Raw genomic sequence first — 119,326 nt, 5'->3', positions numbered from 1 at the left:
TGAATCTGAAATAACGACGATGAAACAGACCGCACGCTCTGGTTCTAACTGATGCATTTAACCATGAGCATAGTAATTGTGCTTGTCAAGAGTAATACGCTCGCTCTATATTATACATGCATAGATTTACATGTTTTATCACGGCCTTTGTATATTATAAAGCGAGTTTAGGGAGTTTCAGTCTGCGCGATTGTGAAAGCTTCGGACTATTTATTTTTATTTTATTTTTTCATTTTATATGTTCCCTCGTATAGTTTTTAACACGCCTGTGTGTTAGCTATGATTTTGGGATAGTGTAGATAGTCAGTAGGCGAAGCTTATTATATTGTCACTGTTAATATACAAACAACAAACACGACGGAACAGCCACGACGGCATCAATGACAATGGTATATGACAACGAATTCATGGCAACGACCGTATGACGACAGAGCAATGACGATTCCGCAATGAGGATCATGATATAACGATGTAACCGTGACGACGATGACTTAAGGACAATGGAATGACGAGTGCATAATGACGATGACGTGACGAAGAGTGTATGACGAAGCTGTAATGACGATGATGGAAGAACCACGACGGCATCACGACTATGGTACGAAACCAATGCATGATGACTTCCCAAAAACGACGATGGCCTGATAACGTCGTCGTAATCGCGTCTAAAGGATGACAGCATGAGTACGGTGGAATGACGAAGGATAATGACGTTAATAAAACGACGAATGGGGTATGAGGACGATGGCATGACAATATGATAACGACGAATGTATGATGACAATGGCGGGCGCAATCGGTTGGTTTCCGACGCCCCGTGACGCATAGGGTGACTCGATACTAAGGCAGCATTAAGACACCGTAGTGAAGCGTGGAGGGCAACACCATCTGGTGTTGCTCGGTGGAACTGAGCTTGCGTCACTGTAACCTAACTGTCCTCTCTCATTGGTGGAGGCGCACGCGAGGACGCGTGCACTGCCAAGGTCTGCGCCTGCGAATGGCATCTACGACGCGAAACTGAGCAACGAGCTAAGAAAAGCTAATTATTTAAAACACCAAAATGGCTACATGGTAGATTGTTTGACCCGACAAAATAGGCAAATGCAAAACATGTTTCCTGCACTTCTGCGATGTTAACACCATCCGTGTATAGTTGAGTCGTTGTGGCACAATAAGGGTATACGCCCACGAAATTTGTTTCCTTTTGTTTCTTGACGCGCACGCAGTCATCATCACTGCGTCACATTTGCCAGCACTGTATATCCAAACGTCAATAAGTGACGACAGGGATAAGACGCACGTATCATAAGCGGCATTTGTTTATGTAACACCTGAGTGGAGCGAAACGAACGCAAGACATTCAGCAGTGAGGCCAAGGTGAGGCTACGAATTTCGTCACGCTAGCACAGCGCTCGTAAGTGATGCTCGTGCTCTAAGCCGATAAATACCTTCCCGTCTCTCCGAGGTGTTTACTTTGATTGGCTTCCGCCAGCAACTTCTTTCCACCGTCGTGGTTCTGTTGCGAAGTTGCTTTCAGTGACCTGTAAGCTTGTCATGTACGCGCCGCACAGCTCTTTGCTTACATAATGACTTTCATTAATATAACTAAAACTACAAACGCTGCTTTCTTTGAGTTCGTAATCGTTCACACAAATCTGTAGACACCACAGCGAGTCGGTGCCAGATTACAAAGTCATAATTCTCGATGCGATTATAGCAGTCTTCAAACTTCTCCTACACAGAGTGAGACCTCGGCGACCTTTCTGATTTTAGTCCGTTGTTTACCAGTGGTTGTTTTCTATATGTCAAACTATGACCAATTTCGTTCTGGCTCTTGTTTCAGTCTCTGTATAAACCACTCTGCAGTTTCGGGATTTTAAACTTCACAATTTCATTTTTATGGCACAGCACAGTGCATCATTGATTTCATTGGTCACGTGGTACGAGAGGTAACTGAAGTTTTCTTCGGCATATAGATGGCTCGTTTCCAATGACTTGCGAAAAATATTAGGCTTGGAAGGGGCGTCCTTACTTGGTTTTCTGCTTCCACATTCCTGGAGCTCTAATCCTCTACTTTATGATACCTGCCTTGCTGCGTTATCTACCAGACATCCCGATTCCGACGATAATAATTAGTCTTGCATTATCATCAGCCCAGCGTCTCACACTAACATAGCCTACAGGCACGCCAACAGTTATATGCAATAGTACAAAGAAAAAAGCAAAACAGAGTTCGTTTCTCAACTATTTGTAGCCCAGCCTCAGTATAATATTGAAGTACCATCAGTGGTCTCGAGAAGCGATCTGCAAAGTTTGCAAACACGTGCCTTCCTTTTTTTTTATTGAAATGAATATTAGGAGAGGTTGGCACCTTTATTGTGGCACCGGCTACTCATTGTCACTTGGCAAAAGAAATAAATTTGCGTAAAAAGGGAGAATAGCGACACAAAATATGACACTCAGTAGAACACTGGAGGAATAAAAGATATACAGTCCAACATTACATGAATCGCAAAGTTTTGTGTATGAGTTCAGTACACGTACGCGTATATAAAGTCAGAGATTTTGAACAGCCAAAACACACAACACACGTAATACACTGCAAGTACAGAACAGAATTATACATATTGCGTAAAAGTTGCGATCACCACATAAACCAGTTATGAACCACAAACAACATTTATGTTACTCATTCAGCGTATTCGGATCATCTGAAACTTAATATTTTCCCAAAATGTTGGTGTCCTCTAAAAACTTTTTCAGAGCAAGAAGTGCTCTTTTCTGAAGACCCGCAGTTGGCCATGGGCCAAGTAACTTTTTTAGAGTGAATGGTTTTCTGCCTAATATCAACAAATTTGCTTGCAGTACTCTTTCTTTGTGGATCGTATTTCGTGTACTCGAGGAGAAGATGATGCACATCTTCGTCTGGATGGCCACAAGAACACTGCGGACTAGAGACACGTTTTATCCTGTACAAGAAGTGTTCCATGAATGCAGTACCAAGACGCAGGCGATGTACGAATGTTTCAAATTTTCTGTTGTCTCTTAGATTTTCCGGCATTGATAAATTAAGGGTTATGACGAGCAGCTGAACAGTTAACGCGCTACGAGCACATAGCATTCTCCCGTTTGCATTACTACTCACAAGCGTCCCACAGGCTATACGGATCCGCCTGGGATAATTTCTCCACAAGTGCGCGGGAGACTCGCGCGTTCACTAGCTCGTAATGGCGGCTATGGTCGATTGAGTTACGTGCCCGCATTTGCCGTAGACCTCAGTGTTTCCCGCAGACAAACTCCTAACTTCCCGGACGCCAGCTACGTACGCGTAGGCGGATATGAGCTGATGGTTCGAAGAAAGGGTATAGTGAGCTCGGAAACGAGCTTTATTGGCCCTCTGTGCAGATTGCTTTGCGAGGGCCGCCGAAGAGTGAACCAGGATATGGTGTCAATACACAAATGCACAAAATAGTTCGTTTTTATTGGTTCGCCGCAGACCCGCCTATATAAAGTCAGCCATTTCGTATCTTAAGCTCGCCTAGACAGACAGAAGACCGCCTGGTGGTGGGGAAATTATAACAGCGGGAAAGCTACCATCCACATAAGACCGTCGAAGGAGGTTATCGACTATGTACGCGCTGCAGTCAAATTCATCATCATTATCCGCCTGGTTACGCCCACTGCAGGGTAAAGTTCTCACCCATACTTCTCCAACTACCCCGGTCATGTAATAATTGTGGCCATGTTGTGCCTGCAAACTTCTTAATCTCATCCACCCACCTAACTTTCTGCCGCCCCCTGCTACGCTTCCCTTCCCTTGGAATCCAGTCCTTAACCCTTAACGACCATCGGTTATCTTCCCTCCTCATTACATGTCCTGCCCATGCCCCCCCCCCCCATTTCTTTTTCTTGATTTCAACTAATATGTCATTAACTCGCGTTTGTTCCCTCACTCAATCTGCTGTTTTCTTATCCCTTACGTTGCACCCATCATTATTCTTTCCATAGCTCGTTGCGTCGTCCTCAATTTAAGTAGAACCCTCTTCGTAAGTTTCCAGGTTTCTGCTTCGTACGTGAGTACTGGTAAGACACAGCTGGTTATACACTTTTCTCTTGAGAGATATTGGCAACCTGCTGTTGATGATCTGAGAATGCCTGCCAAACGCACCCCAGCCCATTCTTATTCTTCTGATTATTTCCGTGTCATGATCCGGATCCGCCGTCACTACCTGCCCTAAGTAGATGTATTCCCTTGTCACTTCCAGTGCCTCACTAGCTGTCGTAAACTGCTGTTCTCTTCGGAGACTGTTAAACATTACTTTAGTTTTTTGCAAATTAATTTTTAGACCCACCCTTCTGATTTGCCTTTTCAGGTCAGTGAGCATGCATTGCAATGGTCCCCTGAGTTACTAAGCAAGGCATTATCATCAGCGAATCACAAGTTACTAAGCTATTCTCCATTAACTCTTATCCCCAATTCTTCCCAATCCAGGTCTCTGAATACCTCCTGTAAACACGCTGTGAATAGCATTGAAGAGATCGTATCTCCCTGCCTGACGCCTTTCTTTATTGGGATTTTGTTGCTTTCTTCATGGAGGACTACGGTGGCTGTGGAGCCGCTATAGTTATCTTTCAGTATTTTTACATACGGCTCGTCTACTACACGGTAAACGAAAGACTGGCGCCTATTTCTGTACGGATCACTCAAGCTTTAGGACTAGCTTCGTTAATTCGGTCCTTGTTACACTGGCGCTCTGTTAAGCACGTGCCGAAATTCATGCACGTAAACACGTAAACTCTCCTTATCAAATTATTAAAGTATAGCATGAATATTTAAATTGTCAAATTTGTATTGAAGGGAACTTTTTACGTGACACTAAACAGAAAGATCAGTGTAGCTATAATACTAAACTAGGCTTCTGCAATACCAAGAAAACCACTGTTATTAGGAGAGTAAGATCAATGCGCCCCGATATACCCAAAAATGACAGACGGTTGGCGATGCTGCCGTCAAGTTCCCGCAACCAGATCGACGTGACGCCATCGAATGTGAAAGCGTCTGCTCGGGAAGGATGGACTATATCGTGCTGTGAAGAAGCTGAAGTCTCAACTTAGCAAGTTCCGAGAACTGGTACTGCGTCACAATAGTCAAAATATGGGAAAATGCATTAAAATTCCTGATGTCGCAATAACGCATCGACTCTGGAGTGTCGGCGCAAGATTTAAAAATTTGAAGTTACGTCTTGGTTTTCTATTTTGCCAGTCATCTTACTAGCGCGAAATTTAACGAAAAGGTGCTTTCAAAAAATAATTTGCCAGCATAAAATTATTTAGTGCTTCTCTTTAGTGTCCCTTTAAGCTTTCGGGACAGGTGAGCAGATTGCAAAGTTATTTTTCGATATGTGAAGGACAGCTTAATTACGAGGAGCAGTTGGCGGCAGCTCATTTTCTCTTAATTAAACCGTCAAAGTCACGAGGAACGTGTTTAAGGAAACAAAAACAAACATATCGCGGTCCCAATTGTCGTTCAAGAGGTATACAGAAAAAGGGACGGACTAAAGAACAATAACCTGTTCGACAGTGAAAGTACAACGACGTGAAATGCCTGACAAATCAAATCTCAAAGATTAACAAAAGAGCAATATTATTACAGTGGAAAAGAAATTGAAAAATTAAATTAAGACGCTCATCACCATACGCCTGCGTGCCATCACGCACCGATAATCACGTGCAAGGCCGCTTGCATAAGCACCTTGAAGCACTCTCATACGACAGCTCGCCCTCACCACCTCAAGGTAGCCTCGGCATGCTGCCAGTGCTATTAGTTTTCTTTTCACTTCAAACTCCCCCATTTTTTTTTTTTTTCAGAGATATATTAGCGGCGCGATGCAAGAAATCCTTAACTTTAAAGAAGAAGAACTCCACTCCCGGGCATCATTTACGCTCAACATTGTTTTTAGCTCAAGACGCTCAATTAGACATGCTTTTCAACAGCGGCATGGACTTGGAAACTACCACTTTGTTAGTCGAGTGAGGCACGTCTGCGAGCTGCGATGAGCTAACAATGACCTACGCCCGCCCACCTAAAACTGGCGCATCATATATACCCCTTGAGAAGTTGCACGACACCTGAAACCTAAATTTTCCTCGAGGCCTAGCGTCCTTGGAAATTCTTCGCTCCCTTCATTTCCCCAGAACCGTGCAGATCAAACGCGCAGACCACCGAAACATACCAAAGGCAGCGCGCATGGAGACAACCCCACTCAAAATTCCGTGTACTGTTTTCTAGGTCTTCGACGTAATCTACGAAACTAACCGATGCAAGCGTTGTCTGCACGCATATTTTTTAGGTTGCTCACTGCATATTCAGAGCTTGTTCAATAAGCTTTTACTTGGCGTATAAAACCACAGTGTCAGCTTTCAACGCCGAAGCCTTCCAATCTCTTATTCTTTCCGCATACCCTCATTCCTCTACACCAGGTTGCACGACTTAAGCCGATTTATCAAGAAATGGCGAATCACCTGGCTGAGCTCCAGCGTAGAAGCGGTATAACGTGACATGATTAATAAAAAAATTACGGATTACTGGTTTCAAAAGAACACACGCATATAAGTAGTGTATTCGAGTGAGATTCGCGCAAGGTAACTTTTATATTATAATTACTGTTTATTACGTTTCAAATCAAATTCGACGCCCCTCCGACACAAGTTGTGTTGCGTTTACATTTGATATCGACCCCACCGTCGCACGCCTGCCTCCACTGGAGATCAAGAAATTGTTGCGAAACTCTCCTTAGCAGCTTCGTTGTAAAAAGACAATAAATGACTCTCGTTCGCTCCACTCCTACAAATCTAAACAATGGATAAGTCCGCTGGAGTGCAAGTAACTGGGAAAGGAATCAGTAGTTCCATCCAGTGAACCAGTACAGCCAGGATTATTTCCAGGAGGGAAATAAACCGCTGTCGCAAAAGCCTCACGGGAGCTGTAGTTATTCAGTAGAGTAGTAAATCGAAAACGGCTGTTTGGAGCACTGAGAGTTTATTTTTATTTTTTATCCCGATCCTCCATTTCTTGACAAACCGGCTTAAGTCGTGCAGCCGGACGGATTCAGAGAAATGAGGGTATGTGGAAAGAATAAGAGATTGGAAGCGCAAAGGCTAGGAAAAAGGTTCAGTCGAGATTGAAGCTTGACAAGTTAAGTACCACTAAGCTCTTAATGGGGCCCAACTAGAGACTTGAAGATTCCTTAGTTTGTGGACTCGGGCGTCGCAACACGAACATGGCAACCTGTTTACAAGCATTCCATAGCCAAGTGCATCAAGATACGTAAAATACCATCAGCTGGCAAAAACAATGCTGCGACTTGTCTCTTAAGATGGCTCACGTTTACTTTGACCCAAAGCATAGTGGGGAAGAGGCAAGGACGGCAGGCATCATGGCACAAGCATAAATCGTGCGCATGAGGTCTGAGCGCGGTGACAGCTGTTCGGTACACATCGTAGTGAAGTAATAAGCTGCAGCCTAAGCTTTTATTATCTTGCACTCAGCCAACAAAGGCTCTTCCAGAGACTTAGAAAGTGCGCGCAGGTGAAGTGGTTCAACTTGGACACACAAGCTGCTGGGTGGGACAGAACTTTGCACGGAGGGCGAAAGCACGGCCGCGATTTGGTAGTGATGCCTGTTCCGGTGCTATTCCTTTTCGCGTTTTTTGAACTTCGTCAAGGGTAAGAGCGAAGCTCTACTCGCGTTATCAATGAGATAAACCGGCCGTGAACGGTGTACCATAAGAGTAGCATAGAATCGAGTGGAAGGCATCGCTATAAAAAATGGAAGCATGACGCATGAGCCGCATCTGAAAAACCGCACCAATACACACGCGAGCGTTGCTTCCGAAAAGCCTTTTGGTTGTTGGCTTCTCTACCATAAAAATATCACAGTTTCGCCCCGAAAGTGAAGCATCAATTGCGATAGCAAATTAGTGGACAGCAATACGAAGTAAGGATAGTAGTTTTGTCGGCCGTGTAAACTTGTAAGCTTAGGTACACTAACTAAATTAACAAGCCTAGCGCCGCGCGCGCACAAGCAAATGAACACATCTTACCACGCAAACTCGCTTTCAAAACGATGGCGTGAGGAAACCGCGGCCGCAGCAGCGAGCGAAGTGACATTCGTGCTGTCTATCGCTTCAACGAAAAGTAAGCGCCAAGTACACACAGCACGCACAAAGCTACGCCCCGCCAACGCACCTAGAATCTGCCCCCAACGCAGATGGCTCTCAAGTACGGCCAGCCGCCACATGCGCAGTTTCATCCGAAATAGAACGCCGCCCCCCCCTTCCCTCTACCTCTCTTCTGCCCCCGCAACCCACCCCCCACCCCGGTGCCTAGCAACGTTGGGTGCCTCGCGCACGACGGGAGAAGGCGTGCTTACCCCCCGCTTTTGTCCCTTTCGCGCGGGCGAGATTGAGCCGCGGTCATCGGCTCCCCTCGCTCGCCTTCACTCGCAGATATAACGTAGGGCGCGCAGCGACACTGTTATCCACCATGTACTTTATACGGAACCTCACGGCGACGGCAGAAATGCGCTTGGAGTATCCATAAAACTTCGATCGCAATGAAAAAATGCATATCCCGCGCAATGCGGAAATCTGTGTACGCGAAGCTTTATGAGCCAGCAAAGCAAAACGGTTCGTTACAGGAAGAGACGCGTTGCACATTTCAGTGACGAACGCGTCCCTTAGTCTTCATGGTGGACTTTGCATTCAACATTAAGACGCGTCGATTCAATATATGCCACGTTCTCGACATACTGGTACGAAGCCAGTACCAAGCGCCGCACTGGGGTGCGAGCGGAGATCGTTGTTCAAAACGCGTGTTCAGTTAGCCTTCACATTCCCCTCACGCGATTTGCCTAGGCCGCGACGACGGAAGCGACTGACGACGTCGGCGCAGCTTAGGCCAGTCGCGTGAAGTGAAACTGAACGCGAACTGATCGCGCGTTTCAAACAACGATCTCCGATCACTCCCCTAGTTAGAGCATCGGTATTGTGGGCTTGGGGAACGGGGTTCGGAACCAATCATCGGACACACACACACACACACACACACACACACACACACACACACACACACACACACATATATATATATATATATATATATATATATATATATATATATATATATATATATATATATATATATATATATATATATATATTATGGAAAGAAGCTCACTTCGCTAACGCTAATGCTCCGTTTGTAGACGATAAAGGTAATGTTATACGTTGTTTATTTGCTTTAGAATATTCCAATTTGTATGTACGTAATGCCTCATGAGCTACGTCTGAAGGGCTGCACCTCCACGCATGAGTACTGTCTCCAAAAAGCCCGTTGGCTTCCCCATTGTAACTAGCCTCGTAGGGAGAAGCCCGCTTCGCGCATGACCTTTTTGGCGCAGCTAAAGATCCCGTTTCTTCAGCTTTACGCTCGTTTTATCGCATGTTTTCTTTCTATTTTTTGGTAAAAGTGCATTTATTAAACCTGTTTGTATTTCCCCTGCTTCTGCTCACGTGTTACGGTAGTATCAACTATGAGCGAACTGCTATGGTTATCAAGAGCACCGACTTTTGGGCTAGTTGGTTACGCATAGCAGATCACGGTCAAGCGCGCACGAACAAGGACAGGCGAGACAAACAAAAACAGGGACAAGCGACAAAGCGCTTGTGTTGTCTACTCCTCACTCTGTCCTTGTTTGTGCGCGCTTGACCATGATCTGCTATGCTCTGGATATATATTATAGTTTCTTAGGTTTACAAAACTAAGACATTACGATAATTTTGCAGCGTCATATGCTAATAGTAGCTCAAGTAATACCCTGTCCGCTACCCCCCCCCCCCCGGCCCTCCAGTCGTACCCGGCACGGTTTCGCCACTTGTACTACATACCTGTTTTCGTGCGCGTGGTACCGTCATCTGTTCACTCTTCTACGCTCACGCGGAAGGGGCCTGCGAGCTGTTCTGAAGCGATCGCCGCAGCCAGACTAGAAAACGTGCTAGAGCGAAACAATGCAGAAATTGCGTAGAACCCGCGCGTTATAATGATGAGAGCAGAAGAAATTCTGGTGAAATCCTAAAGGTATCTTGGTAGAGCTTTGGTAGAGACAGTGGACACTGCGTAAGCCGGCGAACATCAAGACTGTCTTTTTGCCAACTCGCACATTTGAGTGATATCCGGATCAGTCCACGCCAACTGTCCCTGCCAGTGCCCCCGACCACCTGCGATTTTATACAACTATAAGGCAAGTGGTATATCATAAAAATAATTCTCCTAAAATATTTCAAGCGACAAATTTTGATTTATGAGTGCATATTTGAAGCCAATTTGAATGTTCTAAAACAGCACCAAACCAAGTGGGAGAAAAAAGTTTGCCAATGGAGTATTTTCTTCACTGTCACAAGACTTACGTTAATTTAGTTGGTGAGCATGTTCTTTTTAATGAAAGGACTCGAAATTTAGGCAATATGTTATAATAATTCTTTCTCTAATTTGGTCTTAACAATGAGAGAAATATAGCGTTTTCTAGATGCTATATGCAAAAATGGCCGGTTACAAAATCCCGAAAATACTTTTATAGGAAGGTCCATAAAACATATTTATTTGCTATTTTTTTGTGTGTGTATGTGTCAATATTGCGCAAAAGCCAGCGAAAATCCTACTGAACTTGAAAAACACACTTCGGCATATCTTTACGCGCTAGTAGAACACTGAAATTGTTCTTGTAAATATACGGCAAATATTGGTAGTGACAAATAAGGGCATGATCTATATCCACAAAAAGTGCTAAGAAGGTAATGTCTGCGGCTTCAGTTTTGTAATTTGGATATTAACGCTAAAGTTATTAAATACAACTTCGTTAGTGATCTTTAAGCAGGGGATGGGCTTGTTGGCTATTGTGGCACTGTTTGTGATGTCCGTCGGTGGTACAAATCCTCGTGAGAAAACAATTATTTTGTCTTGAATCGTTATCTTCAACACTTCGAGAGAGTCATGGCTCAAAAAATAAAGCAACTCCTCGCAGCCTGACATAAAGTACAACTTGTAGAAATTTTCCGCGAAACGTTTCTGCAACAACAGAATTCGATGTTCCAGCGAAAAGATAGTCTTTGCATAGTATCTTGCGATTCAGGCAACCTTGAAAGTAATGTTTTTGCGTAGTAACATTGATATTTTCTATTTTGATGCGACAGCATCAAATGGCCCATTGAGCGAAAAAGCCGGCGTCTGTAGCAGCGAAACGGCTCCTAAATTTCCATTGGCTGCGACGTCACGTCGCGAGCGCGCATCGGCGGAGCAGAGCGCGTGAAACGAAACACGTGTGGCCCGCTGGCGCGCCAGGTGTTGCGTGAGGGGAGAGGGCAGATACGGCGACGCGACGCCGCGAAACGAGAAAGGTTGTCGTCGGCGAGACAATCGCGTGACGCGCGCGTGCGGGTGCCGTCGTGTCGCCCTCGGAAGGCGGCGCGCGGTCCGTATCTCTCTCTCTCTCTCTCTCACTCGCACTGGGCTTAGTTGCAGCGCGCGCCTGTAAGCCTTGTTGGCCGCTGCTGCTTCTTCGGTGTCTCGTCGCGGAGGACATCGGTGGCATGCGGCGTTGGCGCCGCAGGCTGCTGCTGCTTGCTGGCTCGGGCAGCACGTACCGCAATGGAGTCTAAAGCACCTACGTCATCGACAGCCGCAACCTCGGCAGCAGCGATGCACTTGATTTCTTAGCGATACCGTCCAAATGATTCCTGTCTATAGTCAAAATTAGAACGTAGAAACTATAAAAATGATTAAAAAAATAACGAGCACCAATTCAAACGCCACCCAACTCTAAAACATTACTCGCAGCACAAAACTCGAAAGGCCGCTCAGCGGCATTCAATTGGACATTAATGCTTTCGCATTCCCAACTCACAAGAAGTTCTTAGGTGCCACAAGGCTCCCCATCAAGTCTGTGTGACCCTTGGACTTACTCGCGAGTAAGCGACGCTGTTGTACAGCAACAAAACCGACTACGCGTGGCTTGGTTATTGAAGACCGGATGTTACGCATCTCCGCTCTGTGCCTTCTGCGGTGATATCGGCGACACTGAACATTTCATTTGGCTGTGCCCGCAGTTCGACACAGCTAAAAAAGCGATGGTCGAGAGCCTGCAAAAGAGTGGTCTCACTCACAGGACCTTTAAGAAGTCGTTTTCCCTAGAGCGCCTGCGTCAATTAGAAAGAGAGTGCAACGACTCTTAAAAAAAAAAACGGTTTCTTCTTTCCTAACCAGCATGGATTCATAAAAGTTATTTTCTGTGAAACACAATTACTTTAATTTACTAATGACCTTCACATAAACATGGATGATTATTCCCAGATTGGCTCAGTATTCAGAGTTTTTAAAGGACATTTACAGTGTTGCGCACGGACGTCTTGTTTGCCAAACTATCTTGCCTTAACCACGACTCCCTAACCATCTCATGGCTTCGCAACTTCTTGTCATTCCATAAGCAGTTCACAGTCATTGACAACTACTCTTCAGATACGTCTAATGTTCCGTCCGGTGTACCTCAGGGTAGCGTGCTCGATCCACTCTTATTTCTCAATTTCATAAATGACCTTCCCTCTGGTATTTCATCGACAATTCGGTTGTGTGCGGATGACTGCGTCGTACACCAAAAAATTCGAGCGCATTACGACCAATCGCTCTTCAACAAAACCTTGATCGAATGTCCCATTAGTGTTCCTCAAGGCAAATGATGTTAAATACATATAAATGCAAGTTGGCTACCTTTAGTCGTAAACGTATGAATTATTCATTTAACTACACGCTTAACAGCCGTTTTCTTCCCAGCACATCCCCGTATAAGTACCTAGGTGTCCAGCTGACACCAACTCTTTCATAGCTAACTCATATAAACGCAACTACAGCAGAAGCATCACGAACACTCGGCTACCTGAAGCGTAATCTTTGCGAGGCTACTCAAACTACTCGCAAGCTAGCATATCAAACCTTTGTTCGCCCTCAACTTGAATATGCTGTGCCCATTTGGTCACCTTACCAAAGTTATCTAATCCATGACCTTGAAGCTATCCAGAACCAAGCCGCTCGATTCATTGTCAGATATTATAGCATACACTCTAGCGAAACAAACATTAAGATAGCACTAACAGTCCCGCTTTTAGAAAAACTATTTCGCTACTTTGTTTATTGCACAAACTAATTCAGAGTGGGTATTCGTTTTCCTTAAGCTTTGCTCGTCCATTCCGTTCTTCAAGACGTCTGCATAATGAACACAACTTTCAAAGCCTCTATGGCAAAACAAACACGTCTATTTCAACTGCCCTGCCACAGGCTATTAAATATCGGAATGATTTTCCTAACACAACAGCTAACACAGTTAATCCCGTGACTTCTATACAGGAGTTAAGTGTACATTTTAAATATTGATATTGAATTGATCATGCGAATAGGTCATGTGAACTCGTTTTAAATAGAATTACCTGTAGATTTACAAATTCCTTACTCCAGCCTGCATGGTATAAACTCTATACAACCTTTATCGCTCACTATTGTACAGCTTCCATTTTCCTAATCCTGAGTCTATGTACAAGTTTTCTCGCTCTTTTACATTGTTCAACCTTGTCGTAACCCCCCCATGCAATACCCCACTTAGGATCCTGTGAGGACCTTGAATAGATTGCCTTCCTGCGAGGCACGTAGCTCATCGACACCTGGCGACGCACCCCTGATCTCAACTCATGGGAGGCTTAGGCGGAACGATTGCCGGCTATTTATGCCAGGCTAACCCCGCCTGCTGCAACATCGCCACCACTACCACCTCCTCGAACTTTTTTATATTAAGTTACCGCATGAGGTAAAAACCTTTGTTTCATTGACTCAGGAGAGGTGTTGTATTGACCAACCACTTTTTGCGTAGAACTTTGCACTGAATCTTCGTCAGGTGCTTGTGGCGAACCAATTGAGGACATGCACGGTTAGTCAGTTGGCTTCCTCAACGCCAAATAGAGGCGATAACTGTGCCGATAACTGTAACTGTGCCAGGAGTCGTACGCCTTCTTTAGGAACTATTCTCAGACTGTGGCTTTCTCCAGACATTGCAAAGGAGACATTATGTACTGTGTATACATTTTTCTAGTAATTAGCAGCTTCGTATGAAAGTACTCACAGTGCGAACGTGCTTGAGCTTGGCTAACTTTTTCTTTGACCTCGCGTCTACCTATAATTTTGCGTCTGGCACTACCTAAACATCTTATTTCTTTTTTGCTTGTGGCTCCATGGCTGTGTTTTGTTATATTCAATATTATTCACTCACAGCTCCTCATCTTACTTAGAAGTAAAACGTAGTAGCAAGAAGTGAGTGTTATCAACTTCACCACACAATCTTTCAGTTAACATTACCTACTTTAAAATATTCCGACCTGTTAGTATGTGTGCTTTGTCCGTGAGTTCGTGTTTGTGGGGACTAAGATATGAAATGAGCGCTACACTTTTTTTTTCTTCTAGCTATCTTTCTATTTGCCACCTGATAGATAATACGCCATCTGCCGACCTAAAGGTGTTGTGGTGTTAGAAACAGAAACGTTTAGAAACAGAAAATTTTAGCTAGCATACCAAATAGCAGCGCATGCAACGAAGCTTTTCCTTGTATTACAACGGAGCTCTCGCTCTCTTTCTTATAAGCTGCGTTCTTATTGGGTCATTCGTCCCTCTTCTCAAAGCCTCTCCAATATTTCGTGCTGCAAAGAGGCTTTTGTGAAGGGACGGAAACACTGTCTTTCATGTTTTACACGCTCAAGTAGACACGTGTAGAAAACTTCGACTGCAGTGCGCCGCTTGAGCGGAATGTGGGCGCCAATTCTGGTAATGTGTGTGGGCGGCGCCTCGTAGAACTTCTCAGCCACAGAACGAAGTTTCTGCTGCAAAGGAGCTCCCCTCTTTCTAAGAATTTTAAAGACAAATAAAGTTCAAACTAATCCGTTAAAATTTTTTATCTCTCTGATGAGGGTTGGCGGGTTATTGATTATGAAAACGTTCCACAAAGCACTGCGTAATTGCTGCCCTCTAGAGCCTCGCCAGCGTTGTGTGTAATGGATCTAGAAGAAGCTGGCTGCAGAAGGGAGGACGGTAATGAATAGACCAAGAAAATTGGAGGAAAGAAGGTCGTGTTCTTAAGAGCCCAATTATTGATTACGCAGATGCAAAAGAGTTTAAAAAGATCACTTCATGCCATGACACTGTCTTTTGTCTTTTTTTTCCTTTCTTTAGAATAGTATTTCACCAATGGAAAAGTAAGTAGAAGAACACAGCTCTTATGTCGTCCATGTTCTTCGAAGTGACGTTCTAACACAGTAGTTTAAAGCTCCTTTGTTCTCGCTTACATTATACGCACGCCGTGTAACTGCGTTCGAAGAGTGCCGCGTCAAGCTATCCTAAAAACAAAGTCAGCAGACGTAGATACGATCAGAACGCTAATACACTTTTGTCTACAAAGAGTCTTGCTTGCAATAACGCTAGTTGTGCGGCAAAGTACTCTTTACAGGATCAATACTTCCGACGGTATACGCGCATTTAAACGGCAGCTTGAAGCCGCCGTCCGATGGGCTACCTGCGAAGCAAAGAGCATCGTAACGTAAACACGCGCCAAGCCGACTCCCGCCCAAAATTAATTATCAAGGCTTATGGAGAAAACACGATCGCTACGACGTCGGCGGTAGTTTCAAAGAGCGTGACGTAGTGGCGTACGACACTCTGTGTTAGGAAGAAGCGGGCTATTTTGTAAGATGATAGAGGGGCAATGGGCGTGCTTTCTTTTTGCAGCTTTTGTTCTTCCTGCATCGCTGTTGTTGGATTCCGTGTTCTCCCCGGCTGCGAGCTCCCGACGAATGCTGAGCCCAGTAGATGGCGGACGGTCTAAGCACGTGCGCTCTAATGCAGAAGCTTGAGTTGCGCCTAAATGTTCTCGGAGCAGATGAAAAGACCGTAAAATCAACTCCACGCTTACGTTTAGTCGCCAAGTAAAAGGTTAAACATGCGTTTGCTCTCTCGGCCTATTCAGTTCTTAATCACACGGTTCGCATGAAAAAAACGATGGCCACTAAGAAGCAGCGCAGATTCAGTTTAGACTATTAGGGCAATAAAAAAAGCTATTATAATCATTCATTTGGCTGAAAAGCATTGATTACTAGTGGAGAGATTGTAAGGGTAAACATACAAGCATTGACTTTCACGTCGAAGTCTTATCGCCGGTGCCTTAGTAGAGCGTCGAGAACTTCAAAGTATATTTTTTGTTAATAACGGCTGACTAGCTTGGTGAAGGAAACATTTTCGAAACAATTTTTGTTCTTTGCTCACTTAACATATCATTCGGTCCTTCTTTACTTGTAAACAATAACCTAGACTTGAAGTGACGTTTTCAAAGAAAGAGAGGCAAAGGAAAGACAGGTAAGTTAACCAAAGATTATGATGTCACTGCGCGCTAGTGTGGGTGCCCCTTTTCGGGCTTACCAAGCCTCCGCCTACGCTACGAATGACCGTTTTTGCTGTTGCAGAAGCGTTACTGATGCGTTACTGATGCCGATTTACTGATGTTTCTTATTTAGAGAGAGAGAGAGAGAGGATAGAGCTGTCGTCTCTAATGAAAGCTGGAGTTCTTTGCCTGGCTGACGGCCTGGAGCGCTTGATTTTGCAGTTTCTTGTCCTTGCCCCGATGCGCGTTGGAATTCGCAGTAACATGGAACACCAACTAGCCCATTCTAAAACCTTATTGGAATGCTAAAACTGATTATTCTCTTCGTTGCGGAATAGACAAAAAAATGATATGGTATCACGTTACACGTGGACATACGATATATAGGTGCTGCTTCGGTTTCATATTTGTTTCAGGGCTGTTCATGTCGTCACAGCTGCGTGAGAGAAAAATGGAAAAAAAACCTTTTGAATAAGTACGCACTAAACAAGTGTAACATTTTCGCTGATCCTAATCACAACTATCGCTACTAGGTATTACTGCCACTGTGCGCCGTTTGTTGCAGAAAACATTTTTTTGAAGATCGTTATCAAACATCAATTACAGCATTTTTTTAGTTTAAAGATCCTTTTTTTCCAACTTCGCCTATAACCACCGCGCGACGAGCAGGATGCGGGATGCTAAAAGTGAAAAAATCTGCGAAGAAAATGAAATGAAACGCTTGATTAAATACAGCATAAAGAAAGAGAGATCACAGGAAGATGATTACTGGAATTTTTTAGCAGTGGCTGGAGAAGGGACGCCTCTGCGCCAACGTTTCATGAAGGGCACATCTCTTCGCTTTCACAAAGACAAGTGTCTCTTTCAAAACTTTTGCTTCAGAGACGTTGCCTGTTACACCCTCGTCGATCATTTAAAACTCTTCTAGTAAAGGCGACAATGGGGGAGGGGGGGGGGGGTTTCCGATCACATAAAGTCAGCGGCGTTAAAGCTCGTCGTACATGGCTCTTTCGCCAATGTTGCAACTAAAATTCAGTGTCTGGCAACCGAACATTCTGCATTCGCAAGGTGGGGCGAAACTGTTTTGAAGGTACGGTGAGGAAACTTTACAACAAAGATTACTGAGACCACCTTAGAGGAAAGCCTAAAGTACAACCTAAAACGACACTTAATGGACGTCGACAGTGAGGACACCACAACGGCGGCAACGATTGCGGGGTTAAAGATGATCAAACGCCACGACTAGGACAACGATGACGACTCCTACGTAGTGTAACCTGAATCAAATCCTGGATGGCGAAAAATTAAGCTCTCCTTGTAGTGACTTCTTCCAAGGAAGCATAACCACGCTTTATTGCGTCCTTCTTTAAAGCTGGAAGTAATCCGCAGAAAAAGTAACATATTGGCAAATAAACTTTGAAGATTGAAAAAGCGCTGCCTTCACTATACAGAAAACCATTGAACCGCGGTTGACGAGCCATATGCAGCAAACGGCCGGTATCTTCGTAAAGGACTTCTTAGTGGTTACAGATAGCTCAACAAAACAGCTTGCGTTGTATAACGATGGGGATGACGAGGCCTATTGTATTGAGCACTGCGAAGTGAGCTTGAACTGAGCGGTGTGCTTGTATCGCCCATGCGCAGTTGCTCGCAAATTACGCGCTCCTTCGCCAAGTGTTATAGACATCAAAGTGTATCTCGCACAGGTTCAGTCACGGTGCGTGCAGTGAGGGATTGATTTAACTCTGTGTTGCTATCTTGCATTCACAAGGCCGCAAAAGCCTTGTTGGACTTTTTGAAGGCTACTGCACCATACGAAAGCTGATGACTATTAGCGGAAATCTATCTGCGAGTGCGTTCATAATGACTGCTTCTTTATTAATTTTTGCTGATCTTTCCTGCCTCTTTTGCTTGCCTCCTCAAGCGCACAGTAGACAACATGGCACGTCCTCGGTTTCCGTCTCTGCCTTTCTCTCTTTGTTTCTTTGTCTCTGTGTCGCGGAAGCCTTATGTTAGTTATCAATATTGTTATCGTTATTTTGAAAAAATTGCTGCTAGAACAGAGAGAAATGAATGAGTAGCCCAGATGCTTTATACCCCACTTTCTCCAGAGAAACAAAAAAATTTAAACATACAAGAGTATTACAAACATGACAAGGATTAATTGCTACAGACGGCAAGAAAATTGCGTTTCATACAGCTATCACTGTAAAAAATGCTTTGAAGTGGCTACACAAAGTGCATTCATTGTGCATTCTATGCTGGAATTTTCGATGGAAGAATAGAAAAGAAAAGGAAGCTGCAGCAGAACGGCTCGAAGAGCGTGGTCTCTAGTATTCGCGCACTTTCCCGTTGGGCCACCTTCCTTTCCTTTTCCCGAGCGTGCTCGACTCGCGAACGTTAGGCTCCTCTGCTAATTGAAATTGGCGCGATTGTTCCACTGTCTCCGATGCCAGAACACTTCACTTCCGAGCCGGGTCCACCCGCGGAACTTCAACTGTACATCGGCGGTAATTAGCAGACTCTGCTGGCTTCGGTGTGCGCCGCTTACCTGCGAAACAACCTCGCTCGAGGCTCGAGGTTGCGTCCAAAAGCACTCGTGCGCCACCTTTTACTGCCTGCGGCATATGTGCACATAAAGGAAAACATTTCGTCCATGGACACCTGTTTGTTGAAAATTGACTGTGCGGACAGCTTTCGAAAAAAAAAACAGAAAGAAATGAGTGGTAATTTGACAGAACTTGTGAGCGATAGGGAATGCGCACATTTCTGCAGCGGTGCTATGTGTATGCGCATGCTTTGAATAGAACATGCCGGTACCCGCCAGAAAGCTTAAAAGCTCGTTACTGCAGCGTCCCTGAGTAAGTTTCTGACGTAACTTCTTAAAGTGTTTCATGTTGTTTATGTCGGTGTTTGTGTGTATGTGCCTGCGTGTATGTGTGTGTGCGCGCATGTGCATCAAGCATGCTAAGTACACGATGTATTTGTTTACTGTGCATAGTTACTCCCTCAGCTTCAATGTCGCAGGAGGCTTTTTCTTTTTTAATGATGAGACTTTTAAGCATACAAATACTAAGACCAGATCAGGGGACATTACGCGCGCTCAAACAGAACAGATAACTTTGCAGATTTCACGTTTTCGATAATCTTGCAGATCCACAAAAGGCGCGAGGCTAGCTTTGATAGAACAGATGGTATGGCTGAGAAAAAAATGAACACAGACAGTCCCGTGCGAAAAATGTACAACGGGAATAGAACAAATAAATGTGAATAGATAAAGAACAGCTGGGACCGCGAATAGCAATAAATAGCACGAAACGACAGAGAAGTGAATTAAGAAAACGCTTCACGTCCGCTTGGAGGACTCGGTGGCGGAGAAGGTGGTTCTTTTTCACCTCACCGCTGTCGGTACCGACGCCGCGCGCGCCCGCAGTAACGTACTCGTCAAACACACGAGTCGAGTCTGTAGGTGTGCATGCGTCTGAGTGGGAGCGAATCATGAAGAAGAAAGCAAAATTTATCTCTTCAGTTATTTTAGGCGAACTCCGAAAGCGACAACGCGTCGGAACTTGTAACTATACAGGCTAACTTTGGAGTCACGTTCAGTTTGGGCCCAACTACGATTTACTCATTCGAATAATGCGCAGTGCGAACGCACACACACAGGCAATGACGCATCCTATTTGAATGAGATTCGTCGCAGCACAAAAAGCTAAATTATAATGCCCCGTTAAATAAAGAATTGGATAAAGGCCTTCAAAACTTGCTAAAGAATGAACGAGCTTCTGCAAATAAATGAGTAAATCTTTTTCCATGTATTTTATTACTTTCCCTCGTGCACCGTTTCAAGGCCTCTCGATTCGCTGACCTGTGCGCATACACGAGAGCCACTCCTAGCAAGGAGGTCTGGCTAGCCAATGACGATAGTAAACGAGATGATGACCAAAGTGTCAGCCAATGGTGTACAGTTCTTAGTAACAAAGCGCTTCGAAAGGCAGGTCAGCCCCTGGACACGGCCATGTTAATCGCACATATTTAATGCAGCGTGTTCGGCCGCAATTATCGAGTTCCGTGATAACGCCTCCCGTTTTCCGGCACTCTTCGAAATAAGTCCACATTGTGTGATTTGTAGCTGCATACATTAATACAAATGGGATTTTAGTTCTTCCTCGAAAGGTCGTGAACAGAATTAATGAGACCCTTTTAAGACATAAGACGAGCAAATGCGTTGAAATAGCTCCTGCACCGTAAAAGATAAACGACGCTTTATATAAGTGAATGTCAGAATCCTGGCCGCATTCACGGGTCCGTAGTGCAAAGAAACTCTGATGACTTGCAAGAACGCGCGCTGCTTTGGTAGCATTGAAGATAACTAATAACGCACCACCGCTAAACGCGACGACCTCCTCTCCATCCTTCTCACTGTTTTGATCTTAGCTCTGCTGTCGGGGTCGGGATAACCACCCTGCTCTTTGCGGACAAAAGAGGCCGGCTCGCACAATGACACTTTTCTCCACGTGTACGTCGGTGGCCTTTGGGAGGAAGACACGGTGAGAAGCCACGCTTCAACGGCACACCGTGTCTCCTTCATCTTTTTATATGTTCTCTTCATCGTCAGCGTTCACCAAAAGAATTGTGGAGAGTATAGCGAAACAATTACAAAGACAATAGGCGTATCGGCCTCAGCAACTAATGAAAAGGCCGTGGAAAACAAAACTCCACAGTGCGCAGTAGATAGCAGGCGTACACGCCCAAACATGCACATATACACGCACGCACACTTGTGCACACAAAATACAAATTTCCCTGGAAATAGGGCTACAGTGACTATAGAGGGATTTTGGTCACAATAATAAGAAGAAGCGAAGACGGAGGCTTTCTTTCAGTGCACAGAGAAAAGTTGAGCAAAAAAAAGTGTGTGTGTGGGGGGGTCTCAGAAAGTACCCTGTAGGCACTTTGCGCTATTGAAGAAAGTTCAATGCCACCTGTTTCTGCCATGAGCCTTTGTTTGACGCGCCTCGTTTTTGCTCGCTCAGATGACGTTCGAACTCTTCATTATGTTGTCGTGAGCCAACGGCACGAAAGTGAATGCTGCTTTCGTTGCTTGCGTTGGTGAGTGAATGTTTGAGCTTGTCGGCTTGCTTGAAGGTTACTGAAATTGCCTGGATGAGCACAACCTTAAAGTAAGTGACGAGCGGTGTAGGTCATCATAGTTCGGAAAACGCGCAGTGTATTGGGTTCCGTGTCAACTTGTTTTAGAGCGCAGCTCTTTGGCGTCCGTTCCTGGGTTTCGCGTCGTCGTCGGCCTCGTAACCAGCTCCGCCCCCCTTTCATCCCCCCAGCGCTAGCAGCGACCGACTGATACCGCTGGATGCCGCTGACGCCGCTAGAGAGTCAAGATAACGTGACTGCATAGAACACCGTCGCCGCCATGCAGAAAGAGGAGGAAAGGGTCCCCCCCCCCCCTGTTCTTGTGTGGCGGATAGCTGGGGTTGACTCACTATCGGCGTCAGCGGCATCAGTCAGTCGCTGCTATCTCTTCCCTCCTCCCTTTATCGTGTTGTCCGCTTGCTGCGCGCGCTTCTGCCCCCATCGTTTGCAGCTGGGTGTACACGCCGCCCCCCTCCGCTTCCGCTTACTGCTGGTTGCTCTCGACGGCGGCGATGAGCCTCCGCTTCGGCGGCGCGAACTGCAGGGTCTTCTCGGCGGCGGCGATGAGCTTCTGCTTCAGCCTCGCTTACTGCTGGTTGCTCTCGACGGCGGCGATGAGCCTCCGCTTCGGCGGCGCGAACGGCAGGGTCTTCTCGGCGGCGGCGCTTAGCCTCTGCTTCCCCCACGGCTGTGACAACCTCGCGAGGCACTTGTATAGATCTCGTCTTTGAGAATCAAGCATTGGTGTACCAAGTCGAACATATATCAGTCTATTTCTCCGACCACAAAGCTTCCTTCATGACTGTCAAGAACTGTTAGTGGAGTCTTTGTTAAAGGAATACGTGTGAAAAATAAAAAAAAAATTCTGTGATAGCGCATACATGTGTTGCTCGATTTCTTTGCCTCAATCTATCCAAAAGGTGAAACAGCTTATTTGCTGCGCTCAAATTTCGCATTAGGAAGTAACGTAATCGTCGGTAATTTTTTTGATACCTGGTTATGTTAGCTGGATAGCGAAGTCTCTCAGACCGGATCGTGTTTGATAGGTGGCATTCAGGCGGAGCAATTGCCGGCAACTTATGCGAGGCTAGATCCGCCTGCAGCAAGCAACACCTCTCCTCCTTCTCCTCCTTAACCCTACTCCATGCTATGTCTGATACCGGTGCACTACACGTACACTCAGGCGTCGCACGTACACTTCTGATCGCGATCAGAAGTGCACGTGCGGCACCGGTATTAGAAAGCTCGAGATTGGTTTGAGATTAAACAATCTCGGCACGATCTGCTTGCGTCTGGCGAGCATGCTGTAAATTTTACCGAATAGCGCCTTTCCCGCAGCGAAGGTACCCAGCTAATGGCTGATCAAACTTTATTTAATCTTTGCCCATAGATGCATTTATTTAGAAAGTGTTCTGATTACACTGAAACAGCACGGCAGGCATCCACTCGCGATAAATGCCTTCTCTAGCCCTTCTGCAAAGTCTTTCACAGCGAAGCTGTATACCTACACCCCCAACGCATTTGTCGTGTCCGTGTGCAAAAACTTAACCAATCACAGCGGCAGGCGCGCGCCGCGTGCCCCGCTGGGTTTCTTGCAGCACCGCCAGATGGCGCTCGCCTCCACGCATCCGCGGCAGCGGCGGCGCCGGCCATGAAGGGAGAAAAATAACCAGAAAAGCTTGCCTTCACGCATAGCGTTCGCCGCAAGCGTTTTCTGGTAAAGATTACGGTTGTATAAGCTGCAGTTGCCGAGAGGCAGCAACTGTAGCACACGAAGCAAGGCGTAACGTAATTACCCTTTCCGATGTAAAAGAAGAACCCGCTTACAAACCGATTTCGTTTGCGTTCTGATAGCAACCTGTTGACATGTTGCCTTCACCCAAAAAGATCACGTACTCGCGACGCCTCCGGCAGAAATGATGTTCCACATCCACAGTCAAGGTTTGCGAGTGATGGCGCTGGCTAACGCTCTCAGTGTTAGCTCTAGTAATAACAGATAAATACCCAAGGAAATGGATGGGAAAACGGCGCCGTGATATCTCAATTGATGGAGCATCGCACGCGTAATGCGAAAACGCGGGATCGTTCCCCAGCTGCGGCAAGTTGTGTTTTCATCCACTTTCATTTCCATTAATTTGTCATATTCAATCAGTAAGTACAAGTAATTTCCCCTATTTTGTTCTTGGTGCCAGTGTTTGTTGGCATCTTATGATATAATTATTAAATTCGGGCCCCTCAGTCAACCTCCCTGCTTCTCGTTAAAGAGAAGTCTGTAATTTAAGAATGATATTAAATGAATATTAATCGTTAATATCAATTTTCAGGCTATGTTATTTCAACATTTGAAGTTGATATTTTTGTGTTCGTATTGAGGAAAGTAAACTGACAAAATTAACATGACAGCCTCCTTGTTTCGCTTGCAAAATTAAATGTGGCATCACATACGTTCTTATTACAGTGTCCTAGTGCCGACTCCCCAACAGGCAGTATCATAGGAAGCGTAATGACCAATTCAATGTGGCGAAGGGGACACTTCAGAAGTTGCTCCCCACGCACGTCGAACCTACGGCACTCAATGAAGAAATGTTCTATAGTTTCAGGTTCGTTGGTATAAAGACATTGAGGGGAACATGCCAGACGAAACCTGTGCGAATAAAAATTAAGCACTGGTATTCGGCAACGCACTCTCGTGAATGAAACTTCATCGCTGAACACCATCTGCTGTGCCAAGGGAATCTAAGGTGCTGAAAATCGTTATTATTTAATACACATGATTTGGCATGCTCTTGATCATGTATTTTTTTTAATCTTGCACACGCGATGTATGCCGAAGTTTCTAGGACTCTCAGCGCCGGGCATTTAGGAGATGCCGTCGCTAGCGCGTCTGCTGACTCGTTTAACGTGAGTGAGCGATATGTAGCACATTCCCACCTGCAACGAAATTGGCGAGGTGATGAGCCACAGTTTCGGCGAGAGCGTCTATAGGCGTACAAGCTGCAGTAAGCGCCTCATCGAGAACATAGGCATTGAGCCACGGTGCAGTGACGCATTACGTACACTCTGCGAAGGACCACGCGAGGAAAAGCCGAACAAAGGTGTGGAGCGCACACTGCATGAAGCGCGACTGTAGGAAATAGTTCCGTGGTGGTTCTGTATCGATGCTGTACCATAGTTTCTGTCCAGGCGCCCCATGTTTCGGTGGCGAACAAGGCGTTTGTAGACGGTGCTAGCCACGGGCGAGTACAGAATCAGCCGCAGATGCGCCATCCTCGGATCTTGGATCTCGCCTGTTTCACTTGCCCGTTGGCGAGATGGTGCACACTATGACTCGCTGCAGTACGCATCGTAGAGCTCTAACGCATTGTGTATAGATTTAGCGCCGTCAGTGAGTCGCAGTTTAGGACATTTTGCTTCCTCTGTCTGATCGCCAGAAAGGTGAGGCTGCCTCTCTCAAGGCAACGACGTTTGAGACGTGCAGGTTTGCTTGCAGCGTCCGCCAAAGCTTCCGTTCGTGGTCGGTGGCCATCGTGTATAACGTGCAGCACTTGTTTCCGGCAGCGTCCAACCACACATCAGCGTCCATGAAGGCAAGTGGAAAAGTTTCGCAGAGGTCTTCAATGGGGATCCAAAACTGTAGTTAATGTGTAGGTGCCTAATATCAAGCCTGGATGTACGTAGACTTTCTTTTCCAGCAATGCTTCCAGCGTCTTTGCAGATTCGCTCTAACAGTCTTGCTAGAAGATAGTGCTGAAGTGCTGTATTCTTCACATGTCTGTATTAAGAATGAGTTGTAGAACAAGTCGAAAGGTATGGGGGGGGGGGGGTACTTTCGCTTTGACGAGTTGAAAGAAGTAATAAAAATGGCGAAAACAAATCAGTCTCAGCGCCCGTCTTCCAAGCGCGTGTGAGATTTAGAACGACAGAAAGCTGAGCTAGTTGGTAAGGATTCATTATGCAAGAAAAGGTGAGGCGTGCAGACAGAACACAAGAGAAGAGAAGTGTACAACTTTGTGTGAGATCTTTTTCTGGTAAGCTGGCGGTCAGGCACTTGCCGTTCACGATGTTGATCCAGGAGATTACCGCGGCAATGACAATTCGTGGATGGTATTTATTTAGGATAACCTTTGTGAACCTGGACCCAGGGGCCAAATTTAGATTTCATCAGGCGAATGGGCTGCAGTCGCTGTTTCCTCGATGCGAGCAGGCCGTATTAACGACAGACCATATTTGGTCATGGGCGTTTTGAACCACTACGAAAGCCACAATGCATGGATTGTCGTGTCACCGATGACAGCGGTAATTGGTCAAAGTGTTTTGCGTCTGAGCCAACTGGTCATAACACGTAAACTATGCGAAGATGGCAAAGCCGGAGGAACAAACGCATCTTACAATTACCACGAGTGTTACATAGTGCGTCTTCCTTCGATCGTCATTATCCGCGTTGCCTCCTAGGCCAATATACAATGAAACGATTCCTTCCGTTTTATTTTACCTATCATTGGCCGCTCACGAACATTCGATTGTGATGATAACGCTGGTGAAGTGCCACTCGGACTAATGAATAAGCGTGATAAATGAAAGAACTGGGACAAGATCGTTACTTTATCCCGGCCCTAATTCTCCGTGCACAAAACTTTTTGACGCTTGCCACACTACGATTTTGTGTTCTTTTTATAGCTGCTATATAGAGTGCACACACGCCTGCTAGATCCCGAAAATTGTTCTCAACAGTCTACCAGGTTTTTGAACTCGAGTTTCGCAAATGTTGCAACTTTAACAAAATGGGGGGAAAGGGGGCGGGGGGGGGGGGGGGGGGGTGGAGGATGCGAATGCTCCCGCCGCATCTTACAGAGTCCGCACAGATTCGTACGGGATGATATGTATACGTCGTGCCACGCAGCCATGCGAAGCGAAATACATAACGGGTTCGCGCAGACGGCCGGAGACTAATCGCGCGTCCGCCTACGATGACCACCACGTCCAAATGTGCGCATTAGTATGGCTGACCGGCAGCCGAGACGCCCGCGTTTAGCGGCATAGGGCTAACGAGAGCCACGATGCGTTCCAGCTGGCGCAGAAACGAAATGTTACGATGTCGGGCAAAGCGTCTATTCTACAAACTGTAAGGAGCAGACGCGATAAGCTTGCAACACGAAAAAAAGTCGGACGAGTAGCGTAATTAAGCGCTAGGAAGGAGAGGAATGCCAACAGCTGGCAGCTGTTGCAATGCATGTATACGGTAACGCCGCAGCCATCTGTACCCGGCCACTTTAGAAAGCGCAATAATGCTTAGTGTTTTTCTACGTGTGGAGACATTAAGTCCTGTCTGTTGCTCTACCGTATTATTTATTATTATTAATTTTTTGTCGGCCTAAGTTAGGATAGTGGGGTGAGAAGCCTTGCACTCGCAGGAGATGTGGATGTAGCGAAAATATGGTGTACTTGGCCGCGATGGTGTACTTGGTGTATATGGCGATCTCATGCATGTCGTTTGTTGTCGTACGCGTACGTGTGCAAGCAATAGCCAGCACAAACTGTCAATAAGGCCAAGAATTTGTGCTATTGTGGCCCTCGATAGTATATTTCCATGACCGTCTAACTTTTCTTTTAAAGAAGATTACACATAAAAGCTTCTTGATACCTAGAATGATTGAGGATACTTGAGAACCCTGAATCTTTTCTGCTGAACCCTTGACCGCAGTTTGCATTAACTATATGCAAGTCATGTTCAGCTTTTGAGCAACGAAAGTCTTGATTCGCGGCTGTGAACGGGATGTCCTGAGCATACGAACTCGTGCATGCAACACGTTTCCGCGTGTTGCTATCGTCGCACATCAAAACCCTTCTTTTACAACGAAGCTGTTTATGGCTAGGCTTCCGTGTATTTTTCGTGTGCGAGTGCAAGAACCGTGGGCCGATCCCGAAGACAGTGAAGAAATGGTCCAAGCGGAATGGCACATACCCCTGTGGACTCTGGGTAGTGCACTCCGGGACTCGTAACGTGCCCTTGAACTACACTTGTCACACCTGGGATCCAAAGAGGTCCCAGGCACAAAGGTAAAAACAGAATTTTTTATTATGCTATCTACATAACATCAAAACATGAAGTTACACAACCAAGAAAAAAAACGCATAATGAGGTGTATATTCTAAAATGTAAACAAGTGGCTAAAAATACTAGTTAGTTGGGTTAGTAATGTACTAGGATCTTAGCCCAAAAATTGGATCTTAGCCCGAGAAAGGCCGACCTGCGTCGGCCACGTCTACGTTCGCGCCGCACTCTCTTTGTCGGCGTTCCAAGCGCTTGCGTATCCAGTTTCCTTCCGCTCTCCCGTGCATGGTGGCGATCCCGTCGAAATGTCACACGTGTCTAGTTTCCTCCGGCTCCTCGGGGCGGCGCTCCTGTCGTCCACGCGAATGACAATAAATGTGTGCGCGTATACCTTTTGTCACAATAACCATCGATCAAGACAATAAATGATTTGGTAACTTCGTTCAAAATGATGTGTCACCCCTGTGTCGTGTGCTAAACAGCTTCGCTGGTCATCCACCTTCACAGAGTGGCATGGCTAATTTTTTTTTTGTTTCCTTCTCCTTTTTTTTCTGCACAGAATCGCATGAGTTTCACTTTAGGCGGATCTTTCTGCCACTTGTCAAAAAATTTCATGCCTTGATGTACCCTGCAATCAGCCGTTGGAGCTGCGACCCCGGAGACTACTATGCGTTCGTCTTCCACTGCATGTACTGACTGGAAACATTTACCGGCGTTATGCCTGCAGGATACAGCATCGCAATGTGTCATTCATTCATTCATTCATTCATTCATTCATTCATTCATTCATTCATTCATTCATTCAATGTCCTCCTGTTGCCAATCTTGAATGTTTCTAGACGCGTTCTTTTTTAATAAATATTTTTGTCTCAAGTTCAGCGAGCAAAGATTCCGTACGCGACCATGCGCATAATACTAGGCTCGAAGACAAGGGCCATGCAGTTTCTTTTTTTGCGACATCTCATTGCGTTTGGAGGATATGGAAACCCGGTTCTTATGATACTGTTCCTCGTCGCTGCTCGAAGCATGTGCATGCAGGCGCCGTGGAACGCCTATATCCCGAGGCATAAAATATCTTTGGCTTCCGCGACTCCTCTCCTAACTTCCAAGGCCGCGCAAACGAATAGCCTGAACGGCACCTGACCCGCCTCCCCTCAAACCCTCTTCCCTTTTTATTCATTTCTGTCTCCGTCTTTTCCGCTCTACCGTAACTTCCTGTCCCCTTACTTTTTTTTTCTTTTTCGAAACGCCGCCAATCGATGTGCAGCGTCGGCAATCGATATACGCCATGTGTCGCTCCTGCCCCTTCGAGTCACCTATGTCGTCTGCCGATTTCTTGCGTGGCTTTTGCCCCCGACATCTTTTTTGGTGCCAAGCAAACATACATCAGCGCCCCATCGTAAAGCTCGCAAAGCTTATTCCCGATCCCTTCACCTCGCCTGCACGCCAGAGAGAGTGTGTGCAGAACGAGGAAAATGTTGGACCCGAGAGTGGATGGGGTGCTCGGGTATTTTGGTTACGACGACAATGAATTCGGAGATCGGCAGTATCTCGCTCGCGTCGTTGTTCGGCGAGATGAGGATCTGAAACCTAGAGAAATCGCATTTCCTAACGAGGAAATGGCCCGAGAGAGAGAAAAACCAATTGAAAAGAAACTTAGGTGAAAAACAAAATAAGGCACACTTCAAAGGAATTCCTTTCAAGTATTCCTTATTTTGTTATTAAATTAACTTTTTTTTATTTTGTTTTCTGTATTTCTTTATTTTGTTCTTGAATTCCTTTTCTGGCCACTCAAGTGGCCAGAAGAACGATAACGCCGCCCAAAGTGAGCGATACGTACATATGCTAAGCGATCGGACGCAGAGGGCATCTGCGTTGTAATTAACGAGCTCGACGTTGCATGCAATTCGGGCGTAACGCCAATGTAAGTGAACAATAAGAAAAGGGGGCGCCACCAATGTCAATTTTAATTAAAATACTTCTTCCGTCCGGGTGAGTAATGAGCTATATTGATTAGCCGAAATCGATTTGAAAGTAACGACCAGAGAAAAACAGGGTTCTTCTGTGGCAAAGGCTCAGAGGACCCGGATAAAAGGGCTCCCTCTTCACGTTAATTCCGAAAGGCTCTTGGCAACATCGGCTGTCTGTTTCCGGCACGCCGCCCCAGAAAACCAATGCGAGACAGCAAGGTAAGACCCAGAGCCTTCGGCTTCAAGTTTAACGTTCTATTTTACCAGCCTGCTCAAGGAAGCGTGCGATGTCTTTCGCACTGTTAGTGTCTCAGGGAAGGCACAAAGAAGCGTCCTGTCTATGTCCTACGATTTTTTTTTTCGTTATCGTGTGTTGTGTATGCTGCGCCGAAAGTTACCACGAATTTCCAAGGATGGAGTCTATTGTGGCATTGACACAAGAACACCACAAAGGCGAGGCGACACTAAAGAGACACCATATCTCAACTGAAGTTTTGTGGGGTACAACAGAACGTAGATGTGTACGATAAACGAGAAGAAGGAAACGAAAATGCCGCAGGCAAGGCAACAAGAACACAAAGCAAACAGCACAACGACAACAATAGAGCGTTCGCGTCTGGCTCTCTTTTATCTTTCGGTTCTTGCTTTTGTTTCCGTGCCCGCCACCTCGAATTCAGCGCGACATGGCTCCAACTGGCGATCTTCAGCCGCTGTAAAGACAGGGCCTTTACAGTGGCTCGCGAGCGAAATGACTGCAGAGTGGAAAGCAGGGATTCGGACGGCCCCTGTTTGGAAACCCGGCACGCATGGCCACTCGGAGCGCAAGCTGCGGCAGATGTCAGTGATGGCTGTCGAGCGGTGCCGGGTAGTCGCCCACCGGCATGCACGTCACAACCGAGAACACTGGCGGGCCTCGGTCGCGCAGCGGGTCCCGCGGCATGTCGTAACTGCTTCCCTGCAAAGTTACGACTAACGGCGCCACCTCCACTCCCCTCCTCTCTCCTCCGTACACGGCCTCGCCTTTCACCTTATTCGATCGCGTAGTTTGGCAGGCTTCGCTGTGACTGGGTGCTTCGCTATGATTAGTTGAGACGGCCGAGATTGTCACGACGCCTTTCGGTAATTTTGTTAATTGTTAATTCAAGTTCTATATTGCTGCGCAGTGACAGTAATTTCTCACTCTTCTAATACCCTAGTGCTTTGGAAGTTTGTCAAATAGATATATAAGTAAGTCTGCATTTCCCTACAATTTGCTACCAGAAGTGTACGTTATATCTGACAAGTTTTACAATAACAGACACGAAAATTTATAAATAGAATGCCGCATTCTGCTACTCGCAAAATCTGCTGAAACAGTAACAATCTACACAACGCTGAAAATGCGTTACCTGGAGATTGAAGTGCTTGTCTTTCAGCCTGGAAGTTGTACTAAATGCGGAAATACGATTATGTTGATGTCAATGTGCGGTCATAGGCTGAAAGCTGTGCCCATCTACAGGTTATGAAAGCTATAGTTGTGTGTCAGTGTGCTTGTTTGTCGTAGACGAAGCCAAATCGCAGGATGTCGATTTCACCATCCCTGAATGGTTGAGCTACGTGGAAACAAAGTGCTTTTGTCATAACAGCTGATATCCTGTGTTAGCTTGTGTTTTAGTTTCGTTACAGGAATGCAACGCTTACTCTTTAAGTAATGATGAATCATACTTCGTTTGTATTGGATAAATCAATGTGATAGTTGGTTATAACGGAGTGAAACTGTGCTAACCTAAATGCAGGGAGTGGAATGAGAAACAAAAAAGAAGAGATAAGTGACACGAGCCATAGGGAATACTTCATTTTAAAGTTATACATAAGCATTTTGCTACCAAGTGAGGTACCGTGGGCAGCTTGCGAAAACATTGCTAGATTATTATCGTTGGTTGGACATTATTTTAGATTTCGCAAACGGTCTCAAATTAGGACCTATTTCCGCCGTAAGTAGCGAACGAAGGCAAGTCAAAGTAACGATAACGTGTAGAAATAAGGCTTAGAACGAATGAACGTTGAGCAAGTTGGCAAGTTACGGGTATTCATGGTATGGATCAGTTGATACAGCGTGTTTTCCTGCGAAGACTCGAAGTGATATTTTTAAAAAGCCACTCTGAAATAAAAGGATGGTTCCTTCCGAGACATGGCCTCGAGGCGACGTTGTGCTTACGTCGCCCAGCAGCGGGCAGTCAGCGCGCTGCGACAGCGAGGAGTGCGTACAGAGCCGCAGCGCGACCGCGGCTCGCCGCTGGGTGACGTAAGTAGAACGTCGCCTTAATCAATCATTCTTAATGAGCGACTAATTGCCGCGTATTACTTGCCACCCCACGCTCGCCACCACTCACAGCGTGTCTCCGAAGGAAGCATCCATTTATTGCAAAAAGGCTATTTCTAAATATTACCTTAAATCTATGTAGAAACACCCGGTATATATATATATATATATATATATATATATATATATATATATATATATATATATATATATATATATATATATATATATATATATATATATATATATATATATATATACACAGACCCTTTTCACGGTGCAGTTTAATCTAGAGGAAGAACACGGCACTTCCGACGTTGTCTCAGCGGATGCGCGCGAATACGAGACGATTACCGCCTCTGCCCTGCTACAATGCGATAAGCTGCCGGAAATGCAACTGACTGTTCGCTAAAGCACTGCGCTGCATTCATGCTACAATACGTGTAACGGTGGAGGGCAGGCGTGCAGAGTGGTTGGCTGAAAAAAACTGTGATTGTCGTGTTAAGGAATTGAATATTATGAACCTCTCTGACCAAGTCCATGGGCCGCTGCTACGTAAGGACTGCCTGTATAACCGGTCAAATTTCGCAAAGCACGGCTTTACTCGAGGATGAAGAAGGTCCCTCTTTTTCCAGCGTTGCAAAGGACTTCCACCCCGGAACGTTGGCAAGAGTGAGTACCGCTAATCACACAGTGACAAAGGGAGTAGCACCGGTTCCTGGGATAGTAAGTTTCTCGCACTTTACCTGCACATATCCACTCGAATTCACACACAAACTCACGCCCGCTATAGCCCCGCGTATAAAGAATACGTTAATTGGCTCACTCTAAAATCAGTGCACTGAAGCATAGGTAACGGCGACTACACTGACTACAAACGAGTATTCGAAGCCGAACGTTTCGTGACACTCCACAGAGTAAACGAGTGACTAACGATAACACGTCTTTGCTGCAAGCTATTACAAAGTACAGATCATCGACGTTCCAAGCCTTGTGCGCAGCAAGAACAAACGTGTGAAAAGAACCATGTTTATGAATAAGCTATTAACAAATAACGAATGAAGAGCAAAACACACTGATTCTTATGTAATTCATAAACGGAAAGCTCGGACAGCTTGGGTTAGATTACATTTCTAACCCCGCTTTTAGTACAAGCGCCGTATACGCTGCTCGCGCTGTTTGAACGAGGTGTTGTGAGCACCGAAAGGGCTTACATGTCCACTGAAGCTGTGACCAGAGCTCCGTGTCGTCCTCCCAATTAACGTCTACGATATCCACCGAAACAGAGGTTTGCTGAGCCGCACCAGGCGTGATGCACACCCGTTGTAAAGATGGAGGAAACAGAGGCAGCTGAAGCAAGTAATGGACGCGTCAACACGTGATCAAACATGGCGGCGCCCACGAGATCGCCGAGAAAAGGGTCAATATCCGTTTGTGTTGCCATTTTCGTTGTATTCTTGTGTCCGTATTTGCATGCCTGCCTTTCAGTATTTCGCATTAACGTCATATTCCGGACACTGAAGATTTTGATTCATGATAGCGTGTCTGGCGTAACGTATTTCCATAAAATAACGTAACGTATTTCCTAATAAAATATCTTTTAAACGTGTTCCTTAATAACATTTGCTTACTAGTCTTCCTAACTATAAGGTAAACGAGTCGTTGTAACAGAGGTCACATGTGTCATACGTATTTTGGTGGCTGGGGGCACAGTTTATTGAGAAAATGCGAATATTTGCGCGTCACCAACGATCGCCGGCAGCGTGCATGTGACCTGGCTGGGTGGTCTCTCGCCATTTTGCATTCAGTAAAAATTATATTCTAGGGTCTCACATGCTACAAAACTAGGATCTGATTATCTGCATCTAGCCTTGTGCGCGTTTATGTGAGCTTGTACTATTTCTCTGTGCTTTATTCTTCGCTGCGCATTGCTTTTTGAGCCGTGACTGTACATACCTAAACTGTTTTCGTAACGTTCACTGTGACTGGCCTCTTGCCTGCCGCCGATACAGCGCACTATGTATTGTTTAGCAGGACACGCCGTACTTAAGTGATACTCGGTTCTCCGCTATTTTTCCTTCGTTTTCTTTTTTTCGTTTCTTTTGCTTATTTCACACATTTAATAGCCGGAGTTCGGCGATGGGAGTAGCCGGCCCTCAGGTGGCCTATTTTCCCACTGCTCGTCCTTCGATGAGCAACAACGTGAGGCACACCTCAGTGGCGGACCCCAGGTTAGTGTCGGCCACCTGGGGTTCTTTAACGTGCACCAAATGCAAGGTACACGAGTGTTTTCGCATTTCCCTCCCCATCAAAATGCAGCCTCCACGGCCTAAAACGAAACCCACGATATCGTGCTTAGCAGCGCAGCGCCATAGCCACTAAGCCACCGTGGAGGATGTTTAGTATCCCACATCGGTAAGCTTATCGAAAAGTTTGAACCCTGAACTTGACTTGCTACGGAAGATATCTCTACAGACACTGTCACCGCCATAAAACAAGACTGGCATGAAGGCTGAATGGCGGCTGTCGTCTGCCAGCCGCCATTCAGCCTTCCCCCGATATTCATATATCTATGTGATTCGTACACAGATATATGAATATCGTTGAGCGAACGGAGGCAAGCTGCAGCTTTGAAAGCGCACTCTCTGGCTACGCCAAAGTGTTGTCGCAGGCCTGTACTGCTTCGACAGATGATTTAGGGCAGGTATGCACGGGCACTTTGTTGCATCTCTTCCTCATACCATCATGTTCAGTCATCAGCCCTTTTCCTCCCCGTCCCTTTTCCCCAGTGTATATATAGAGTACCAGGCCAGAGCAAGTTGTAGCTCAGGCCGACCTCTCCGCCTTTCTGTAAACACACACATCACACTCAGCTAATGCGCTTGCTAAACTATACCTTTCTCGTCTTGCGTGCGTAGCTCAGGATACCCCCGAACATAGCGCTCACAACAAGATATATATATATATATATATATATATATATATATATATATATCTTGTTGTGAGCGCTATGTTCGGGGTTTAGCAAGCGCATTAGCTGAGTATTCGACGTCCATATATATTTTACATTCGCACAACAAGCCTCGCGCTGTCGCGATGTCTCCTTCACTCACGCAACGCTAATGGGCCGCCGAATTTCCCAGCTAAGCGCTCGAACAACATCCTCCTACACGCATACATATACAATGCTTCGGGTTGTACATTTAACACCGCTCTACGCCGTGGCCCAGCGTCCGTATTTAGCGATTATTGACGCGGCAGCGCGCGTTTCCGACCAAAGCTCATATCCGATCAAGCTGCACCGTTTCGGAAATGCACGTTGACGACTGTACGAGAACTCGAATTTTTTTGTCTACAGGCTGCTTATTATAAAGGTGTCTAAGTTATTTGCGACCACTTATGTACTAGAGCCCACATTCCCCAGTCCTTTCCTCGTAGCAGATAAAGCTACGTAAAAGCTGCGCGACATTGTACAACCTTCATGACCGCCGCGGGATACATACATACATGCTCACTGCTTCGGCATAAATATGTAAACCATGTTTGAATTCTGCGATAAAAGCGTTGGAACTGGTAAGTGCCATGTTCCGCCTCCGTAATAGGAATGGAATATCACCGGCGCAAACGTTATACTTACAGCTTTACGAAAGCTTGACCAAGTGCGCATTTAGCCGCCCGAAGAGAGCGTTTCGCCGACCGGGTAAGTTTTATCTTACAATGGTATAACGCTAATGCAGCTCAAATCAGTAAGCACCAGCGTTATTCATAAAGCCGGAAGTGCACTGTACTTCCGCCTGGAACTTTCGGTGCCTTCATTGCCATTGTTTCGAAAGTTGCGTGATCTTTAACGGAAATTATTTGAAAACTTGATTGACAAATAGTTAATGCTGAGAGTGTTCGTAAAAATTAGCGCGAGGAGGAGGAGGAAGTAAACGTTATTGCTCTAGAAAGAGTAATTCAGCGGTCGGGCCGGATGTCTGCATCTTCTATTGGTTGATGACGATCTCCGGCCTGCATGGTTGGCGCCCCTATTCCAGGGCACCACTGAGCGTGGCTGCTCGTCGGGCATGATCCACCAGCCTTCGTTGGAGGCTAGGGTCACCGCTGGAGAGCACGCTCTCCCACTGCTCCGCACTCGGATTTTCTATTTTGTGGAATGCCTTATTCGCATTGCACTCCCATGTGATGTGATAAAATGTGGGTATTGCGCCACACCACGGGCATGTGTCCCTGTATTGACTTGTGAACATTTTGCTTAATATATGCAAATTTGGCAAAGTTCCGGTCTGCAGCTTTCGCCAGGAAACTGCCTGTTGTTGAGTGAGTGTATTATGGGGCGGGGGATATCTGATCCTCGTCCCTCTATGGTAATTTAGTATGTCGGAGTACGTTGGGATCACTGTCATGAAATCCTCAGGGTCTCTGTTTAGGTCCGCTCGGTTTGTATGCGCGCGAGCAATCCTATCAACCCTTTGGTTGCCCTCAATCTCAGTGTGCCCCGGTACCCAAAAGATGGTGTGTCTAATGTGTTTATTCTGTTCGCCAGTGCGGAGGAAGATTTGGGGCGCTTTTTGACAGAGAAGCTGCTGGCCCTCGGACTCCACAACACGTTCGAGGAGCTCAAAGAAGCACAGTTAGGGTCACAGCTACTCTGACTCCTGCAGACTACCACCGGCAGAAAGCTCCTAAAAAAACTGGGGCACAAGGAAATTGAAAGGGAAGAACAAAGAACGGTAAACCTACCCGATGAGTATCGCAGCACCATCAAGGTAGGGTCCCTGCCAAGAAACATGAACCCGAATTTACACACAGCCAGGCGGAACGCTAGGGCTGTGTGTAAGAAAAATACACACAAGAAAAATACCTAGCAACCAAGGCGAACACGTTATATACGGACGCCGCGGTATATCCTCGAGAATGAAGGGACACAGAAAAAAGAGTCGTCGCGGCAGTAATAGACTCGGACTATAGGGAAATCGCTTGCGCGTCGGCACGGGATTGTACGGTAACCGAGGGAGAGGAAATGGCTGTTGCTCTAGCAGCTGTGGAGGGTTACCGCACAAATAGATCCCTTAAAATTCTAACAGACTTCAAGGAAGCATGCCGAAACTACATTAACGGCAAAAAATTAGCGCGAACTATCATCATCTTCTTCTTCAGAAGCAGCAGCAGCAGGAGAAGAAGAAGAAGCCTATTTTTATGTCCACTGCAGGACAAAGGACTCTCCTGGCGGACCAAAATTACCTCTGTCTTGTGCTATAGTTTACTCCAACTTGCGCCCGCAAATTTCGCAATCTCGTCACACCCCGCCTATTTTCATGCCGCCCTGCACTGCGCTTCCTTTCCCTTCGCAGCCATTCTGTAACTGTAGCGGACCTCAGGTTTCCTTCCCATTACATGGCCTTCGCGAGCTATACGCGTAGTGCGCGCCGATGGACGCGCCACTGGTGGCGGCCTCTCAAAGTGCATTCGGGAAAGGAGGCAGCCGCGTGCAGTATAGCTTTCTGCGTCGTTGATCGTACTTCTCTGTATTATTCACGTTTTCAAAGCAAAATAAGCAACACTCTTCGCATGTGTGTGATGGCCAAAGCATCAAGGGATGTCGAAGAAGAATTGTTGCACGGTGGGGTGCTCAAATACTGGCAAAAACCTTCCGGCGATATGGTGCTAATCATTCCCCAAAAACCTTATCAGCGAGAGCAACGGTAGCGATGGATTGCCGCCTTTCGGTGGGAAATTTCTTGTTTTCAATCTTTCTTTTGTCGTGTAGGTGTTTTTTCCACTTGATCATATTTGGGCGGGAAGCGACGAAGTTGATCACGGCCCGCCCATGCTCTTTACTGTCCTTCTGCAGTGCAGCATGCGGTTTAAAGGCATTTCGCTAAAGTTCTGAATGCCGTTTCTACCGCTTGGCGCTTCTTTACCGCGTTGCGTTAGCGAGGCAGCACGACTGCACGAGTGCATCGTGTTGTATGTTAAAGCTACTGAAGCTTGTAAGAACTGATATAGTTGGTTTTATCCTGCCCGGTAAATCTTCGCACCAGCTGCCACGCACTTCATGTTTTGCGTATGTATTATGCGTGGCTACGCGCATGTTGAACTGTCGCTAGTTGCTTCATAAAGAACTGTAGTTGATTTTTTTAGGTGCGACGTTTTCACCCTGTTTCGTTTGTAAAGAGTCTAAATCACGCTTTTTCTCTTTCTTCTCTCGTTCTTTTCCTCTTCCTCTTCCCCCAACGCCGCGGATAGCTGGCTCAAGGAATATACCTCAGGCCGACCTCTCTGCATTTCCGTATCATTAAACTTCTCTCTCTCTAAATCATGCTGTGTCTTGTAGGAATGATACCAGGCAAGCGCTTCTTTAACATCTTTATTCTTTGCGCCCGAGGAAATCTTAGATATTGTGGTTTCTTGGGAAATGTGTTAAGAAAACAGGTAGTTCAGGGCGAGAATTGCTAATAGTTCCTTCATATGGTATTTCTGTTCCATTTTAAGCTGAAAAGTTCGCGTCACGTTTGGGAACTTATTACACCTCGATGCTGTCTTAGCAGACTTACTACACCGAGTGATTTATTTGTTGCACAATGTAGTCCCTTTTTGCATGTGCATTTTGCACTCAACTGAATGCTTTCTTACTATGCTTACACTGTAGAGGACTAAATTCGGCCTTGTCACCAGCGCCCGTCTACTTTGGCTGGCGCTGCTCTGCCTTTGAATATATCGTGCGGCATCTCTCTCTAGTAACATTCAGGCAAAAAAACTACTGAAAGGGTGGTCAGACTTTAGCTTTATACGTTTGCAAGCAGCTCCCTAAGGGAACTTAAGATTACGAAAACTGCAGTGGGAACGGCAGTTCATCGGCATATGCATAAGAATTGCTTCGGCGGTACAGCGCTAACTCGCGCTCGTATTAACCCGTGTGTTCCGTAACTTCGTTGACTAGTGCACGCATTTCCATCAATAAATTTGCAGTTACTCTCCTTGAGGCGACTTTGACGGAACTTATTCGGCAACGTCACCTGTATTCTTCGGCAGAAAGATCACTAGGACATGTGCAGACATCGCACCGTGCGAATTTGTTTAAGATATAAGCCTGCATTAACGACGTGTGCCAATTATTGAGGTACAGAAACAGTAGTACGGCAAGGGTAGAATTAAAGAAAGAAGCATTGAGACATCGCAATACTCAACAAAACCTAGCTGCTGTTAATATGGGCTCCACTTCGTATAAATGGGATTCATTGCGTTTGACTGTGGGACGCACCTGGCACGCATGTGGTTCGGATCGTCCCAAACACCATTAACACGTCCGCTCCCATAGAGGCCAGCTGTTGAGGTGTCCTCCTGTGAGAGACAGTTACGGCACTGCACTTATCTCTTCTATTTCTCTTTAAAAAAATCACTTCACACATCTTCCCTGCAGCTGTCACCACAAAAGATGCAGTCTGGCACCTGAACAAAGGAGAAATCGCAGCCGCGCTCTTCGGCCACTCTTGCTGCAAAGGGGTGTCGTGCGCGACTGCTCGCAAGCGTACTGTTAGAAGCGCCCGCCAAGTGGCTATCAGTGGCGTCTCTATATATGCGGTGCACTACGTGTATAGACATGTACAAATAATGAAACGGGTAAGAAACTTATACACATATATGTGAGCATGATTTGGTTCGCCTTAGCCACCGTGGTGGCCCTGTGGCTATGACATTGCGCTGCTGAGCGTGACGTCACCCGCTTGACTCCGGCCGCGGGGGCCGCATTGCGATGGAAGCGTCCCTACTACGCGTCCCTCTTAACCTACTACTTACTTTCGAAACGTTAAACACTATACTTTATTTTACTTATGTTTTAGGCGTTTTTTTGTTGTTGTTGTGACTGTGTGCGCGGTGACTTTCACTGATAGATAGTGTAGAAATAGACCCAGGTTCACGAATAATCGAATCGAAAGTAGCGCCGTCTAATGTGCACATGTTTCTTTATGTGTCTATGTCTATAGAACGTAGACTGTTTTTTCAACAGCACGTATTAGTAACTAGGTATTCAAGATATTACTTCATCTTATAGAAACGTAACGTCAACGCAAATCAGTTAACTAATACTTGTTCATAATAGAACGAAAGTGTAACATAGCAAAAATAGAAGTCAATTTTTTGCGTCTACCCTGTCGTACAGGCGGAAACAAAATATTACGGGACCTGCGATCGCGTGGCAAACAGCCATCTTGCACCCTGTAAAGAAGCAAGCGGCTTCTGTCGAGACATGGCAATGCTCATGCGCGTCCTTTCATGCTCGTGTACATGCCCATGCACCCACGTTTCGCAAAGCGTGCTGTTGGAATCTCGATGATTGCAGAAGATAACGCTAGGTGATCATTGCCTGTTTCGGCCATTGTGATGTGTGACAAGGTGCTGTTCACTCCGCCGGCCGAGAAACGCAGTGCTCTACTAGCGCAATCATCTGCAACGATCGCAATTCCGATAGCATGATGGCAAAAGGTGGACGTACGGGCAGGCACACGAGCATGAAAGAACGCGCATGCGCAATGCCATGTCTCGGCCGAAAGAGCTTGCTTCTTTCAAGGGTGAAAGACGACTGTTTGCCATGCGCTCGTAAATCCCCGATTATTTTTTCCGCACCTGTGCATTCACTATGAAAGGAAAGCTGCAGCGGGCGCGCCAATGAGAAGATGACATCTTCACATGTTTGGTTGATCGTGTGATAACAAAGATTGGGGAACCTAGCGGTGGACCGTAACCAGCTCGCCCAATAACAAGCGTCGGTGAAATAGGTGAGAAGCTGAGAGCCGAAACATCGGCACGCGTTATCCGAAGCAGTCGCACGTAAAGAAGGAAGAAGGTTCATTTTCAGCCCTAGAACTGCATAAATAAACCGCCCCTTATGAACCTGCCATGCTGTCAGATAGTAATTTTCGATCCCCCGTTTCCAAAAAAATGTCTTAATTGTGACGCAGGGTCGAGTTCGAACACACAAACACACATACGTTGTTTTGAGGTGCATAAAGAAGGCAGCAGTAGGCGAAGAATGAGGAAGGGTAAAGCTCAGCCTGCATCAAGGCGAGAACGTCGCAGAGTGTTCTCGAGAAATCGTAGACGAGTCCGAACGTAAGAGGGTCTCGCCAGCGAGGCGACATGCAATGCCAGGATCTTAAAGAAGACCAATTACGAGGACACGCTTAGTTTGGCAACAAGCGGCGAAGCAACGCTTGCGCAACAAGAGGCTGTCTCGACTCGTGACGACGTAAGCCTTTGGGTCCGGCGGTCGTGCGTTAGCGAGCTGCCTATAAGCTGACCTTTAATCCGATAAAGACTGAAACGCTCGAGTCGCTGCGGGAGCGCCATGCGGCCCGACAGCTCAGCTATCGTTCACTTTACTCAGCATTTACGGGCTAACATGCGAAGGCAAGCAGAGATCTGCTGGGCACAGCGGGATTTCATAAAGACACAGTCTTAACCGCCCCAATGACACCCTGCTGCTATTTCAGGAACGCTGACTTGATAGATGACCGTAGCAGAGATGCTTACGTGATCTCCTTCAAGAAATTCGCAGTTCCGCCAGAAAAGCGAAACACCAATTGCGATAGCAAATTAGTACATAGCTGTGGGAAGTAATTATAGTAGTTTTATCGGCCGTATAAGATTGTAAACATTCACTTACTAGCTGAATTAACGGTGATAGAATGTGTAAGCGTGACTCAACGAGGACGTAGAAAGAAACAGACACACAGAGACAGCGCTGTCGTTCTGTGTCTGCTTTTTTCTAAGTCCTTCTTCAGTAGCGCTTGCACATTTTATCATGGATTCAAACCAACTAGCCCGCCAACGTGTTTTAACTAAATTAACCAGCACGGTGTCAAGCGCGCACAGGTAAACATGAACACATCTCGCTCGATGAGCGCGGAAGCTCGCTCTTAAAATTCTGGAGTGGGGAATCGCGGCAGCAGCAAGCGAATTGACCTTCATGCATCTCTCGATTCAACGCGAACGAAACGTCGAAAGAACAGCGCATACGAAGATACCGGCACTAAGCGCACTCTGCAAACTTCGCAGATCGCTTTGAAGATGAGGCCCGCGCGGGCGTGCACTTTGGCCACCTCTCAGATCGCTTTCAAGACCCACGAGCGCCGGCAACGCGTCCGCCAAAAGTGTCTACCATGGCGTCCGCGATTACCGTGGCCAACGCCGTAGTAGATGCCGCAATGTCTCCGCTCTGTACGGCGCGGTGGGCGACGACATCGAGACACCCTGGCAGCCGCCGGAGAAGAACGCCCCTCTTCCGTCGCCTGACCCCCATTGCCTCACGCGCCACAGGAGAGGGCACGCAACCGGGTCGCGTTCCTCATAATCACCCACCACCTACCTTTCCCTATATTTCCCACTTCCCCTTTCCCCAGTGAGGAGTAGCAGGCTAGAGACACGCTCTCCAGGCCGACCTCTCCTCCTCTCTCTTCATTAAAATCTACTCCTCCTCGCTCGCGCACGCGATATTTAAGCGCGTTCGCCGGATCGCCCCCACACGTTTTCACTCATACGGAACCTCACGGCTACGGCAGAAATGCGCCTGGAGTGTCAATATAATTGCTATCGCAATAGAATAAATGGGAAATCAAATGACACAAGTCATTTTCATACATAATCAAAGACTTGCATTCAGTTAAGAAGTGTCATTATCTACAGCATATTGAAAACACAGATTACGTGCTCATCGCTTTTATTTTCAAGCTTTCATAACTCGCCTTACATCGGTGATTTCCCTCCCCTTTCTCCCTCTACATATAGGGTGGCATCTAAGCTGAATATGACGGCAAACTTTTTCGCTTTTCAATAAGGTGGGCACTAGTACGTGACGGTGATGATGTGTTGTCGCAACAGGAAGGTTTAGCCTGGCGATCCCTATCTATAATTGTAATTTAAGATAACATTCTATACTGATAGCGGTAGAAAAAATAACATATTTCTGTTACACAGTGGCAGATGGCAACAGGTTAAGTTAGTCAGGTCTCGTTCATTTTACAGCTCCGTTAAGCAGTCAGGGACAGGTACCATTGATTTTACACCTCCGTTAAGCAGTCAGGAAAACCTTCGCACGTGATACAGAAGTTGATTTTTTCGGACAGAGACTGAAAATTGATTGCCAGCCGTTTCATAAACAATATTTGGATTCTGAAGGCTAAAACACTCACCCAAAACAAACCAAAACTGTAAAGAATCAATGACAGCTGTCGAACATCGCTGCGAACTTATTTCTGATGCGGACTACCTCTCATTAGGAGAAACACAACAAAGAAGCTCACTGGGGAAACCTGCTGGTCTAAATGAAGAAACTCATTGTGTAAATTGCCCTAGTTCCCTCGATCGCTTTGCTTGCTTCTCTGGACAGAGTTTTACGCTCTTCGGATAGACACACGTCCTAGTTTACGCATTCGCCTTCTTCGTATTTATTTTACAGGGTGGTGCTTTACAGGTGGCACTCGGTTGGCGTCTCTAGTTGGTCGGGATTTTCCTGGCATGCTCACCTCAATAACGGCAGCTGGAAAAGGGGATTGTGCTTGAGTTTCCGCGTTACCGAATAATGTTTTCTCGTATATTCGAATTACATTCCTACGTTATCATGTCTGCAGGTTGTGTGCAAGTCGTAATTCACGAATTTTCTGACGCATTTTACTTTGGAAAATTCACGTTAGTTCAATGGGGTAGAAGGGCCTAGAAGAATCAGTATGTATGCTGTTCTAAGGGCACCACAACTTAACGGCCACGGTCACTCAGACAGACCTCAAACGGGAGGTAGAAAAGGGCTTTGTCTTTCAGTTTCCGCGTAACAGAAATATGTTTCTTCGTATATTTCAATAAGGAGCCGAAGACATCATGTCTGCACCTTGTGTGATAGTCGTCCCTTAAGCATTTTTTACGTAATTTACTTTTAAACAATAATTTTGTTCAATAAGGCACTTACGCTTGGCGGACGGCCTAGAAGACTGAGGACGTATGTTTCACAACCGTACACTTGCGTGCGTCCGTGACGTACTACCGTGAGCAATATGAGCGGGAACATGCGAACGCATGGCAAATGCCTTCGAAACGGAGTTAAGGCACATTCACACCGAGCGATAAGCGGATGGCAGTGTCGAAAACAGGGGGGAAAGGAGGCGCTCTTCCGCTAACTGTTGGCACTCCCACCGCGCCTGCGTTTGTCACTGGCCGCCGAGAGACGACAAGGCGGTTACGTGGGCAGTGACTTACAGGGAGTCATTTCTTTTTCAGTCGTGCTTTCTTTTTCTCTTCTTCTTCTTTCTTTTTTTTTTTTTTGTAAGAGCGCAGCTCTTAGGCGCCCGTTCCTGTGTTTAGCGTAAGATATATTCAGATATACCCCATAGGACCTCATGCATATCTTATGCAGCGCATCGTGTCACGTGTTTCAAACAGACGGACATATTTCTCAGGGAAGTAGCTCTCGAATATTTACGCTTCAAAACAGTGCTGCTATTCACCACGCTTCGGTGCACAAAGTTATCAGCAACCGCAATATCAAACGGCTTTATCAATCTGCACTGGCGATGCGAAGTTCCGCACTTTGTGTAAACAGGCGCATGGTGGCAGTGCCAACAATTATTACTGCCTTATTAGAACAGCGTCCTCCTTTCCACTTTGTTTCCGACGGTGGCCACCGCGTGTCGCCCATAGCAGGGTTCGAGGCTATCCGACACGCGCTCCTGTGTTCCCGCTCACATTGCTCACGATAGTGCGTCGCTTGTGGTGGTGGTACGTGGGCAAAAGTTCTCTAATGTCCGCCCCAGCTTCGCTGTACAACCACTTTCACAGAGTGGAACGGAGGCGGATTTGTTATTTACTTTTCTTCCATTTTGTTTTTATTTGCGAACATAGAAATTGTCGCTCATGTTTATGAGTTAATGAAAACGACGCGCAACGGAAAGCTGAAGGAATGTCGGTATTTCCTGGATGTTCTTTCCCATTGAACGCTAGTTAGCCTGTTTCAAAAACACGGCGACCTAACTTATGGGTGGAACCATTACAACAAAACTGAAACTCTGACTGAAGAAGAAGAAAGGTGATGCAGTTTTCTGTTAATCGGTGTTAATATGCACTCCGTATATAATTTCGTTGTGTGTGGCCAATCACTCTTTAGTGGGCATATATCCTACTGAGACCCCGCCATAGGCGTATCTACCGTGGGGGGCGATGGGGGGTGAATTATGCCATTTGCCCATCCTCACCCCCCCCCCCCCCCTTTAGAAAGCGTTGACGTTGAGTGTCAGCTGCACACTGGAAAAGACAACAAATCATCCACGGAGGCCAAGCTGTCTTTCAGAATAGCACCCCACAAGTACGGTTTTTTTTTTTTTTTTGCAGCGTACTTTCTGTTTTGTCAGCGATTATTGTGTTTCGTACCTCGCAGCTGGCGTTCATCAGGCCGCACTAAGCAGAGTACGGTTCTTCGCGGTACGAGCCGTCTGCGTAAAGGGCCTTGCACTCCTGCTCGTTTTCGACACTTAGCTGCGGCTTCGCGCGCTCGTATAGCGGGGTCAGACTCACACCAACGACGTTTCTCTTCGACTTTACGTTGCATCCTCTCAGCAGGGTAAAGTGGCACTCGTGGTCGAACGCCTTGCTCCCGCCGCTTCGAACGTCGAACCTCGTTTCGCACTTGGCGAGCATCCTCGGCCGTGGCGTACTTTCGAGGGGGATATGCGATACATTATTGATGGCTCGGATGCTTCTTTTGAGCTTGTTCTTTATTGAAACATATGCTGTTCTGTATGCTGTATGTATGATTTCAATGAATTTATGCACTGTTCGCTTCGCTTTGCTGAGCGCTTGTACCCTCTGCCTTAAGGGGGTCTGAGCCATTGCATCTTTTCTTGTTTACGGAGTACGAGCCATTGATGATGATGATATTTGTGTACCACTCGACTAAACGCCGCGTGTTAAGGCGAAAGCCGTAAGTGGCTCATATCCCCATTGACCTTGAAGAAAACGCGTCGTCTGGTATAAAAGTACAAAAAGTATCATCACCAGCAATGGCTCATACCCCCCTAAGCAAGCAAAAATGCAATGGCTTATCACTCTCGTAATGCAGAAGTTACAAGCACTCAGTAAAGTGTACAGTGCATGCATGCATTCGTTGGAACCACGCATACAACGTAGAGAAACGCGGCTTCTAGTCGAATGGTGCAAATAAAACTAGGTGACCTCAATGGCTCATACCCCCGTAAGCAAGCAAATATGCAATGGCTCATACCCCATTAAGGCAGTACACGGACACATGCATGGGGGCAAGCGAGACCGAGCATCACTTCAAAGCGTTCAGACCGACGACCACAGCGCACTCACAGTTTGGCCGGTGTCCCACGAAGCTGGCGTGGTGCGTCGCTCGATGAACTGCACGAGCGGAGACGGCAGCAGAGCTCTCGCAGACCCTGGTTTGTCGGCTGGTTGACCGAATCGGAAGACGCGTCGTTAAGAGATCTCCTCGTGCGTTGGCGCTCGACCGGGTCCCTCCTACAGCTGTTGGCGTCCCGAACAATGACGTCCGGCCCAAGCCAACGCGTCTTCCTCGCTCCGCTTCTCAGCTCCGTCTGCCTTGCCCGACGTGGACTCTTCTCCTTCTGCAGGCTGCTTTAGCCACGCGTTATTCAACCTTGCGCCCACTGCAGTGCACTTGTGAATCTAACTTGGCGGCGAACGCGGAGGCAAACCTGGGGCCGTTATCATCAACAACCGTCGACGACGATGTCATTTCGAGTACGGGGAAAAGCCTACAGCAGCTACCGCTGCGAAAAATATACTGTGCATTAGAACGAAAGGGCGTGTGAAGAGCGGCATTTATATGTTTGATAAGGACAGTCCACTGTCTGTCGCTCGTCGATTAAGGCCGATCCACACGACGGACCAAATCGCTCTTTTGGACCGCGGTCCGCGCATCACGTGATACGACGTCACCAGTTCGTGCGTACCGCCGTTGGCCCGCGCAAGACCGCGGCCCTCGCGGTCCAACAAATCGCCGAGGCTTTTCCGGCTTCCGTTTTGGCGGCGGACCGCATGCAAACCGCAGCGATTTTGGCTTAGCCAACGAATGTTGTCCGGCAACAGAGTGTCTTCAGCCAAATCCAATCTAGTTTTCGGCTCAGCAAAAGCCAGTCAAGCCAGTCGTTTCATGTCCACCGTTCCGCCTACACGTGCGTGCAGCAGATATATGTTTTTAAACACCGTGTCCTCTTGGAGTGACGAGGAGGTTTATTTTTTCATATTGTATACCTCGTTGAGCAGTTCCCGGCTTTGTGGGACTCGAGCCGGAATGATAACAATGATAACACCCTGGCCGAGAGTGTAGCTGGTTGGTCTGCTCTGCCGTCTGCTATGGCGGTCCGCCGTGTAGATGTGCTCTGCGCCGGACCGGACCGCGCCGGGCCGTGACGTCGCATCACGTGACCGAGCGGCCCGCGGACTTGGTCCGTCGTGTGGATCGGCCTTTACGAGCTTCCTTTCTGGGGTGCCAGAAAAGACACAGAAAGGAAGAAGCGTAAGCGCTTACGCCTAAGTATACGCCGTATATTTATTACGCGCATGTCGCCCTTCTTATCACGCTTAAGCTGACCTTGCAAGTTGAGTTACCGAGACCACGTCTTTTACTTTTTCCTCCCTCACAGATGATGACGTTACGCAATAGTTCAATACCGCGATGAACTTATCGATCCTTCATACCACTTCCTCACCTTGATATCTGTGTCCACTCCACGCACCTCCTTTTTGGATGTTCCTTCGCAACACCAGCGTAGAACGGGAAAATGGGCATCATCTATTTCCCCTAGCTTCGATATCGCTCCCCCAAGTATTTTCCAATACATGGTATCTCGTTTTCTTTCTATATTCATTTTCAATACACACTACTTGGCAACTGACAAAGGAAGACTCGCAAACGCGTATACTGCACCGCAAAAGGAATGAAAAAAGAAAGAGAAGGGGTAGCGGATTTTAAGAAAACTTAATTTCTTTAAATTTAGTTTTCAGAGAATACTCTCGTCTTTCAAACAATGGATTTGAAAAACGCGGGCGGCGTTGTTCCAGCTTATACACATCGACGCTTTCTTTCTTCTTTTTTTCAGTACTTCACGACGGGTGAAATAGCGTGCACGGAAAGAAAACGTAATTCGGTGTAAGACAATGCTTTCTTCCTGATAGCATCTTCCAATAATCTACTTTATCAATTTCCGTCAGTTCTTTCATGAACAGCATGCTGTTAAAGAATCAGAGGCTGAGGAACTGTGCACATCGGATGTACTCTATAGTTCTGCAAGCTTCACAGCGAATAACAACTAGACAAAGGAAAAAGCAAATATCGAGAAGGTTGCTTGGGCGGTGCCCAGAGCGAGTTGGTGAGGCACTATCTACGTATAAAGCGCACACAAGAACCAGACACAAAGACGATGCCTTCTTGCTGCAAGCATCATAATCTGTTTCGTAGATTTCTGTTTATTCTGGTACATTACATCTCTGCGTACGCGTGCCATTATTTATTTGTGTGTTGTCATTGTGGGCGCTGTACGTAGAACGAAAGTGCAAGGAAAGCATAAAGAAAGAGAGAGAAGGTAATGACTGCCACATTTAGGCTTCACAGCTGCACGTACCTCTTAGAGCCTCAAAAACGGCTGTTCCGGACTAGCAACAATGAAAGGACTATGTCATGTCAAGCACCGCTCAGAATTACTTTACATATGAGGCCATAAGCAAGCCAACACATAAACAATTTTTTTAAAGGGCAGGGCGTGGTACCCAATCGTACGTGTCTATCTGTCTAACCTGCCTACATTTTCTTGTTTTACCCCCTCTCTCTCTCCCTTTCTCTCTGTCTACGCATAACACAAATAAATACCATGAGCAGGCAGAGTTACAGCCGTTAACAAAACCCTGGAGGACTCCCGAGACGACTTACTTAGTTCTCACGCAAGGCACAGTTGGCAACCACATCACACGAAGCAGTCTCCGCGTGAGTGCTAAACAAATTGGCTGTCACCACTGCAGAACAAGAAGCCAAAGGACGAACTTAGAAACGTCGATTTCATTGAGCGTTCCACAGGCGAGAAGCGTCGAGCACAGGCTTGTGGGAGCGTGCTGGTCTGGCGCTCACAAATGCAAATCGTGCGGTGCAAATGGTTCCCAGTAATGCCACTGGAAGCCGAGCCTGGCCACAGCTGGCAGCTTTCATGCACGGTATACTCAAGACGGCGCAGGGGGAAACGTGCTTCAGGCCACTGAACGGAGCTTCGACCAGCTAGCTTCATTTATCATCGAGGGGCCGATTCCTCGAACCGCATCTTGAAGCGCGCACACACGTACAGGAATACTGGAAATAAAATACAATATACAGAAAACTGCAGCTGCGCGTGCGTGAACTGAGAAAGTACGCGTCAAGAAGAGGTGCCATATAGCCGCGGAAGAGTTACAGGTCAACCAGCAGCAGCAGCAATAACTGAAGACACATGCGACGCGTGATAAATTGCATTATTGGAGGGGAGTTGGGGGAGGGCGGAAGAATAAAGTATATCTGGTCTCTCTAGAGCCTCAGTTATGTTTCTAGCGAGATAATCTACTCTGCCCGTGTCACTACAGCACAGGCGCGTGAGCATCTTGAGAAGCAATGTCATTGCTGTGACTTCCTTGCTTGGGGACTTAATACATTCAGTAGGTTGTTAGTTGTGTGGGGTTGCAAAACGACATCCACCAGCTTTTCTCTAGCTGTTGCCTCCTGCTTAATCTCCTAAAGCTTTAATTTCACTCACGGGATCAAATCCCGGCCACGGCGGCCGCATTTCCATGGGGGCGAAATGCGAAAACAACCGTGTACTTAGATTTAGGTGCACGTTAAAGAACCTCGGCTGGCCCAAATTTCCGGAGCCCCCCACTACGGCGTGCCTCATAATGAAAACGTGGTTTTGGCACGTAAAAACGCACAATTTAATTTTAAAGGGCAACTCCGGATATTTTTCTATGTCCACTAATCTTGATAAAATTTATAATGTATGTTCTCTTTTGGACCCTTATTATCTGTGCCAAACTATATAGCTGCAAGTCATATAGATTTCCTGAAAATGAATTTTAAAGATAGGGTGTGTTCCCGACTCATTACCTTTACTGCCCCCCCCCCCAGTGTTTGTGACGTCAGAGACTACACCACCACTGTCGCTAAAATCGTCGCTTAAATCGCCGCTGTCTAGTTTGGAAACTCTGTAGAAGTTCTCTGTGTCGTCAGGAGACACCGTCAGTTCCGATTCTTTAGTGTTAGCACCATGTGTACTGCATGTTTAGCACGCGTTCTGCGTGCATTATGGTAGTGTAGAATCGGACGTCACTGACTCATCGTGACGTCACAGGAAGCTGCTACCCATTTAGGTTTCGGTATCTCGTTTATTGGTTGTTTAAAATTATTGATGGATTTCTAAACAAATTGAACCACCCTACCGGTGACACGACTTTCAATGCCATTTGAAAATGACGATATCCAAAGATGGTTAAAGAAACGCCGGAGTTGCCCTTTAAGCTTTAATTTCACGTGACTTTTAAGTAAACGGTTAAGTAAATAAATGCTAACCGTGCGATTAAATAAGAAGTAAATACCTGCTGAGGGATTCTAAAAAACGAAGGGCAATTCATTTCTCGTCGAAGGTTCTGGCTGTCTCTTCGGCCAGAGGTGCGACATCTTCGTTGAACCCTAACTTTTAGAACAAGACCCGTATTTACAAAAATGTTCTTAGACTATAATTGTTCGTAAGAGTAAATGTCAACCAATGTCGTGATGTTGAACTCATTGTAGTGACGAATATTATCAGCGACGATAACAGGCCCGTTGAAAAAATTAAAAGAAATTCAACTAGGTCCGAAGTCCTAGTTTAACTAGGCTCAGGAAAGGGAATAAGGAAAGGATATATATATATATATATATATATATATATATATATGTGTGTGTGTGTGTGTGTGTGTGTGTGTGTGTGTGTGTGTGTGTGTGTGTGTGTGTGTGTGTGTGTGTGTGTGTGTGTGTGTGTGTGTGTGTGTGTGTGTGTGTGTGTGTGTGCTAGAGTAAAGTACGCTGCAAGACCATTATATTTATCCGAGTATCTGAAAGAACCGTGATTACTTGTTGACCCTGGTTCATAATAAGCGGCACGAAACGCATTCCGTTGACTACGTTTACAGTATACTAAACAAGTGACACTTCCAGCACTCACTCTCTCTCGCTCGGCAACTCCTCTTGCCCATATCTCATCCTCAAGAGAGAGAGAGACAGAGAAAGATATCGGCCCAAGCGAATCAGAGCAAATTTATTGAGAGAGCATGTGCCTCGTAAGCACTTGAGAAGTTAAAGGCCGCTGGGCCTGGAGTAGTAAGTGAGGAGAAGCAACGACAATGAAGGCGTAGGTAGCAGGAATGAGCGGCGGAGGGGGCAGCGGCGGCAAGCAGAAATTGGGTTATATTGCAGCGAAGCTCACCTAGGCTTGACCCAGTGACCCAGACCCACAGCCGATTTTGTGGGGCGCAAATAAAAACCTCCTGCCCCTCTCTGTCTCCCCCCCCCCACACCCACTTTCTCCCCTCTCCCGTACTCTCCTCCGTCCACCCCTTTCCTGTACTCTCCTCCGTTCGGAAACTCCCGCTCAGCAATCTCAGCCTCTCTGCAGCCTGTTGCACTGTTTGCCCTGAATTTGGCATTTCTTTGTGTTTTTAATTATTGACCGAAAGTACGGCTCAACGATTCAACGATAATGCGAAGGAACATTGTGTCAAGGTTGTGCATCGATGTTTTCTCATGTTGAAGGAATAGTTGCACATATACCATCGTTACAGCTTGCATCTTCTTATAGTAGTACTAATTGTATTATTGATAATCATGTTGCACGCAAGAAGAACGAGAGCAACTGAGGAAATCAATTTCTGCCAGTACGACCATGCGAAGTCAACAGAGAGTGAAGCCAAAGACAGAATAGACAGATAAAACTGACGAATAACACGTGCGTTCGTAAGCTCTATGTAACCTAGGATTCGTTTTCACATGTGCGCCTTCGAAAAGTACAAAAATTTTGAACACGACAAGTGACGCAGAGCTCGCACACTCGTCCTCGCGCTGAATTTCGGCCGAAGTGTTAGCTTTACCCTACCACCACCGCCGCGGATGCAGCTGACGCAGATCATCACGCTTGGAAACCTGCCAGGGAGCTGACAGCGGTACAGGTATGCGAAAACTCTCTGTTAAGCTATGCCCCAACGAACATGCTGCGAGATCGTTCGGCGCAGTACATACGTAGTTTGAAGTCACTGAGGATGCCTAAGTCATCAAGAAGGTATTGCCCTTGCTTGCCAGAACACTTCGAAAACCAAACTGTTTTCTTTAAACTATTTTGCTTTGAAAGCGACAGATGAGCACAAACTGAATTGGGATACGCAGAGAGAGAGAGAGAGAGAGAGAGAGAGAGAGAGAGAGAGAGAGAGAGAGAGAGAGAGAACTACTTCATTTTACAAATGGTCCTTTGTCCAAACCGTCATCTCTGGTAACACATCGCGATGCTTTCTACCTTTTGATTTTGAAGTGGGTGCGAATTCAATCCGCAGTGAACTGAACGCGCATTGTCCAGACCCGAATCGCTTGAAAACATTTTCTTCACTATAGTGTCGGAAACTAAGCCAAAGCGCTAGCGAGCATTGTCGCACGAAGGTGTCGGCTCGTTTGTGTGTTTCTTTTCTTTCTTTTTTCTTTCTTTTATTTTCTTGTTGTCGTTGTTCTTTTTTTTTTCGACACAGACCTTTTATTTTTGGATTCGTTTTTGGTTTTGCCTTCCGACCTTCAGCCGAAAAAACAACATGTTCCTAGCTTGAGTGAAGCGTGCGGCCCAAAAGTATATAAACTTCCGCCTCGGCGCTTTCCAAAACTCAGCTAGATTTTCGCTACCATCGTATAATTTCAACACAGCGTGGGAAAACTTTTTTTTTTTTCCTTCCACTAATGCGAAGGAAGGGGAAAAGGAAACAAAGAAAGCTGCGATAGACGCGCGCGTACTGTATGTTTACCTGAGCCCTTGGAAAGGGGGGAACAGGTAGCTATCGTTACAAGGGTCTGCCGACAAGATAGAAATACCCTACAATGGGAACAGAAAGATACGAGAATACCAATCCGTAACGAGAAAGCGGAGTAGAGGCTAAAGAGCCCTCTCGCCCTCCCACGCTGCGCGCTCGCGCGATTGGCGAACGTTGGTCACGTGTGTCGTTGCGTGGCGGCTTTGCCCCGCCTTCTCGGCTCGAGACGCGGACGGAGGAAGAGGAGGAGGCCAGGACGAGGAGGAGCGCGCACTTTTTCAAAGCTCGCTCGAGTCCGAACGCGCCACAGCGTGGTGTGGCTAGCGACCGTGCACGAAGGGTTCCGCCAGATCGCCAGAGCCCAAGGCGAGCGAGCAGCTACCGTCCCATCCGACTGTGACAGCCGGCAGCAATATCCGGAACAATGCGGGAGCTCGTCTTGGTGGTCGCCCTGGTCCTCTGCTGCGCACTGCAGCTGGTCACGTCGGCGGCACTCGGTGGCGACGACGAGGGGACGGAATCCCACGGTGAGTTCGAAAAAAAAAGAGGGGGATAACGTGTGATGCCCGAAAATTCTGCGGACGCATCCTGCTTCCCGTAGTCACCTGCGCAAGGTTCACGCAACTCCTGCACGCAACGTCTCTGTTTTAGCTTATATTGCGATCGCAAGCGACGACTTCGCACGTTCCGTAGGGAGAAAAAAAGAAAGACCTTTTCAGTCCTTAGACTTGTGCGGATCAACTCTAACAGCCCATCGGGCAATCGAAATATGCTTATGACTACGTATCAATGTAGGTCGTATGCAATTCTACCTGAGATTGATACTGCTTGGGATACTATACTGATTGAGATGACCTTGATTGTGTATCGCCCATAGTCTCGGGGATCTCTATAGGTCCCGTGGAGGCAAGATGGAAACAGGCAAAGTAGTCCGAGGTGTCCGCACAGCGAGTCTATGTCCATCTTCACAAGGGGCGAATGCAGCAAGGAGCGGTAATTCACGAGCTCCGTTCAGCCGCTGCGCGCGTACAAATATACAGGGTGTCCCACGTAACTTGAGCCAAACATTAAAATATATGCCAATGTAACGCAGCTGGACAGAATCAAGGTAATGTTGTTTGCCGTCGCTTGGAGATACCCAGATTATTTCTTTTTTCATTCCACCTAATTACATAATTAGTCTTAATAAATTAATCAACTTCTCAAATATAATCAGATTAAAACTGTCAACGAGAGAACTGTAGAGCATCGTGAAAAACTCCCCATACAGCTTTCTATTGCGCGATACGTGGTACATAAAAGTGTTTTTCCGAGCGTGAAAGAAGCCTGCGAATATACATGCAAAGTGCCTCGAGCGCCCAATCACGCGGCAATATTGCGTGTATTTGAGGGCTTCTTTCACGCTCGGAATGACGCTATAAGGCGCCTCTCTGCTAGTCTTTCTTCCCGTGGCATCAGCAGACCACAGTACAAGCCTCTCTTTAGAGAGTCTACTTCGTTAGTAAACAGTCGCATATATCTTCAATATTTGTTTTACTTGCGAGGGCTGAAATTGTGGCTGATACGACGTTAACGCTGTTTCCTGATCACGACACGTTAATCTTCGACTCTTTTAAATATCAGCTGCTAAAATCGCTGGCAGCTTCTCTCGTGCAGTTTCTCAGCAATACTTTTTTTTTAATAAATTTGTTCAAATAGGCTCCCAGCCTTCACAGAACTGCAAGACATGTTAGCCTCTTCAGTCATAAATTATGACTTAGTGTTCTGAACACCTCCAAATCTATATTTTTCTAGAAGCACAGCACAAACCTCGCAGAAGAAAAAAATTGGACATGAACATTAAAGCCATGCCAGTCAATTCGTCATAATTTCATTGATTACAAGTATTGACCTAGCTCTCATGGATGACAATGCGTCCCCCCATATCAAGAAAGGAACTTAAATATTCGTTATGAGTAGAGGTGCTGATCATTATGAGTTGATGGTTTTCTGATGGCAGAAAAGAACGCTAATGAACACCAGCGATACAGATAAACACGTTTAGCTTTTCGTCATACTTGGTAGTGCACTTCTTAGAATACTGTTGTTTTGCCTTACTCTACGCAGCTAGGTCACTTATGAAATATATAGTTTTGGTTAACGGGAGGTTACATTTGCATTCAGAGCCATGGTCAAAGTCTTTATAGTGTCGACACTAGTCGAAATACTCAAAAGTAAGCGGCGTCTCCATATCGAGATACCGTGCTTTAGAGGGTTAGGGACTAATCCCTGCGCGTGCGGATACAATGAGCTCATTTGCAAGCCACTACCACACACGTGATTCTTAGGTACAGCCAGTGGGTAAGTTACAATTAATAGAATTCGCGGCATACTGTGTATATACAGCCGACCGAAGAAAAACGTTTTCGACTGTCCTGGAATGGCATATCTCGTTTACCGCTTATACCCGGATTCGTGACTAAGTAATATTCGTGCAGGGACCACATACTGAGTCACGGCTATCTGCGCTTTGTTCACAGACGCCGTCTGACGTGTCCACAAGGCAAACATGTTATCATGACTGAACCCTTCCTCTTTCTTAACGTTAACATGCGTTATCTGCAAAAGAGAAGGCACACGTTCGCAAACAGCGGGACTTAATCTCGCAAAGGTATGTCTGCCGTTGCACTTCTTGCCGGACACCGCTCATCGGTGGGCGTGGTTCATTCCACAAGTGCAGTATCTTCCGGTCTGTACTGCGCAGACTATACATTTAAAAAGTTGAAATTTAGCGTGATGCGACCAATCGGGTGCCGGCGATAGATGAATTAAGTTGTTGTATTGTTTTTTCAGTTCTTAAGAACGCTTGAAAAAATAAGGGCGATTCTTAGAACGCTCTACAGCTTGCTCATGAGAACTCTTTCTCTAGCTTTAGTGCCTGCAAAGTTGATTAATTTTATTGACAAATTACGCAGCTGAACAGAATGCAATCATTTTTTGTTTGCTCCAATACTGAGGTCAAAAACATGCCTTTAGTCGCGTCCTCCCTAGTGCACATGAATACTTTGACACCTTGGATAGACTTAGCTGGGACACCTTGCATAGGTTGATGTGGTACGTAAAGGCGTTCCTCATAGTCAAAGTTAAAGGTTAGAAGGCTAAAATAAAGAGCAGTTGTGATAGAAAGCCCGCACGTGAATGCGTCCGAACTGAAAAAGCATCGCGTCAGAATAGTTAAGCCAATCTTGAGTGAGGCGTGTTGTTAGTTCTGACTATACGAGAACACTGCTTAAATATGTGTTTTTTGTAGTTTTCTAGGAGGCCCCTCTACCATGCGAGAGTGCAGAAGTCACTGGAGCTAAAAGTCGTTCACAATGCCCCTGTTCAGGCATCTACTATACTTATAGGATTTTTTAGCTTCTTTTATGAAGCGATCAAGGCCAACTGGCGTTGAAGCATGTTTACCGCCGTGTGACGTGCATCTATAGCTCAGCTTCTATCTTTTTATTTATTTGTTCTTTCGCAATTTCTGTCTCAACGTTTCGGTGATAATGTTTTCTTTTACAGCTAACGCAGCAATGTACCCTATATTTGCGATAATATTACACCCAAATACATGTGCGGATACGGCTTGTTTGTAACAAGCGCTCTTTCGTTGTCTTAAAAGTACCGTGCGCTAACCAAAAGTGCAGTATAGGAGATCGCATTCGTTATGTGGGCATTGCTTATCGTAGTTTGTAGCCGGCACTCACGACTACATGGCAAGTGCTGCATTTAGTTTGACATTCTGAGATGCCGTGAAGATGTTATAACAAGTTTTTACAGCGACAGCTGTATATGACTAACTTTCCGTAGTTTATTCACCGTCCGGCAACGGAATCGGACTTAACGATTTATAACAAACCCATACGGGCGCAGTGCGGCGGCGCATATATAAAAATGCGGAACAGATTAGGACGCTCGCCGTAAACAATAGCGTGACGTCAAGGTTATCGCAGTATATAAGCAGGAGAGGTATCGACGCTAAAAACAGCTGCGTTATCGACGTGGCGGACACATATAGTTCGTACACCCGAAGAAGAGCACGCGTACGAGGAGCACCGGAGGGAACAGTGACGACCACTGACGAAGAACGTTCCCGCGATGCTGAACGAAATGACAACCATTCCACTCTGTCAAGGTGGAATGGCAGCGAAATCACTTTGCTTTTCGTCTGAGATCTTTGACAGTGGTCAGCTTTCGAAGCCATTCCATCTTCACAGATGGGAATGGCTGTTCTTTTTTTTTTCGATGGGGGCAAAATGTGAAAACATCCGTGTATTTAGATTTGGGTGCTTTTGGTGCATGTTAAAGAACCCTAGGTGATACAAATTATTCCGGATCCCCCCCCCCCCCCCGCACACACACACCTACGGTGTGCCTCATAACCAGATCATGGTTTTGGCACGTAAAACCCCATAACTTAATTTTACCTTTTTTGTTATAATACGTTACGCGTCAGTTTCATAGAGTCAGTTCCACAAAACTGATGGTGAACTTTTATTCCGGCAGGACTGCCGGGCTTGAGTCTCTCACAACAAAAGCCAACTCATTCGTTTTTGTGCTGGCATTCCTTTTCCACGTACAGAAGGCCACAAATGTTTAAAATACATGGGTCTCAAGTTAATCATGTCATGATAAGGCAACAAACAATGACACCAAGGAAAACATAGGTGCAATTACTTGTACTTGCTAATTTAATTAATGAAAATGATAAATTAGTGGTAATAAAAGTGGATGAAAAAAACTACTTGCCACAGATAGGGAACGAGCCCACATCTTCGCATTACGCGTGCGATGCTCTAATGCGAAAACGTGGGATCATTTTTAATTCCTTTTAGTATTTTTTCCCACCAGGGTAACCAATCGATCTTTATACTAGCTAACCTCGCCATTTCTTCCTCTCCTGTACTCCATATCTAGTTCCAAGCATAAAATATAAGCATAAACGCATAAAGAATAAGATGCGCACGCGTTTTCACGTACCGTCTATATACACTGTGTCCAAGATATCGTGCGCCACGTTTAAAAATAAAGTTAAGCCTTCTGTGCGGATGAAAGCAATTGTATGATGTTAGCAGCAACCAAAAGAAGCTTCAGAACTGTTTTCTTTTTATTTAATAGTTCATTTGTAAAGATCGAATAACTAAGTATCTTCAAATTGTTATAGTTTCCGCAGATATGTCGATACTGGATATTACAAAAGCACACTCAAAAACATCACTTATATCTGAGTGAACTTTGTCAACAAAAATAAGAAATGAAAAGAAGAAAAAGAGGTTTCTTCACTGAGAAAGAATGGCCCGAAGTCAGTTTCGCTCAGTGCCAAGCTTTGAGGATTTCGCGAAATTGAATAACTTGACCGCTATCACGCACAAGCCACTTAGGCTAGCAGCGTGAAATACTTTTCTGTGTGCTTTCCGTGTGCACGTAGACGGTGCATGTCACATGTTCATTAGCTCCGCCCTTAAGCTTAGCTTTCCGGGACAAATTAAAAAAATATCGCGAAGATGACACAAAGCGAGAACTTCGCCGAGTTCTGGCTTTTCTTCAAATATTATTCGTGTACGAAGACTTTAGACAGCCCGACATTTTTTTTTTTTTTTTTTTTGGACGAATACACGGGCAATACTGAAAGACTCGCCAGTGGTGCACATGGCTTTGCCGCACTGCAGGCACGCGTTCTACAGTGCCCGCACTGATGTCGTGGAGACAATGAAAGATTCGGAAGCAGTGAAACGTTGTACGCAGGCGGCTGAAAGCGCTTGCGTGGTAGCTGTATTGCCCCTTCTTTAATGTAAGCTCTGAGCATTTATTAGCTGCACATGGGCAGAGCCTGTCGAGCGTTTCCCGCGTTCTTCTCAAGGCAACCCGCAACGGCTCTCGCAGACGTGGATGTTCGCTCGCTTCCGCTCGCCACTCGCAAATGCGAGCGCGTTTCAAGAAGGACGCGGCGCACGTGCAGCATCCGGGATAGTATGGCTAGTCATACAGACCTTATCACGCGAAGACACATTTCTCTTAATCCTTCTTGGCACCCGCAATCCTGTGAATGGGTTCGCTCTCTACAGCTTGGGAAAACATGGCTATTGCACCTTTCATCTCCGATGGTCCTATACTCTGTATGCGGAGTACTCTGTACTCTGTATAAAAGCATCGGCGAAATAATTTTAATGGAGTGGAGACGCAAGAAAGGATAGGGACGTAGTGTTGCAGGAACTCTCTCAACTTCGCAGCCGCCCTCTTTCGTAATGTACTACCTCGCTGCGTGCGATCTTTCCTGATATTTGGGCCTCTTTTATGGCCGTGAGGATTCGCGCTATACCCCGTCGTTGCAACTGAGAGCCGCCGCGCGGGCCAGGTTTGGCTTGAATGGTCGAAAACACCCTTTTTACAAGCTGACCGCCGAAAAGAAGGAAGGAAGGAAAGAAAGATCGCGAGATGTGCCAGGGCATCGAACCCGCGACTTCTTGCTCAGCAGCAGAACGCCATGGCCGCTGAGCCACCACGGCGGGTCATATGACGTAGGCAGGAAGCCAAATGCAGCGTAACATTTGAAGCGGTATTCCAAAGGTTCCAAAGAGCTTTGAAGGTTAGCACCCTTTAATGCAACCAAGGCATAAAACAATGACCTTGAAGTTTGCTGTTTGTGTACGCCAACATGACTCGATCCACATGGTGATAGCACAATGATTCGCACAACACAAACGAATAGGCACAAACACACAAAAAGCGCTGTGTGCGTATGTGTGTGTCTTTGTTCCTTTTTTTTGACGTGACCTACGCCATTTTGTAGTCCTATTCGCAGCTTCCTTGCTGGAGATAAGCGGATCTAAATAATGACGCGCAGCTTGTTCACTGTGCTGGCTGTACTACAACATGACCTCCATTAGTGATTAACCCTCCCCCCACCCTCCCTAAGTACCAATCAGGCCAATCCTTAAATTTATTAAGTTAGGCTCCACATGCCTCTCGTATGTGATAGAGCTCCCCAGGCACTGTGCCTACTTTCCATTAAAAGGTAAAAGGCCTCATAAGCGGTAAACAAAAAGAAACAATAAAAAAAGATAATCTGGTCCCAAGCAGACTCAAGAATTTGTTCTCCTAACAAAGCGAAACTAAAGAGAAGTGCTCTGCCTGTGCATCTAATCCTCCTCACCCCTCACGATTTCACCATTCAGTCCTTATTCATCTTTATTTATCTTTATTTATTTAATCTTATTTTTTGTTTTTGTTTTGTGCGTTAAACTCAAGATCATAAGACGTTCAAGTTTTCAAGAGTAGTCTGTCGAGGCTCATTTCCTCGTAATGAAGCAAAACTGACGCGCTGCGCAAATTTAATGTTTAGTTTTTGAAAGCTTTCTCTATTTCTCTAAGCGCCAAAAACGACCGAATAGAAATAAGGATATCTAAAATAAATGTTTGTAGACCAGCTGGACAGCGTCTCAGTAACTTGGAACGTTCAAAGTTCACTGAAACTCTCTGGAAGACATCAATATCATGGAAGAAATGAAAGAGAAAAAAGAACTTTTGAAACAACGTCTTTTTTTCTTTTTATATTCACCGTCTTAATTCCAAAATTTTGCTATGATCAGGGATAGTTATCGTCAACTGTCTACTGATCTTACGCAGCGATAAGAACGAAATCTTAGCAAGGTTACGTGAAAAAAATTAGGAAAAACAAAAACAAATACCAGTATAACATCACTAAAGGTGGCTCAAGTTCACTGAAAAGTGAACGCATTTTTTATAGGACTCCTAAGAATCACCCATATCCTGCGTCAAACCGTTGAAATGGCTGCAAACGTACTAACCACATCTCTGTCCGACTCCTCGGGTGCCCTAGTATGCCTTTTCCTCCTCTTGTCTCCCGTGCGGCTATTCTTATAGGCCACACCGGACATCTGCGTGTTGCATGGCCTGCTCGATTCTATTGATTCTTATGCAGTATAACAAAATATGTTAAAAGAGGGAAAGAGAAAGAGAGCGATAAAGAAAGGAGAGGAAAGTCAGTGAGGTCAACCAGACGAGCGTCCGGTTTGCTACCCTACACTGGACTAAAAAAAAGGGGGGAAAAGACGAACAGATGGTTCCGCTGAATACAAGGGAATGAAAAGTGAACAAGAAATATACGTGTTACTTCGAGGCCACGAAGTCGTCAATAACGATATCAAACCGTGATTTTTCAAGATGTCATTCAAAACAAAGCGTTCTTGAGGGTAATGAGAAGGAAATCCACTAGCAGCAGAAATATACCATCGGCAAACGCGTCTAAAGGTGGTCAGCAGGCGCTTCGTTCCCTCGCAGAATAATTTATCACGGCGGCTTGACTAATGAACCACCCAGAATGCCACAAGCAGCTTGGCGCGGGAGCCGCGCGTTCATCATCCGCTTCTTTCAATAACTTAAGGAAGACCCAGTCGCAATCGAGTGACAATATGCACATGAATGCTACCGGGCTCACAATAGCAGCAGTAGCAGCAATAGCAGAACCTTATTATTTAAGAATTTGCATATATGCCCGAAAGCTGAATGCGCACTCAATTCACGCTCCTTCATTTGACCATCGAAGACGCGCGCACTCTGATTTGTTCTGCGTCGGTTAGGCGATGAACCTGGTTCTGCTGCTGACGCTCGCATTACTGCTACGAGGTAATTATGCACATGTGAGTATGAGTCTAATTTTACGCGCATGCAATTTGGGGAATTGCGCATGCGTAGGAAGCGTATGCCGACGTAATTATATAAGGCGGCAATTTGACCCTGCTTTTGAAGCATTGCATTAGAAATCTTGGGCTCGATAACCCGGAACCCGCCGTGGTTGCTCAGTGGCTATGGTGCTGGGCTGCTGAGCACGAGGTCGCGGGATCGAATCCCGGCCACGGCGGCCGCATTTCGATGGGGGCGAAATGCGAAAACACCCGTGTGCTTAGATTTAGGTGCACGTTAAAGAACCCCAGGTGGTCAAAATTTCCGGAGTCCTCCACTACGGCGTGCCTCATAATCAGAAAGTGGTTTTGGCACGTAAAACCCCAAATATTATCGATAACCCGGACGTCTAGTCGCCTGGCCTACCTTGCTAACAGGCAGCTTTACTGAGTCGATCGTGGCTGGAAGTAAAGTCCGCAAACACCTGCTGTTTCCTTATCGGCGTCATGGACAGTGCCCCGCGCAACTTTCTCTGTTGCAACGAGGCCGTCGAACATAATCCTCTGTTATTGCCCTTCTTTTGTTGACCAAACACTCTGCTACTCTAAGCCGACTAGACGACAGTGCGCCCACAGAAGGGAAGGTACTGGAACCTTGGAATAGAACGTGGTCTGCACGGAAAGCCACTACAGCTCTGCTGAACTCCAGTACTCTTCTTCAGCTGTGCGAAGCGGCCTTTGACTGCTTTGTGAGTGTTGTTTTATTTGCGCGTACGCCACCTCTTACAATTTTACCTTTTATTTGTTCTCCCCGAGTCTAGGCTACCGAACTAGATGAAATCTTGTTACCTGCTTTGATTTATTTTCTTCGTCTCTCTTTCTCTCACTTTTATGCTCGATGGTGTGTGGCTTTTTGCACCAAGCGCTTGCCTAAGAAAAAAAAAAAGGAAACCTTGCTGTTGTCTTGTGCGCTTTCTTTCTTTCATTTGCTTTCTTTTTAACTTTTCAGTTTACTACTTTACGCGCGTAGGAAGACGTTTACGACCTTTCGATGAGGCGACCGGAGTGTGCGGATGGCCGCTTTAACTATAGCGCATGTTCATATGTACGCCGCTGACACACCGGCTAAGAAAGAGCAATGATTTGATCAAATACTGAACGCAGCTGCAGAAAAGTAATGCGTATAAAGTTAGTCGGTGTGTGAGACGCGGGACTTCTTTTTGTTTGTTTTTGCTGCTGCTAATGTTGTTGATCCGTTGAGGAGAGTTCTCAGAATAACGGCCTATAACCACTGACCAGCTCGGTATTAATTAGGCTTATTCTTGTGCTTCGGGATGGATGAAATACAACCTGCAGATAAATGCGATTGCTCGGTTATGGAAACGTTAATGACGCTCTCTAGCTACTTCGAAATGAAACAGACTGCATGAATTAGCATCTCCAAACATTTTTTTTTCTCAGAAAACAAAAACATTTTTCGTCAGGCGCACAATCAACGCAAGCTGCAGTCTTATTGTGATTCGTCGCAGGACATTTTCTCGTTGCACACGACGATTATAAGAATCGTAGTCACACAGCGACTACGAGAGCAGCAGCAATGGAGAAAGAACTTCGGGTTAAACTTGACGGCCTGGAGCTCTTTAACCTGCGCCAAACGTTCAGGACGAGAGCGTGTCCTCGGCGTAACGCCCCCATCGTAATACGTACGCGCAGCCGGGAATCGAATCCGGGACCTCGATCTAGGTAGCAGAAGATCCTTCGGAGTCAGCGAAAGGAGCGAACAGTATGCGGCCCGTTTTTACCGGCAGCCGCGACAACACGACATCGAACGAGATACTGAGTCCCGACACCAGGTATGCTCTACACATAATCTGGAGCATGCGTGGGTCGCCCGTTTGGAACCATAGTTTCGCCAAGCATGCCTCGCCGCCACTGAGAGAGGCCGCTCGTATCGCACGGACCGCGCGATACGCTTGCAGCTACCACGAGGTAGCATCGGGCCAAGCGAACGAAACGGCCGGCCTGCCACACGCAAACTGCGGAGATGCGCTCCGCCGCAGGCTGCAACCAACGGATCGTTCTCGCAGCGCGTAATAATTGCCCACCTTCTCTCACTTGGAGTGAGAGGGGAAACGCGCAGCGACCGATTTGGCCTCGCGGCACCCGCCTCGTGCGCCTGCGATTACACCCGTGCGATCCACGCCGCTCGAAGCACCGGCCTCACGGGGTAATAACTGTGCGGCGCGCGCCAACAGCTTGGCGTTCTGCCCTCCATTCCCTCCCTCCCTCGCTTTCTCTCTCTCTCAAGCGCGCGTGTGTAGGCAAAAATCAACAACGCAGCCAAGCCAAGCCACGTATGCAAACGCGTGGACCTCTTCATTCCCCGCCCCATGCTCCGGCGAAGCAGGCGGTATGTGTATCAGTACGCACCTCCATCCCCCCCTTTTTTTTTGTACTTTTACTGTAGTGCAAAAGAAAGAAAACAAGCGAAATTGTGGTGCGCGGTCTAACTTTAGTGGCCGCACATTCGTGACCCCCGTAATCAGCTGGGCCAGATACGAGGACCTGATTTCGGTAACGCTGAACAGTGCCCTCGTACTAAAGAACAGGGAGGTGGTAGAATACCAGTACTGGGTTGCATAATGACGACTCGTTAAGTCAGTCACGCCGACAGGCACATCTATAGGGGGCTGGTTCAGTCGCCAGACAACGCTACAAGTATACCGCTCCGACGCTACACGGTGATTACTGTATGCCTATTGAGATTCTTAAGGAAGGAGCGGGTTGTCGCGCCGGACAACAGTGCGCCTCTAATTGACGCCCCTAACTAACTATAACGAGGAGTGCCAGGCGCGCAGAGCTCCGAAATTATCCTGTGGTTTCTGAGCGTGGCTGGCAGCATGGGAAAGGCACCGTTCTCGCAAGTGGGCCAGGTAGAGCGTCCGAAGAAGCCAAAGGGCCTGTGGTCAGCCGGCGCGCATCAGATCGCGTTCCGCGATACGCATTTCTGTCGGTCGAACTAGCGCTCGTAAAAAAAAAAAAAAAGAAGAAGGAAAGAAAGAAAGAAAAAAGGAAAAAGAGAGGAAAGGATTGAGTAGGTCGTCTGCCCGACCGATTCACGACCTCTTTCTTTTTTTCTCTGTAATGCTATGCCCGGGCGGTTTGCCCTGGCATTCTCCGCACAAGCTCGTTTGAACTGACCGCTCAAAGCATCACGAAAGGTCTCATTATAGCGTTCCTGCTGAAGAAGTAACACAAAAAGCAAATTTAAAGAAGAAATCAAGCCAGTGGATCATATGAAGGAGGAGACTTGAAATGATCTGCTGTGAATGAACAAGGTTTGTCTCTCCGTTTCGACGAATACCCTTGCCAAAACGTTGGCTCAAGCGACATGTCTTGCAAAATAATGAAGCAATGAAATTAGGAGGCATTCTTCAAGGATATCCAGGAGGTATCTTCAAGGATCAAGGATTCGAATGACTGTAGCAAGGAAATAGAGTGTTCCTTTTTCCATATTTTTACATTAGGATATTGAAACGAGACACGTACTTTTGTTTGTTCAAGTACGCGTTTTTACGAAATCTGGCGACGAAATTTGTAACGTAATTTCCCTCAGGAAAATACTTTCAATTGTCTTTCAGATACGTAATAAGTAAAACTTTTGCAAGTTGATGCTAATCTTCTTTTTAACTCATACATTCGTTTTCATTGGCTCCCATCGTCGCTGCTAATTATCACAATACCTGACTGGTTCGTTAACTAACAATAGATGGTTATGAGTTGTATTCAGGGTATTTTACTTTCAATTAAATTCCATCCTCTTTATTCATTTGGTTGATGTGTTCTCGTCTGCGACACATGAGCTAATCGAACGATTTTCCGGCGGACCTCCTCATTTTTCTCTTTTATTACCTTTTTTCTTTTCATTTCCCTGCTTTCGAGCAACGTCGCAACTTACTATAGAGCCGGCCGTAATAAATAGTGAACCGTAACTTGCCTTCTTATTTTTTGTGTACGTGTGTATTTGCAATAGACGACCTATTTTTTTCTTTACTACCCTTCTCTTTATCTTCAACTTCCTTTTATATCGCCTCCTTCCTAAAGGGTAGGCAGGCTTTGTGCGCCCTCTCGGTGGCAATTGCCAGCCTGCTCCTTCCCTATTTCTTTCTCTCTCTCTCTCTCTCTCTCTCTCTCTCTCTCTCTCGTTTTCAAATAATAATGATAATAATAATAATAGCAGCAATTATTAATGATGATGATGACAAGGACCAAGTTCAATCAGAAAGCTTCTCGACATCGAGCGGGCGGTAACCAAACCCTCGTCTGACAAATCAGTCACACGTCGGCGCTCAATGATACCAAGAACAGCAGCCAGGTTATCTCTGAAGAGAGGCCGGCAAATGCTTGGCAACTGTGTGTGATTTATTGTCGCGCCGCCACGGCCGGTAGTGCTTTACCATCCACATTAGTTGGGCTCATAGTGCACAGGGCGCGCAATTTTCGGCGACATATATTAGATACAGCTAGATAACAGACGTTTCTGCTCGTTCGTTCGTTTGTTCCTTCGTTCGTTCTTTCGTTCGTTCGTTCGTCCGTCCGTCCGTCCGTCCGTCTAACCCGCGCATTTCGCCTTCGCTTTCCGGCTCGTTTACTCCCATGAACGACGTCGTGTGTCTCTAAATGGGTGCGATAATGTGAACGCCGTTGCAGGGGTCAGATTCTGGCTGAAGAATATTCTCAAAGCTGTCAGAAGGTAAAGAACGGCTCCCAGTGATAGGCCTACGCGTCGGCTATTGCAAAATTAGCTATGGCCATTTATAAAAAAATATCATTTAGATAGTTCAGAGAGTTGTCTGGAGACATTTCACAAAATACTGTTTTTTTTTTTCATGGAATATCTTCTTTCGAATAAGCACAAGCTGTGGACGTCGTATAGGTGATAGTTCATGCACCCGCCGCGGTATACCTGAGGGGTCATGTCGTTGCGCTGCTGAGCACGAGGTTGCGGGTTCGATCTCGTCCGCGGCAGCCGCCCTCCAGTGGGGGCAGAACGCAAAAAAAAAAAAACGCTCCTGTATTTAGATTTAGGATCACGGTAAAGATTAGCAGGTGGTGAAAATGAAACATTCCCCAATGGCATCCCTCATAACTGACTGGGCGCTGTTGGTTAAACCCCTAAATTTGTAATTCACGGCACGTATCGCTTTTGTTCGGTCTTCATGTAGCCTTACGCTCGTTCTTTTACTCGGTTATCTTTTCAAGTTCTTTTATTAATGCGAAAGCATATTATGTCCCATGGGGTAGAAAGCCCGGCGTTGTCCGCAACGAGTGGTAAAAATATCATCATCATCATCATCATCATCATCACTGACGTCATCAGCGTCTTGTATGACGTCAGTAGTAATAAAGAATTGAAGTTAGAACTAGTTAGATAGTTAGATTAAGGTGACTTAAAGTGGAGTAAAGTGAATTAAAGTGAAGTAAAGGGAATGAAGGTGAATTAAAGTGCGTTAAAGGGGATTAAAGTAAATTAGAGTGGATTAAGTTTGCGAAGGACATGTGGCAATGTATGACGTCACGTATCACGGACGTAACCAATTAATTAGAAAAGTAAGTCATTATCTTTCCGCGTTCTAATCACGTAAGGATACTTAAGTGAGTGACAATTTTTAGGTTCTATGCCCAACACAGTGGGCCAACAAAATCGCCATAATGGCTTTCGTGCAGTTAACGTGACCACCATATTCATTTCCTTATGTCCCACCCCCCAATTTCGATGAGTATTCAAGGTACCGGACTAAAAGCACGATAAAGCTGTCCTGCATCGTACTGGGGCATTTTAACACCCAGGGCACGACTGGGTGAAATGACAAGCTAATTTCCTTTGGTGATAACGTGTACACAATGCGAAGACGTGCTTCATTTATTTCCGAAGCAAGCTGACATGCCTGTCTCCCCACGGAAATGAGGTGTCAACCGGTTAACGTCGCGGAATTACCACGCCATTTGCGGAGAGTGGGAAAAGCTAGCCAGCTGCCATGCAACAGCAATGGCAGAACGAACGCAATAGGAAGTTATGTCTTTTCAGTCGTATCAGTCACGTTGCACGAAATTATAACACAATGAACTAAACGTAAAACGCGCTATTCAGAGCAACGTAACAACAAGAAGCGTACAAGCAGTCACCCTCTCAACGTTGTGACGATAGAAAAAGTACGCAAATTTAAACACGGACGCCGAATTACGGGAAGCGAGCGTCAAGTGAGCGAGCGAGACCGGACAGTTCGAACAGACATTTCAACACTTAGTCGTTGACCTTGAAAACGTTTCTGCACTCTCTTATCAGGATTCCTTCTGTTGAGGTTGTTTATGAAAATGTACTGATGCTCGTTTTCTGTCGCTGTGCCATTCGACGCATGTGCGCGCGACCTTTTAGTGGTAGCGCTTGGCTCATAGGATATGTCAAGATTTGAGGCGTGTTCAAATTGAATCTGTCGCATAATGTGGCTGTTCGCGAGCGTTGGTGATTGTTTTTCGGTAGATTGGACAAACTGACTGTGCCTTAAGTGTAGCTGTGTCATAAGCTTGCTGTTGTTCCTCGCTTTCTTTCTTTCCTTCTTTTCTTTTCAAGCGTAAAATGCTTGAAAGCTCCTGTCATGAATATTTTATAAACGCGTGAACCCTTACGTGCTCATGTCATTTCATTCTGTTCCTACGTCATCCACTATTTGCCTCTTCCATTTTCAGATTCTTTTTATTTTACTTTCAGTGGCAGTTTAACTTTAGGAGTTGTCTCAGTGGTTTCCCGGTCGCTCATTTTCGCAGGTCATAGTCCCTTAATAAAGACAAAATTAGGATTATCTCGGAGTCTGGCCCTCTAGAGCAACATTGATCATATTTCGCAGTTGCTTGCTAGTGTTATCATGATAGAATAGAGCTCATTTTCTTTTATAGAATATAAGAAAAGAGAGAAAGAGGTGTTGTCTTTTATGAAAGCTGGACATGTTTCACAGCATGGTTGAATACTTGGCATGCTACTTGGGGCGTTGAGTGAATGATGTGCACGATGATCAGACAAACACACAAAATGCGCATACGCCTACAGACACGCACGCACTGAATATATTCATAAGATCTGATTAAAGCCCGTAGTTCTCAGAAATGCTACAAACGCTTTCGTTGCACACAGTGCACAAACAGTGTTTCGCCACGTGCCACGAACCGTTTTTATCTAGAGTCGTGGTACAAAGACAACGCAGCCTACGGAAATTTTCTGTCTGTTGAACACCGACTGCAGTCTCATAAAATATGCTGCAAGCGACTGACGAAACTCCTGAGAAGCCTTGGCTGGCGAGCAGCACGTTCATACGTGCGTGTTTTCTACAGAGGCGCTTTGGCATTTGACTACGCCATTCCCACGACTAGCATTCTTCAATATCCAATACCATCAAGCTTACAGCGCAACATCGATAGCTAGGACAAGTGTGGAGAAGGAGAGGCGTCATTTACAATGGAGCGTGGCGAAATTGCTCGCTAAAGCCTGTCTCGTATCGCAGCGGCAAACGACTAAATCTCTTAGCCGGTATTCACTTGCAAGACAAAATGAGAGTGCGTGAAACTCAACTGGTCGCACAAGACAAATCCTCGCAATGCGTGCCTTTTGCGTCAAGACGAGCTTGCGATTTCCCTCTTGGCATGCAAAGCTCCGGAAAGCTCAAGTATCACTTATTCATACCTTTGGGATTTGATGCGCGTAGGAGACGCTTGATCTGTCGCGCAGTCTGTTGGCTTAAGTTCTCAGGGCACGCCCTGAGGCGCTGGTGGTTGGAGAGCAGGTGTAGTCGAAGGAAATGAATTCTCGGTGCTATTTGGCCGGCGGCAGTAGCAAGCGACGTGCTCACTCGAACGAATCAAATGCGGAGGCTGACGCTACATGCTGCTTTTGGAGTCAGCGGCTACTGTTGCACAATATCATGAGAACTGGTAGAGTACGTAGAAAATGAAAGCTACGTGGAGTGCCTCCTCTTCATTCTCTACGAGGATATGACGGCATGAAATTATTATACTGAGTAAATTGACACTTGGCAGCGCAAGGACCTTTCTGAGGCAGCCTGGAACGGCGGTGTTCTTGTCTGGAGAATTGTCTTTTATTTATCTAAAACTTACAATAAATGGTAAATAAGGAAGTGGAATGAAACTGAAAGGAATGCAATGAAAAAAGTTATTGAGACGTGGCAGCGGGGAGGAGGGGAAGGTGAGGGGGAATGTTTTCGCTGAAAAAGTAGAAAGCACTTTAAAAGCAAAAGTGAGGTTCCGAATTTATTGTACTGTGCTTTTACAAAATTCAAGATTAGTTTCATGTCCCAGCTTCACAAAGCAGCTGCGCGGAGGGTTCGAGTTAAGCGTATAACAAAGTTGGATTCAAACTTCGTCGCTCAGTTCACATAGCCACTTCGCTGACACATTCTCTGCCACTACCATTGGCCTCTAAGGTCTCTAAGCGCGCTCAATTTTTCGTTTCATGATAAACAGAAGATGCGCACGCACGAATTCGGTGCCGGCTACTCCCTGTCTCATGAAGATCTAGTTTTTTTTTTCGCATGTGGTGCTATAAAATCTGTTCATGTACATGCATGTAGCATACCCATAAAACGTACTGTACACATACCACATATATATTACGCGCATGTGCAGCATGCTAAATTTATGGTATACATGTAACTACGTCCTCTCTACTCTTTGTTTTTTAATCTGCGATAAGACAGTTGACCTTTAATGTTCCGGAAGTAGACGTATAACGATGTAAAAGCAAAAGTAATGAAGGAGGATTCAAAATCCCGTCCGTTTTGCCAAGCATAAGGACTAGGGCACAAACACTTTGTTTACGCTTTTGTAACCTATTCATTTCGTCTTTCCCTTAATTAAGCATCCTTCATCGAGGTTTGAAAAGTCGCTTCAAAGTTGACGGCCTTAATCGTCGTCGTTATGAACTACAAAAAGACTGCGCCACTGTCAGTTCGTTTGCATCGTCGTTGCGCGGGTGCAGTTACAAGCGTTCGAGCATGTCGTCTGCTCATCGCACGGAAGACGGGTCAAGAGTATATATAGGCACACAGCACTAGAGATTTATTAAGACTGGGGCTTCTCTTTCGCTTGAGGCAAAAAAAAACGAAATATACAAATGACAAAGTGGAAGCACAGTCAAATGTCGTATTTATTGTCATCGCCAACCTCACCGTGCACACTTGCCATTGCTGTGGTCTTAAGAGGGCCTTTAAGAAGATTTAAGCAAGGGTCATTCCCGTAACCGAGCACTAACGGCGTCTGGCTGGGATGCATCGTTTTCTCTCTGTCTGGCTTCTGGGTTGCCGCAGACAGAGCGACAACTCATGTGACGAAAGAAAATACGAAACTCATCTTGTACTCCATCCGTTCGCCAGCTTTGGGAACCCCGCTCCACTCAGCTTCCTAGTGTGGAAGTTTCAGCGCTTATACCTGCTGCGGAGTCTACGGTTAACGGCCACTGCATGTCACGCTCTGCCGGGTGGTATCGCTATACGCATTGGGCGCCGTAGTATGCGTATATAACCAACGGGTCATCGATTTCCATGCTGTGCGAAAGGACCCCACGCTAGCGAGTTGCGGCATCCAAGATGTTCCTGCGCACCATCCGGGTAATGACTGTCCATAAATGGGGGGAAAAGGGGGGAGCCGAACGAAGCAGTGGCGTTATTCGCCGCCCATATATGTTCTTTCTATCTCTGATTTTATTCGAGACAGCCAGGCTAGAAGAAATTCGCAAAATACTCACAAAATTGTAGAATTCCGATTTCAAACACCGCTCAATATTTGGTTCGCATATTTAGGAAAAAACTACGAGAAAAAAAAAACTATTATGCGATTAATTTTCACCTACACAGAGTGCCGCCGCGCAAATGGAGGAACATTGACTGATTTATTTGAGAGCGCTCCCGTGCCGCATAGTTGTTCAGAAATTCCACAGGAAGACGAAGCATAACCACTGTACAAACAGTTTCGGCAACTGACATTTCACCGAGGCCGCGCAGTTTTGAAAGCCGTAGTGTCGTAAATCAGAACGAATGCCCTGTTGGGGGTGATTTCGGCGTAAACACACACACACACACACACACACACACACACACACACACAAACACACACACACACACACACACACACACACACACACACACACACACACACACACACACACACACACACACACACACACACACACACATATATATATATATATATATATATATATATATATATATATATATATATATATATATATATATATATATATATATGAGAGAGAGAGAGAGAATTTGTATGTGTCGTATGCACTGATATCCGCCCAAGTGCTCGTGTGCTGATAGCTGAGCGAAGAGGCGCGCAGAAGAGGAAAATAAGAAGGATGTCAAAGGTGACGCGGATCAACCGAAAAGTGTTTGGACACTGCAAACCAAAAACGCGAGCCAGCTCGCACAGACTATTCGAGCAAAGCAAAAACACTGAACACACCGGTCTCGTGTAATAAGCCGATTAAAAGTAATCATCAGAACAGCTGTGTACAAGGTAGCTTAGTGACATAGCATTGGACTGCCAAGCACGAAGCTGCGGGTTCGATCCCTGAGGAGGCGGCAGCTTTTCAATGTGGGCCAAATGGGAAAACGCTCACATGCGCAGATTTAGGTGCACGTTAAAGGACTAAATTTTCCTCGGTTTTCCTCGCAATGGGATCATCGTATTGGTGCTAAAACCCTAGAATTTATATTCAAACAACAGTGCCATTTATTTAAGCCAAATTATTTTATTACTTAATTATTGCACCTCTTGTGTGGGCTTCTTTTTGTTGTTGTTGTTGTGCGTGTGCGTGAATTCAACGCCCATGAGAAACAACAGCCAAGAATACAAACTGCAACCCCGCGCTCATAAGGAGAACACCATATATACTGAGCCCGTAACCTGCTACGAAATGTATTGGAGTTTCGCATAGTTTCGCACTAGTCTCGTCGTAAGGAAGGCTGAGAAACACCAACTAATTTTGATGTGGTTGCTTGTGCGGCTATACCTCAAAACTAGTGTTAATCTCGCAATAACTTCGAACTTCCCGTAGGCTCAACTGCGCAACTGTAATGTGCTTCGTGAAGTAAAAGAAAGAAAAAAATATAAATATATATTTGGAGAAGCGTACCTAACAAGTTGTTCACGGATTTTCGCGCAATTTCTATGTCCACATGCGCCACAAAATATATATTTATAAGAATATTATGAGCTTCGCACCTCTAGTGCGTGTTCTCTTCTTTTTTTTTTTTTCGAGGATCCATTAGAGTGTTTGCTGAATGATTTATGTAAGGCACCCGAGTTTAGGAGGCGAGGTAACTGTGGGCGGGGCTCCTGTGTATTGCTTCCTTGTACAGAAATAAGAACGAACTGTCTTGCAGTTAAAACAAGTGCTCATCTGCAGTAGTTGCTCATGCCGTTCTTTTGTAACATGTGAACTTGAGAAGAAGCGGAACCCTCTCCATCTGTCTAGATTTCACCGGGAGCGTTCCTTGGTCGTTTACCGGTTACGCCGCGAAAGCCCTCGAGATGGGGCGTAATACCAAACTGATCACCTTGTTCGTGTTTTAGGCCACCTAAATACGAAATAAAATATAGGTGAGACTGATAGCGTATACTTTCAAATCAGCTTAAACTTCTGCGGCGAAATGATAGCTAACGTTTAGAGGAGGATGTACGTTGTTTAACCTAGTTGAAATTTTGCACGCAAGTTCAGTGCCAGTGACGTCACTCCAAATACCCAAATTTTACGGTATCTGCGTAGTACGGTCGTTTCTGGGCTAGAAAATGTATCGAAATTGGCCAGGTTGAGTCAGTGCATTATTTCCGTTGCAACGTAACCATTTTCTAACACTGCACAATTGGCTACCTCCGGCCAGGCGACACCAATAAACCAATGGCGTCACAAGGAAATAGTGCAGAAACTTCAAGGTGGGCGTGGCCACCGATTCGCCGTCTTAGTGCCTTCTCTGGCTTAGCGTTACGGCCTCAGTAGGACTGGTCTTTCCAGAATTTCTACCACTGTTTGCGGATTTAAATGTTATATTTAGCGCGCCTGTAATAATAATATTTGGGGTTTTACGTGCCAAAACCACTTTTTGATTATGAGGCACGCCGTAGTGGAGGACTCCGGAAATTTTGACCACCTGGGGTTCTTTAACGTGCACCTAAATCTAAGCACACGGGTGCTTTCGCCCCCATCGAAATGCGGCCGCCGTGGCCGGGATTCGATCCCGCGACCTCGTGCTCAGCAGCCCAACACCATAGCCACTGAGCAACCACGGTGGGTAGCGCGCCTGTGAATATCAGCTAGACACAAATGCCAGATGGAGATAAAAAGTACTCACGTCATCGCTGCTGATGTTATGTGAATACACCGACGACCATTTATTAAACAGAAAGGCAAGAAATTGCAGTTTATAAAAAAAGAAACCGCGAAATGCCCTTTCAACTCGTATTTTAAGCCACACACCACGAAACTCATTGAATACAAAATGAGGCAGTAAGAAGACACGGCGCTGGAGTCTGGAAAGGTATGACGTCTGTTTATTCCTCCGCTTTATCGGAAAAGAGCTCGAGTAAAAAAAGAAACGGAGGCAACAAAGCAATATAGAAAATAGAGGGCTCAATGTCACGAATGGTTCACTCGAAAGGGATACATTTGAAGGGGACCTAAGTTAAATATAGTGCCCGGGCCTGGTTCATTACCACTACTTCTCGAGACTGCCTCTCAAGGGCGCGAACTTTCAATTTGACGCGGCCGTTTCTCGCGTGGTCGGCGTCCCCTCCTGTTCGCCACTTTGGCGAATACCGCAGCTTCACCCCTTCCGGCCTTCGAGGCTCATTCCACCGCAAGGAGCACGTTTCAGCCGCAGGGAAGGGGGGCGAAGAGAGAGGGGAGGGAGGAGATCGGTGCTTCTCGAAGTTGTGCCTCCGTCTAGCACGATATAAAGCGCAGGGAAAAAAAAGAAACGCTCGCTGGCAATAACGCCAGACGCGAGCCGCAATTCGGCGGCAGAAGCAGGGTGCGTACGTGTACGGTTGACGAAAGAGAGGACGAGGCAGTAACGTCGAATAAGAAGACGAAGGAGAAGAACAAAATCGAAACGAGGTGATACACGCACTTCGGAAAGTATAGTAATGCAACTCGTCGTGGGGGAGGGGGGAGGGGGTGCTGGATAAGAGCCCTTCGATGAGCGCAGGCGGGCAGCGTTTGAAAAGGCAGAACAAATGCCGCTCCGTTCACGAGGAGAGGAAGATTCGGACGGGCAAAAGAAAGAAAGTCAGGGAATCATTTCACTTTTGAGCTGAAGAATGCCGTCTGCGACGCGGACTCTGCCGTATGCACCGAAGCAGGCGGTTGATACGGGCCGGAATTCCCCTTGATGCCTCTGAACAGGCAGCAGATACTAATCGGCTGCTCAGAACTGCACCGGATGCAAGGGGTTCCTATCACATGGGAGAATACGTAGAAGAGAAGAAAAAAATGTATAGACACCCGCAGAGTTGGGAAAATGCTTCAGTGAAGCTATAAGCACCTTTTTCGGCGGTCTGGTGCAAACGATACCATGTAAAATAAATTAGATTTTTGTTGTTGTTGTTGATGACAGCAAAGCCACTGTGTTCGCATAATGAGTCCTGATTAGAATTTCATATCTTTCTTCGAAAAGCAGTTAAGGATACTTAGGACTTTCTGCATTGATGAAGTCGTCGCTGCGTCTCTGAATTAGTTTGAAATATTCGCCATGTCAAATAGCTCACGTTACGCGGAAGCAATGAAAATGAATTTATCATAATGAACAGAGTAACTGGTTTCTTTGATGTGCGCATAACTTAATATTATCAAGCTTTCGAAAAATCCTAATCCCAGTGCTAAAACTTGAACTAGCAGCTGGAATTGCAGTATACGAGGAATGCCCGCTAATTATGCCATCACAACGCAAACCTGCGCAAATGTCACGCGAACACGAGATCCGAACGAATAACCTGCACTATGAAGCACGCTTTAACGGAAAATATAGTCACATAGTAGTGACGGCGAATAACACAGCAGCAAATCTGTAAATTACAAAAATAACTTTTATTGGGCGAACTTGCGCCGACAAAAGCAAGTTTCACTCAAAGCACATCGATGTCGGCGAACACGGTCAGTGATCGCCGAAATCTGAATCTGCCAGTCAAGCGCGTCGGCTTTTATGCACGAGCCATCGACGGTTCCAGAATAATTGCTGGGGCCCGCGTGTCTTCCAGAAAGTTCTACACAATTCACGTCGCACATGCAATCAGATTACACAAGCTTCAGTGACAACAGACAGCAGACCATCGATAACATTCGAGAGACTTCCGATACACGCGGGCGCGTCCCGCGCTGAGCGATAGCACTTGTTAGACGGTGAAAAGCGGTCACCCGAAAAAGATAAACAAGTACACGAGTCAATATTAACGTGATCTGTAATCAAAAACGTTTGCTTCCAGCAGCCTCGTAAATTTCCCAAAGGTCATCGAATTCGCGAAAATGCCTCACACCTATAGGGGCTAGTCAGCTAACACGACACAAGTAAGCAAGATGAGCCTGGTTTTCCTAGAAGTGTCATCCTTGAATGTGGAGTAAACGCGTGGTTGAGCTGCAACTTGAAGTATCTGCGTCAGTGCTCATAAATTTTTTCCCCTTTTCTTAAAAAGCATACGCACATTTTTGAACTCTAGACCGCCTGTGGACGATTCCTTTATATACAACCTGCCGAGTTATGGCTTATGTGTTACAGAATCATAACTTCGTGGGCCCCTGGTCTATTGGCCGAACGTGGGCTGGTAACTTATGTCAGTAGTCCATAAGGCCTTACCTCCATGGATTCCCTATAGACCAGTGGCGTAGCCAGAAATTTTTCTCGGGGGTGAGGGGGGTAGGAAGTATGTGCTTGAACGAGGATGAGAAAGGTGAGGGAGGGAAGAATGGGGGGGGGGGGCAATCCCCATGCTGACACAGAAATTTCGGGAATTTGCGGGGGGGGGGGGGGAGTGCACGTGCCCAGGAAGCCACCCCCTGGCTACACCACTGCTATAGACAAGATACGGGCATGTGGCATCACATTTACACATTGCACAACCGCCTGTTGCCACCAGAGCGTCGGTAGGCCACGTATGGACAAAAGAAAATATAAACTGGGAGGTGAAATAGTCCGCAACGAGTCCACAAAAATTCTACAGACTACATAGATCTACTCTTATAAAGTAGCTTACGACGTGGAAACGATTCGCAATAAAGCGGCGTTCACACATGTCGCATCGTAAATATTCACTGCAGTACAAACCGCTCTCGCGTCCTATCGTTGGCGCATTGGCCGAAAAACTGCACTTGAAAAATATTTATTTTGCCACCCTACACAGAGTCTCCTAAGACATTGCTTGTATTGTCGATTAAATGTAATAGACAATTCCTGTACGTTGTCTATAGCTAACAGACTATATATTAAAGGTATACGTACTTATACGAGTTTTCTATAAAATTACTAGAAGGAACTGCTTCGTTTGATTATTGTACTTGTTTTCTTTCTCGAAATGTATGTTACTGCATAACGTTGTTACTAATGCTTATGTATTTGTTGTCATTGTATACCCAGTGAGTTGCCCGGCTTCTGGCTGATACTTTACTGATTGGAGCCACTACTAGTCTCTGGGCACGGGTCCAAAAAAGTGTTTGTAGTTCCTGTATGATTATTCGAAAGACAAAGAAAGGAAGTTGGCGCTGCGATCGATCAGCTCCATTGAAAATTAATGGTAGCACAGTGCATGGATTCGTCTAAACTTCATGCTTATGGCTTAAGACGTTCTTCGGGCTTCAGGAGGTATCATTGATTACGTTCTTCTTTCTAAATTTCTGAGAAACTTATTTCCTCTGTACGTAGAACAATCTTCAATGTAACCAAGCCGTCTGAAGTCAGAAGGACGCTGCTTAGGCGAATCCACGAACCAATTACCGTCATTCCAATGAGCTGAACCGCCATACTTGCGGCTCCCGTAGACACTTGTGCCAGAGTTCCCGCTAGCAAGCTTTATAGGAAACTCTACAATTGCACATTTAATAAACTATTGCCTAGAGGACATCTCTAGGTCTAGCCTAGCTCACATAAAAAAAACAAAAAATACTTCAAGGAGGTAGCTACAGTATAAAGCTTTACGATCTACATTTATTGGCAGTGGCGACGCCTGAACCAATGGTTTCTGCAACGCAGCGTGACAGCGGTGGCGAAAATGCGTACAGAGTGCCGACGCAGACAAACTATAAACGCGCACTGACGCAGCAGCTCTGTGGCCGTTCCCGAAGAACGGCGTGGGGGTCCGAGCTCGCCGTTGGTATTTCTCCAACTCATTAGTCAAGCGAATTCACGGAGATAACAGTGGTAGCTGCAAGCGAACCAAGTAAATCTTCCGTTCCTTTCTTTCCGCTCGCGAAGGTGGGTCTCCCGTTTGGAAAAACCGCACTGTGTTTGCGCGCCTGAAAGGAGATTTTCTTCTTTCGTCCCGATCGCGCAGCGGGAGCGTTCCAGCCAAAGCCGTGAATAAACGGCAGCTGAAGGTCTTTTTCTACTTCCTCGTATCCTTTTAAAGTTGCTCGGTTTCTCGCCTATCATGAATATCGCTAGACGAAGAAGCGCAAAAGGGGAAGAGGAGAGCAGGGTTTCTTTCAGAATATTCAATGGTATCGAAACATTCTCTCTATTCCTTTTTCATATATATTTACTTTCATTTATTCGGACTGTACGTCGAAATTCAATACAAACCGCGGGCAGAAATGTAGCTTGCGAAGTGATACCGAGTGTTCCTTTTGTTTTTCATATCGTCGGCTCTGTTTCTATTAGCAAGTGCCAGTGACTACTGCCGTTCAGCCGAAAAGCCGCAGCCTATAAGGAGTGAACGAGAAAACAGCCTTAAAGCCATTGTCTTTGGGAAATTTCCAGTTTGGTGTCGGCCATGGAACGATAATTGAAATCCACCAGCAGAATGGGATTCCCATACACGAGAGCGACGATCCACAGTGGAGCCAATTAAGGTTCTCTGACGAGTGTGTGCGGGGCAGCGGAAGTAAGGGGCGTCTAATTAATAAAAGTACATCGCAAGTGTGGACCGTTTCTATCGACAGAAAGAAAAGTGTTCGAAATACATCATTTAAATATAGTGCAACGGTTCATAGGAAGGGTTTCGCGGAAGTGGGAGAAATTCACTGAACACCGGGTAGGTAGATTGCAAGATATTATATATCTGAATCATTATCGACTCGTGGCCTTCGAGGATAAGCTGGCGGCTGCAAATTCTCGAGTGAGGTAAAGAGAAGGCAAGGCCAGCTTCCTCGGTGTCACATTATGTCGCGCGTGGGCGATTCATCGCTGCTGTTTTCGCTTTCAGCGGAATCCAGCTCTCGAACCGACTCTGGCAGGCAGAGTCGGATGTAATGTTACAAACTGGGAAGCTGTAAATGTCAGCGTCCGAAAGGACTCAAAAGGCGATCGTGAAACGGAACTATGATGTATTGGTTTCCGAATAGAAGAGGTGGAGACTTCACACGAATTATTGGCAAACAACGCGGTGAATTCAAATGCCAAGTATATGGCAAACATATATAAAACAGCATAAGGACAGCCTGCTCGAGATTACTCGTGTCTGTCTTATGTTGGTTGCATTGAGTGCTTATTATTATTATTATTATTATTATTATTATTATTATTATTATTATTATTATTATTATTATTATTATTATTATTATTATTATTATTATTATTATTATTATTATTATTATTATTATATTGTTGTTGTTGCTGCTGCTGCATGTGACTGTGGTGAACTTCCTGGCCTCTGTGGGCACCGGCTAGTTTTTTGTTACGCAACTGAATACACAAGAATATCAAACACATGGAGCAAAATGCTACAGCGATCGCGCGTGCGCAGTCGTATTGTGCGCTTTTTAGGAAATCGCTACAAACAGCTCATGACCGCTAAAGGCATACTGGATAACCAAGATAGGATATGGCAGCGCACTTCGATACAAAGACGTAATACAGTGAATAAAAACGAACGCTGTACTTCAACTATCAGTTTATTGCTGGATAAGCATACATAAATACACGTTCTCACGCATGCGTGGGGCACTTTAGTGAAGAGAACGACACAGATATCTGCTTATCCAGCAATAAACCGATAGTTGAAGTGCAGCACTCGTATTTGTTCACTGTGCTATATACGTCCTTGTTTCAAAGTGCGCTGCCATATTCCTCATTACCGCGTAAATTGCAAGCGGTGGCGATGCGTTTCGGCAAAAAAAGGAAAGAACCACAAAAGAAAAACAAGAGGTAAGCGAAAGAAATATAAATGCACGGAAGAGCTACCCATATAATGCGTCATGCAAAGCAGCTCTTCCGTTAACAGTCGTGGTATCAATGGCTTTAGGCGCTCTTGAAAGAAGGCCCCTAATGATTGCCGAGAAAGTATTTCTACCTGAAATGGGCGTGGCTAGAATGAAATGATGCGCAGAGAATACAAGCTGGCGGAGGCTCACGTCGGAGCGACGACCTCCGAAGTAATGAATAAAAGGTACTGAATAATCAACGGCTCAAAACAAAATCAGTCATGAGCGATCATAACTGAATCCCGTGGCATACACTCTTGCATACATGTTTATGCACCCGCGGCTACACTTAATTCGCCATTTCCTTTCTCTTTCCTGGCATTTTAATGTCGTGCCGAGGAACTGTTTGGGACGTTATTCTTCAAATATGCGAGTGCGAGGGTTGCGGACACCAGGATCACTTGCGAGCCTTTCACCCCCGTAAATTATTACAAGAGAAAGAGAGAGGTCATTACTTAAAAGCAACGAGCTTTGTCAGAGTAAAGAGTGCAAAAGAGTAAAAGAGTAAAGAAAGTGAAAAGAAAACAACAACAAAACACAAACATGACAATTTGATTTCGTTTTTGTCATCTTCGATGACGAACGTTTGAGATTCCCATGGCGCGCGCATGACCGCGCTTGAGTCACGTTCGCGCGTTCTGTTAACATTGGGAGTCCATGGTGCACAAGCAAGAGAATATTATAAACGGACTAAGGCGTCATTAGTTTCGTTTTGAGACGCCGTTTCTTTACGTAGGACCGAGGATGAGGAGTGGTAGTTTGCAGGCGGAAATAGTTACCGTTGTAATTTGGTGCGTGTCACGTGTATGTGTGGTTATACCCGTCGTGGTGGTCCAGTGGTTATGGCGTTGCGCCGCCGAACTCGAGGTGGCGGGCTCGATGCCTGCCACGCTGGCCGCATTCTGATGAAGGCGAAATGCAAAAACGGCCGTGTACAAAGATTTAGGCGCAGGCACGTAAAGAACCCCAGGGTGGTCAAAATTATCCAGGAGTACCTCACTAAAGTGTGCCTCGTAATCAGATCGCGATTTTGGAATGTTAAAGCTCAAGAATTGATGTAAATTAGTGTCTGCGAAGGATCCGCTATAGCAGCTCTCCATCGGTTGATTGATGCATCCAAAATGTTGTACTCCTGATGGTGCCAATTGCGGTGAAATCTTTCTTTTTTGTGCTTGTGTGAAGTATGCTTAATCAAGATCTTGTTGTCAATGTGTATGCCAATGTTTATCTTTGCTTGTTCTTTTATATACTATTTTTCGTTTGTACCTGCTCTGTGTAGTTTCACGTCCTTCTGTGTGGTTATTCCTCTTTGCGTATATGAGCCATGTTTTGAGGCCACAAGAACAACTACCACCGGCAAGTGTTCTGCCCGAGCACTACTTACTAAATGCGGCATAGAGCCTGAGCACTCAACGTATATCTCAGACTAACATACGAGCGTAACGACAGGAAGATGCGGTGGTGCTGCCGTCACATTACGTGCAGACAAATAAAAAATGAAAGGCAACCTGTAATAGCGTTATTGTTGTCTGAAAGCAAGGATAATACGTGTCGCCGAGTTTTTAATCGTCATCGTCATCATCATCAGCAGCAGCAACAACATCAGCAGCCTAGGTTTTTTTTTATGTTCGCTGCAAGACGGAGGCCTCTCCTAGCAATCTCCAATTACCACTGTCTTGCTCTAGCTGATTCCAATTTGCGCCTGCAAATTTCCTAATTTCATCACTCCACCTAGTTTTCTGGTGTCCTCGATTGCGTTTCCTTTCCCTTGGCTCCCATTCTTTAACTCTAATGGTCCACCGGTTATCTACCCTACGTGTAACGACAGATACGGGCGCCAGCAGAAGACGAAAAAGAAGACGGTGATTATCGTTGGTGCTCGCACTTGCTCCGCTCGGCCGTTGCCTGTCTCTGTGAATTAATGTAAAACGCCGAGCGCATCTAAACGCGTACTATCCTACGCATTGCGTGGCCTGCCCAGCTCCATTTCTTTCTCCTAATGTCACCTAGAGTATCGGCTATCCCTGTTTGCTCCCTGATCCACACCGCTCTCTTCGTGTATCCTAACGCTGCACCTAACATTCTAAATAGTTTTAAATAGTTATTGTCAAGAAGTTCGAAAAGTTGTTCGAAACTGTGGACGTAGAGCCAAGAAGAGCAATGTCAACTTAGTAGACTGCTCGTATTGAAAGTACCATGGTTGGTGACAACGTAAGGATGCAGTAGCAAATAGATACAGCACTACTCAACTTAGAATTTTTTATATATGTGTTCTCTACTCTACGCGAAGCACGTCTACTCATTTCCGTTGAGTCAACGTGGAGGTGAATTTCAATATCAGTGTCCCTCGGAAAAAATCGCGGAGGAATAAAGGCACAGGTGCAGTATGGTTTTGTGGGCGCAGCTCGTGCTGAATTCTAAGGTCGAGTATTCCTATTAATTTACAACCATGCAGCACCGCATCCATGAAACCTACCATACCATATACAGACAGTACTAATGGGAAATGCGTGTTTGGTAGAGCGTCTACTAGGGACTCCGCGCCATTAAAAAAGAAAAGTGGAAATGTGCGCTGTTTCGCTTTCCCACGAAATAATAAAGGTGCCTTTGTAATACGCTCTAAAGAAATTTTACGACCTTTTAGTTGATCTGTTCTTCAAACAATAATTGTCATCTATCTTGTGCGCACCGCCGTTAAATAACCCTCTGCGTTCGCTACTTCTCTGTCAGGAACGATACGTCACGGCAGTACGCGCATGTCGGTCGTGGTCTGAAATTATCGGGAATGCGTAGCGTTAAATACAGGATGCGCCCGCAAGAAATAGGACGACTATTGTTTGGCAACAAGATGAATTTCAAAGGGTGCAAATGTTCCTCAACGTGCAAACGCGCGAGAACCGCAGTTGTAGTTGTTGGCGTTCACTCTCCCATCTTCACCTGGCACCCGCAGTTCAGAGCAAACCTTCTTTTTGCTTTTGCGAACGCCTCATTGAAATTCGTGTTGACGCTGCGAAAAACACGACTCAACGTGCAGGAATTGAACAAGTTGCGTGCACTTTTCCGAGTTGGCGCTTGTGCACAAAGCTTTTATTATTCTTTTTTTCTGTTTTCTCACTCTCCTCGCTTGCTCATTTCAAATACCGCGAACAAAGCGTCGCTGTAGCGCGTAGGCTCTTAGCGGTGGTTCTGACGTCACAGCGTATGCGCAAGAACGCGTAGGGAAGGCAAAGTTGCGGCGTTTTTAGCGCCTGACATGCGTTGCTTGTTTACAACTGCGCGCATGCTCGAACTCTCCCTGCTGCTTAGTCGGAATAAGAAAGCAAAAAAAGAAAAAGACAACAGTGAAAGCTCCCAAGTTTCGATAAGAGCGCGAGCTTCCTTGCTGCCGGAGAAGGCCCTCATGCGCAAGAGAATAGATATTAGAAAAGTTGTAGTACTCGGAAGCGTGCGCGGAATGCAAAAGTTTCTTCGCGCCGCCGGTGGTGGTCGCTCTCGTGTTTAGGGAATACGGGAACGCGTAGGTGTGTTGGGGGAGGAAGTGCGTGTGCGTTGGGGGGGGGGGGCGCATCACGCAAAGAACAGAGCCCGCGCACCGCGCCGCGGTTACTGAGACTCTTCTCTGACACGTCGCTCGTGCTGAAAAACAAACAAGGAAATATAAACAAAGAATAGCTTCAAATATCACGCAACGGACTGCGCGATGGCGCCGCCGTGCAAACTCGCTGCGCTCCCTGGCATTCGCGTGTAAATTTTCTTGTCGAACTGTGGTGAAATACGGCTGCCGGCAACTGGACGCGCTCACTGCACGAGACCCTCTTTGTCCCGGTTTTGTTCACTGTGTTTTTTTGTGCCCCGCATAAAGTTGGCCGTGAAAAACCTCAAAAGCATGCGGCAGTGGCTCGAAAGATTAGCCGAGTTTGCCGGTTGGAGCAGCATTTGAAAGCCAACCAGGGGCAGATCCGCGTTGTCGGAGCACACATTTCTGTGGCACTGGTTTAAAAGTGGATTCCCCTCCTCCGTTCACTCGCTCGATTACTTCAAGGGTGTTTAACAAAAAACTTTACAGAAAGAGAATGAAAGTTTTTGTTAGGCTGTGTTCTTCTATACTGTAAAGTACCCTCGTCCGGTTTCCTATAGAGGAAACATCGTCCCAGCAAGCGCAGCTTTTCACTATCTACAGCTACTTTTGTTTTGTTTTATTTTTCTGTCTTTTCATTTTACGGTGTTGGGGCAGGGGGTGCTTGCGGGTTTTAACGCCGAACTTTAATCTGTATAACAGAAAACGTTGCGTGGAGATTTGCTAATAAAAATGGCAATTTTTTTTTCTGCCACGCACTTGTGCAAGGCGCAGATAGTTACGTTCAATTAGCACGCAGAAATGCTGGCGCTAATTACGAGTGCCTTGTGCGAAATTAACCAGATGTCAGTCAGAGTGAAACTTTCGTTTAATCTACGCTCACAAAAAAAAAGGAAAAATCTTGAAATGCACACTATAGTTAGGTTGCGTGAAACAAGTTGTGGGGCGTAAACCAACGTTCATCTGGGAAACAGGGCTTATTAAAGAAAGCCACGAAGTAAGAACACTATATGACACGCAGGAAAAGAAGTCTGCTATAGTGAGATGTGACGGAAGCGACTCCTACAACAGGCGCTCAGGCAGTGCCACAAATTCTATCTGTTACAAAAAGGCGCTCCTATGTACCACCACCTTTCCATCTCTTGGTCAGTTCAACGATTGAGAATGAGCTGGTATCGACGGCATCAAATGCTCTTCCACCATTTTCTTTTACTTTTTTCCGCCACATCATCTACATTTACGCAGTGCATATCAACTTAACGCATTCAGATAAACAGAATATAAAAACGAGAACATAGCCCTACCAGACGGCATTCTTCTCACCGACCCATTGCCCTTCACGTTCCTTCAAAAAAACGCAAAGGCAGAGGCTTCAACAGTGGCAACTGAGTCCCATACTTAGGCTTCTCGAGGTGCCAAAAATTGCTCAACGGTTGCTAGTCGTTGTATAATACGTTATAACACGATCAGCGATTACAAAACTATTGCAGCGCTCGGGGCATGCGGTGACTCACTGCCGGCGAACCGTTGCTATACGGCTATACATCCAGCACGGGCCATCATCGAAGCATCGCTATAGTCCTATCCGGCACTGAACAAGTATCGCTCGCGTGGCTCAGCGTCCGGTGCAGCAATCGTCTACATGCCGCAGTCTTGAGTTTCCAAGCCACGTTTTCCTATTCGAGGCATTACGCGTCCTTCAATAGCACCGCCTGGCTCCGTTGCCGACGAGAAAAGCAACTGAGTGTGAGAAAGACAGGGCCATATCCGGCAAACAGCTATCAACCGTCTCTTAGATAAGGACAACGCGTAACATCGCTTTGTCCGTTCTCTTCCCATCTCGAAAAGGGCGGCATGCGAAGAGGATAGCGGAGAGTGTTATGGGGCGTGTGTGAACGTCATGCCGCTTACGTCAGTAACCTGGACGGCGTGTACGCGATAGCACGGACTTTGTGACGTCCGCGGAGAAAACGCCACTTATTATCGATTGCCCCTGCCGGCTGAACACTTGTTGCCTCGAAAGGCGAAGTCTGTGTCAGACGCACCTGACGTTGAGTGGCAATGCCCTCTCCGAGTGACATCGTCATAGACGTTATTGCAGCAGGCAAACACATGTGCTCTGCGCACGTCCCTTGTCTTACTTTCGCAAAGCTGCGGCGTCAGTGTGAAGATAACTGGCGGTGCAATTTGTGTACGTCGAAGGCAGATGCTTGAACAAAAGCAGCAGCGTCACAAAAACGTCAATGCATGACACGACCACTGACTCAGGCCTTACAATATTGCTGAGGTTCAAGAAGTGTATGTTTACGTGCGGAGAAGACGGAATATATTAGTCTTTTAATAGGGGGGCGGGCAGGGCTTAACAAGGAGGTCACAACTAGATCGAGATGAACTGATCAAGAGTTGTCGAAGAATGGACTATCTCTCGAGCCACCGTTTCGAGAAGAGAACTTATCTTCATCAAAGTTTTTGAGAACATTGGTACTAATCGCGAATATTGGCAATAACTCTTTTTGCCGTCACGGACAACTAAAAACGTCCGTGAAGTACATTTTGAATTGCACGAGATGATGTGGCAATCTAGTATGCAGCGTCAATATAAAAAAGTCGCAGTTTTTCCCGAAAGGCCAAGAATCGATTGCGATAGCAAATTAGTAGGCAGCTATACGAAGTAACTATAGTAGCTTTATCGGTCGTATAAGCATGGAAACATTTGCTGACTAACTGAATTAACAAGCATAGTGTCAGTGCGCACAAGCAAACATGAACACGTCGCACTCGATTAGCGCGGATACTCGTTGTCCATACGCTGGTGTGAGCAAGCGCGGCAGCAGCAGCGAGCGAAGTGACCTTAGGGCGGTCTATGGCTTCAATGCAAGAGCGGCGAGAAGACAGCGCGCGCAACTGTATGAGCCATCTGCAGATTCCTTTCAAGATACGGCGCTCGCGACTGCGCGCGGCCGTGCAAAGTAAGCGTAAGCGCTCGTTGACGGAGTCGAAGCCCCTACCCGCTCTCCTCCATACACGGCGTGCGAGATTGAGCCGCGATAGGTCAGTCCCCGTTACGTCTGGTCGCCAAATACGCAGTTGCTGCCGGAGCCCGACGCAGCTCCCGCCCCTCCCCGCAACCCGTCCCCCCACGGCCTTTCGCGCGACGGAAGATGGCGCGTTTGCTCTCCACTTTCTTCTTTCGCGCGCGCCAGATTGAGCAGTGATCGTCGACTTCGCTCGCGTGATTTCGCTCGCACGTACAGCGCATACGACGCGCGGCGACGGCGTTATCGCCCGTGGACATTATACGGAAGATCACGGCGACGGCGACGGCAAAAATATGCCTAGAGTGCCCATATAATTGCTATCGCAATAATCTCGTCATATAAACCGTCATAAGCCATTGAGTTTTCTTTTTCTTTTTTCTTTAATAGAGCCGTGGCCGACAAAAGTCATGCAGAAGTGCGCGTTAACAACTTTGAAAAAACTTTCTTGAGTACGGTGACATTGCTTGACGCTATTATCATATGTGCGCCGCCCATACAAACCTCTCCTAGAAAAGTTTAGGTAAAGAAGTGTTTTATTCATATTAGTGTTCTTCATTTGTCCTGTCGCCTTGTGCGCTATGGAGTATAGTGTCGTTTTCGTTCGCGCTGTTGCTTTGAGAGTTCGTTGGCATGTTGTTTTCTTGTCCTGACTGTCACGTGGTAAGGTTGTTATATGCCTACTAACCGCTACAACCTAGTTCTTTTAACAGGCTATGTGCATTCACGTACAAGACTATATATGTAGCCTGTTCATGGGACAGTAGCCGGCACCGTATTTTTGCAACAACAGTTCCTTTTTTATTGAGTCAATAAAAAAAAGAGTTTTTTTCTAACAAACTCAAAGAGACGGTTGCTTTGTCCACGTACATGGAGCTGTTGCCATGCACATCTAAATAGTTGGATTTGAGTAGGCAATGGGTCTGTCAGTTTTCTAAAATAGTTAGTTACTGGTTTGAAAAGGCGTTCTATCACTAGCCTTTCTTAAGGGTTCTAGAAGAGAAGACATTTGTGTAGAGAATTAATCACGATAGAAAGTGAACGCCGCTGCCGTAAAATTGAGCTGGTAGACGCAGTTTGGCCCTTGAAGCCTCAAAGCAAAGCGCCATAGCATGATTCCACTGAACCCACAGAACACTGGTACGCAAGCTCACTTCAGCCTGTCTGCGTTACTTCCAGTATTGGCTCTTCAATGACTATGTAGTTAAGCAGACAATAATGAAATCGGTAAACTTCAACGATCGGGAAAAAAAAGAATGCTCAGAAGACTTGAAAATAAGTTGGCCATAAAATGTGTTGTTGAGAAATACAATTGAAGTGATTCGGGTTAGACTACATCAACATAAAGCACTAAACTGACCGCTCAGTTTCAAACAGTATACTGTGGAAAAGTTCGAATGTTGTGAACTTCGGCTGCTGTGAGAGTAACAAAAACGCAAAAGAAAGGTAATAAGAGAAAGGAGCATTGCAATGACGTCACGAAGGGCATCTAGACGAGAAGCACTACGCGCCAATTCACTCCCCTCGAGGAGAGCGCAGACAACTAAAACAAAGTATACGCTACAGATTTCTGGCAGATCTTTGTACTTCAAGAATCTTGCTATGTTTCTTATACGTATGATTGTTCCAAAGCGACACTTGCACCGACTCTTGTTCAGACACTCTGAACTCTTGCCTATCAAGAGATGAAGAGAAGAAAAAAAAAAGAAAAAAGGCGGAGTCGTCGAGCGAAAAAGTATGAACCGCGACATGCGAATGCCTGGTTGGCCAACGCAAAATCACGCCCTCTCAGCAACCTCGTTGCAACTTGCACCTGTCGAGCGCCAGGTTAATTAATGCTGCGCTAGAAGCTCCGTCGCCTGTCTGCAAGCCTAATTAGGCGGCGCTGAAATGCAGCGTGTTCCGTAGCGGATGCAGACTTCAGAAGCTCTCGACAACGCTTTAATTACGTGGTCGGACACACCTGCCCCACGCTGCGCTCGAACAGGAAAAATTTGTGCGCAGAGTGTACTCCCAAGCGAAGTGCTGGTTCCTGGGCTCTTATGATGTTGTGTGAAGTGCAGTCAAGCAATGCAAGTCGTTGAGTGAGTGAGTGAGTGAGTGAGTGAGTGAGTGAGTGAGTGAGTGAGTGAGTGAGTGAGTGAGTGAGTGAGTGAGTGAGTGAGTGAGTGAGTGAGTGAGTGAGTGAGTGAGTGAGTGAATGAGTGAGTGAGTGAGTGAGTGAGTGAGTGAGTGAGTGAGTGAGAGATTGAGTGAGTGAGTGAGTGAGTGAGTGAGTGAGTGAGTGAGTGAGTGAGTGAGTGAGTGAGTGAGTGAGTGAGTGAGTGAGTGAGTGAGTGAGTGAGTGAGTGAGTGAGTGAGTGAGTGAGCGAGCGAGCGAGCGAGCTTCTTTTTCCGGAGTGAGCACGTATAAAAAAGTATACTGGAGCTAATTTAAAGACGAAAAGCTTCACGACATAGGCGCAACAATGAGTGTATAGTTTGGTGCTAGATGATTAAAAACCACCGAAAACTGAATGCTGCAACCACGACAAAATAAGCTATCCAGATCTTGGTAGCTATGCTATTTTTTTTCCGGGAACTAAATTGTGTGATTAGATTATTCACAGAGGTTGGAATGGATAATGAACATGCCACTGGGTAAAAGACTACATCACATAATATCGTCGCTTTCTCTTTTCGTCCAGTGTTTCTGAACGCGCGTCCTTTTTATCTCTCTCGAACACGGAACACGAGCGCATGACAAAAGTTCCGCAGTCCAGCCGTCAAGTAAGAAAACAATATATACTAGAGCTCATATTTCTGTCATAACTTTCTCTCCGTTCTGCCGATGTCGCGTAGAAAGTTTGACAACAAAAGGAAACGGAATACGCAAGCATTAGACAGGTGGAAGTCCTATGTTGAATTCCAATGGTAGATCGCGAGCGCTCGGCCGGATCACGAACGGAGCGCGTCGCTCCGCCTGAGATCGCTCTCATCCATGTCTGCGAAGGGAATTCGTGCGCTCCTGCTGGGGCACTTAGTACAGGAAAATCAAGTGAGAGGGCGCTAGAAGAGAGACAGGAACAAGCGCTTGGAAGCGCGACCCACCCCCCCATTTCACTGTCCCTGTCAGAAGAATCATCACTCGACTTGGAAATTGTACTGTCTGAGTCGGAGCTGTCTAGGAGCGCGAACAAAATCGCACGACGCGAAGCGGCGCCCACGTTTCCCATGTCGTCCATAGCTGCCCGCGACCGGAAACAGGCGACCGTGACAGGAAGCAGAGGCGGATGAAGGAAATACGTCACGAGGACTTCCGGTCAAATCTGCCGATTTCGGCGGAGCAAATATTTTTGCTCCACGGAGCAATCCGGGATCAGCGGCTGCTCCCAATCTGCCATTGGAACACACAGCTCACGCTCCCATTCTGCCATTGGAATAGGATTGCTCCATACAGAGCAGAAAAACTTGATCTGGATCTGCCATTGGAATTCAACACTAATCTGATCACAATACTTGCGCGAAAGCCTACGATGAACAGAAATATCCCATGTTCCCTTGCTTGCTCCCGTAAGAAGAAACTCTCGCGTCCGCCGCCCGTCAGTCGAAAAAAGAAAACAAGAAAGAGAGAGAGAGCCTTTGAATGTGTCGCGTTGATGACCATGGTGGTACTTCGGCGCAAAAGGAAGTCGTCGCCGTCTATGAGTACTTATCCGCCTCACAGAACGCTGCAGAAACGACGTAGAGCCAAGAGTTAAAGGTTAGGTAAAAAGCGAAAAGTAAGCTTAAGATACGCACACACTAAAAAAATAAGAAACGGAAGAATAAAAGAGGGAGGACGTCGTTAGGCTGCAAAGGTACCCTTGGCTTGGCGTGTGGTGGCTATTTTTGAACAGTGAACTGACCACGTGTCATCAAGCTGAGCCGTATACTTGCGCCAGGAACTTCCTCCGCAGTGTAGGGGTGATGGATTCACTTGTAACGGTCGCGGGGACGGGCCCCTAAAGCCGATAAATCTCTTCTTTTGCGAGATATGTGCACCGTCATTCCCTGCCCGTATCTCTGCTCTCTTCGCGCTGCATTTACCGGCTCGATGTAGTCTCGCTTTCTCTGAAACGCTAAGGCCGGAGCACCCTTCAGACCATTTCATCACCTGGTCCTACAATCCCACAGCGCTGGGCACTGAAGCCGGGTATGTCCAAGGGGTTCTGCTGACCACCCACTGTAGATTCTCGCCTCACGTGATGGCTTATGGCCAGGAACAAAAAACGGCAGAAAGAAATATACTTGCGCAGACTGGCTGGGAACAGACAAACACTTTTTTTTAATTGGAGCTTTGTATCGTGAATATTGAATATTTGAAATCCTGAATCTTCTTAGTCAAGCTCTCTCCTCCGGTATTATCTGCGATGAAGCTGTACTAAATTAAATGAAATTCGAATCAGTCCAGGTTAGCAGCATGACATTAGAGGCACAGACGAAAAGCCGCTATGATGTATGGCTTGAATAAAAGCAGAGTACAACGTCGACGTGCATACAAATTTAAAGCCTACAGCGAACGTTCTATGTAAGCACGAGGGCTTAAATAAGGGCTCCGTGTATGCCAAAAAAGCAGAGTATCAGTTCAATTGTATTTGTTTTCTTTTGGCAGAGGTAATGTGAAATGAAGTATAAGCACTTCTGATTTTCCACACACACAAAAAAAGAAAACATTAAGAATAAGTACTGCAAGGAAAACATTGTGATAAGTTGCTCCAGAGCTTTTGTCCAATTAGTCTTTCGGGGGTCGCAAGAAAAACACATCCTGTACCTGTTAACCTGCAAGCGATATTACCAGTTGATTGATGCGGTTATTAGCGATAAGATGTGCTATATATTTTTACGTGGAACAACACCTAAAAGCACAACTGCAACAGCCCTGTTGTAACAAATATTTAAATAACTGGGAACTGTAGTAGCTAGTTGCAACTCGTAGCAACTGTCTTGTTATTAGTACTGCTCAACGCATACCATACGTAGCTTCCATGTTTTCAATATGGCTATGCATGCATTAGTCAATTTTCCGTAAATATACGCGTAAGCTGGAGGAGACACCGTAATTGAAGTAGTTGAGTTGCGTTTGTCCACGTGGGAAAGCTCGGTACGCAGACGCTTCTTGTATTACGTGCCCGAAAAGCTGTAAAAGAACCGCCGCGGTCGCTCAATGGCTACGGCCTTGTATTGCTGCTGAGTACGAGGTCGTAGCTTCAACTCGCGGCAGCGGCGGCCACATTTCAATAAGGGCTAAATGCAAAAACGTTCGTACACTCAGATTTATGTGCACGTTGAAAAAGCGGAAGTGGTCACAATGAATCCGGAACCCCCACTGCGGCGTCTTTCAGGCCCCTGTGTTAATGTGGGACGTTAAATTGGAAACCTGTAAAAGGCCAATAAAGTGAAGGGTGTATACGCATGTAATAAAGCTTCTGTAATGGCTTTTAATCCATTCCCTTAACACCCGCGTGGCCTAAACATTTAAATATTTAATTTGATGTAGAAGTGGCCGCAGTGCGAGTGTCAAGAAGACAACGCGCAGGGATTTGGCCTTAAGCACTATTTCCCTACAGCGTATAAACAGAAGCCACTCGGCCCAACTCACTGAGCACTGTTGCATTCAACCGTGAAATTGCGTACAATGGCTAAATGTACAATATGCGGAAGTATGGGTGCTTATGTATTTTCCCTGAAAGATTGTCACTGCTGTTTTTGGCAGTGCGCTGACGTCAATGTCCCAAGAATGGAAACGCACGCGCTTTCTCACCTTACTTTCAAGTCTTATCGCCAGCACTCGAGAGTGTAACGTTTTTCCAACGGCCTCGAGACGTCGGACTCGCAGTGACGCCGTCACTGCGTAGCAGTGTAACCGTTCATCTACGACGCGCTGTTTTCGTTTCGTATCTACGCACGCACTTGGCCTCAGGGGTGTCCGTCGTCCTATCGCCGCACTTGAAATAGGAGGAGGTGTCTGGATACGGGCTCCTGCTGTTGAGATGTTTCTTTTTTTTTTTCTATCCCGAGTGTGCGAGCAAACATTCGCTGTTGTTCTTGTCTAAATGGTGATTCAGTGTTTTATCACTGTCGCCCTTACTGGGCTGTGATAAAGTGCTTTTGAGAGAAGTACTGAGGGAGAAATAAGATGCTAGCGAAGGGAGAAACTTGTTTTTCTTCATCTTTGGAAGACGAAGCGCTGACTGGTGTGTCGGTGATTCCCTGCGACCTGTGCCTAACGATCATTTAAAAATCGTTCAGCGACCGTCAAAGCTCATCAGCGTCCACGGTTGTACCCTGCGAAATTCGTCGGCGTTGGCGAATTTCAGAGCGTTGGAGGCTTCCAATTACGCCTAAACCGTGTGGCAGATATTCGATTCCCGCTGCCGCCCGTAAGCAATGTTGTTCATTCCAACTGTCGTAGTGCTTTCTTGGGCGTACGAGAGACACAACCACCACTGAAAGAGCCCAACACAGCAAACTCAGCAAAAAAAAAAAAAATGCCGCACCATGACAATGGCCATTTCAACCACAAGCTTGCTGGGCACGCGAGACAAGTTTAGTTCATTGTTGAATCGTCTTTCGTTTTCGCCCATCACCAGACAGGACTTATCCCTAGAATAATCATGTGCTCAAATTATCTCCCAGTTCTGTCAAGTAGGCGAAGTGACACATGCTTCTTCTTCGCCAGCCTTGTTTCACGCTCGCCAGCAAACAATAGGAGGCTACTGTTCAAGTGGGCGTTCTTGTGCTATTTTTTCGTCGAGTCGAACGCGATATATCATATTCTCACATTGCAGCGACGTTGAAGAACACAGCGGCAAAACTGAATCGAAAAACTAACTTTTTATTGGGCGAAAGTGTGCCCTCAAAAGCAAGTGACACTCTAAGCACAACGACAGCGGCGAGCACAGTCGGCGATCGCTGGTGCCCGCGTGCCTTCCAGAAACCACTACAGAATTCGCGTCGTGCGTGCAATATGATTACACAAGGTTCGGCGAGAACATACACAACAGATAGAATCAACGATAACATTCTAGTAAGTTCCAAATCAAGTCTTGCGCTGGGCGATAACGTTTAACATTTGTTAGCCGATGAAAAGTGGTCACCGGAGAAAGATAAGCAAGCACACGAGTCAATGTCAGCCCAGAAGGGTAAGTAGTCGGGTATCACCAGTGGCTATTCTGTGCGATACTTAGAGAATGACATGCCTTCGACGTTTCTCGCTGCTCTGCGCACCTGCCTCTCCTCACTGTGCAAGTGCAGTGAGAGGACGCGCCGACACGTGAACGTCAGCCGGGGAGCAAACATTCAGGAGCAAGTGTTTGCCGTCTCCTCGTCGTTCGCTCGAAGATCTTGTGTCATTGCGCTGTTGACTCAGGCTGTCTGCAAATATGCATCTGACTAAGTAAGTGCCTTCCGAATTGTACCCAGCGAGCTGTGTCAAAAATAGGCCGTGACGTTGATATGCCTGGATAAAAAAAAATATAAAAAGCACGCGGCAATAAAAGTGGTGCAGTTGGGGGAAACATGTTGACATCATTGTGATGGAGCCACGCTGATGCTTGGCTGCGTGATTGAGATGTGACCCGAGAATTGTCGGCTGTTCTGTTTGGCCAACCGACAGAGTATCTACGGTACGTATTAGCAGAGTAGTGTGGAAACATTCGAGCGCACAGGTAAACCGTAGATCACGAGGAACCTGCGCTGTCCGGAGGGGCTGCATGTGTGTTTTGACACACTGTACACTCATGAGAGTGCAGTCCCTTCACAGCACGATCATCACAGTTATTAGCTCTCACTGCGTAGCAGCCAACGAAAAGTCATCCTGGTCATCGTATTGTATCGGGAAAAAAGTAAATGTATACCTGAGGAGCGACCGTGAGCCAGCCAAAATTGTGTCTTGACCGAAAATGACGGCCCCGGAGAAAATAGTCATAGTGCTGGCCAGACTTCAATAGATTTCGAATCAAAGCAAGTTCATGAATTTGATTCCTTCTTGTCTGACGCTGTGGCTCAAATACTATTACGACGATTATATTGCAACACTATACAGCAAGCTACGGCTTTCCTTAAATTACTCGTTAACTCGAGGGTCGTCCCGCCTACGTCATCGACAGGGCGAACAAATCGGTAGGGTGAGTGGTGGGAACTGAAATGAATAGAACACAGCAGCACCTATCATTGTGTCAGGTCCAGCTTCTGCAATCATGAACGGAATCAAACAAAGATAATTACTATGTCACTTCTAGCTTCTGTGACGTGTGCAACATATCAGCGGCCAAAGATAAATAAGGCGCTCCACGTGGCGTCACTTATCTCTCGGCCGAAACGTGCCTTTGCGGCAAATAGTCCGAAAGGATGGCCTGTGCAGTATGTATTTTGGTCTTGACTGCGCCTCTTCATCGAATCACCGCCGAGCGCGTGGGCTGCTAGGATAAGATGGAGCGGCGCGTCGGTGAAGCGCGAAAAGCCCGCGAAAATAAATGATGCACCGCGACTGCCACCCAGGAAGCGGCTTCTTGTTCTCTAATCGAGCTTCCGCCGCGGGCAGGGCGTCTCGATCATCGCTGTCGCGCGTGTTCTCGCTTCTCGATACTTGCCGCAGTGACAAACGACTTCAGCGGGACGACGAGAAAAGGCAGACCAGAGGACCCCGCGGCTTGTGCAATATGGAATATGTCCTGCGGCCGGAACCGCTTATCACGCAAATGCGAAAAGTAATAAGATACATGTAGGGGCGATAAACACGCGAATCACGTTGCAACCACGTTTCTGTATAAATGAGAAATTGGTAGCCGTCCTTCACGCACGTCGTAAAGCACCCTGCGTACTTTTTTTTTTCGTCCCCTTTTCTGCGAACGTTAGGTATTTCATTGCCCCGCCAAAAAGCTGGGATTAAGTGCCGTTCTGCAGATAGATGAGCTCGCCTCTTCACAAGCTAACCGCCTAATCTCAACGTCTACGAGCTAAGCGTTCTAATTACTGGCGACCTACTGGAATCCTCGAAGCTCCCGGGCTGCTTTTTACTTCAGTTGCTTCAAGAAAAAACCGCAAAACCACGGCTTCCTCTGCATCTGCGCACATACCACTAACCTTGGTTTTGTTTTTTTCCTTCGTCTTTTTCTGCAGTGCGCCAGGACTATCGCAAATTCTGCAGTTGTTGCTGTCTTTTCGGCGGCAGCTCTCTCTCTCTCTCTTTCTTTCTTCTTTTTGCGACGAAATCAGAAATTGCGGTGATTTTTGCTGCCTCTCCCCTCCCACACCATCGCATTCCCTAGTAAATTGATGCAATAACGTCATTCGATTTATTCCTGAGTTTCGAGTGTCCAATTAGTGTGGTTCCGGCTGCACTGACGTTCTCGATACCAAGACTCTTTCGGTGAGCTTTTATATATATTTTTTTTCTTTTTACACCCTGCGTGTTAAAATTATAATAAATACTCGGCATGAAAAAAGAAAGAAACATCCGAGACAAGGTCGAAGGCTCCCGCAGACCATTACATTAAAGGGCGCTCGAACCACTTTCTTTATTCATTTTCTTTCCGCGCCTCAGCGACACAGTTATTTCCCTGCGTCTTTGTACGAGCAGACACAGGCCATTCCATAGCTTCACCGCGGCATGTAAGTTGCAGAGAACCGCGAAAGCGCATGCGGATTACGCAGTAAGAGTACTGCTTCGCTTTCCTCCGTTCTCTGTATACTTTCTATACTTTAATGGCGTCGTTTATTCGGCACTATATGACCGCTGCTACAGAGGTAGCATCGCATGGAGCTCTTTGTTATTTTATTTTGTCCAATTAGAGGTCCTTACTTTCAGCTTCATTGCGACCTTGATCACACAGCTTAATATAAAACACTAAGAAGCTTGATACTACCTTTTTTATATATATTTATATCGGATACATTGCTTTCGCTGCTGCTTCACAGTCGCGGGTGATAAGTTTTGTGATTGGCTGAAAAAAGAGCTACATTATTTTGTTTTCTTCTTTTCAGTTTTATTTATTTATTTTTTTTTTTGAGGGGACGACATGAAGATAAATCCCAGTCTCCCTCTCTCTATCCTTTTCTTTTCATGCCTGCTCGAACACTATTCACTCTGCGCAGGCAAGAAATCATAAAGCGGAACAATGCATCAAAGCTATGCATTTCGTTAAAATGCGGCGAAGACTTCTTAATCGCCTCTTTTATTTAGATTCTGCTTTACACCGTAGTTTTAACCGCCACTAGTAACTCGTCCAGAAACTGGAAGAGTCACGTTTGCGCGTCCTTCTTACTCCCTCATGGATCAACTCGGTGTTCTGCTGCAATGCATATTTTCTTACAGCAACATTCCATGGTTAACATGGAAAGATAAGCACATTACGACGCAGAACTTCTCAGCGGTTATCTTTACAGCGTTATATAGACCCAGATTAACGGTCGTTTCGCTCATAGTACCTACTGTTCGTGAATTATTTCGTTGCTATTCATAGAAGATACACACGTTTCTCTTATGTTATTTTGTTTATTGTCAAACCATTATATTCGTATGTGCGTCTTTGTGCGTGTGTGTGTGTGTGTGTGTGTGTTTGTGTGTGCGTGTGTGTCTTTTGAGTTTTATAGTTCCACCTCTCAAATTTACAACAGCACCGTCGATGTTAGTTTATCTTGTAAAGCGTGCTTTGCGGATGGCTTTAAAGCGCACGCCGAAGCCAAGTGCCAGTTTGTTGCTAAAACGGACGCGAGATGGAACGCTTTGATGCAAGAAGATAGAAAGTTAAAATGTAAGATTAAAGAATAGATTTGTACGCTGCTTGCACCCACTGTCGCACCGAGGATGCATCTGTTAGACATCTGATCATCGACAGTCCGCTATGCGAGCGGCAGCCGGAGACCCTGCGCAGCCGCTTGAGCGGGATGGATAGGAGCCCTTTATCCGTGGTCAAAGTTCTTGGTCCCTGGTCGTGCTCAAACAAAGGCACGCTGTCATGGCACTTCGTGTCTTTCTAACAGTCAGTGACTATGCACTCTCTGGACGACGATGGATCGCGAATGTGGTCACTATTGTATAGCACTGTATAGGATATTGTACAGCAAGCTACTACTTAGGTTAAGTGATGTTCTATTCCACCGCGCGCGATCCTTCGCTTCTGCCTCTTTTTTTTTTTGATGCATTCCTTCGTCACTGAAAAATGGTTGTTAGCCGTTAATTGATACAACGGTTGTTGATACGATGACACGGTACGACAAACAGCGTAATAACGGCCACCGTTGTCTTCCGTTTTCTTAAGGCTCTTTCAGACCGGCGATTGACAGCGGTCACCCGACCTCCTCAAGCCACCGGTGTGACTGGGCCTTTAATCTTCTGTTCCGTGTTTGCGGTGTTTGTCGTAGTATTCATAATTTCATAAGCTCATAACCTCATAATTCATAATCTGATTTATAATCTCCAAAATAATCTCATTTCATAATCTCATAATTTAATAAACAAAAACAACAACAATTTCGGCGCAACAGCAAGGCTACATGCGCCGCTAATTAGCAGAAAGCTAGCCACGTGGATACTTTCACGGGAACTCATGAGAAAGTGCAGAGCTCGGAACAGAAATTAGACAATACGTTAAAAAAGACGTCAACATGGAAGAAATGACAGTTGTACAAACTGCATTCTGTGGAGAGGCGAGTGTGCTGAAATAGGCAGGAAAGCGGAAGGGTGTATATTCTACGGTAGTCTCCTGCGAAAACTACAGTGAAACAGATGTTAATAGACCCGAACATGCGATAATTCCACGAATGATTTTGTATAAAACAGGGCGTCGGAACGGCTACGTCTGCGGCTAAGTGACGGAATTGTAGGACACTTATTAAAACTTGAAAAGGTGTTGGTGCCCAAGGTGAGGAAACAATCTTTTTCGTCGTTTCTATTTTCCAAATCTATTTTTGTACGCGCTTAGTCAGAATGCTATTTAATCACTTGTGCCATTCCGTGCCACCGAGGCGTATTCAAGTAATGGGAGGCATATAGGGACGTATTGTCGTGCGGTCACTTTCGGCGATATTATCGCTTTCGTGTGACGCGGAGCTCAACCAGCCAATCAGCTCATCCCGTTTTACTCAGCCAGCCGATAAGTGCACACTGAAAGTGATATCTCCGAAAGTGACAATCCGAGAACATGTCCCATAGATGTGAACAGTTTGAGGGACGGAAGTAGGGCACAGGATTTTCTTGTTAAGAGGAATATTTAGCTCGGGCCCAACTCCGACGCGGCCTACACATGTAAAGCGCAAAAACGCTTTTCTGAAATAACCTCCAGACGGATTTTAATCACATTTCTTGCATTTGAGATATAAAGGTAAATTCTAGAGGCTGTTGGAATCGAAATTTTAATTTAGGGCTTTAATTGTGTAAATATAATTTTCGAAAATTCGAAAGTTCGAAAAAAGTGGAAGCACAATGTTTACAAATAAATAGATCTGCATCAAGAACAGATATCGCTGTTCTGTAAACGGAATCCATTATAACATTCAAAGCGGACAAATTCGATATGTCAATTTATATCTTACGTGAATTTGTTACGTTGTGCACAATGGTCTTGCAAAAGCTGTATTTCTATATTACTATTTTTTTTTAGGATTTATGTGTAACATATCAATTTCGTCAACTTTAGATGTACTACTAGATTAAACTCACAAAATTGTGATATAATGTTTCATTGATAAGTTACAGAGTTGTAAAGTTGATAGTTTCGTTTTTTTCAAATTTTTGATTTTTGCCAATTCTTAATAAAAATTGACGATCTAAATTAGAAATTGGAAACCACCAGTCACTAGAATTTAAGTTTTACTTTTAAATGCAACAAACATCGTCAAATTTGGTGCTGCGGTTGCCGAGAAAAATGAATTCTCCTTTTACATGTATTTAGATAGGAGCACCCGAGCTAAAGCTTCCTCTTAAGTAAATCTGCAGACGGAACCGAGCGTGCGCCGGCGTTTTGATGCTACGCGCTGAGAGTGAGCGAAGAAGTTTACCGTACTGTCAAAACGCACACCCAGATCGCTTACTTCAACAAATCTGGTCAGCATTGTACGACCCACCGAATAAGCGAAGACGATATTGTGGGTTTTAAAATAATACTAGGAGATTCCGTAATGAGATTAATTTATAGCGAACCCGTTTAATTGGCACCATTCAGAGGATGGGGATAGGTCGGACTGCAGAGCACGGCAGTCCTCAATACTGGGTACCTCTTTAAATATTGCAATGTCGTCAGCGGAGAGAAGAAATTAACACTTCTGCATTGCTGGGGAAGGGTCATTGCTGAAAATTAAGAAAAGAAGCGGACCTAACATGGAGCCTTGGTAAATACCTCCAGATACCGCATAGACAATAGAAGATCACGAAGATCACGAAGTAGTGCCTATCGAGGAGACAGCTGCTTAGCAGAGCTGCGTTAGAGCTATAATGACAATCAATCAATCAATCAATCAATCAATCAATCAATCAATCAATCAATCAATCAATCAATCAATCAATCAATCAATAATTAATTAATCAATCAATCAATCAATCAATCAATCAGTAACATGTTTATTATAGTGCCCAGGAACACCTAACAAGCCTTCGCACTGGCGCACTTAAAAAGCAATGCGCGACACATGCAATATGTACAGAGAAAACAAATGTGAGACAGCGAAATAAATAGGGAAACAGAAAAAGAGGAGGCGGCGTAAGAGGTAGCTAATCACGCAACATGATTATCTACATATATACAAAACATAGAAAATGAACTCTGAACTATGGCAGGCAGAATACTTATTGCACGTTTTTTGGAGCCCAGGCATAGGACAGTCTTCAATGCAACAAGGTCCCGCAGAAAACGCGGAATACTCCCCGGTATACTTTTGCGGCACGGAAATTAGTACATGCGCAAGAAGCTCTGGGATATGTATAATGCCAGAGGCCGCCTTATAGGAGAAACAGAAGGTGTGATTTAATACGTCTTGATTTTAGAGATGTGAGTTGAGGTTATAATGGAGAGAGAGGGCTGGGCTATGGTCACCATAACTGCAAAAGCGGTGCCTGAAAAGCGAAACAAATTTATTTTGGACGCATTCAATGAGGTCAGAATTCGATTTGCACGTACCACCCCAAACTACAGAGGCGTACTCCAGTAATGGAAAGCACACAGTAGAATGTAGTTTTGGAAAGGCAACCGGGGAGTGGAAGTCGTGCGATATACGACAAACAATACCAATAGCACGAAGGGCACGTTGTTTCGCATATTTAGCGTGTGAAGAGAAGCTTAGCGTTTTGTCGAAGTAAACACCAAGATCTTTCATTTCAACGACCCTGGGCAGTGGAACAACCCGAAGGGTGTATGGAAATTGCAAAAGGTACGTTTTCTGCGCCTAACTTAATGCCATAGTTTTGGATGTATTTAATAGTAGCTTATTGTGTCTGCACCAATTTGAAGCTGAATGCAGTCATGAACACTGTTGACTGTCTTTGACAGCTTTCAGTAGTAGGAAGAGAAAAAAAGCCAAGAACTGATCCTTGAGGAATTCGACTAGTGACCTGATACCTAACAGATGCTCTGTCCATTAATGCCAACGAAGCACGATCTAGTGCTTATGTATTTAGATACCAGGGCAGGGATGGAAGAACGCATGTCCATTTGCGTGAGTTTTTTAATGAGGTGCTCATGGCAAACCACATCAAACGCTCTACTTAGGTCAAAGACCGTCTAATCGGCCCCCATACTATGTATCACACTGGAAGCATGGGTCATAAATGTGACCAAGTTCGTTGTTGTTTAGCGCCCTGAAACAGAGCCGTGTTGTTCATCTATTAAAATGTTCTTAGCACTAAAAGAAATCACGGAGTGCAACACAGGTTCAAGTACTTTTGGCACAGCGCAGAGGACAGATATATGCGGGTAGTTAGTAGCTGCACTTCAAGCACCCGATTTGTGTACGGGCGCTAACCGTGTCACCTCCATGCGCTATGAAACGTAGTAGATTTTTGGGAAGTGTTGAAGATGCTTATGATGACAGGAACAAGTATGCTTCCATACGTCTTAAGCAGTGCGGGATTGATACCATCAGCGCCAAAAGAAAGGGAAGGTTTAATAATCAATGAACCAATCAATCAACCAAGACATCAATCAATAATTTATTTGGCGTGCCCGGGAACAACCCTAATGTCTGAGTACTGGCACATACATACACTTAAAAACAAAAATAAAAGAATTACGTGGGTATATAAGTCAATGAAACAATGAATAAAAAGAACAATTTTGAGACAATGAGTTTACATACAACAAAGCGCAAGGTAAATACAATGAAAAAGAAGGAGAACGGCTGTTGAACAATGTGTGAAATTATCCCGTCAACGCAAAGCTCGGAAAATAACAATAACAGCGAGTTTTGAAAAATATCGAGATAATGAATATAAGCCTTATAAAGACTCGGTATTCTGTGGATCGTTGAATGTTGGTGATTACAGGTATGAATATGGAAAGGTCTGTATTCTCTGGTGATCTTGCGCAAAACACGAAACATGGTACAACTGAGGAGTTCGGGGCAGGTGAGGACACCGTAAAGGAGTTTGAAAAGGAACAGAAGGTCAGCGCGATTACGTCGGCAGCGTAGTAAGGGCAGTGACAATAATCCAGCAGTGTTAAAACGAGGTCCAGTGTCTGTGTTAGCAAAGCGGTGATGATATATGCTTAAAAACGGTTTCTGGACCCGATCTATAACGTAACTGTTGGATCTAGAAATGCCATTCCAGACGACCGACGCGTATTTGAGTTGAGGAAGACCGATTGTTGTGAACAACTTGTGGAACGGTGTAGAAGAATTGGATTCCCTCGATAGGCTGCTAAAGCCAAGAGAGCGCATACCCCGCATTGCAACGCGTTTAGTGTGAGCAGAGAAGTGTAAGGTTGTATCAAAAAGTACATCGAGATCATTGCTCTCACATGCTTTACACAATGGTACAGAATCTACAGAATAGGAAAAGAAATGCTTGTATAATAATAATAATAATAATAATAATAATAATAATAATAATAATAATAATAATAATAATAATAATAATAATAATAATAATAATAATAATAATAATAATAATAATAATAATAATAATAATAATAATAATAATAATAATAATAATAATAATAATAACAATAATAATAATAATAATAATAATAATAATAATAATAATAATAATAATACCTCGCCAGAGAGTGCAGCGAGGATACATTGTAACTTTTAAGTCGAAAAAGCGAAACTAGATTTCCGTGCCAGTACTGTCCTTCCTTTGCTGTACAGCGTCATTGTTAAGTTTGCAAAGATGAATCAGGCAAGAAGTTTCTTTGAACTTTGGGATAAGTAGGAACGGGGGATCTTATAATACATTAGGTGAGATGAGCCCGCGCATTTTTTTAAACACTATATTCCATTCTTGTTTTAATTATTACGACTGCATTGCCAACTATGTGCACTAAGGAGTAGAGACGCCAGAAGGAAGCTTGTAGCTGAAAGTGGCTTTTCATTCATTTCCCGTAACACTAAATATCAAATTTCCTCTTTGAAGAAACGCAAACAAGAGATTACGCCTTAGTCCCGTAATTAATTAGGCATTTATCTTCCTATTTTGTTATCCGGAAACTTTACGATCACTTAACTTTCTCTTTCTGTAAATAAAAAAAATAAAACACTTATACAGAGAGCATGCGGCATATATTCGATGCATATTACAAGTGCCTTGGTTGCAGAACAAAGATAATTTGGATAATAACTTACGATAATAAGTTGCACGTACTTGATCATTATTTCAAAAGGACTTGATGCGACTGCATCTATCGCAACATAAATACCAGGATGCATTTAGACTCTGATAAAAATGAGAACGTAATTTTTCATCTTAACTTTGCGAGAACTCTCCACTACTTTCTCGAAGAAATCTAGGAGAACGAGACTCATATAAGGAGCGAAATAAATGCTATCGAATTTAATATGACCGAAGTAGGTGGGAGCAGGAGGGGGTCAAGGGTAGATGAAACTTTTGTTAAATGCCATATTTCATAAGTGCAGGATGTAAGTGTTAGGTATGGTAAAAGGTAGTGATCATAGGTTAGTGAGCTCTAGAATCGCTCTGAATTTGAAGAAAAAAAAAGTCCAAAGTTCGTCAAGAAGAAATAGGCCGGTCTAGACGGAGTAAGGGTAAAATCAGACGAATTCAGGCTGGTGCTCGCTAACAAATATGCAGCTTTAGAACAGGGAGATGGGGATAATACAGAGGTAATGAATGAAAACGCAACTAGGCTGATTTCAGAAGCAGCAATTGAAGAGGGACGTAAGGCACCAAGGCAACCAGTAGGCAAGTTCTCCAGAGTAACAAAGGACCTAATAAAGAAACGACAAAGCATGAAAATGCGCACGCTTAGAAAAAGAATGAAAGATATTTGACTGAGAAGGCTTAGGAGCGAGGATCAAGGCATATATATATGCAACCTTCGGCTTGCAGATGACATTGTCGTGCTAAGTAACACTGGAGATAAATTGCAACAAATGATTGATGGCCTTTACCGAGAAAGCGTATAAGTTGGGTTAAAGATTGATGTGCAAAAGACAAATGTAATGTTTAGTACCCTAACAAGTAAACAAGAATTAATGATCACCGTTGTGAATTAAGATCACAATTAATGTCTCTATAGTCTGCGCAGGAGTACGTTCATAAAAGTCAATTACTCACAGGGGACCCTGATCATGATAAGAAAATTTACAGGAGAATAAAATTGGGTTCGATTGCATTCGGTAGGCATTACCAAATTCCGACTGGGAGCCTACCACAGTCGTTGAAAAGAAAAGTGTACAATCACTGCATTCTACCGGCGCTAACATATGGCATAGCAACTTCGAGGTTAACAAAGCTCGAGAACAAGTACCCCGCAAAGAGCGATGGAACGAAAAATGTTAGGCACAACGTTAAAGGACAGGAAGAGAGCGGTGTGGATAAGAGAGCAAAGAGGGATAGCCGATATTCTAGTCTACATTAAAAGATAGAAATCGAGCTGGGCAGACCATATAATGCAGCACATAACCAGGGGACCATTAGAGCCACAGAATGGGTGCCAAGGAAAGGGAAGCGCGGTCGAGGACGACAGTAAATGAGGCGGGGTGATGAAATTAGAAAATCTGCAGGCGCAAGTTTGAATCACCTAGCACAAGACATGGGTAATTGGAGATCACTGGCAGACCCGTTCTTCCTGCAGTCGACATAAAAAAGTAGGCTGATGACGATGACGAGGATGACGATACTCCAAAAAAAGATAAAATTATAAGCCGTCCCGACACCCTCAGAAAAGTGTCTTAATTGTTCTGCTGCACGGTCTCACACTTTTGTTATCTTCTAGCAGCCAATACTGCGACAGGGAGGGAAACGACGTCATCAAATGACTCGTAAGATGAGACCCACAATTTGTCTCCGTGAAGAAGTACCCGTTCCGGTGGGGATGACTTCAGCACTACTGTCATTATCGAAGATAACGGCACGGTAGCGAAAGTGGTAACGTGAGTCATGCGCTGTAAACTTGAAAGGCCATTTCCAAGAACTGTCGGTTCTTCTTCGTAAAGCTGTCGCCAGTTCAGACAACCACCCCCCGCCAGTTCAGGCAACCGCCCCCCATCAACTTCCCCTCAAGCATGTTGATACAAATTATCCCTCTGCAATCCGCTCGGCCAAGATGGAGTAGATGGTTTCCCTGTGCAGAGCTAGTCCATCTTTCTGAGACGTTCCAGGTATGCCCCACCATTATGAGGTTTGTTATTACAGTCTGAACTGTGTCCTGCAGTCGTTGCTCGTAGCGTCGTTTTTTTTCTCGAATATATTGTTTGCTGTTCTCTAACCCACGATAAGCTGGTCTGGTCCACGTCGAGAGGGCTAATCTTTCTTTTTAATTACGCGCCACACTGCAATGTGAGCGCCGAATCCGTGGCTGATTGAGAGAGGCCTACAACAACGGCTGAAGCATCAACGTAGGCTTCAATGTCTGGTTGCACTTCTGTTTTGTTTATTTCTTCTGCTCCTCTCCGGACTGGGAGCTGATGTTCTGAACCTTCAGTGGCCGTTGTAGTCCTACAGCTTATACGCCTGTCCGGCGACGTTTCCTGACGTGGCTGGTACGTAGTTGCATTCTGGTTGTTGCTGTTTTTCGTCTCTCTACTAAAGCAGAAGTTATTGGCGGGCCAGATCTTCGCCGGAGACATTTGTACCGATCTTCTCACCTGACTGAGCTCAGGTCCTTGAAGCGAAAACATGCCTCTTAGCCCGTCTGTCTCGATGGTTTCCTTTTGGCGACTGCTTCAATTTTTAGCTCCCAGACGAGTGGCCGACGACTGGCGCTGCACATGAGAGCAATAAAGGCGTCGACCTCCCTGTCTCGAAAAAAGCGTGTATCCTTTTAACGTTTTCTTTCTTCCTTTCCCCGGTGAATAAGCTTATATACTCACTAAGCCCCGCCAGACTGCTTGATCCCGTCGCAGACAACAGACGGAAACATGAAACGAAAGCTCCACTTTCTCTGACTAGGGGAATATCAACCGCTGAAGATTCATCACTGTGGGGTGCCCTCCGAGTGAGCGAAAATGAAAATGCGTAGCCGAAGTGTATAGAAAACCCAGAGCGTATCTCTTTGCTCTTTTCGAGAAAATTGGAAACGAGAAACGTTGGCGGAACAGGGGCCTTTGTCACAGTGTAACTAGCATTAAGCCAAAAAAAATTACTCTTTCACATGGTCTGACTGTTTTCATGGCGTTTCACGCGTTTTCGTGCGTGCGTGCGTGCGTGCGTGCGTGCGTGCGTGCGTGTGTGTGTGTGTGTGCGTGCGTGCGTGCGTGCGTGCGTGCGTGCGTGCGTGCGTGCGCGTGCGTGCGTGCGTGCGTGCGTGCGTGTGCGTGCGTGCGTGCGTGTGTGTGTGTGTGTGTGTGTGTGTGTGTGTTTAATTTCCTCCCAGTCATCTACAAGCATTAAACTAAACTAGAGAACTACTGTTGAAGATTTTCTAATTTCGTCACTAAGCTTAGTCGTTTACCTACCTCGAGCGCGTTTTCCATACTTTGAAACCCAGTCTTTTACGTGATTACCCTAGCCATCTGTAGTTCCCAGAGTCTACTTATGCGCCTTTTTGTTCATGTATTTTTTTTTTTTTCAGATCAGTGGCTCCAGAATGACCCAGAGATGAAACCCGAAGATGCGGACGATTACAGCCTGCAGTGGGTGGGAACACCACCGTCTTCTGGTTATTACCGCTGGCACGACGACATCAGTGAGTGGAACGTGCTACTTTCGGTTACGTTCGCTTACTTAAGTTGTGGCTAAAATGCCGCCACTTAATAAAGCGGGTATGGGTAGCCCTTGCTATGCACAGCGCTATGCTTTATTTGATTTACTCAATTTGATGATTTCGTTCCCTTCGTGTCACATCAGTTTTATTTAAGTTACACAAGCTATTAAAAGTTATTTATATGTATTTTCAAGCTACCTATTACAGCAAGCACTCGCAGTCTACATTTGTTTAGGAAAGCTCGGAAGTCTAGGTCTCGTCTATCTCTAAAAAAATCAGCTAATCTATCAAGCAATAATCTCCGTCCGTCCGTCCATCCGTCCGTCCGTCCGTCCGTCCGTCCGTCCGTCCGTCCGTCCGTCCGTCGGTCGGTCGGTCGGTCGGTCGGTCGGTCGGTCGGTCGGTCGGTCGGTCGGTCGGTCGGTCGGTCGGTCGGTCGGTCGGTTCTCCTCAGAGATCCAAGCAACCGGTTTGGGCGCTGTGCAACACACCCCATTTTTTCGAAGCAATTCGGCGTTAAAGAAGGTTATGTTAAGAGACATTTGCGTGAGCCGTTTGTCAGTAATATTTGCTACCTAGCCGCTGTACATGTCACTTCACAAGCACACTCTCTAGTACTTTTCCGCCACTTCCCTTTCTTTGCCTCCACCGCCACAGTTCTCACGTTTCCGGGCAAAGCGACAAACAGGTCGGGCATTTTCTTTCATGTTCCAATATAGCTCCCCTCTACAGCAAGTTGGGATACATAAACCGCGAATTGCACGGCTATATACGAAAGTAACATATAGAAGTTGCCGACTCGACCCCCACACAGGCAGCCATTCGCCGGTTTTCCTGCTGTCCCTAAGTCGGTACATCCTAAAATTAATTAAATTATGGGGTTTTACGTGCCAAAACCACGGTCTTATTATGAGGCACGCTGTAGTGGGGGACTACGGAATAATTTGGACCACCTGGGGTTTTTTTAACGTGCCCCTAAATCTAAGTACACGGGCGTTTTCACATTTTGCCCCCATCGAAATACGGCCGCCGTGGTCGGGATTTGATTCCGCAGCCTCGTTCTTAGCAGTGCACAACCACTAAGCAACTACGGCGGGTCTTCGGCATATCACAAGTTGGATCGCAAGTGCTCTATCGGGAGTTCATACAGAGCATAGAAGACAACTGATTTGTCGCAAGTGGATTCTTTCCCTAATTGTCTAAGCTTTTCACGGAAGTGTTATCTGAAGTTATGAGACTGAGCCATCCCTCCTACTGTGTTATTTCTTCTTCTCAGTTTTATTTTATCAGTGAAGGTGCATTCTCGGCTACTCTCCGATAAACTTTCTCCACGACCACCCACGCTATTTCGCATGTCACCACTTCATTGGTGCGAAAGCATCGAATGGCTCGTTGAGCGAAAAGGTCTGCGTCCGTAGCAGTAAAACGGCACCTAAGTTCCCATTTGCTGCGACACCACGTCACGTGAGCGACTCGACGTAGCACGGCGGGGGAAAGGGCACACCTGCCGCCACGCTGGCGCGCCAGGTGTTGCGTGAGGGGAGAGGTCGTCGCCGTCCCCTCGCTCCCGCTCTCGGAGGCCTGTGTTATCCACACGTTCCTTGTCTGCGCAAGCCCTCGCCTGCGTTATCGTGTAAAAACACAATAACTTCGAAAGGAAGAACGTTGTCGGTAGTGAGTTTCGAGCCTACGACCGCACGCTCAGAGGCCGAGTGTCTTACCGATTGGGCTACACCAGCGCCTCCTAGATAGCAGGCTTGTGCACTCTTCTTTATGACATCATGCTACTTGGACCGAAATTTCCATTGCGAAGCCCGACGAACGTGATGAAGCCAAAATCACCGCGGCTTACAGGGAAGCGTCCCAGTTTTACTTTATGGCAATCGGGCAGGGTAGCACGGTCACAGATCGAAGTGCACCGACCCAGTGCTTTCTTAAGTTCCTAGATTTCCTGCTTTCAAAAAAAAAGCAAAAACTTATCTAGGGACTTCAGTGCCATCTAGGAGGCGTTGGCCAAGCGTCTCAACGCGCTCGCTTGCCCGCGAAGAGTTCATAAATCGTAGGACCGCTCAGCGACGTTCAACTGGACAATAATCCTTTCACATTCACAACTCACAAGAAGTGCTTAGGTGTCGTCGGATTTTTCTGTTTAGAGAGGGAAATGATCCTATGAAGCCCGATCTTTGCATTTAGCATACACAGCACTTACAAAAAGCACGTCCCTCCCTCCCCTTTTCGGTTCTGAAGTCGTTTTTCTTTTTTTCTCGGTAAAGTTGAGAGGACTAATTAACCGTATAATGCCCAAACACAGTCCCACACCAAGAACAATTAGAACTTGTTCATCTTTATTCCTATCCACGGAGAATAAACTACCCACGACTGAAAAGTAGCTCCAGCGTACCAGAAATGCTACAAGAGGCTATACGTATCAAGCTGGATGTTATAAACGAAGCATTTACGCGGCCTACGCGAGCCAAGCATTGCAGTATCTATTCAAGGTACTTAAATGGGTGAGGCACGTTCATGGCGTCAAAAATTCCCAGGACGAACCGTGTTAAGAGAGTTTCGCAGCCGCATGAAACTGGGTTCACATATAAGGCCAATGTATAGAGCAACGCTAAATCACCGTTCGCACGTGTCACGTCAAAATTAAATTTAAGATAGCAGGTAATTTGTCCTACGCTTTCTCTGGCTTCATTGTCTGTTAGCGTCTATGGTTGCTTCAACAAGCAAAAAGCCAAGCCCCTCGGTTTTCTCTTATTCTTCTCGTCCATTGCATATAGCGAGGTCCTCCATTTTTGTGGCCGTGATGTCATAAGGTAGCATATGAGGCTTGTTTATTGGTCAGTTTTTTACTGCTCCTGAGATCACATTCAAGTGAGGCCACTCAGAACGGTGAGTGGTGCTGGCTAACACACCCAAGTGAATAGCTTTAGTAGACGTACCCAAATACGTTAAGCAGTGAACGGGAGGATGCAGTCGCGGCTCCTTCATTGGTATACAGCACTGCACGCATAATGCGGAAGATGTCGGCTCTAATCCAGCTGCCTCTCGTTCACTTTCATTTCAATTTTCCTTATTAGTTCTACTTTTCAACTGCTTCTGTGGTTGTATGCAACGATCGACTGCCATTTTTCCCAGGCCTACATTTCAATCAATGCGGCATCTAAAACTAGCATGTGCTAGATGTGCTAAAACTATTACGTGCTAATTGTGCACCCAGAACTAGCATGTGCTAAAACTTAGCATGTGCCCAGAGGGAAAGCCGGCGGCATACTTTCGTCCTGACCGAATATGCTGTATCACTCAGAACACGCTCTGCTTAACACCTCGACATGTAGGGCCCTCCGTCTTCAAAACGTGCCGAACTTGCAGCAGAAAGAGAACAGAAATAGAAGTGTTAGTTCCCCTCACTTTCTTCTTTCCCATCTCGTCCTTTTCTTCTATTTTTTTTTTTTTTGCATTGCTTTCAGAGTAAGCCGAGTGAGCTGCCACCTCTTACCAGAAGTGCTCTTAGTGGGCTACCGCCTCGACAAGTGTAAGCCACTGCACACGCTTACGCTCCATGAGATGTTCTCGCGAATATTGAAATTCAGGTGCTGAAAGCCTTCGCTCCAGTAGAAAGAGGGAGATAAAATATATATTTAAACTGCGCATGAAGAAATAACATAATCAAAGGGACTGTGCAAGTACTTCCCAGAGAGATACAAGAATAAATTTTAATGTCTCGAGAAAATATAGTGGTCTTGGAGCGATCGGGGCCCTCCTATTCTTTTTTTTTCTCACTTTTTTTCTTTTTTTTAGTTTTCTCTGTCATAAGTATGATAACACCGCTGCTTTCCCTGTCGCCATGCAGACGTTCAGGGGAACCAAGCTTCCACCAGTAGTTAGACACGTGGCTATAATAACGATGTGGCAACATCTCGCGGTGTTTGTGACTGCATAAAAACAGAACTTCAGCAATGAATTTGCGCCCACTAAATTGCGGCCGCCGCCTAGTCAGGGCAACTCATATGCACGACCGTTTGTAAACGTGGCGCTAGAAAAGGAATTCACCGTTAGAGTAAGCTTAAAATTAGCCCCCCACACGCGTTGAAGTACTTGAATGAAGGAAGTGTGGTCTCACCGCGAAAACAAGGCGGACCACGCGCCGGTGACGAGCTTGCATGAGAGAGGCTGAGAGCTCGAGTAAGCTAGGATTTAGCATATATATTAGGCTTCGGCAAGTTTGTTCTAAGCGCAAACTTGATGCGTTTGTTGCTCGTCGAACTTTAGATGAGATAAAAATAGCTGCGCTCTAAAAAAAGGAACAGGGCCGTCACCGTCAAAGTTTTGCGCTCACTATAGCGGAAACCCTTCCTCCGATTTAGTTAAGCGCCTCCGGAACTTCGTGTTTTCTCTCACAATGTCTAACTGATCTGTTATTTTTCTTTCATTCTGTTATTGTTTCGCGCGAGTGAATCTATGGCGCTTGTTGACTAAGTCAGTGATCCTTCACACAAGCACCTTCCTTACTTACACCTTACTTACGGTCGTCGGTCGCGTAAAAACAAAAAGTTCTTGCAGCTCTTTGCTTTTCACGCACAGTAAACGACAGTCCTAGTTGTTGGCCTTTCTGTACCAATGTCCAATCTGTCACCCAAAAATCAGAGCACCGAGAACTGTATGCACACACTCTGTTCAGCCTGTACGCTGTTTTATTTTTATTGCGATAGCAATTATACGGACACTCCAGGCACATGCTTGCTGTCGCCGTCGCCGTGATGTCCCGTATGAAGTCTAAAGGCGATAACACCGTCACCGCGCGTCGTGTGCTGTATGTACGAGTGGAGTGGAAGTACGTGAGGGAAGCCGACGATCGTGGCTCAATCCGGCGCGCGCAAAGGAAGAAAGCGGAGAGCACACGTGCCATCTTCCGTCGCGCGAAAGGCCGTGGGGGGACGGGATGCAGGAGGGAGGGGGGAGCGTTGCTTTCCGGCAGCAACTGTGCATTTCGCGACTGGGCCCAAGGGAAACTGACGATCGCGGCTCAATTATAGGCGCCATATATGGAGGAAAGCGGGTAGGCAGCGCGGGAGGGAGGGGGTGGGGCGGCTTCGACTCTGCCAACAAGTGCGTACTTAGCACATCGGTCGCGCGAGCCGTAGACGGCTCATACATTTGTGCGCCGTGTTCTCGCCGCTCTTGCGTTGAAGCGATAGACCGCCCGGAGGCCACTTCGCTCGCTGCTGCTGCCGCACTTGCTCACGCCAGCGTATTGACAGCGAGTATCCGCGCTAATCGAGTACGATGTACATATGTTTGCTTGTGCGCGCTGTCACCATGCCTGTTAATTCAGTTAGTAAACGAATGTTTCCAAGTTTAAACGGCCGATAAGACTACTATCGCTACTTCGTATAGCTACCGACTAATTTGCTATCGCAATCGATGCTTCGTCTTTTGGGCGAAACTGCGACATTTTATTGTTTTCAATAACTTACGTACATCTACGTGCCTGATAAGTACAAGGAAGAAACAAGAACATAATACAAGAATACATGAACGTTGGTGTGTATTTATTATTCTTTACCTTGTTTAAGAAACTGGAGCAAGAAACAATGTCGAGTAAAGCTGACGAGCGGGAGATTGGGGGACAATCTTTCTTTTTTTTTTGGTAATTGATGCATTACCCATATTGTTACCAATCATTAACCTCACCTACCTCTCTAGAGCTCATCACTTTGTATTCTTGTATTCTTTCCACGGTATTGCCAGTAAAAACTTACGAGGGCGGCTTTCTTCCTTCGGGAAGGAGAACACGGGTAGCTGTAACTCGTTGGTGTAGTTTGCGCAGCCACCCTTGCATACTACTCTCAAATGGCATGACCGGTGGAGTCTCTCGCCTTTCACAAGGCAGTACAGCAGTCACACCGCAACATCGTGTGCACACATCACACACATGAGGTAGCACCACCTGCCACCATCACAAAAAGACAAGTTCGCAAGCCGGCGAGTCGTCGCCTACTCAAGAGGAGTAGTAGGAAAAGCGACACGCATGACGTCACGCGAGAAAGCAAGCGGGCTTTCAGTTATATCTAGTAGGCGTTGGTGAGGCCAGGGTCCTTATCAAGCTATGATCTCACTCGATTTGTGTTCGCCCGCCGGTGAGATGTACGTAAACAGTCACGCCACTCATGAGCGTCATCTAGGAACGTGATAGTTGCACTCTTCTCTAGTTGGTATTTTTCGGGTGAAATTGGCCGGAATTCATTACGCTACAGATATATTAGCAGCATGAACTTGTTACGCGTCCGAAACCGGCCTAACTAGACTAACTTTCATAACTACATGTCTAATTTCTACTTCGAGTCATATTAACATGTTCTTCCCTGCAGTGAAAACAATCCCGAGAAAAATCGCTTTTTTTTTTTTGCATCTTCCCTATGTTTTGAGGAATTTCGAAAGCGTTTTCTGGAACACTCTAGTTATATGTCGCGCACTGACTACAGGTCAGTAGAAATCAAGATAATGATTGAACTCTTACCTGGATGTGCGATCACACAACACCTATATAAGTGCGACGCCTTTAAAGCACGCTTGATTTCTTACTGGTCGCACTTGCCAAGTCTGAGCCGAATGTACTCTTATTTGACTATCACTAGGATCTGTGACATATGAGCCATCAGAAAGCGTCTTCAGCATTTTTTTTTAAACTCAATTCACGTTTATAATTTGCTGCAAAATTCACAGAGATCGACTGACTGCACATAGAACGAAACTGAACAGAAAATAACCGACAGAATCAGCAGATTCACGGCGACAAGGTAACGCGTTCCAACGGTGGAGTTTGAGGCGCGGTGGGCGGCTGGAGGCGAGAGTGCGCGTGGGAGGGAATAGAGCGGAAGGCTGACGATAATGAGCGCATTGGGTCCGCGAATCGCACCTCACGCTTTAGTGACTTAATGAACGCCGGGAGAGGCCCTCGGCAAACGACCGTGCTAGACGGGAGATCGCGGGAAGAATCGCTGTTATCGCTGCAGAACAGCCGCGACGCCAGAACCCTCATGCGTGCCATAATGTGTCGACTGCAACCTTTAGCCGGCCGCGACCAACTGTCGCGCGGTCGAGAGGTCCCGCTCCCTTGCTTGCCCCGTGCCCGTTCTCCAACTGCGAACTCTTCCGCGTTTTATGACTGTGGCGTGAGTTATGACACCCTCCTCCACCTCATTCTCTTGCTTGTACGCGAGAAGAGCTCTGTACGCCTCCAAAGTGTGGAGCTTAGTACCAACTACGAACGCCGTAGACGCGGACGACGTCTAAGCGAGGGAAGAATTAGGCACGAAAGCCTGGATTAGTTGGTCCTATTATTACGGACACAGTGGAAATTAAACTAAATCGGAGGGTTTTAACATCCCGAAGCCGCGCATTGGGCTATGAGACGGGATGCCCAGTGGAAGGTTCCGGGTTAATTTGACCTCGTATTGTTATTGAAAATGCGCCTATATAAAGCACTACAGACCGACATTTTTTTTTCGCATTCCGCACCCAGCGGCGTGTACTCTTGGGTTGTAGACGCGATGTATGTTTTTAATGCTTATCTGCACATTCTTCATATATCGACCCCCCCCCCCCCCATAGGTATACTCATACGGAACTATGTCTCTGGTTAACGACCATGCCTTTCTTTACTTTCTTTTTCTGCTGTCTTTATTGATTGATTGATTGATTGATTGATTGATTGATTGATTGATTGATTGATTGATTGATTGATTGATTGATTGATTTCCTTTGCCCCGTGCAGTGCGCCGGTCCCGCAAGTCGACAGGCGGCCGCTACACGGCGGGCGAGCTGGTGGAAATGCTCCGCAGGCTGGCCGCGTCTAGGAAGCTGCGACAGGTGCGCGTCGCCAACAAGGCCATCCGGTTCGGCATCAGCAAGAGGTCGCTACGGCAGCGCTTCTAGGCCGCGGGCTCCCACTGCCGACCACGGCTCCTCTCTCTCTTCACGCCTCGCGCACTCGCTATACGTGCGTGAGGCCGACTGCGTCGCTTCTTCATTCGGCGTCTTTCGGTGACCGCCACCGACTGCAGACACTGTACAGGAAGGAGGCTGTGACACTGCGACAGCGTCGCACACAGCCTACTGCGGATTCCCACGCACTTTGTGTGCGTCTGTGCGTGCGTGCGTGTGTGTGAAGAACTCAATGCTACAGGCACGCCTTCCTTCATGCCGCGTTTCCTTCCGCATATCGAGCATAGAAGCGTCGTTTAGAAATACTTCAACAATAAAGAAAGAGCGAGAGGAAAAGAAGAGTGAGCTACAACATAGGAGATGGCTAGTGATGAAGATCAAAATATGTCATAAGATAGATAAATAAATTCGGGAAGCACGCTGTATGAAAGAAATATGAGCATTATAGTGCGTCATTAGTATTCGAGGCTCTAGAACTGCTGCACGAAAGTCGTCATGTCACAGCCTCCTCCTTCTTCTACTGGCACGCATTGATTTACAACTCGTGGCCCACGTGTGCTTTCCCAGCCGTCGCTCTTATAAGAAACAACCGTGTGTCGCGCATTTGCGGCATCTCCGGCGTCGGCGCGTCTGAATCACGTTGTGCGATTTATTTGCTGTAATGCTGATCGAAAATGTGTCAGACATTAAGAGAAGCTTAGTGAATGGGAGGCCCCAGTCATCAATAGTGCATTGTGAACCGGACGCGTCGACGCTGGGCGACGCCCGATACGAGTCCCATGTGGTTGCCGACTCATCGTCTATTTGCGGAGCAGAAAGCAGCTTAACTGGTTTAGCTCTGCTGACTCGCACCGCCAGGAGGTCAATACTCTCGCGGCACCCAACTACCAATGTGGTTTCAGGGATACGCATACACATACATATATACATATGCATACATATATATATATATTTAAGAGCAAATATCTATATTTACGGGTACACATATGTATACAAGTACTCAACAGAAGACTATATTATAATATAGAACATGCGGAGGGTACGGTTTAGCCAATGAAAGGTGCGCAAAGCTGATAAAAGTAAAACAACGTATTTAGCGGTGCCCAAACGTATTTTTCTATTCAGCAGACAGCTCTCGTATGGCAAATGGCTGTCTGAGGAGCCGCTCGCTAAAAACAGGAGAAGAAAAAAATGTTCGCAGCAAAACGAAATATATGTTGGTAGCCGTCCTGGAGCGTATGGAGACGGCCTTTTTGCGACGGCAGCGCTGCTCCTAAAGATTGTGTTTTGTGCCGAAAAAGTGCTAAGTGTCAATGAAAGTAAAGAAATTCTTTTTTGAGTAGACAAGGCGAGTTTTTGTGAGAGATGATGAAATTATTTAAAACCTTCGGTCGAACAAGTTGAAAGTCAGGACTAGAAGTAAGTCGAAGCAGCGAGGTTACTGCAACCGTTTAAGTACATCGACACGTAAAGGACAATAACTGAAAACATTTACAGCTTGTGCGTCTCATAGTTACGAGTAAAGCTTACAAGGACTTTTTCCTTCTTTTTTTTTTAGTTTGTTACCTCTTTTGCCTCAGGGGCATATCCCTCAGCTTGTAGCTGAATATTTTTGCTGAAACTCTTTGGGGCAGCTCCCTTTTTTTTCTCTCTCTCTCTCACAGGTATATGGCCAGAGTGAAAGTTTAGGTTTTACACTAGTTTCTCCTTTCCTTCTTGTTCTGCTGAGAGAATGTTGTTGTTCTTTTCGCAGGCTCATGACACTTTATCTCTATTGCATTTCAAAATTTGTCAGCTATACTCATCTGCTTCTAATTACATGATCACACATTCGGAACCGTGGTCTTCATTATACAGCGAAATTAGCGGGATGATGCAAAGATGGCTACTTGTGAGCGTTTTCTTTTCTTTAAAGAAAAAACGAAATTTTCAGGAATCGACGCGGCGTTATCCGTTCCCAGTAGCTGTTTCATGTTTGGCTACATCATGCTTCATTTTTTTTCCTTATTATGTTGTCGCGCCTTACCGAAAGAAAAACAAAAAAGAAAAGATGCAAATATTTCATGAGTCACCCACTCTCACCTATTTATTTTTCATGTCATTATTTATTGAAAACTAAACAAGTGACACTAGGCGGCAATTGCAATTACGTGTAACGAACGTCACTTGACTTTCTCCTTGATAAATTAGCAATTGTCATCTCCCTCTTTAAAAAAAAAAAAGAAAATGTTCAAGTTGTGCTTACATTGTGTTAGTTCGCCATGGCTGTTCCGGTTTACAAGGCGCACCCGCTCCTGTGTAGTTAGCTGGCTGTTGCAGAGTAGATGTACACTTAGATAAAAAATTTAAACAAGCCTTCAACCCCCCCCCCCTCCCCTTCTCCCCCCCCCCCGAAAAGTTTATCACATTTGCTGCGTCGCTGCTATGCGATTCGCATTTCGCACAGACTAACATTAGATTTTACGGAGAGCCATATTTCGACACGACGATTCTCGTGAAAGACGAAGATGTCTTGGACGGGAAGCGGAACAGCAAAATGAACTTGAAGAACACAGAACAGTAGGACGAATCTCCCCGCATCGAAGGCGAAATTATAAAACAAGAAGGAAAATAAATAAATGAATAGGAAAACCGGGCCCAAACTAAACTTTGTGCGTTTGCTATAAACGGCTCATGGAAGCACTTACGTACAATTAATAAGAATTTATATTGCCTTTATACGTACTGCATGGATAATAAAGGCTGTTCTTTTAGGCGCTTTGAACAAAATTAAAAACTGCAAAAGCAAAAGGCAGACCAACGCATTTTTTTATTAAAATGAAAATAAAATAAAGAGACGTAGTCACCTTATAATGCTGATGGCTACTCCTTTTCTCATAGCGGAAACAACAATATAAAGAAAATATGTAGGAAAATGCAAAGAAATCTCTTCATACGGTCAGAAAGCCACATCACAGTCCTATACGCCTATGAACATAACAGTATAAAAGTCAAATGCAAGTTGCACCACAATGAGTTCGTAAACAAAGTCACAAACACATACAAACAGCCTTGATGTAGACTTCGATGAGCATATAAACAGATGAGGAATTACGCAGTGTTAAAATAATTCACGCACAAATCTATGTCTTTTCAGTGATTACAAACGGCAAGGAACCCTCCTGCTCGTTGTCATAGGTTAACTTATCCGCGTCGCTCTCTTGGGCTATGGGAGTAAGCATGCCGACGATGATTAAATGCTGAAGGCGTTTGCTCCTGGCGCTTGACGAGTGCGTAAAGATATGATTTCCCCTCATGTAATTCCACAAGCACACCTCCTCGAGACATAGATCACACAATGTGCGCGCACATTCACTGCTACTCTATACGGGTGCGTGTTACGCCGTTGATGCGGCCTCAACAGTGTGCGGAAAACGGCCCGTTACAGCAGGCGCAGGCAGTGTGCGCGCTCACATGTGTGCACTCGTGCCTCGGAAGCCGCGGCCACTTCGACTGCCGCGAGTTCTGTAGGTTGCCGCACTTCCATTGTGTTCCTTTACTTTTTGTCGTTCTCGTTATTATTGCTGTTGCGGTCCTTTTACGGGCGCTCTCGGCAGTGTCGTATGCTCATTCCACGTTCCGCACTTGCGGGGAACAGCCCGCGTTGTCCCTCGTTTTGTTCCGTGTGCACATGGGAGCTGTAGAGGTGTTGTACGTGTGCAGGTGCTCGTGTGCGTGTGCGCGTTTGCCGGTCGCCTGCACGCATGCTGGCTCCGACTAAGCGCTTCCTGCTGCTCGTGACCGCGATAACTGCGCGAAAGCATTGTTCGCGTTCGAGAAAACAAAACGCCTGTGTGCTTACGAGATGTATTCGCTCGTCTGTGTCTCAATAAAGCAAGTGACGAAAGTGAATGCCTTGGTGGAAGCTTTGATTTTTTTTTTCTCCATCTTGATCAATGAATAAATGAATGAAACATTAGTATATGTTTCTAGAAGATAAAGTCTGTACAGACGAGGGTCCCATACAGTGGCGTAGCTAGGTCGTCTGGCAGCCGGGGCCCATAGGTCTTCTGTCACCCCCTCTCCGGCTGTACCCGGCGGAAAGAGGGGTGTCTTCAGACGTATATGACACCCCCCCCCCTCAATGGCCCCTTGCACCCGGGGCCCACGGCCCCCCGGCCCCCCCTGTTGCTACGCCACTGGTCCCATAAT

At 45.9% G+C, this 119,326-nt stretch overlaps 1 protein-coding gene across 1 annotated transcript; it reads left to right on the top strand.

Moving 5' to 3' along the window:
• The first annotated feature begins 53,354 nt into the window (after window positions 1-53,354).
• On the top strand, window positions 53,355-119,054 carry LOC142571674 (uncharacterized). The gene is made up of 3 exons (XM_075680204.1): window positions 53,355-53,608; window positions 107,054-107,167; window positions 114,966-119,054. Exons 1-3 carry the CDS (start codon window positions 53,506-53,508, stop codon window positions 115,124-115,126), a joined length of 378 nt encoding a protein of 125 aa, XP_075536319.1. The 5' UTR covers window positions 53,355-53,505; the 3' UTR covers window positions 115,127-119,054.
• Window positions 119,055-119,326: the final 272 nt, after the last annotated feature.

The sequence above is a fragment of the Dermacentor variabilis genome, chromosome 2, assembly GCF_050947875.1.
Source record: "Dermacentor variabilis isolate Ectoservices chromosome 2, ASM5094787v1, whole genome shotgun sequence".
Lineage (NCBI taxonomy): Eukaryota > Metazoa > Arthropoda > Arachnida > Ixodida > Ixodidae > Dermacentor > Dermacentor variabilis.
This window is presented reverse-complemented; position numbering and strand designations above follow the sequence as displayed.

Coding starts and splice junctions, on each gene's coding strand:
- LOC142571674 (XM_075680204.1), top strand. CDS start 53,506: ATGCGGGAGCTCGTCTTGGTGGTCGCCCTGGTCCTCTGCTGCGCACTG. Junction 53,609..107,053: donor CGAGGGGACGGAATCCCACG/GTGAGTTCGAAA, acceptor TTTTTTTTTCAG/ATCAGTGGCTCCAGAATGAC. Junction 107,168..114,965: donor CCGCTGGCACGACGACATCA/GTGAGTGGAACG, acceptor TGCCCCGTGCAG/TGCGCCGGTCCCGCAAGTCG.